A 117,050-nucleotide genomic window follows, 5' to 3' on the forward strand; every position below is an offset into this window, starting at 1 on the left:
ATGTTGTGCACATGTATTCTAAAACTTAAAGTATAATAATAATAAAATTAAAAAAAAAGAAATACAAACTACCATCAGAGAATGCTGTAAACACCTCTATGCAAATAAACTAGAAAATCTAGAAGAAATGGATAAATTCCTCGACACACACACCCTCCCAAGACTAAACCAGGAAGAAGTTGAATCCCTGAATAGACCAATAACAGGTTCTGAAATTGAGGCAATATTTAATAGCCTACCAACCAAAACAAGTCCAGGACCAGATGGATTCACAGACGAATTCTACCAGAGGTACAAAGAGGACCTGGGACCATTCCTTCTGAAACTATTCCAATCAATAGAAAAAGAGGGAATCCTCCCCATCTCATTTTATGAGGCCAGCATCATCCTGATACCAAAGTCTGGAAGAGACACAACAAAAAAAGACAATTTTAGATGAATATCTCTGATGAACATCGATGCAAAAATCCTCAGTAAAATGCTGGCAAACTGAAACCAGCAGTACATCAAAAAGCTTATCCACGACAATCAAGTTGGCTTCATACCTAGAATGCATGGCTGGTTCAACATACGCGAATCAATAAATGTAATCCAGCATATAAACAGAACCAAAGACAAAAACCACATGATTATCTCAAGAGGTGCAGAAAAGGCCTTTGACAAAATTCAACAGTCCTTCATGCTAAAAACTCTCAATAAACGAGGTATTGATGGGACGTATCTCAAAATAATAAGAGCTATTTATGACAAACCTACAGCCAATATTATACTGAATGGGCAAAAACTGGAAGCATTCCCTTTGAAAACTGGCTCAAGACAGGGATGCCCTCTCTCCCCACTCCTATTCAACATAGTGTTGGAAGTTCTGGCCAGGGCAATCAGGCAGGAGAAAGAAATAAAAGGTATTCAATTAGGAAAAGAGGAAGTCAAATTGTCACTGTTTGCAGACGACATGATTGTATATTTAGAAAACCCCATCGTCTCAGCCCCAAATCTCCTTAAGCTGATAAGCAACTTCAGCAAAGTCTCAGGATACAAAATCAATGTGCAAAAATCACAAGCATTCCTATACACCAATAACAGACAAACAGAGAGCCAAATCATGAGTGACCTCCCATTCACAATTGCTTCAAAGAGAATAAAATACCTAGGAATCCAACTTACAAGGAATGTGAAGGACCTCTTCAAGGAGAACTACAAACTACTGCTCAACGAAATAAAAGAGGACACAAACAAATGGAAGAACATTCCATGCTCATGGATAGGAAGAATCAATATCTTGAAAATGGCCATACTGCCCAAGGTAATTTATAGATTCAATGCCATCCCCATCAAGCTACCAATGACTTTCTTCACAGAATTGGAAAAACCTACTTTAAAGTTCATATGGAACCAAAAAAGAGCCCGCATTGCCAAGACAATCCTAAGCGAAAAGAACAAAGCTGGAGGCATCAACCTACCTGACTTCAAACTATACTATAAGGCTACAGTAACCAAAACAGCATGGTACTGGTACCAAAACAGAGATATAGACCAATGGAACAGAACACAGCCCTCAGAAATAGTACCACACATCTACAAACATCTGATCTTTGACAAACCTGACAAAAGCAAGAAATGGGGAAAGGATTCCCTATTTAATAAATGGTGCTTGGAAAACTGGCTAGCCATATGTAGAAAGCTGAAACTGGATCCCTTCCTTACACCTTATACAAAAATTAATTCGAGATGGATTAAAGACTTAAATGTTAGTCCTAAAACCATAAAAACCCTAGAAGAATATCTAGGCAATACCATTCAGGACATAGGCATGGGCAAGGACTTCTTGACTAAAACACCAAAAGCAATGGCAACAAAAGTAAAAATTGACAAATGGGATCTAATTAAACTAAACAGCTTCTGCACAGCAAAAGAAACTACCATCAGAGTGAATAGGCAACATACAGAATGGGAGAAAATTTTTACAATCTACCCATCTGACAAAGGGCTAATATCCAGAATCTACAAAGAACCTAAACAAATTTACAAGAAAAAAATCTAATAACCCCGTCAAAAAGTGGGTGAAGGATATGAACAGACACTTCTCAAAAGAAGACATTTATGCAGCCAACAGACACATGAAAAAATGCTCATCATCACTGGCCATCAGAGAAATGCAAATCAAAACCACAGTGAGATACCATCTCACACCAGTTAGAATGGTGATCATTAACAAGTCAGGAAACAACAGGTGCTGGAGAGGATGTGGAGAAATAGGAACACTTTTACATTATTGGTGGGACTGTAAACTAGTTCAATCATTGTGGAAGATGGTGTGGCGATTCCTCAGGGATCTTGACCTAGAAATACCATTTGACCCAGCCATCCCATTACTGGGCATATACCCAAAGGATTATAAATCATGCTGCTATAAAGACACATGCACATGTATGTTTATTTTGGCAGTATTCACAATAGCAAAGACTTAGAACCAACCCAAATGTCCATCAATGATAGACTGGATTAAGAAAATGTGGCACAGACACACCATGGAATACTATGCAGTCATAAAAAAGGATGAGTTCCTGTCCTTTGTAGGGACATGGATGAAGCTAGAAACCATCATTCTGAGCAAACTATCGCAAGGACAGAAAACCAAACACCGCATGTTCTCACTCATAGGTGGGAATTGAACGATGAGAACACTTGGACACAGGGTGGGGAACATCACACACCGGGGCCTGTCATGGGGTGGGGGGGGGGGAGGGGTAGCATTAGGAAATATACTTAATGTAAATGACGAGTTAACAGGTGCAGCACACCAACATGGCACATGTACACATATGTAACAAACCTGCACGTTGTGCACATGTACCCTAGAACTTACAGTATAATAATAAAAAAAAAAAACAGAAAACTCGCTAAAATAACAGCTTGATAAGCATGCCATTAATCAAATTTTGTTTTCCTGACGGCTCTTAGTAGAGTATATGCCACACATGAGGTGTTAAATAAATATTTGTTGGATGAGTGTCCAGTGAGTAAAAATAAAGGAAAGGATGCTTAACTGTTGCTTATAACTCTTCAGTTGACTTCAGCAAGCCTTCAGAGCTTTGTTGAAGGGAATAGCTGTGGAAAATCATTATTTAATGATGTAAGGGATCACAGCTCTTCAGCAATTCTGAGTTATTTATATGAAGGAGCCTAGAAGACTTCAAGGTAAGTTATCAATAATTAAAAGGCGAGATTGAGTAGTGAAGGATCAGTTGAGAATTGCAGTGGAGAATTAACAAGTAGGGACTAAAATGTAAACTTCTTGTTTGTATCTCTTTAAATTATTCCATATACTGTGTATATTTCATATGTATAATTTGAGGCTGGTGGATACCACCAGTGCTCTAGTCATTTTTCGACAGATATTTATTGAACGTCTACTAGATACCAGGCATTGTGTTAAATCATGGTAAAACGAAGAGTATAGGCTTTGGACATCAGTACACCTGGGTTTGAATCCCTGATATTCTGCAAGTTATTTAGCCTCTCATAGTCTTAACTTCATCATTTATAAAACAGAATTGTAATGCTTATTATGCAGGTTGTTGTGAGGATTAAATAAAGGAAAGCATGTAAAGTGCCTGGTACATGAAAGGCACATAATACCATAGTTCCCTACAGCACTTACCAGAGTGTGATTTATATTATAATAGTATGCATTTTGCCTCCCCCTTCAGATTGAGAGTTCCTTAAGAGGAGGGAGAATCTCACTCATCTTTGTAGCCTTCAGGCCCTAACAGAGTGCCTGGCATGTACTGAAAATTAAATAAATGTTTGCAGAATTAAAGATCCACTCCCTTCTGTCCAGAAACTTACAAGCCAATAGGTGAGCTAAGAGATTCACATAAATAACTATAGTAGAAGGCAGAATGTAATGACTAGCATGTGAAAGGTACAAGAAAAGTGCTTTGGAGGTTGAGAAGAGGGAAATGAAAATGTCTGAATGTTTGACTATGTAGGTCAAAGAAAGCTTCATGGAGAGACTCTGAAAGACAAGTAGAATTTTTAATAGACAAATACAATAGGAAGGATATTTCAGGCAGAGGGATTGCTGTAAGCCAAGATTATGATGTGTGTTATAATAAAATATAAGCTTCTTATTTTAAAAGTTTTATATTTTCAGAAAAATTGCAAAGCTAGCACAGAGAGTTCCCATATACTCTGCAACCAGTTTTCCCTATTTTAACATCTTACATTAGTATGTTATATTTGTCACAATTAATGAACCAATATTGATAATTATTATGAAATAAAGTGCATACTTTATTCAGATTTTTATAGTTTTTATCTAATATTGTTTTTCTGTTCCAGGACTTCATTCAAGATACCACAATACATTGAGTTGTCATGTCTAAATGTTGGGCTTCTCTTGTCTGTGATATTTCTCAAATTTTCCTTGTTCTTTATGAAGTTGACAGTATAGTCAAGTACTGGTAAGGGATTTTGTAGAATGTCTCTCAATTGGGATGTGTCCAATGTCTTTCTCATGATTAGATTGGGGTTACATGTTTTGGGGAAGAAGGACACAGTAGTAAACGCCATTTTTATTACATTATATTAAAGGTACATACTATCAACATGACTTATTCCTGTTGATGTCAATCTTGATCACCAGGCTGAGGTATTATGTGTCAGGTTTCTTCACTATAAAGGAATACTTTTTACCCCCTTTTCGTACTCTACTGTTTGGAAGGAAGTCACTATGCACAGCCCACACTTAGACAATTGGGAGCTATGCTTCACCTCCTTGAGAGTATCTACATAAACTATTTGGATTCTTCTGCATGGGAGACTATTTATTTATTCATCCATTTATTTATGGCAGTATGAACACCTACTTACTTTATACTTAGAGTTATAATCCAATAATACTTTTTATTCTGTTGCTTAAATTGCTCCAGCTTTGGTTATGGGGACATCTTTCAGTTGGCTCTTATATCCCTTTGAGATACCCTCATCATTGTGGGATTTTTTGAGTGCTTTGTTACTTTTTGACACTCTGAGATGCTTCAGGCTCATCTTGTATATTTCCTGCCTCAATCATAGACTCAGCCCTTTATCCAAGGAGCCTTCATTCCTTGTGTTGGAGAATGGTTTTGGAAACCATGATCTAGGCACTAGGTGTGCTAATTGCTACTGGGATGTTAGGTTAACTTTTAAATAATTTGCAGCAGTGGAAGAGCTTTTTATTTCCTCTTCCTGTCAGATGAGAATTTATTTGGGTCATATCTTACTTTTTTGTACTTTATGATCTTTGATGCCATTTTTCCTTTCCCTAGATAATCAGCCTGATTACCTAGGTTTAGTGACTTTAGAGTAGCAGGGAAAAGATTGATAAAAACTTTTATTTACACGAAATGCATGCATGTACATCACATGTATTTTATCCTTGTTTGTTACCTGTTCAATAAGATAAGAGGGATTTTCCTTAGGTGCCAACAGCTTTGTCATTCAACTCCCTGTCCCAAGAAACAGGCACCAAAAAGTTGTTTTATTTTATTATTTGCAATTTTATAACCTATCCTATAACACAGACCTCTTAGAAATACATTTTGCAAAAACCACACTAAATTGTTCAATTTGCCTATTTTTCTTTTAGGAAAACATTTTAACTGACTATCAGAAATAGAATGGATTTTCTATAGATTCAAAAGAACTCCTCTTTCTCTCATACCCGTTTGAAACATTTGTAGAGGCAAATTTATCTAAGATTTAGATGTTATGTATCAAGCAACTACAACATGTGTAGCATTTATAGTTTACATTTTATTGTTTGACCCTGAAAATATCATGTTGGGAGACAGTTCTCAGTGAGTTTTTCTTGTTTCTGCATGTCTTACAAACAAAACACTGATTGCCCTTTGTTCTGGACTATCTTTTCAAGGATTTTTGTGATACGGCTCAGATGATTGGAGGAATACCAGCGTCCTTTGTCTCACGCTGATTTAAATAAAACGACACGGACACACGTGGAGTGGTTTTAAGGAGTGGAGAGTTTAATAGGCAAGAAAGAAGAAAGAGGCTCCCCGTACAGAGACAGAGGGAGGGGAGCTCCAAGCAGAGAGAGGAAAGCCCGAGTGTGGCAGAAAACAGTTGGTTATATTAGGAGGCTGGAGGAGGCAGTGTCTGATTTACATAGAGCCCAGGGAATTGGTTTGACTAGATATGTCATTCATGTAGCTCGCGAAAAAACTGTCCCTCCCACCCTAGCCTTTTAATATGCCAATGCAGGGTGCCATGATGTTCTACACATGTGGGGATATCTGGGGGCGGCTGTGATGCTAGGCACAAGTGGTGACAAGAAGAAGAAGGCAGGAATCACCATATTGGATGGACTCAGTTTCTAATGGCCTGCATTTGCATATCAAAGCTTGTGGGACAAGAAATGCTTCTGGAGCTTGTTTAAAAGGAGAAAAAAAAATCTTACCAAGGACCCCTTATCCTCTCTATCTGCCTAAAGTAATTTCTTAATAACTCTAATATTTGTAGAGGAAACAACCTTGCAAGATAGGGAAGGTATCTTCCAAAGGAAGAAAGGCCAATTTGCTTATAGCCTTAGAAGATAGAAATAGTGAATCTCTCTGGAGCAAAAGATGGGCATAAAAATTTTGTGTTCCCTAAGCTTAGATTTTTTTCCTTTTAATGCAACTCAGTGAGTGTGAAAGTGTCATTTTTCCCTCTTCCTGTTACCCTGTAGGAACTGAGGCTTGAAAAACCAACATGAAATGCTGATACTCTGACTACTGCTATTGCCTTAGTAATAAACAGTCCTTTGTCCCTACCCTAGGACTGCTACATAGTTTACCAGCATCTATAAAACTGTGGCAAACTAATTTTCATAGTTATTCACAGTTCTTAACAGTTTTGATGATGAGGTGGTGATGAGTTGGCAATGATGCTGATAGAGACAAGATTTTCTAGAAGAGGAAGATTGAGGGCCTTATAGGCTAATAAATGGGATTTGGGGCAAATGTATGTGAATCAGTAGCAACTTGTTGACCAAATTGTATGGTCAACCAGGCAATAAATGGTTCTTTACTTTACTTCCTGTTAATGAGACATTGAGGAGGTGATTATAAGCTGATAATTAGAAAGTGAGTTTAAAGACCTCTGCCTGAATAGTGGTCTGGTTGTTGCTAACTCTCCTATGCAAAAGGGATGTCTTCATTAATCTGGTGGTTACCCTAAGGCCCACTCCGCTATAACCATCAGCACTAAGATGCAACCTAGATGGGCAGAAGTTCTTGCCCTTTTTAGACAACAGTTACAAAACCATTGTGGGTACAAACTAAACTAAGGGAGGAGACCACCCCTCATATTGTCTTATGCCCAATTTCTGCCTCCAAAGAAAGAAGAAGTAAAAACTAAAAGGCAGAAATGAAATCCACAGGCAGACAGCCCAATGCCACACCGTGGGCCTGGTAGTTAAAGATCAACCCCTGACCTAATCGGTTGTGTTATCTACAGATTACACCCATTGTATAGGAAAGCACTGTGAAAATCCCTGTCCTGTTCTGTTCCGTTCTAATTACCAGTGCATGCAGCCCCCAGTCACGTACCCCCTGCTTGCTCAATCGATCACGACCCTCTCACGTGGATCCCCTTAGAGTTGTGAGCACTTAAAAAGGACAGAAATTGCTCACTCGGGGAGCTTGGTTGTTGGAGATGTGAGTCTTGCTGAAGCTCCCAGCTGAATAAAGCCCTTCCTTCTTTAACTCGGTGTCTGAGGGGTTTTGTCTGCGGCTTGTCCTGCTATAAAACCAGGTGATTTTTTAAAATGTTGACTGCTTCACTTAGGAGACTGGGCTTGTGGGGAATGCAATGCTTGTTAAGGAAGAATGGCAATAGCTGGGCCATCTTACAGATCAACGGTTCCTTCAGCCTATCAATTCAACCTTACCACCTGGCTGCTTATAAGAAAGTTTAGGTACTCTCTGAGAGATTTCCTTGAGACAACCAAACTCCTGTGGAAAACCATAGATGAGGTATTTACTAGTAGTCAGGTTCTTATTGGCCTGGATTTGGTTCATGATGCTGATGAAGGTGATCCACTGGAGAATGAGAAATTGATCCAAACAAATCTAGATAAATTCTGGTGACCAGCCCTGCTGTTTTAGAAAACTCTCTTCACTCTAATACTGAAATTGGCCCAAAACTTAGGAGATGTTATGGCAATGGTGCTCTAGGTGCTCTGGATTAAAGCTGACTTGTTAAGGCAATTTGCTGTTGTTTAAGTGAAGCCTAGGTCAGCCAGATGATGTAAACCTCACAGTCCAAGCCAGAAAGCAATGTGTCTGTTGCTGTGTTTGTGGCTGCTGAGTCCGTGTCCTTGAGGCTAAAATAAATGGTGTCAGTTATTGGTGCCTTGCCACTCAATATAAAGCATTAGACAAATTGAAAGCATTGGAAATTCATTTGGTTGAGTCATGAGTTGCCATGCCAATAAAAACTAAAAGTTAATTCAAAGCCTTGTTGAATGACACACAGCTTCTCTTCCCTTACATGCCACATGATCCCTCCCCATGCACCCCAATCTCAACTGTTTTAAAAATAAAAACAGAAATGTGACTGATTCCAAGGGGGATAAAAGGCCATACACAATCATCTGAATATTCTGGGGAATTTGGGGGAGGGGAAGGACTCGAACTTCAATGGTTTTATTGGGTATGGGTGCTGAAGTCATTTTTCAACCTGAACCTGTGGAAGGAAAATGTGCCCAGATTCAGGTAATAGGGTTTAAGTAGGGTTTGCATTGGGGCCAGAAAAGCAATGTCAGCTTCTAGGCGGACGCTTTAGGCCAATTCAATGTACTATGATGCTGTTTCTGCATCTGAATGTATAGTAGGAATTAATACACTATATTCTTATACTTCTTTGTACCATAAGTGGGGATTCTCTAAATTGTAAAGAGCTACATGTAGAGAAGTGGTAGTGAGACACTTTCATTGCTTCCTTCCCCTACTGTGCAGTCCAACAGAGACAGTATAGAATCCCTGGAAGAAGAGGAATTGTCTTGACTAATACCTATAGGCGGCAGAGGTAGTAAAAGATACAATATTTCAACACAACAGTCTTGTATGGCCAGTGAAAAAGACTAACAGGAGCAGGAAGCTTACAGTGAATTGTTACCCATCAGATTCAGTTTTTGTTCCCATAGCCCCAACTCTCTAGATATTATGACTGTAGCTTAATTCATTACATGGAATTATGGCACTTAGTGTGCTGTTTTGAACATTGCCAATGGCTTATTTGCCATATCAGAGGTATCAAAGATCAATAAAAGTTTGCGTTCATGTAGCAAAACCTCAAACATGTATTTGTAGTTTTCCTCTAAGGATACCTAAACTTCCCTGCCATTTGACACCAGTGAATAGGTCAGGATTTAGCATGAGTGCCTCTACCCGCTGAAGTCCATAGTTTTCATGATATAGATGATGTCCTGTTGGTTGCTAAGTCAGACGCCTCAGTCTCAATAGCTCTGACTTTGGTGTTATCACACCTTTGCAAATAGGCTAATAAACTCCAAAGAAATTTAGGGGTCTACTTGCCAAATGAAGTTTCTTGGGATGATGTGGGCAGATTCACATTGCCTAATCCCCCTGGAAATCAAGAAAAAGCTGTTTTTTCCTAGGTCCCAGGCATCAAAGAAAAAAACCTTCTTTGACTCTTTGGGTATTGAAGACAGTATGTGTCTCTCTTGGGCATTCTACTTGGTCCTTCATATTAGCTGTCCTTCAAATCAGTATCCTTTGAGTGGGGCCCAAGCCAAAAGGCTGAACTGGAATCTTTTCAGCAAGCTGTGACATGCTGTCTGTCTTTGGGTCCTCACAATCCTAATGACTCCTTTAAGCTACAGGCCTCTGTGACTGATTATTTTTCCAATCAGATCATCTGGCAAAGGGAGGCAACCTCTTACCTTTTGGGGCTTTGAACCCACTGTTCCCCTGATAAATCTACCACACATGCCTCTTTTGAAAAGTAGCTATTAGCTTGCTATTGGGCTCTTGTCAAAATTGAACACCTGACCCAACGAGGCCTTGTGACTATCCAGACTGATATTTCCACTTTGGGGTGAGTCAGCTTAGACTCAATGACTAATAAGGTGAGGAAAACTCAACAAGCCTCACTTTTCAAATAGAAAAGGTGAATTCAAGAATGCAGCCAGCCTAGCTCCAGCAGCATCATGGCTTTACATGACAGAATGGCAGCTATCCCTGAGGGGGAAAATTTATTCCTCACTCTGCCATCTGAAGCAAAGCCACTGGTTCCATGGAATCCTCAATTCACATAGCTCCCCCAAATTCCTTGGCCTGATTCACTTACACTAATCTGAAACCAATGGTGTCCACTGGTCTGTGACGACTGTTCAACTTCAGCTTCTGCTATACAGAGCTGAAAATGGGCACAGTCACTCTACTTAAAGGACAGAACTCAAGGTCATTCTCATACTCTGGCAATACTATTCTTGATGAACGTTGTTATATTTTTACTGTTGTCAATGGCCTAGCTGTTTGGTCTACCACTTGGAAAACTAGAGACAGACTGATTAAAGACTTCCCTCTTTGGGACTGAAAGCTGTGAAAACTATTTGCAGCTACTGACCACACTATCAGAGTCACACATGTAGATGTCATGTGAAGGCTCATTCTCTGATGGGACTGTAATCAAGCTGCTATTCAGGTCTGCACTGACCAGATTGCCAGAAACGCTGCCTGTATCACATGTACCATCAGAGACTGGGCACAAAGTAAAGGACTTGATGTTTGTATTGCAGAGGACACCACTGCATGACACACTTGTGATCCCTGCCAAAAGTTGACCTAGTTGTTTCATGGTGAGGGAGAATACATAGGATAGGGCCCTGCCCATTTCTGGATTAGCTACATCGAACCTTTGGCCCTACCTCAAGACTATCAATGGTACCTCACCTCTATTGACACTTTTTTCACATTATGGTACTGCTGTTCTAGTCCAACCAACTGACTCCAGCCACACTATTGTGGCTCTTGGAAAGAATCTCAGCATTCCAGACTATTTGAAATCTAATGATAGTTTACCCTTTTTGGCAAAAGAAACCAAGTGTTTAGGGAAATGCCACCAGTGGATAATGTAGCTTTCAGAACACTGCAGATACTGCTCCAAAATGAGAGTAATTTGATTACTCAGAGGAGTTTGCTGGAGGGATAACTGACTTGTTACTTATGTGCATCCTGTGGGTAATTTTCCCTACAATGAGAGCCTTTCAATTAGAAATTGTGGTATAAAATTTGTCCCTGGCTTTAGCTAAAGTGATAAATGGCACCACATTGGCCCTGGAAGTCATTCGGGTAAAGTTCAACTTATTGGCCAGGTTGTTATAGAAGATACACCTGCCCTAGAATTCCTCCTTAAGGACAACAGTAACTCTGTGAAATTACTAATATATCCTGCTGTACTTGTATTAATACTCTAGGCAAAGTGCAAAGGTCAACACAGAAACTTATGGCTTTCTAAGGTCGTTTATAGGATTTGTTTAGCTGATTTGGTTTGGAATTCTGAGGGGCACGGTTGAAGTCAAGACTGCAGGTTGCCTTTATCCTGCTGCTTGGAATCCTGTTGGTGGCAGCCTTAATTAAATGTTCTATGAGACACATTGAACAGATGTAGTCCCAGTCTCTGTCAGTCAGAGTAGTCAGAGAGGCTGATGGGGTGGTATACTTATGGGGAAATTTACCAGAAGCTAAGATTGTGTAAAAATGAAAAGTAGATATTGTTGGGCGATAATTCTCCATAATCCTCTTGAGTCTCTTCACGTTTTTTCAAACAAGGAGCTGAATGTCTTTTGTTTTGTATTATCTTTACAAAAATATTTGTATAGCAAATGGCCTTAGAAGATAGAACTAGTTTCTCCATCAGGATCAGAAAGCAGACATGCTTTTTCTTTAGTATGATAAAGATTATGTCTTTCACTGAAGCAAAGTGTAGGCATATTGCTGCCCATTGTAAAATATTAAAGTTCTCTAAATTCAGCGTTCGTCTCCTATAATGCAACATGTTATCCTGTAATGGACATAGATGCCATTTGGACCTCTTTACTTTGTCCTTTGGAAATTGGAGCTCTGGGAACTAGTGTAAAAATGCTGACATTCTGGTTACTTCCATGGCTATGAGTAATAAACTTTCTTCACTGGCTTAGGAGTCTCATGTTTTTTTGTTTTTTTGTTTTTTTTTTTTTTTGAGACAGGGTATCACTCTGTCGCCCAGGCTGGAGTGCAGTAGTGTGTTCTCAGCTCACTGCAGCTTCGACCTCCAAGGTTCAAACAATCATCCAGAAATTTTTAAATTTTTGGTAGATATGGGGTTTTGCCAAGTTGCTCAGGCTGGTCTTGAATTCACGGGCTCAAGTGATTCACTTGCCTCAGCCTCCCAAAGTGTTGGCATTACAGGTGTGAGCCACTGTGCCCCACCAGGAGTCTCATGTCTTCTATCAGCATCCATCAAACTGTCACCAGATGACTCGCTAACTTGCAAGCAGGGTAAAATCTCAGACTTTTCTCAGTTCTTGATGCAACCCCTGTGTAGTAGACATGGCTGTTCCCATTTCACAGATAAGAAAACTGAGACTCAAAGAGACTTAGTAAGTTGTTTTTGATGAATGTCACCTAATTGTTCTCCAGAACGCTTATATCAATTTAATCACCAACAGAATGTAATGTATGGATGTGTCCATTTTTTTGCATCCACACCAATATTGGACGTTATGTTTTTTAAAAAATCTTTTCCTTATAATGAAAAAAATGGTAACTCATAATTACTAAATGTGAATTTTTAAATTACTATTAAAGGTGAATGTCTTTTTGCCCCATGATCTCACGTGGTCAAGAATTCTTTTCCATTTGTATTCTTTCCGGGTGAAAAATCCAACCAGAGTGATTCTTTTGGTGAGATGGTGACAAAAAGGTAGGCTTTCCATTTAACACAATTATAAAGGACTTTTGTCATCTGGTAGTGAGGGGGTCTCCTTTGGTATAAAACTAACAAGTAAGCAAAACCAAAAACCTTGGTTATCAGCTCCTAGAAAATGAGGCCAAGGTTTAGGAACGATAATAGTTAAACATTAAACAATGGGTAACTATATTATTATGTACCTTAGCACCATGTCAGACAGTTTAACATATTTTTAAAAGGGTATTCAGTACACAAATTGAACTGAATCAAATTATCTTATTGACACTTCGTAATAACCTCATATGATAGGTATTACTGTCACTATTTTACAGATGAGGAAATTGAGGCTTAGAAATGTTCAGTAAATTGCCTAAGATCACATAGCTATTAAGTGGTAAAACCAGGATTCCAACAAAGATAGGTTTGACTTTGAGACTTGTGCTAACTTTCTTCTAGTGCCTGAGCAACAACTAGTGAGCTAATATTTCTTCTGGGCTACCACAGTGGAAAATATTAAAATCCTGATATTATCAGTGTTGTAGTTTCATTCATGTATTAAAATATGTAGTAGTGTTTTATTGTTTGAGATAGTATTTAGAGTTTTTTGTTTCATGTCTAAGAGAATTAAGGAGTGTGGACACAGGGTGAGGTTGGAGTTAAAGTTTAATAAGAGAAAGAAGAAAGTTTTTTTGTAGTGGAGAGGGGGACCCGAATGGGTTGTCCATTATGAGGTTTGGGTCTGGGGTTTCTATGGATTGGGAAAAGGAAGGAATGTGTTTAGTCTGTGGGTTGTCTTGGAGAAAATATGATTCAGTTTGGCCTGTGACTTTGGTTCGGGGCTAATCAGGAGTTGAAGTGATAATTTATAGGGGTTTTCAATTTGGTCTGGGACTTATCAGGAGTTGAAGTGATGATTCATAGAGGCTGGGTTTACAGTCTAAAAAGGAAAGAAAAGTGTACACTGGAACCCAGTGGAGTTTATTGTGTTAATGTCTATAAAAGGAGAAGAAATTTTTCCTGGGAGTCTGTTGATTATATAAAGGACAAACACATTTTTATGTTGGGCCTTGTTTTGTTTGTTTTTTTTTTTTAATCTGAGTGAGTCAGAGATTTGTGTAAGGTTCTATCTGAATGGGCTGGAGGTTCTCCTATGTGTGTAGCCGTGAGTATGTCTCCAGACACAATCTTCTATGTTAGTTCTCTTACTGCTGTCTGTAGTTTGATTTTTTTTTCAGGCTGCTTTTTTGTGTTATGTGAGCATGAGGCACTGACCTGTGGGTCAGGGGCTCTCTAGGGACCCTTTTCTTGTTGTTTATCTAAGGCAAGTTAGTTAACTTCTCTCAGTCCTCGCTCAGGAGTGGAAACTTTAACTGTTGTTAGGGAGATTGAGTGTTAATTTTTTTGGCTACTTTTTGATGGAGAGGGGTGTTGTGTGGGGAACTGTAGTTAGGATTTTTCTTGGGGCTTGTTTAAGGGTTCTTAGAGGAAAGGGGTGTTTATGTGTCATTTCATTTGTATTATTATTTGGAGTTTGATAGTTTTTAGGTAAAAAGAAATAATTTGGGTTATTAGAGGACATGTATTAAAATGAGACAACATGGGTAAGGACAGTTTAAAAATCTTGAGGCTGTTGACATGTTTTGATAATTGGTGGTTATAATTCTTTTTTTTTTTTTTTTTTGAGACGGAGTCTTACTCTGTCACCCAGGCTGGAGTGCAGTGGTGCAATCTCGGCTCACTGCAAGCTCCGCCTCCCGGGTTCACGCCATTCTCCTGCCTCAGCCTCCCGAGTAGCCGGGACTACAGGCGCCTGCCACCACGCCCGGCTAATTTTGTTTTGTATTTTTAGTAGAGACGGAGTTTCACCATGCTAGCCAGGATGGTCTCCATCTCCTGACCTCGTGATCCACCTGCCTCGGCCTCCCAAAGTGCTGGGATTACAGGCGTGAGCCACCACACCGGGCCAATTGGTGGTTATAATGATATCTGTTAAGATTTGGGTGTATTTGGGTTTTGTTAGTTTCTTTGGTCTTATTTTTCTAAATAAATAAACCTCTGGGTTATGGGCATGCTATTTATTTTCATTATTTGGTAGGATTTGTAGGATACTTGTCTAGAATTAGACAGGTTTTTAGTTTTTATATTATTTATTTATTTATTTATTTAAGTTATAGTTGGAGATCGTTGGTTGGTTCACAGGAATTAGTTTAAAATGTAGGCAAAAACTTAAAAATAACTATTAGAATTTAATGACAAATGTATGATAAAATTTGAAACACAATTTCTTTCTCTTTACTCCTCATTTTTGTTAAAAATAAATCATGATACGATAGAATTGAGTTGTCTGTAAAATAAACTTTAGTCTTATGTTTGGTTTGATTATTTGTATAAAGAGTAGTAAGAATAATTATATATATATATATATATATATTTTTTTTTTTTTTTTTGGAGATGGAGTCTCTTTCTGTCCTCCAGGCTGGAGTGCGGTGGCGTGATCTCAGCTCACTGCAACCTCTGCCTCCCAAGTTCAAGCAATTCTCCTTCCTCAGCCTCCTGAATATTTGGGACTACAGGCGCATGCCGCCACACCTGGCTATTTTTTTGTATTTTAGTAGAGATGGGGTTCACCGTGTTGCCCAGGCTGGTCTCGAATTCCTGAGCTCAGGCAATCTGCCAGCCTCGGCCTCCCAAAGTGCTAGGATTACAGGCATATAGACTTTTAAAATTAAAATTGGTTTTGATGGAATTTTGTTCCACGAGGAATTTTAGATAAGACCTTTTAAAGTTGTGTCTAGTCTTGGGTTTGTATCTTTCAATATTTATGAGTTGGATAAACACTTTTCTTCTTGAGGTCCTAAGAACATGGGGTTCTTGGGCCTGTTAGAAAGTCACATTTTTTATTTACCACAGGTTAAGAACCCTGTATGGGGACTGTGTAGACAAGGTATGAGGCCAGTGTTTTAAAGGGCTTTTATTGGTTTTGTGAATCCAGTTTGATTTTTTAAAGGGAAATATATCTTTCCAGTCAAAGTCTTGTAAAATAACCAGTTTTTAAAATTGTGTCCCGTTGTAAAATAAAATGGATTTTGTTGTATTGGTGTAAATAAGTATATTGTTGTAAGTTAAGAATATTCATAATCAGTTTCTGAATTCTAGAGGAACCAGGCAAAGGGAAATAAATATGTTCTAAATTTTGTTTATAGGAGTATGTTTTGCTTAGTTGTTAAAAGTTTTAACGTTCTAAGTAAAAGTTAAAAACATTCTTTCAGTTTTTTATTAGTTCAGTTTATTTTGTTAACTTTTGTTCTGTTTGATATTTGTAAATATTTTAAGTTTTTTATGAGTTCCGCATGTTTTTCTGTTATTAGAAACCTGTGTTTGAGAGTATTTGTTAAAGTCTTATAGTTGATGATAAATCATTTTTTGAAGCGGATTAAAACAAGACAATTGTTTGTAAAATATTTAGGGTGGTCACAGTTAAGACACTAGAATCCTAGACATATCACACGATTTTGGACAGAGAAATTTGGTTATTTCTGATTTGATAATATTGTAATATAATAACCTTAATTATAATTGATAGCGTATATTTATACACTAGAATCTTAGACATTTTATACAATTTTGGAACATATATTAATATTATTTATCGAAATATAATCTGAAGAAGATTAAATATCATTTTTGCAATCCCACCTATTTAAATATGTTAAATATCTTGTTTATTTTCCTTTTAATGTTCTAGGTGCCCTAAAAGTTAGGGGTTAGGAAAGATAATCTTGAAACTGAAGTTTAATTTTGGGAAGTTCGTTGAATATGTTAGAGTTTTAAAACATTTGATATTATAAAATAGACTTTTAGATTATTATAAGTTACTTATTTTGTTAAAATGACTCAAATATTTGAAAAAGCAAAAAATCTTTTACTAGTCTTTATTATTACGTGAAAATCCTGTTCAAGAGAGAAAGTTAATTTTAATTTTATCTTTGTACTAGTCTATTATTAATGTTAATCCCAATTTTTAATGGACTTTTATGGATAATTTTATTTAATCTTAACCAGTTTGACTATGAGGTGAGATTTTTACAAACCTTTTATAATTTTTTACAAATTTAGTTAAAGAGTAGATTAGTGTTTTAAGAGTATTTTGTTGTGTTTTTATTTCAACGTTTAATTTACAGAAAAACCCATTTAATATCTTTTTGAATTTAGTCAATATCTCAGCAAACTATCGCAAGGACAAAAAACCAAACACCACATGTTCTCACTCATAGGTGGGAATTGAACAATGAGAACACATGGACACAGGAAGGGGAACATCACACATGGGGGACTGTTGTGGAGTGGGGGGAGGGGGGAGGGATAGCATTAGGAGATATACCTAATGCTAAATGACGAGTTAATGGGTGCAGCACACCAACATGGCACGTGTATACGTATGTAACAAACCTGCACGTTGTGCACATGTACCCTAAAACTTAAAGTATAATAATAATAAAATAAAAAAAAGATATTAGGTAAAAAAAAGATTAATTTTTATAGTTTTTCCACAATTTGTTTAAACCTTTTGTTTTATTTTATCTAATTTAAGACAATCTTTTATTTTTAGGCAAAATGTATATTTCTATGTCTTTTTATAATTATTTACTAAAACACATTTTACTGCTTTTACGTACCCTGTATGTAAATCCATTTTCAGTAGTCTCAATGATATGTTTTAATGGTAACTTTTAGTAATTTTTAACATTAATGGAAAATATGATAAGTTGTTTAAATTATATACTAGATTTAGATAAAGTCTGACTTTTTCTAGTATAGTTAGGGGAGTGGCTATTTCCATATGTTCCTAAGCCTCACCCATTGTAAAGTAGGCAAGTTGAACAGTTCTTAAAGGCCAAAGTAGTTTACAACCTTAAAATATTTAGTAAATCTAGTATCTGACCTGTATAATTTAGACCACCTATCCGTATTTTGAAGACATTTTTATTTTATCAATAATTTTTAAGACTGTTTTTATTCTTTAAAGATTAAAGTTATGTGAATTGAAAGGTACCATAGTTTTTATATTCTTTTTAAAAAATGTTTGATTCAGGTGTTTATTTTTTAAGTCAATTAATTAGCTTTTTTATAAAATAGACATCACACACATAACACATATATGACTACACAAACAAAAGAGGATTCAGTAGTTCAGGGTGGAGTCTTTTAAGAATATGGCTAGGAAAGTACGTAGCTTCTGGGGCATAGCTGGAAGGCAAAAACTGATTTTGAGAGGGATTTGTCTGCCTCTAATTCTAGGGTTTCTATGAGGAAAATATAGATTTTTCCCAAAATGGGATCTGTAGTGCCTTTTCTGTTTTCTCAAGGAGACTTAGGCCATCAGAAGTTATCTCAGGGCCTTTCATGTATGTACCAAGAGTGGCAAGACAGAATGGAGAAAAGTCATTCAGTCAACTGAGAAAAAAACCTTTTCCAGAAAAACAAGATTGATGAAGAAAAAAACATAAAGGCCTTTTAAATATATCTATAGTTTGGGTATCTACTTTTAATTAAGTTGAATGTTTTTAAAGAAAATATTTTTTATTAATTAAAACTTTACAGAGAATATAAACAGTGATTCTTATCATTTCTTTTTATCAGTTTGTATCATTACCTGTTCACAATTATGTTCAGGTTCTCTAGTTTCTTCTGGGAGAAAGTGACTGGGTTTAGGCCAGGGCAGGTTTTCAATTGGACTGTAGATTCTTCTAGTGATAAAGTTTGATATTTGAGGAGGTGATTGTTAGAGAGAATTCTTTTAAAGAACAGTAGTCCTGTTATATTGTGTGGGGCGTAAACAGTTATTCTTCTTAACTTGGTGGCCTCTGGCACCAGTAGAGTCACCGTTGTAACTGGAGGCAGGTTGGCCATCTTTTAGTCATCAAGTCAAGTTTGTTGTTTAGGTAGTCCACTGGTTGTTGAGTTGGATCTTGAGTCTTAGTTAAAACTATCAAGGTCATTCTCTTCCTTTCTGATATATAATGATTAAATAGCTTCCCTATTGGAAGACTGAGGGCTGGTGTTTTAAGTAAGGCTTTTTTTTAAACTGGTTAAGGTTGTTTGAGTTTTCGGTTCCCAAGTTAGGGAGTGAGTTTTAGATGTTTGAGGTTTTTTTATGAGGTAGTATAAAGAGTGAGTTATTTCACCATACCCACATACCCATAATTTGTAAAATCCAGTAATGTCTAAGAATCCCCTTAATTGTGTAAAAGTTTTGGGAAAGGGAAAAGAGGAAATGGGCTTAATTTTTTTCTCCCCTGGTGTTCTGGTCCATTCTGATAAGACCAGACTTAGGTTTTTTACTGAAGTTTGATGGAGTTGAATTTTAGATTTTGAGACCCTATATGCTCTTTCAGTTAAGAAATTAAGAAGAGTTTCAGTGTTTTTTTTGAGACATCTTTGGTTGGGGCACAGAGGAGAGTGCTATTTATATACTGTAAAGTTTAAACTTGAGGATGAGAAAAATCAGAAAGATTTTTGGACAGGGTCTGTTTCTGTAACTTCTTTATGATATTAGGGGCTGTTTGAGTAATAAATCTGTTCTTTATTGTATTGGTAGACAGGGAGGTGTGTTTTATTAAAGCTTTTCTCAGCCCTTCCATAACGGCTGAGGGATTTTTATCTGGATTTTTATTTAACATAGACAGTTTAGAGTAATTAAGATGTTTGGTTCTGTTTTTTGTAAGTCTTTTAATATGTACAATAGAAAGTGTTTTTTTTTCTTTCATTCATCTATGGGATCACTAGGGCTCTAATTAGGATTTTCAAGGGGCACTGTTTCTCTTCCTATTGGGAATTGGGATCCTGTCTCTTTTTCACCTCTTTAATCTTTTGACTGGGTTCTTTTTTTGACTGGTTATAGGGGACATGTTCATCTCTGAATGTTCCTGTTGTCTATAGGGTTGTCTGTTTCTTGGTAGTAGTTAGGGTTTGGCTTAGGAGTAATATACTATTTCTCCATGTAAGATTAAACACTTGTGTTAGATTTTGGAAAGCCTTTATATATCTATCAGGGTTATCAGAGAACTTTTCTAGGTCCCCCTTTATTTGTCTAAGGTCCTGTAATGAGAAGGGAACTTGAACCCTAGTAGTACTATGTCTGCCGGGCATTTCTTGTAGAGGTAACAGTGAATTTAGGGGTTTCTTGGGTGGCAAAACTGGAGGAGCTGATGATATGGCTATTGGGGGCCTTGGATAAGGGAGGCAGGAAGGGCACCTAGAAGTTGTATTTGTCTCTGACTTTGGGGAATTATCTTTTGTAGTCTTGTCTGATACGGCTGTCAAGAGGGCAGGGTTAATTTTACAATGCTTATAAAGATTTGGGTTGTCTTGCAGGGCAAATAAAGTTTTTATATAGGGAAACTTGAACCATTTGTCCTCCCATCTGTAGAAAAGATCTAGTTGTTGGATAGTATTAAAATTAACACTTTTCTGAGGAGGCCAGGCCTCCTGTCTGTCTTGTAGTTGGTAAGATGACCACACCCTTGTGTAATAGAATATAAGTTGTTTTTTCTTCCAAGTCTCAGGGTCATAGGAGTTCCAGTGTTTCAGAATGTACTTCAGAGGAGTGTAGACTGTAGATGGTTTGTTACCCATCTAGAAAGATAGGGGAGACAAAGGCATCCCTTAGTCTTCTCTTTCCCTTCTGAGTGACCTAGGGTGGAGAGAAAGAGAGAAAGGGCATCTTCCTTCTCCTCTTCACTTCCTTGACCTCTGGGTCTTGGTAACCTTCATAGGTTCCACCCGTGGATGAAAGTGTGATCTTCACCCATGTATCTGGAGGACCTATTTGGCAGCATTAGTCATGTGTTACTCATCTGTGTAAGGTCCTAGTTTTCCACCCTGCTGGTTTCCTAGACCCACTCAGCCTAAAAGGCTCCCAAGGTACCCCAGGGGTCTGGGAGAGATTATGTTGTAGTTGGATTTGGGCAACAGTCTTTAATGGAGGGAGCATCTAAACCCTATCTCTGGCTTCCCTTGTTATGGTCCCAGGGAAACACTGGAATCCCAGAGAGTGGGACCAATTGACTTTTATTTTTTATTTTTTTATTTTTTTAATTTTATCAGATTGTTTGAACATTTAATTTATCCTGTTTGCAATCCAAAATAGTTACCTGAAGTTTGCTGTTTTCAATTGACTTTTAAATATAAAATCCTTTTTTTGTTTAAATCACAATGTAGTTGGATGTAGAACAGGTGCCTCAAGAGAACATAAGGATTGAATAGCTGTCCTTCCTTTGATGGAGATAGTATAAAGGCTGTCCTGTCAGGATGGCTTCCTCCGGGCTATTGAAAGTGGAATTTTCTTGGCAAATGGGGTGTGGGGACCGATCACTGACAGAAGGACTTAAGAGAGAAAAGAATTGGGAAACTTGAGGTTTGGGGCAAAGGGTTGACAAGGTTCCCCATGGAGAAAAACCCCAACCCACTAGGTGGTCCTGTAAGGTCTGAAATGTTAGGTAAAAATTCTGACTAAATTCTTTTCAGGCAAAAGTTAAAAAGAGACGTCTGGGGCTTGCTAAGCTGTCTCCACAGTATGTCTCTCAGTAGAAGAAAATTAACTTGTTTCATAGAAAGGCTGTCTAGTTCTGTTGGACAATGTTGGCTTTTCACATGGGAAAAGAAAGAGTTTAAATGAAGGGGGGATAATTGTCCTGGGAGAAATAACCCCTCACCTAACCCCATTGAGTGTTATCATTGGGAGACAAATAGGTCTCCAGATCCAGGTCTTGGAATTTCTTCATTTCAAGGAAACAACAGAGACAATAATTCACTGAATTGCATTTCTGATTACTAAGGCACTGACTGACTTTACCCAACAAGACTATATCACCAGGTTGTAAAAACACCCACATCATTGTATACAAAGAAGGGATAGGCGACATGATAGTCGAGAAAAGCAAGGAAGAAAATGCAATAGAAAAGTCTGGAAGTCTTGACGCTGACACCCAATGGACTATCAGAGACTGGAATTAGTCCAGGGGCCTTCAGGTAACACCAAGGTGTAGCCTTGGCCAGAAGCCTTCAGTTGCCTCGGGACCTCCTTCCATCCCCATGTGACAGCTAGGCCCTCTGTGAAAGGAAACTGGATTGGAACAGAGCCAACATTCCCAACAACTGAGAGTGATGGGGATTGACAAATTCCTCTCCAGCAATCCTGTCCCCTGAGTCTTAAGGCTGGAAGCCACCCTATTAGTTTTTTAACTGGCTGACAGGGGCCCAGTGTTTTGTTTGTTTCTTGAGAAGAAAAAAAGAAAAAACTGAGGACAAACCTCCAAAATGAAAGTAGAGAATTAAATGTCCCCTCTTACTCACCCTTTAGATGAATCCCTTTCTTTCCTAGCCAATGCACCAAAATATGTTGTAGTCCTGCCAGTGTATTAAAATATGTAGTAGTCTTTTGTTGTTTGAGATAGTATCTGAAGTTTTGTGTCTCACATCTAAGAGAATTAAGGAGTGTGGACACAAGCATGAGATTGGAGTGAAAGTTTAATAAGTGAAAGAAAAAAGTTCTCCATAGTGGAGAGGGGGAGCCAAATGGGTCGTCCACTATGAGGCTGGGGTCTGGGGTTTTTAATGTATTGGGAAGGGGAAGGAATATGTTTAGTCTGTGGGCTGTCTTGGAGAAAGTGTGATTCAGTTTGGCCTGGAATCTTGACCTGGGACCAATCAAGAGTTGAAGTGATGATTCACAGGGGCTACTCAGTTTGGCCCAGGACCTATCAGCAGTTGAAGTGATGATTCGTAGAGGCCAGGCTCACAGTGCAAAAAGGAAACGAAAGAGTCCACTGGACCCACCATGTTCATGCCCACAAAAGGAGAAGAAAAGTTTTCCTGGGAGCCTGTTGATTATATAAAGGACAAAGGCATTTCTATGTCAGGCCTTCTTTCTTTATCTGAGGGGGTCGGAAGTTTTTGTAAGTTTTTATCTGAATGGGTTGGAGGTTCTCCTATCTGTGTAGCTATGGGCATGTCTCCAGGAACAACCACCTGTGTTAGTTCCCTTATTGGTGCCCACAGTTCGATTTTTTTCTCAGGCTGTTTTTTGTGTTATGTGGGGATGAGGCACTGACCTGTGGGTCAGGGGCTCTCCAGGATCCATCCCTTGTTGTCTACCTAAGGCATGTTAATTAACTCCTCTCATCAGCCTCAGTCAAGCAGTAGAAAAATATTTGTCCTGGGTAAGAGAATGGCTCCATTTTGGTGCCTTAGTGACCATGCAGGGCAAATGCAAATTTGTCCAGTAGGCCACAGGGGAAAGACTTGAACTGCAGCTAATCTGAGTCTTGGCAGAACACCTTGTGATTCTCCTAAAACATGAGAACATGGGATGCTTGAGGCCATCTCCCACTCTTCTTCCTACTTACCAAGGAGGCTGTCATGGGACAGTTTCTCATTGCCTTCTGAGTTTTGATAAGATATGAAGCTTTCTGTCTTGCCCCCTTGGGGTACAACTGCAGGTTATAAAACTGCTTAACTGCTGCATAGCATTGGCTCCTCAGCAATAGGGTGTCCCACAACTCAAGATGCAAACTTCCAATGGCCCCCTTTGTTTTGGTTTTGGTTACCTTGGTGTGTAGGACCAGGACCACGGGGAGCTTGTTCCTTTGGCTACTCTTCCTTTCACTGTGTATGTATGTAGTACACTTTCTAAATCTGAAAAGGGCTTGTTTCATATTTACTGGCAAAATTTGTCAGACCTGGCCTTGCCTTACTTGTCTGCTCAACACTGTATAGGTAGAGTGTATCTACTTTTTGCACCTTTCCTGAGAGGCTTTAACAAATATGATCATATTCTTTAAGCAAACAAATTTATGTATAGTTTATTGGGTCTTCATAATCACCATGACAATAAAGTATTAAACAGATATGAAAACTGAGACACAGAGGGGCTAATCAATTTTCTCAAAGTCACAGTAAGCAGCTGAGCTCAGTCTAAATTCAGATATGATTTCTAGTTCAGCGCTCAATGCTCTTGCTATTGCACATTTATAGTATATATTACTCCTGTCAAGTTTGCTACATTTTCGATGACAGATAATTAAATGATCTAAGAATTGACCCATCGAGACAGAATCATTTCTCTGGTGTGGCAGCAAGCAGTGCTATGTAATAATCTGATAATACTCTTTATATAGTTTGGCACGTGTTTCTCTAAATGTATTACTATACTTTTCCACATTGAGGTTCATCTTACACTTTCCTGACCACTCATTACTTGTTTCTGCAACTTTTCACTGCTGACTTGTCATAGTTTACTTCAATAAATCTACTGCAAAATTGGTATGTTCTCTGTCTTCCACACCTTTTATAAAAGTATGAACTAAGATGGATCCTAATACTGAATCCCAGGTTTTCCTACTCTGAAAAACAAAACTTCTATGATAAAATTTCTCCCTCCATCTTATATAGTGAACATGTTTTTAAAAGTGGTTATGAATGTGTATTCCAGTATTGTTTGTAATAATGAAAAATTATAAACACCTAAATATCCATCAATAGAGAATTGGATTAATAATGTGCCAACCACACAGTGGAATACCATGTAGCTATTAAACATAATAACTTAGATGCATAACTACTAATGTGAGTAAACAACTATTGTAAAATTTTCACATTAAAAATGTGAAATTTTCTGTCTATTGGGATGTGCACATGACATCCTCCCAGTAAGCAGAAAAACAACAAGGAAAAACATCAAAAGTTTAAAAATGGTTTATTGGGGTAGTGTGAATATAGGTAAGTTTAAAAATGAACGTGTGTTTTTATAATCAGAAAAAATCTATTTCCATTGTGAAAAAGTAAAAATGGTAAAGAATTACCTTTGATGTAAAAACACATCAGCTGCTTTTCAAAAATTTCAATAATTTGGAGATTGCAAAATGTTGGACAGAAGGTTTTCTTTTAATTTTAATTAGTTGCCTGCATTTAAAGATGTGAGGGATCAAACATAAATCTAAATTTCCAGCTTTACTTGAATAATCTGGACAACCATCACAGTCTCACATGGCAATTACTGCCTGGAACAGAGGGGTGGCTACTCCTGTCAGGTTCTCTTCAGTGAACCATAGTCTTCGCTTGGCAGCTAGTGCTCATGTGTGGTAACTGCCTGACCAAAGAAATGTTGACTCGCAGTTTTCCACAAGCCCTTTTGTCTTCTCCATCTTCTCTGCTGTATAATCCCCCTTCCCAACTGTGGAGCAGAGAAATCATCTCACCTTCAGCTGTGCATATGTGAAGACAGAAGCATGTGTGCACTCCTGTGTAAGAAAGCGTCAAGAGTTAGGTGGGAGAAAGCACACACAAACATGTTATATTTCAAAACAAAGTGAGCCTGAGGTTTGTGTCAGTAGCCAACGTACAGAGTTAGGAAAAGTGAGAAAAAGGAAATGCAGGTCAAAATAGGCAGGCAGGTTAGCCTTAGCAAAGGTCAGAAGAGAGGGTTATTACATCCTACCCACAGCATGCAATATACCCATGCAACAAACCTGCATGTATATCCCCTGATCTAAAATAAATGTTAAAATTGTTTTTTTAAAGAAATATGTTCCCCCTTGAAATATCATGCTGGTTTCTCTCCAATTCATAATGTTTGCTTAAGCACTAATGATAATACTTTAATCAGAATATTGAAGAAATAATATATATATACATGATCCAGAAGTCCAAATTAAAGGTAAAAATATATACATACATAAAAATGTCACTATCACCCTTGCTCCTATACACCATTTCCCCCTGATCTCTATAGCAACACTGTCCAATAGAAATTTCTGATAATGAAATGTTCTATATTGGCACTGTCCAATACAGTAGCTAGCAGCCACAGGTGGCTATTTTAATTTAATTTTTTGAAATTAAAAAGTCACTTTCTCAGTTGCACTAGGCACACGTCAAGTGCTCAAGAGCCACACATGACTAGTGTCTACCATATTAGACAGCACAGCCTAATAGTTTATTGTTTATCTTTCCAGAGTTTCCGTATACAAATATAAGCAAATAAATATTGGTTTTTATTTCAGATTCCATCCACTTTCCCATAATGGAAATCAAATTTACCAATCTTTGGTTTGTGAGATTCTTTCAGAAACAAGTCTTATGAATGTAGGACACCAGGCAATCTGACAATATGTTAGCACAGTGGCCATAAATTGACAGTAAGACATACATTTTGGCTAAAAGTTCTGCCTTAAAGCTCTTTGATTTTGAGCAAGTTACTTAATTTTTCTGGGTCTATTTCCTCATCTGTAAAATGGAAATAATGTTACCTATCTCATGGGTATTGTGAGGACTAAATGAGGACATAGATATATAATTTAGAATGGTGCCTACCTAGTACATAGTGATAAATACAGGCCTATCTCATTTTATTGCACTTCACTCTATTGCACTTGGCAGATACTGTGTTTTTTACGAATTGAAGACTTGGAGCAATTCTGCATCAAACAATTCTATCAGTGATATTTTTCCAACAGCATGTGCTCATTTTGTGTCTCTGGGTCACCTTTTGATAATTCTTGCAATATTTCTAACTTTTTCACTATTATTATATCTGTTGCAGTGATCAGTGATCTTTGATGTTACTATTGTAATTCTTTTGGGGTATCGTGAACTGTGCCCATATAAGATGGCAGGCTAACTCAGGCCTCCCTATTCCCTGAGACACAACAGTATTGAAATTAGGCTAATTAATAACCCTATGGTGGCCTCTAAGAGTTCAAGTGAAAGGAATAGTCACATGTCTCTCACTTTAAGTCAAAAGCTAGAAATGATTAAGCTTAGTGAGGAAGGAAAGTTGAAAGCTAACATAGGCTAAAAGCTAGGCCTCTTGTACCAGACAGTTAGCCAAGTTGTGAACACAAGGGAAAAGTTTGTGGAGGAAATTGAAAGTGTTACTCCAGTGAACATGTGAATGATAAGAAAGCAAAACAGACTTACTGCCCATATGGAAAAAGTTTGAGTGGTCTCCATAGAAATTCAAACAAGCTGCAACATTCCCTTAAGCCAAAGCCTAACCCAGAGCAGGGCCCTAACTCTCTTCAATTCTGCAGAGGTTGAGAGAGATAAGGAAGCTGCAGAAGAAAAGTTGGAAGCCAGCAGAGGCTGGTTCATGAGGTTCAAGGTAAGACGCTATCTTCATAACATAAAAGTGCAAGGTGAAGCAGCAAGTGCTGATGTAAAAGTTGCAAAAAGTTATCTAGAAAATCTAGCTAAGATAATCGATGAAAGCGGCTACACAAAACAACAAATTTTCAATGCAGACAAAAGAGCCTTATATTGGAATAAGATGCCATCTAGGACTTTCACAGATAGAGAGAAGTCAATGCCTGGCTTCGAAGACTTAAAGGACAGACTGACTTTCTTGTTAGAGGCTAATGCAGCTGGTGATTTTAATTTGAAGCCAATTCTTATTGACCATTCCGAAAATCCTTGGGCCCTTAAGAATTATGCCAAATCTATGCTGCCTGTGCTCTAGAAATGAAATGACAAAGCCTGGATGATAGCACATTTGTTTACAGCATAATTTACTGAATATTTTAAGCCCACTACTGAGACCTACTGCTCAGAAAAAAAGATTCCTTTCAAAATATTATGGCTCATTGACAATGTACCTAGTCACCCAAGAGCTCTGATGAAGATATACAAGGAGGTTAATGTTGTTTTCATGCCTGCTAACACAGCATTCATTCTGTAGCCCATAGATCACGGTGTAACTTTGACTTTCAAGTCTTACTATTTAAGAAATACATTTCATAAGGCTATAGCTGCTGTAGATATTGATTCCTCTCATGGATCTGAGCAAAGAAAATTGAAAACCTCTGAAAAGGATTCACCATTCTAGATGCCATTAAGAACTTTCATGATTTATGGGAGGAGGTCAAAATATCAACATTTACAGGAGTTTGGAAGAAGTTGATTCGAACTCTCATGGATAAGTTTGAGGGGTTCAAGACTTCTGTGGAGAAAGTCACTGCAGATGTGGTGGAAATAGCAAGAGAACTAGAATTAGAAGTGTAGCCTGAAGATGTGACAGAATTGCTGCAATCTCTTGATAAATCTTGAATGGATGAGGAGTTGTTTCTTTTTTAAAAATTATTATTATACATTAAGTTCTAGGGTACACCTGCACAACATGCAGGTTTGTTACATAGGCATACATGTGCCATGATGGTTTGCTGCACCCATCAACTCATCATTTACATTAGGTATTTCTCCTAATGCTATCCCTTCCCCAGCTCCCCATCCCCTGACTGGCCCCAGTGTGTGATGATCCCCGCCCTATGTCCATGTGTTCTCATTGTTCAACTCCCACCTATGAGTGAGAACATGTGGTGTTTGGTTTTCTGTCCTTGTGATAGTTTGCTGAGAATGATAGTTTCCAGCTTCATCCATTAACCTGCAAAGGACATGAACTCATCCTTTTTTATGGCTGCATAGTATTCAATGGTGTATATGTGCCACATTTTCTTAATCCAGTCTATCACTGATGGACATTTGGATTGGTTCCAAGTCTTTGCTATTGTGAATAGTGCCACCATAAACATATGTGTGCATGTATCTTTATCACAGAATGATTTACAATCCTTTGGGTATATGCCCAGTAATGGGATTGCTGGGTTAAATGGTATTTCTAGTTCTAGATCCTTGAGGAATCACCACACTGTCTTCCACAATGGTTGAACTAATTTTCACTCCCACCAACAGCGTAAAAGCATTCCTATTTCTCTGCATCCTCTCCAGCATCTGTTGCTTCCTGACTTTTTAATGATCTCCATTCTAACTGGTGTGAGATGGTATCTCATTGTGGTTTTGATTTGCATTTCTCTGATGACCAGTGATGATGAGCATTTTTTCATATGTCTGTTGGCTGCATAAATGTCTTCTTTTGAGAAGAGTCTGTTCATATCCTTTGCCCACTTTTTGATGGGGTTCTTTTTTCTTGTAAATTTGTTTAAGTTCTTTGTAGATTCTGGATATTAGCCCTTTGTCAGGTGGGTAGATTGCAAACATTTTCTCCCATTCTGTAGGTTGCCTGTTCACTCTGATGATAGTTTATTTTGCTGTGCAGAAGCTCTTTAGTTTAATTAGATCTCATTTGTCAATTTTGGCTTTTGTTGCCATTGCCTTTGGTGTTTTAGTCATGAAGTCTTTGCCCATGCCTATGTCCTGAATGGTATTGCCTAGGTTTTCTTCTAGGGTTTTTATGGTGTTAGGTCTTACATTTAAATCTTTAATCCATCTTGAGTTAAATTTTATATACGGTGTAATGAAGGGATCTAGTTTCAGCTTTCTACATATGGCTAGCCGGTTTTCCGAGCACCATTTATTAAATAGGGAATCTTTTCCCCATTTCTTGTTTTTGTCAGGTTTGTCAAAGATCAGATGGTTGTAGATATGTGGCATTATTTCTGAGGGCTCTGTTCTGTTCCATTGGTCTATATATCTGTTTTGGTACCAGTACCATGCTGTTTTGGTTACTGTAGCCTTGTAGTATAGTTTGAAGTCAGGTAGCGTGATGCCTCCAGCTTTGTTCTTTTGACTTAGGATTGTCTTGGCTATACGGTCTCTTTTTTGGTTCCATATGAACTTTAAAGTAGTTTTTTCCAATTCTGTGAAGAAAGTCACTGGTAGCTTGATGGGGATAGCATTGAATCTATAAATTACTTTGGGCAGTAAGGCTATTTTCACAATATTGGTTCTTTCTATCCATGAGCATGGGGGAGTTGTTTCTTATGGATGAACAAAGTAGCTTCTTGAGATGGCATCTACTCTTGGTGAAGGTGCTGTGAATAGTGTTGAAATGACAACAAAGGATTTAGAATATTACATAAATTTAGTTGATAAAGCAGTGTCAGGGTTTGAAAGCACTGACTCCAATTTTGAAAGAAGTTCTACTGTAGGTAAATGCTATTAAACAGCATCATATGCCACAGAGAAATCTTTCATGAAAGGAAGAGTCAATTGATGTGGCCAACTTCATTGCTGTTTTATTTTAAGAAATTGCCACAGCCACCCCAACCATCAGCAACTGCCATCCTTATCAGTCAGCAACCATCAACATCAAAGGAAGACCCTCCTCCACCAAAAAGATTACAACTCATTAAAGGCTCAGATGATCATTAGCATTTTTTAGCAGCAAAGTATTTTTAAATTAAGTTACATATTTTTTTTAGACATAATGCTATTGTATACTTAAGAGACTGCAGTATAGTGTAAATATAACTTTTATATGTACTAGGAAACCAAAAAATTTGTGTTGCTTACTTTATTGTGATAATTTACTTCATTGCAGTCGTCTGGAACTGAACCCACAATATGTTCAAGGTATGTGTGTATCTGAAAGTTGATGAGGGTAGATTTGTTGGAGTACTCGTTGGGGGATAGGGATGGGTTGGGGAATAAAAGCCAGACTTCAGTCGTTTGAGGAGTGAGTGGGTGATGAGAAATGGACATATAAACAGAGTACTCTTTCAAAGAAGTTTGAATTAAAAACAGAAAATGGATACTGGTAAGTAAGTAGCAAAAGTGAGGTGTGGTATCACAGGAGAGTTTTTTAAGACTGGATATCTAAGAATATTTCAGAGGTATCCAATAATAGTGGTAGAATCTCAACTAATGATATTGTTGTTATATTACTCTCATCATCACTATACCTCTACCATACTAATTTCCATAAAATACACATTTTATCTCCCCACTTCACTGGATAAACTCTAAATTCCTCTGCTTGGGATGTAGGCTCTTCCATAGAGGTAGCATACCATCTAGCTTTATCATTTACGTGCTTCATAACATTGGGCAGCTTGCTTAATTTCTCTGAGACCTAATTTCCTCATCTGTAAATTGAAGTGGCCCACACTTACCTTAGCAGGATACAGAAAGATAACTTGGGGCTTCTCTCTAACCTCACTCCTGATAGTCCTTGAAGAAGACCCAGCTTCCATGAGACTTGTCTTTAATTCCTACTGCAGAGAGGTGCTGGAGTTTGCTAGTTCTCTGTGTATGCTGAGCAATTAAATGCTGCCTCTTAATCAAATGCTGATTGCATATTTATTTCTTTTTGGTGTTGGAAATCCAAAGCAAAATCAATGGGTTACATTTCATGAGAACTTGCTAAATTTTGGGAGATGTGTAGACATTTATTTTTTATTTTTATTCTTTTCTTGAGACAGGGTCTCATTCTGTCTCCCAGGCTGGAATGCAGTGGCACAATCATGGCTTACTGCAGCCTCAAACTCCTGGGCTCAAGCAATCCTCCTGTCTCAGTTTCCTGAGTAGCTGTAACTACAAGTGTGCATTACCGCATCTGGCTACTTTTTCAATTTTTTGTAGAGACAGTGCCTTGCTATGTTGCCCAGGCTGATCTTGAACTCCTGGGCTCAAGGGATTCTCTCACCTTGACCTCCCAAAGTGCTGGGATTATAGGGGTCAGCCACCGTGTTCAGACTACACATTTATTTTTAATTTAACAAACACATAATGCTTACACTAGGATTGTTTCCAAGGAACACTTAATATATGCTAGAATGTTTCTAAGCACTGCACAGGTATTAACTCATACAACCCTCATAATAATCCCACTTACGCGTGGGAAAATTAAGGCACATGAAGGTTAAGTAAGTTGCTCAACATCACTTAGCTGATAAGTGGTAGAGCTTGGATTTGAAACCAGGGCATCTAGCTTTAGATTTTGTGCACCCCATCACTACACTATAATGCCCCTCACTTAAGCTTAACAACAACCCAGTGAAGCAGGTACTGTTATTATTCTTATTTTACCCTGAGACTCAGAGAAATTAGGTTACTTGCCTAAAGTCACATGGCGAGTAAGTGGTGGGTGAGGTTTGAACCAGGTTTGTCTGATTCCTAGGCATTTTGACAACATGTTAACTAGTCATTCCACTACAGTTTGATCCTTTTTTGCCATATGTGCATACCACCTATACAATTATTTATTTAAGAAAGCTATTTTAATTAACTGATTTTAAATAACTTTTTTGTATTTTGTAAGCAATAATATCTATGGTTTCACAGATAACATGTTATTGACATATTTTTAATTCACATTAAACTGCATAAACAGTTTTTAAAAATCTGTGTACCTCCGTGGACATAGAGCGTGGAATAATAAACATTGGAGACTTGGAAAGGTGGGAGGAGGGTGAAGGATCAGAAATTGCTTAATGGGTACAATGTACACTATTTGGGTGATGGTTACACTGAAGGCCCAGACTTCACCACTGTGCAATATATCCATGTAACAAAACTGCACCTGTACCTCTTATATTTATACAAATAAAAAATTCCTTACAAATCTGTGTACCACTTAAAACTATCTCCTGTACCTGAAGAGGCATGTACACCACATTTTGGGTATTGCATCATATTACACTTTTAACCCATAGCCCACCCTTCATCTCCAAAGTTCTGTTCAAACCCCTTTTCCCAAAAATCACATGGGCTATTAGTTTCTCTTCTGGAGTCAAGGAAAGGAAATATCTTTAGTGGAGTGCCTAGACTGGTCAAAACCCAGTGATTAGGATAATACGTGCATTCCAATGGATGCTGGTAATATTTTGTGGTTAGAGGTGGGGGAGTAGTGCAGGAGAATCATTCATCATACAAACAGAGCCAATAAAAACATTATTCAAATATTTACAAATGTTTCACTTGTACTGCAACATGCTGCCATCCTAGAAGGGAGCAAAACAGGCTTGGTCCACTCTACTTATTCAAATTATCTGCTTGGCTTTGTAGATCTTTTCAGGACATATCTGTACTGCCACGTTCATTGTGGCTTTATTCACAATAGCAACCTCAGTGCTCATAGATGTATGAATTGATAAAAAGTTGTGACATCTATATCTGTATATAGACATAGATATATACACACACATTAAGATATTATTCGACCTTAGAAAAGAAGGGTATAATGCCATTATGACAATATGGATGAACCTGGAGGATAAAACTCCAGGTTTATAAAGTGAAATAAGCCAATCACAGAAAGAAAAACGCTGTATCGCACTTATACATAAGATCTAAGAAAAAAAGTCAAACACACAGAAATAGAGTAGAAGGGTGGTTAGCAGGGGTAGAGGGGGGTGGCAGGAAGTGGGGAGATGTGGATTAAAGAATGCAAATTTGTAGTTTTGCAGGATAAATAAATTTAGAGATTTCTACAAGAGTAGAGCTGTAGTTAATAATATTGTATTGTATGTTAAAAATTTGCTAAGAGAATAGATTTTATGTGCTCTCATCACACACACACACACACACACACACACACACACACACACGCACACACGGACAAACACAAAGGTAATAAACTAATAACAGACTAAACTGTGAGACTTCCAGAGCTTACTCGAACCAACCAATCAGAATTCACACACACAAAGGTAAGAGACTAATAACAGAACAAACTGCGACACTTCCAGAGCTCACTTGAACCAACCAATCAGAGCTCACGGGCCTCAACCAACCAAGGCTCAACTGTCTCGACTAATCAGGGCTCAGTTCTATCATCCATCAAAACTAAATGAGTCAGAATCCTTCATTTTGCACAAACCTACCTGAAAGGGAACCTGGGAAGGAAATTTTGCTATAAAACTTGAATTCTTCCTTTGTTCTTTGGAACACATCTTTATTTTACATCAAAGGCTGTGTCTCTGTGGTTCGCCAACTATATACTGGATCAAAGTCGCTCTCTTACAAATTGCTTTACAGATAACTTTTTTTTTTTTACAAAATAACATTTACAGGTTCCTACATTATTATAAAAGGGTTATTTAATTTTATTTTTAAACAGTGAGTGGAACATTTAAGAAAACTGATGAAATATTGGGCTTTGAAGCAAATCAACAAATTTCAAGAATAGATTCACAAAGTTTATTTCCTTTCCACAGAGGTAAAAAACTACAAATCAATTATTTAAAAATGGAAAACCTCTAACTGCTTTGAGATAAAGCAATACATGTATATAATAATAAATCAACAAAAAGTACTAGGGCCATGAAGAAAACACAATGGAAATTAGAAAACATTAAAATAAATATTAACATTCAAGTTGATTGAGCAAAAAGCAGTCATCCTAATTTTTTTAATTGCCTACCGTTCTCCTGTTTTTTTTTTTTCAGTTTTGATATTTATTGCACACTAGGGTGGCTGTAGTCAATAATAATGTATCATAGATTTCAAACTAACTAATAACATATTATATATTTTGAATGTCTCATCAGGAAAAACAATAGGTAAGTGAACAGTAGGTCATGGATACGTCAATCAGCTTTTGTTTTTGTTTTTGTTTTTCTATTTATTTATTTTCATTACACTTTAAGTTTTAGGGTACATGTGCACAACGTGCAGGTTTGTTACATATATATACATGTGCCACGTTGGTGTGCTGCACCCATTAACTTGTCATTTAACATTAGGTATATCTCCTAATGCTATCCCTCCCCGCTTCCCCACCACAAAACAGGCCCCGGTGTGTGATGTTCCCCTTCCTGTGTCCATGTGTTCTCATTGTTCAATTCCCACCTATGAGTGAGAATATGTGGTGTTTGGTTTTTTGTCCTTGCGATAGTTTTCTGAGAATGATGGTTTCCAGCTTCATCCATGTCCCTACAAAGGACAGGAACTCATCATTTTTTATGACTGCATAGTATTCCATGGTGTATATGTGCCACATTTTCTTAATCCAGTCTATCATTGTTGGACATTTGGGTTGGTACCAAGTCTTTGCTATTGTGAATAGTGCCACAATAAACATACGTGTGCATTTGTCTTTATAGCAGCATGATTTATAATCCTTTGGGTATATACCCAGTAATGGGATGGCTGGGTCAAATGGTATTTCTAGTTCTAGATCCCTGAGGAATCGCCACACTGACTTCCACAATGGTTGAACTAGTTTACAGTCCCACCAACAGTGTAAAAGTGTTCCTATTTCTCCACATCCTCTCCAGCACCTGTTATTTCCTGACTTTTTAATGATCGCCGTTCTAACTGGTGTGAGATTGTATCTCATTGTGGTTTTGATTTGCATTTTTCTGATGGCCAGCGATGATGAGCATTTTTTCATGTGTCTTTTGGCTGCATAAATGTCTTCTTTTGAGAAGTGTCTGTTCATATCCTTCACCCACTTGTTGATGGGGTTGTTTGTTTTTTTCTTGTAAATTTGTTGGAGTTCATTGTAGATTCTGGATATTAGCCCTTTGTCAGATGAGTAGATTGCAAAAATTTTCTCCCATTCTGTAGGTTGCCTGTTCACTCTGATGGTAGTTTCTTTTGCTGTGCAGAAGCTCTTTAGTTTAATTAGATCCCATTTGTCAATTTTGGCTTTTGTTTCCATTGCTTTTGGTGTTTTAGACATGAAGTCCTTGCCCATGTCTATGTCCTGAATGGTATTGCCTAGGTTTTCTTCTAGGGTTTTTATGGTTTTAGGTCTAACATTTAAATCTTTAATCCATCTTGAATTAAGTTTAGTATAAGGTGTAAGGAAGGGATCCAGTTTCAGCTTTCTACATATGGCTAGCCAGTTTTCCCAGGACCATTTATTAAATAGGGAATCCTTTCCCCATTTCTTGTTTTTGTCAGGTTTGTCAAAGATCAGATAGTTGTAGATATGTGGCATTATTTCTGAGGGCTGTGTTCTGTTCCATTGGTCTATATCTCTGTTTTGGTACCAGTACCATGCTGTTTTGGTTACTGTAGCCTTGTAGTATAGTTTGAAGCCAGGTAACGTGATGCCTCCAGCTTTGTTCTTTTCGCTTAGGATTGTCTTGGCAATGTGGGCTCTTTTTTGGTTCCATATGAACTTTAAAGTAGTTTTTTCCAATTCTGTGAAGAAAGTCATTGGTAGCTTGATGGGCATGGCATTGAATCTGTAAATTACCTTGGGCAGTATGGTCATTTTCAAGATATTGATTCTTCCTATCCATGAGCATGGAATGTTCTTCCATTTGTTTGTGTCCTCTTTTATTTCATTGAGCAGTGGTTTGTAGTTCTCCTTGAAGTGGTCCTTCACATCCCTTGTAAGTTGGATTCCTAGGTATTTTATTCTCTTTGAAGCAATTGTGAATGGGAGTTCACTCATGATTTAGCTCTCTGTTTGTCTGTTATTGGTGTATAGGAATGCTTGTGATTTTTGCACATTAAGATTTTGTATCCTGAGACTTTGCTGAAGTTGCTTATCAGCTTAAGGAGATTTGGGGCTGAGACGATGGGGTTTTCTAGATATACAATCATGTCATCTGCAAACAGGGACAATTTGACTTCCTCTTTTCCTAATTGAATGCCCTTTATTTCTTTCTCCTGCCTGATTGCCCTGGCCAGAACTTCCAACACTATGTTGAATAGGAGTGGTGAGAGAGGGCATCCCTGTCTTGTACCAGTTTTCAAAGAGAATGCTTCCAGTGTTTGCCCATTCAGTATGATATTGGCTGTGGGTTTGTCATAAATAGCTCTTATTATCTTGAGATGCGTCCTATGAATACCTAATTTATTGAGAGTTTTTAGCATGAAGGACTGTTGAATTTTGTCAAAGGCCTTTTCTGCATCTATTGAGATAATCATGTAGTTTTTGTCGCTGGTTTTGTTTATATGCTGGATTACATTTATTGATTTGCATATGCTGAACCAGGCTTGCATCTCAGGGATGAAGCCCACTTGATCATGGTGGATAAGGTTTTTGATGTGCTGCTGGTTTCAGTTTGCCAGTATTTTATTGAGGATTTTTGCATCGATGTTCATCAGGAATATTGGTCTAAAATTCTCTCTTTTTTTTTTGTTGTGTCTCTGCCAGGCTTTGGTATCAGGATGATGCTGGCCTCATAAAATGAGTTAGGGAGGATTCCCTCTTTTTCTATTGATTGGAATAGTTTCAGAAGGAATGATACCAGCTCCTCCTTGTACCTCTGGTAGAATTTGGCTGTGAATCCATCTGGTCCTGGACTTTTTTTGGTTGGTAAGCTATTAATTATTGCCTCAATTTCAGAGCCTGTTATTGGTCTATTCAGAGATTCACCTTCTTCCTGATTTAGTCTTGGGAGGGTGTATGTGTCGAGGAATTTATCCATTTATACCAGATTTTCTAGTTTATTTGCGTAGTGGTGTTTATAGTATTCTCTGATGGTAGTTTGTATTTCTGTGGGAAGGGTGGTGATATCCCCTTTATCATTTTTAATGCATCTATTTGATTCTTCTCTCTTTTCTTCTTTATTAGTCTCGCTAGCGGTCTATCAATTTTGTTGATCTTTTCAAAAAACCAGCTCCTGGATTCATTGATTTTTTGAAGGGTTTTTTGTGTCTCTATTTCCTTCAGTTCTGCTCTGATTTTAGTTATTTCTTGCCTTCAGCTAGCTTTTGAATGTGTTTGCTCTTGCTTCTCTAGTTCTTTTAATTGTGATGTTAAGTTGTCAATTTTAGACCTTTCCTGCTTTCTCTTGAGGGCATTTAGTGCTCTAAATTTCCCTCTACACACTCCTTTGAATGTGTCCCAGAGATTCTGGTATGTTGTGTCTGTGTTCTCGATGGTTTCAAAGAACTTCTTTATTTCTGCCTTCATTTCGTTATGTACCCAGTAGTCATTCAGGAGCAGGTTGTTCAGTTTCCATGTAATTGAGTGGTTTTGAGTGAGTTTCTTAATCCTGAGTTCTAGTTTGATTGCACTGTTGTCTGAGAGATAATTTGTTATAATTTCTGTTCTTTTACATTTGCTGAGGAGTGCTTTACTTCCAACTATGTGGTCAGTTTTGGAATAGGTATGGTGTGGTGCTGAGAAGAATGTATATTCTGTTGATTTGGGGTGGAGAGTTCTGTAGATGTCTATCAGGTCCGCTTGGTGCAGAGCTGAGTTCAATTCCTGGATATCCTTGTTAACTTTCTGTCTCGTTGATCTGTCTAATGTTGACAGTGGGGTGTTAAAGTCTCCCATTATTATTGTGTGGGAGTCTAAGTCTCTTTGTAGGTCTCTAAGGACTTACTTTATGACTCTGGGTGCTCCTGTATTGGGTGCATATATATTTAGGATAGTTAGCTCTTCTTGTTGAATTGATCCCTTTACCATTATGTAATGGCCTTCTTTGTCTCTTTTGATCTTTGTTGGTTTAAAGTCTGTTTTATCAGAGACTAGGATTGAAACCCCTGCCTTTTTTTGTTTTCCATTTGCTTGATAGTTCTTCCTCCATCCTTTTATTTTGAGCCTATGTGTGTCTTTGCACATGAGATGGGTTTCCTGAATACAGCACAGAGATGGGTCTTGACTCTTTATCCAATTTGCCAGTCTGTGTCTTTTAATTGGAGCATTTAGCCCATTTACATTTAAGGTTAATATTGTTATGTGTGAATTTGATCCTATCATTATGATGTTAGCTGGTTATTTTGCTCATTAGTTGATGCAGTTTCTTCCTAGCCTCGATGGTCTTCACAATTTGGCATGTTTTTGCAGTGGCTGGTACCAGTTGTTCCTTTCCATGTTTAGTGCTTCCTTCAGGAGCTCTTTTAGGGCAGGCCTGGTGGTGACAAAATCTCTCAGCATTTGTTTGTCGGTAAAGTATTTTATTTCTCTTTCACTTATGAAGCTTAGTTTGGCTGGATATGAAATTCTGGGTTGAAAATTCTTTTCTTTAAGAATGTTGAAGAAAACCTAGGCAATACCATTCAGGACATAGGCATGGGCAAGGACTTCATGTCTAAAACACCAAAAGCAATGGCAACAAAAGCCAAAATTGACAAATGGGATCTAATTAAACTAAAGAGCTTCTGCACAGCAAAGGAAACTACCATCAGAGTGAACAGGCAGCCCACAACATGGGAGAAAATTTTCACAACCTACTCATCTGACAAAGGGCTAATATCCAGAATCTACAATGAACTCCAACAAATTTGCAAGAAGAAAACAAACAACCCCATCAAAAAGTGGGCGAAGGACATGAACAGACACTTCTCAAAAGAAGACATTTATGCAGCCAAAAAACACATGAAAAAATGCTCACCATCACTGGCCATCAGAGAAATGCAAATCAAAACCACAATGAGATACCATCTCACACCAGTTAGAATGGCAATCATTAAAAAGTCAGGAAACAACAGGTGCTGGAGAGGATGTGGAGAAATAGGAACACTTTTACACTGTTGGTGGGACTGTAAACTAGTTCAACCCTTGTGGAAGTCAGTGTGGCGATTCCTCAGGGATCTAGAACTAGAAATTCCATTTGACCCAGCCATCCCATTACTGGGTATATACCCAAAGGACTATAAATCATGCTGCTATAAAGACACATGCACACATATGTTTATTGCGGCATTATTCACAATAGCAAAGACTTTTAACCAACCCTAATGTCCAACAATGATAGACTGGATTAAGAAAATGTGGCACATATACACCATGGAATACTATGCAGCCATAAAAAATGATGAGTTCACGTCCTTTGTAGGGACATGGATGAAATTGGAAATCATCATTCTCAGTAAACTATCGCAAGAACAAAAAACCAAACACCGCATATTCTCACTCATAGGTGGGAATTGAACAATGAGAACACATGGACACAGGAAGGGGAACATCACACTTCGGGGACTGTTGTGGGGTGGGGGGAGAGTGGAGGGATAGCATTGGGAGATATACCTAATGCTAGATGACAAGTTGGTGGGTGCAGCGCACCAGCATGGCACATGTATACATATGTAACTTACCTGCACGTTGCGCACATGTACCATAGAGCCTAAAGTATAATAATAATAATAATAATAATAATAACAAAAAGAAAAAAAGAATGTTGAATATTGGCCCCCACTCTCTTCTGGCTTGTAGAGTTTCTGCTGAGAGATCAGCTGTTAGTCTGATGGGCTTCCCTTTGTGGGTAACCCGACCTTTCTCTCTGGCTGCCCTTAACATTTTTTCCTTCATTTCAACTTTGGTGAATCTGATGTCTTGGAGTTGCTCTTCTCAAGGAGTATCTTTGTGGCGTTCTCTGTATTTCCTGAATCTGAATGTTGGCCTGCCTTGCTGGATTGGGGAAATTCTCCTGGATAATATCCTGCAGAGTGTTTTCCAACTTGGTTCCATTCTCCCCGTCACTTTCAGGTACACCAATCAGACGTAGATTTGGTCTTCTCACATAGTCCCATATTTCTTGGAGGCTTTGTTTGTTTCTTTGTATTCTCTTTTCTCTAAACTTCTCTTCTTGCTTCATTTCTTTCATTTGATCTTCCATCACTGATACCCTTTCTTCCAGTTGATCGAATCAGCTACTGAGGCTTGTTCATTTGTCACGTCATTCTCATGCCATGGTTTTCAGCTCCATCAGGTCCTTTAAGGACTTCTCTGCATTGGTTATTCTAGTTAGCCATTCATCTAATCTTTTTTCAAGGTTTTTAACTTCTTTGCCATGGGTTCAGACTTCCTCCTTTAGCTCGGAGTAGTTTGAGCATCTGAAGCCTTCTTCTCTCAACTCGTCAAAGTCATTCTCCATCCAGCTTTGTTCTGTTGCTGGTGAGGAGCTGCGTTCCTTTGGGGGAGGAGACGTGCTTAGATTTTTAGAATTTTCAGTTTTTCTGCTCTGTTTCTTCCCCATCTTTGTGGTTTTATCTACCTTTGGTCTTTGATGATGGTGACATACAGATGGGGTTTTGGTGTGGATGTCCTTTCTGTTTGTTAGTTTTCCTTCTAACAGTCAGGACCCTCAGCTGCAGGTCTGTTGGAGTTTGCCGGAGGTCCCCTTCAGACCCTGTTTGCCTGGGTATCAGCAGCAGAGGCTGCAGAACAGCGGATATTGATGAACAGCAAATGTTGCTGCCTGATTGTTCCTCTGGACGTTTTGTCTCAGAGGAGTACCTGTCCATGTGAGGTGTCATTCTGCCCCTACTGGGAGGTGCCTCCCAGTTAGGCTACTTGGGGCTCAGGGACTCACTTGAGGAGGCAGTCCGTCCGTTTTCAGATCTCCAGCTGCGTGCTGGGAGAACCACTACTCTCGTCAAAGCTGTCAGACAGGGACATTTAAGTCTGCAGAGGTTTCTGCTGCCTTTTGTTTGGCTATGCCCTGCCCCCATCCAGAGGTGGAGTCTACAGAGGCAGGCAGGCCTCCTTGAGCTGCGGTGGGCTCCACCCTGTTTGAGCTTACCGGCCGCTTTGTTTACCTACTCAAGCCTCGGCAATGGCGGTTGCCCCTCCCCCAGCCTTGCTGCTGCCTTGCAGTTCAATCTCAGACTGCTGTGCTAGCAATGAGCAAGGCTCCGTGGGCATAGGACCCTCAGAGTCAAGCGCGGGATATAATCTCCTGGTGTGCCGTTTGCTAAGACCATCAGAAAAGCACAGTATTAGGGTGGGAGTGACCCGATTTTCCAGGTGCCGTCCATCACCCCTTTTCTTGGCTAGGAAAGGGAATTCCCTGACCCCTTGTGCTTCCTGGGTGAGGCGATGCCTTGCCCTACTTTGGCTCAGGCTCACTGCACTGTACCCACTGTCCTGCACCCACTGTCCAACAATCTCCAGTGAGATGCACCCGGTACCTCAGTTGGAAATGCAGAAATCATTCGTCTTCTGCCTCGCTCACGCTGGGAGCTGTAGACTGGAGCTGTTCCTATTCGGCCATCTTGGGGCCATCCCTTCCCCTTTCTCCTGTTTTGAATTGATGCAAGAGACTAGATGCATGTCCTGCTCCCAGCTCTGGATTCATGTCCTTAAATCACCATGATTAAAAACAAGCAATCTGACAGCCATAGCCAAAGAATTTAATCTGTTTCTATTCAACCTCAAGGCTGAATTGCACAAGTAAGATATTAATGCTTTAGTTCCAGCAACCGTCCCACATTTTGGGGCAATGGCTGTGGTTTAGAGGCTGCAGGTCTCTCATTGGCTGTGCTAGTGGAGACTGGGACTTTGACTGTTATCATTGGACAGTCCCACCGTCCATGCATAATTGCACACCTTAAATTTTTATTCTAAACGTTGAAAGATTACAGGCTTCAAAAGAGAAGAACTGGATAAACGTGAATGAAATGGAATAGTAATTTGAGACTCTAAAAGCATGAAAAAGAAATGGTTGCTTGAAACAGAAATTGTTTCTTGAAAACTTGATTTACCTATTTCTGTGTTTCAATCTTCCTGATAAATATAAACTATTACCCTAAGATAAGTCGACATATTTGATTGCGAATTTCATGATTCTCATATGTGCTTTTGTACTTTATATTTTGCATACAATGCAAAAAAAATCCCTCTGGATAATGATACTGTATAAGTGTGGAGGACTGACAGAGACTAAGGTGAATGACTTTATTATGAAAACAACTGTGACCTGACTGATCCTAATAAAGGGTGATTTAGAAATATAACTGACAGAAATGACCATGCAGGTAGTAAAGAGACTAAATGAAAAATCACTAAATGGAATGAATTATTTTCCAAGGAAAAACTGCACCACATATATAGACTGAAGCGGAGTTGATAATGTTTAGTTCTCAGGGAAAGAATGCATGAAAAATAGGATGCCACAGGCCACCTGCCTCCTCGACAGTCCCCAAATCAAAAGGGCGCCACCCACCCCCACCCTCCAGCAGGTCCCCCCCTTGGTGGGCTACAGATTTTTCAAGCCAAGTGCAGTGGCTCTGAAAAGAGCTTTTGGGTTTTGGTGCTCAGGTGCTCCTGAGGCAGCTCACTTGCTCCTGGTATAGCGGAGCAGAGCCTTGGAGCCCCTGGACATGGCGTGCTTGCCCATCTGCCCCGGGAACACCAGGCGAATGGTGGTCTGCATCTCGTGGGAGGTGATGTTGGCGCACTTGGTATAGCGGGCCAAGTAGCCGGCCTTGGTGGCGATGTGCTCCAAGATGTCATGAATGAAGGAATCTATGACATCCACTGCCTCGCGGGAAAGGCTGAGGCCCACGTGAACCCGCTTCAGCACCCGGGGAAAATAGGTGGTGAAGCTGTCCCTGCAGCGGCTGGGGTGAGAGTGCCCGTGCTTCTTCTGCTTGTGGGCCATCGTGGCATTGGCCGCTTTGGGCTCCTTGGTGCTCAGGCCTTTGTCGGAGGTGATCTCAGAGGAAGGCTCAGCCATCGTGGAGGCAGCTGCCAGTGGATAGGAGGAACAGACAAGCTGTTTATCACCAGTGGGAGGGCCTTTTGTAGTCACCACGTGGCTGACATCATGGGCCAACTTGAGGTCTGATTGGATGAAGTGACACACAGCACAGCGTTCAAGGTGATTGGATGGTCCTGTTGCTTGGCATCTTATCAACCAGTCACAGTGGGCGTTGGCCGACCTAAACACCCTGTCTCTTTGCCTCCCTCAGAAAAAGTTACACAGACAGATGCCCCACAGGGCAGAAAGCTCATCCACCCCCTACCTCAGCTGATCCATGTCACACATGAGCACTTTGAAGGGTGTCACTGAAAACTCCCAAAGAGGCAATTTCATCTCGTGCTCCTTGAAGAGAGCCTGGCCTCCAGAGCCCAAGTCCATTATGCCAGAGGAATGACTATGGCCCCGTGCGAACCATTTCTCACCCATCTCAGAATCTACTGTTATCCTGGGCTAAGCCACCCTGGCTTGAGCAGGATCTCCCTGACATGGCAGCCGAGGGCTCCTGGGCATAAAAGAACCTGGCTGTTTGGCTCCTGTCCTCAGTTCTGATCAACCCCTTCAGTGAATGGGGATAAGGAACAATGACAAAGCCACAGTCTCCAAGCAGACAACACAAAAAGAAAAGAGCTTTGATTAAAAAAATTAGAAATACTCAACATTTACCAAGATTAAAACTGCATTCTTTTTTTTTCAGGTATGTATGCATTTATTTATTTATTTATTTAATTATACTTTAAGTTTTAGGGTACTTGTGCACAATGTGCAGGTTTGTTACATATGTATACATGTGCCATGTTGGTGTGCTGCACCCATTAACTCGTCATTTAACATTAGGTATATCTCCTAATGCTATCCCTCCCCCCTCCCCCAACCCCACAACAGGCCTCGGTGTGTGATTTTCCTCTTCCTGTGTCCATGTGTTCTCATTTAAAACTGCATTCTTAACAATACTTAGATGCTTTTTAAAAAAGTGCTCTAAGTGTTAGAATCTGCAAACAGACATAACAGCTACAGTATTTTTAAAATTCCTAAATTCTTTAAAAAATTGATTCTCAAGGCAACCTTCTTAGGGAGGAAAAATATATCGATAAAATGGAAACATTTCAACATTCAAAGGATTTATGATATTACATGTAAAACATTTCTCAAATATGTCTACCTCAGAATAAGTTGTGGCAATTGAACCAAAGACAGGACTTACGAACTGAGTATTAAGTGTAATGGAAGTAACTGAGCACGCCAATGACGTGTCATTCAAAATGGCCGGTCTTGGCAAGGTTGCTCCCTGTCAGACCATTCAGGTAAAGCAAATCCTCCTGGTAATACAATGAAGTTAGTAAAATGGTTCCAGATTACGATGGGGAAAAAAGTCTTTTTTACCTAAAAAGGTATAATATGGCAAGAAAACCAGTGAGGTAAGCACACACACATAAACTTCTAAACAGTCCTTTCTACAAATTGGGGTACACAAATCCTACTTGAAATTGTAGCAATCAAATCCTGCTCTTGATTGGAGGGAGGAGGCAAGGGTCATGTCCATATATTCCCTGAATTAATATTCTCAAATCGCCATCATTAAAACATGCAAACAAACAAACAAATAGCACACAAACACACCAATTTCCTCCTCTATGCCCCAGCAGGAACAGCCCAGATAGGCTCTTCTTGGTTCATCCTGCGTCTTGAACCATTTTGTGTCACTATAACAGAATGCCCGAGGCTACGTAACTTATAAGGGAAAGCAGTTTATTTAGCGGATGGTTCTGTAGGCTGGGAAGCACAGGGACATGGCCCTGGCTCCTGTGAGGGCTTCCGTGCTGCCTCATAATATAGCAGATAAGGTCAAACGGGAAGAGGACAGGTGTAAAGAGAACCCAAGAGATGTCCTGGCTTTGTAACAACCCTCTCTAGCAGGGAGGAAATTAACGCATTCCCAAGAGAATGAATCCAGTTTCTCCAGAGTAAGAGCTAAGTCATTACTGGAAGAATGACACCAAGCCAGTCATGAGAGATCTGCCCCTCATGATCTGCCCACATCAGCTGCATTGGGGATCACACTTCAACATGTTTTTGGGTGGGGACAAACAAATCATATCCAAACCGAGGCATCCTGGGTCACCTTTGTACACTTTTGGCCAGTGACTGTGGCTCAGAGACTGTAATTCCGTCATTGGCTGAGCCAGTGGAGACAAGAGTGTGAACAAAAGTTCTCTGAAAAGGAATTTGGAGGACAGAGCACTTGTGCCAGTGAATACTTGGCAATCCTGGGAGAGGCTGTCTTGGGTGTGAAACCAATTGCATTGAAGGGAGTGGTAGGATTTAGTAGTGAGTGGTAGGGTTTGAAGTTCATTCCCTCTGAACTCCCTAATAAAGCCCATTTATGCAAATGAAGGATTGAAATCACTGAGCTCTGATAGGCCTGCATAGCTGAGCTCTGATTGGTCAATGATGCTGATCCCTGATTTGTTGATAGAGCCTAGCTCAGATTGGCTGGTTCTGGTGTGCTCTGGAAGCCCCAAAGTTGAACAGAGGGTGTGAGTTTTCTGGGAACTCAGAGTACATGTGTGACCTCTAGTCAGCAAATGGCCGCTTGGCTCCATTTGAATTTACATCCAGTTAGCCACTTGTGATCCATCTTAAAGGATTGGCTCTTTGACATTCAAATATGTTTACAGGGGCATGAGCTGCTGTCATTGGATTCTCCCATCATCTGAGTGATGCATAGCAGCTTTATTTAGTCTTATCTAGTCTCTTTAGTCACCAAAATAAGCTTTGTCAGTATGAGAACGGTTCTGCACATTCTCTGATTTTTTGTTACTCATGTTTGCTAATGTAGCCCATTATCCTTCCTTCTTGCATCTCAGATTATCTTTTTGTGATCACTTTCCATCCACCTAAAGTATGTTCTTCCTGCGTTCTTTGAAGGTGAAGTTCACTGGTGTAAATACTGCTACATTTCTAGTTAGAAATGTCTTTTCAGATTGGGGTCCACAGGAAGCAGACTCTGAGATGGATTTTAGTGTGCATGACATGTACTTAGAATTAACCCCTGAGGAATGGAAGGGAGGGAAGCAGGAGTGGGCACAGAGAGAAGTGCATCCATACTGCAGGCCCAACCAAAGCCTCTTCGGATCCCAAGGGGAGCTCTGAAGGTAAAATGGCCCATCAGAATCATTCTACCTTGGGCAGAGCAAGCCAGATGTTTGTGCCTCCTCTTGGATCAGTCCTTGGATGTGGTCAGTCTCTGCAAGTGCATGACCTTGGGCAAGGCAGCTCCTGCAGCTCGGGTCATACCTGAAGGAATTGATGGCTGATAGGTTTTTAAGTATTACTTTAAAGTGGATTTTAAAATAAATTTATCAAAATTTCTGTTCTAATAATTTTGAAGTAAATATTGGCAGATACAACTTAAAGAAAAAATTTTGGGTTTCCTACTAGTTTTTAGTAGTGTAAAGTTGTCTTGAGAAAAGCTGTTCTAGCTGTTTAATCATTTGCAAGAGAATCAGATCAGTTGAAAACACTGAGCCCCCCTTTTAGTGGTTAAGCCTTTTTAAAAGTCCAATGCCCAATATTCATCAAGACTTTGAAATCATACCGCTGATAGAAAGTTTTTTTGTCACCTTCCTGACTCCCATAGGAATGACAGTAGCATTTCATCCTCAAACATGGTGTTGGGCTTTTGTTTGAGGTCAGTAGCATCTTTTCTTTTCTAGGCATTTTAGGTAAAGTAAGATATACCAAATATTCACACATGCCATTTTAGCAACCTTTGAGATTTACATTTTTTAAAAAAATTTCTTGGTTTATTCATATAAATCATGTTTATAGATTTTCTAATATTAAATCATACTAGCTTTCTGGGAAAGAAATTCCTTCCTGTGGGTGGCTTCCCTGGATATTAATTAGGTTCCTTCCTATGCCTCATCGTGGTGAAATTCTTGACCGTGCACAGTCACCGGATGGTTAAGCTCGGGTTTCTCATGACTTTCACACCCTTGGCCACTTGCTTCCTTCAAAAGCCTCAAGGCCTCACTGTGTCCTGGGGGACTTCAGGTTCCCAGAAGCAGCCTGGATCCAAGGCTCAGCTGGGCTCCCTCTGCAGCAAGAACCTGGGCTGTGGTGTGGGACAAAACAGGGGCTAGGGAAGTGCATTGGACCCCTTGAAGAGCCATTCCTTCACCTGTTTTTGTCTTAGTCTCCAGCTCTCCACACCGCTCACATTTCAGGCACAGTTGTGCTGAGAGAGCAGGCTGTACTCAACCCTGCCCACCCTCAACTATGGCAAGCTATGCATTCCAGGCATTCTTCCACACTTAGAAGATAAAACCACATATTTGTCCGGCTAACTTTTCTAAGGTTTTAGATTCTCAGCTATCTACACACAATGGCCAAAGAGCCTCATGTGCTCGTGCTCCTGTCACAGATGGAAGACAGGAAATCAAAAGATATCCAAGGAAGGGAAAAGGGTCAATAAGAAATTGGTACTCCCCAAAAGTCACACAAACATTAAACCATGAGGGGATGGTTTCCTGATCAGGAATGCAACCCATGATGTCGAGGTGAAAGCGCAGAATTTGAACTCAAAGGCTGCAAGGTGAAGTGGCCTTTGTTTTTATTCCCACAGGGGCAGTTTGAGCAGACACAGGAGTTTAACTTTCTTTAGGTCAGAATTTTTGCTCTTTACTTTTATCAAGAAGAGTTTTAAGGCTAGCTGTCACACCGATATGTGTCTTTTTATACATTTAACCTTTCTATCAATCGGTTAATATAAGAACTCTCTAAAATCCTTTTAATAAAATTGACAAGGCTAATTTAAGGGATCGATCTTTTGGCCATTGACAATTATAATTCTTAATAGTGTACTGAATTTCAATAGTGACTGGATGCAATAGGCTCTTCAGAGAACAAGTAATCCCAAAGATTCCCCCTGTTCCCAGACATAGGCTAAAATTAACACATGACTCCTGGGATTGCTGTTTACCAGCACTCGCTAGCTAGACCAGTGGTCCCCAAACTTTCTGGCATTTTCTTGGAAGACAATTTTTCCATGGACCGGCATTGGGGGGATGGTATTGGGATGATTCAAGGGCATTACATTAATTGCGCACTTTATTTCCATTATTATTACCTTGTAATATATATTGAAATACTTATACAACTAACCATAATGTGGAATCAGTGGGAGCCCTGAGTTTGTTTTCTTGCAACTAGACGGTCCCATCTGAGAGTGATAGGAGAGGGTGACATATCATCAGGCAATAGATTCCCATAAGGAGTGTGTAACTGAAGATCCCTCGCATGTGCAGTTCACCACAGGGTTCTCGCTCCTATGAGACTCTAATGCTGCTGACCTGACAGGAGGCAGAGCTCAGGCGGTAATGCCAGTAGTGGGGAGTGTATGTAAATATAGATGAAGCTTCTGCTGCTCGCTGATGCTCACCTCCTGCTAAAACGGCCCGGTTCCTAACAGGCCACGGACCTGTACCAATACCCGGACTATGGGTTGGTGATCCTTGCTCGAGGCAATAAAGTTTGAGATGACAAAAGCCCCTTATGGATGGGACTTCTTATGACAAATCCTGCCGAGAGCTAGGCACATTCGGAACAAAATAAAATCTCTCCGCTTCCCAGTGAAGAGATTTGCTAGACCAGACACCTGCTGTGACCCAAAAATCACTTCCCCTGGATGGTGGCAAGCAAGAGAGAGTGCTTCCTCTTGTTCACAAATCGAGCTCTCAAGAACACAGATCAAGACGAGAGGGAACTTTATCCTGTAACCCTCTCTATGAACAACACAGGAAGACAAAGTCAAAGGAATACACTATTTCTGGCATGAAAGGGATAAAAAATGTGAATATTCATACCATAAAGTAGTGTAAGGTGTACCAGAGTCGCTACACCTAGGCCAGTCACACAACAATCTTTTTCTCCTAGGCATGAAACCTTGTAGAGGAGACAAACAGAGGGATTTGTTTTGTACCATCTGCCCAACTGGGTTGTACAGAGAGAGAACCTGGGGGCTTGACTGGTAAGAAATTCTTGCCCTTTTGCCAGCTTGTCAGATGACTGCATTCCCTTAACTGCAGGTTCCAGAAGAGTGGAGTGGCTTTGGTGACCCTTCTTGCTATACCAAATTGTGTGAAGGTTTGCTAAGAAGTCAACTCACGAAAGGCAGATTAACGAGAGAAAAAGCATACAAGGCCGGGCGCAGTGGCTCACGCCTGTAATCCCAGCACTATGGGAGGCTGAGGCAGGCGGATCACGAGGTCAGGAGATCGAGAACATCCTGGCTAACACAGTGAAACCCCGTCTCCACTAAAAATACAAAAAATTAGCCGGGCGTGGTGGCGGGCGCCTGTAGTCCCAGCTACTTGGGAGGCTGAGGCAGGAGAATGGTGTGAACCCGGGAGGCGGAGGTTGCAGTGAGCCGAGATTGCACCACTCCAGCCTGGGCGACAGAGCGAGACTCCGTCTCAAAAAAAAAAAAAAAAAAAAAAAAGCATACAAATTTATTTAACATATATACACTGCAGCCTTCGAAGCAAAGGCAGAAAGGTACAGGGTAAATTGTCTATTTACATGCTCAGGTTCAACAAAGTGTGGACAGCCCTGTAGAAATATGATGGGACAAAAAGGCTATGACCTAATGCTAATGCGGCAGGGCTTGTTTGTCTAGACTGTGCTTAGCTTCTGTGAACACAGATTTCTTCCTCCTGGGTATGGGGCAGGACCCTCTCTGTAATGGGGTCTTGTGACCTGCAGTCAAACAAGGTAGGTCAGATCATTTCTTTATGGCCAATTTTACACAAAAAAGTGGAGGAAAAATTAGAAAAGTATTTTTAGGCTTTGTGACCATCTTTAGAAAAAAAGGCTTCTGGTTTCTAGGACCCACCTTGGGGAAGAGGGATTCTGGTCTGTACAGTTAGCTCCCCGGGAAGAATGGGGCTGACAGACAGGAGGACCCAGGACCTCAGAGAACATCTTTTACATCCGAGACTACTTCTGGGGCCTTTATTTTGGGGTATCGTGCTCTGAGCCCCAACAATAGAAGTCAGCTGCATGTGCAAGTTCATCACTTACAATTTTCACTTTCCTCAAAAACACTAAGAAAACAATACAGACAAATCCTTTGCCACTGTAAAACTAGGATTGCCTTTCTTCAAGCTTCCAGTAACATCTTCCTAGTTTCGGTCTGATAACTCACCACAAGCACCTTTAACACTCATAGTTCTAGCAACATATTGGTGATCATGATATATGTATTCTCTAAGTCAGAGATCCTTTCTCTGCAGCAAATAATTCTTTTCTTAACCCTCACTTGAATTGCATTTGGTGTCCATATTTCCCCCAGCCATCTCCTAAAGGCCCTCTAGGCTTCTTGTGCCATGCATGTCAAAATGCTTCCAGTCTCTATCCATTATCTAGTTTCAAAGCTGCTTCCACTCTTTCAGGTGTTAGCTATCAGATCTGTTTGGCAACAGAATCCCTATTGGTTTGCTCTGTTAACCTGACAATGTACCACAGACCTGGGTGGCTTAAACAGCAGACATTAATTGTTCACAGTTCTGGAGGCTGGAAGTCCAAATCAAAGCATCAGCTGGGTTGTTTCCCTCTGAGTAGTAAGAGGGAAGGATCTCTTCCAGGGATTTTTCCTCAGCTTGTAGATGGCCCACTTCTCTGTATGCTACTTCACATTTTCTTCCCTGTACGCATATCTCTTTGTCTGAATTTCCCCTTTTGATAGGCACAATGCACGCTAGCCATTTCGGGTTAGAGCCCACCCTAATGAATGTAATTTAACTTCAGTATCCCACTAAAGAACCCATCTTCAAGTAGGAGAGAGACGAGGGGTCAGGAGTCCAATAGATGCATTTGGTGTTATTTTCCTTGGGGGCGGGACACAACTGAACCCATAGGACATAGGAATCCTGAGTTGTAGGTGGGAATACCTCCTGCCTCTTCCATTATGTTAAGAGAACACTGGTAACTGATGAAGGGAAATAAGGTGACCCCTACCCATCTTTTTTCAAGACTACTTGAATGTTGAGTAATTTTATACACACACACACACGCACACACACACACATATATTTATATATATATAAAATCTGGTTTATTCCATTAAATTCTCTAGGTATAATGAGAGTGAAAAAGCTAACAAACATTGTTAGAGATATAATGTTGATCTGACTAATCCTTATAAAGGGAAACTTAGGAATATAAGAGACAGAAATGACCATGCAGTAAAGGGATTAAATGGAAAATTATTAAATGAAAAGCATTACTGTCCTTGAAACAAGTTGCGCTATAGATATATTAGAGTTGACAATGTTTAGTTCTCGGGAAAAGAATGCATGAAAAATTTTCAGGACGCCACAGGCCACCTGCCCCTCCCCTTTATTACCTCCCCCCGCAAGAGGTCATAAGAACCCATTAATCTCATGACCTCAGGTCTCGATCACACCCCTTTGTCAAAGTTTACCCCCGTTATTTCTCAGATTCTTACATGAACTCAGAAACTAGCCTTTATTTTACTTGCAGCCTCTTAACAGGTGCCTGCCGTGAGAAAATTAGCATCTGGGGTAGAGTCGACTTTTGTCTACTGGGGGTCGCAGATCCCAGTCCTCAGGGCCTCAAGAACTGTGCCGCGAAGGAAGAAAAGGAAGGGTTGGAAGCAGCCTCTTCTGAAAACCTGATACCTCCCCTCCACCGCCTCCACTGTCGCCAGGAGGAAAATTCCCTCTCCCATCTTCTGAACACAAGCCAAAGTGCCTCCTGCCCTCCCGCCCCTCGTACATTTCCTCCGGGAAACCGTCGGCCTACCAGCTCTGCAATCAGTCGCACAGAATTCAAATTCGGATTCGGCTTTGATGACCTGCCAGAGAGAAAGGGACTAGAAGTTGGATAACCTCCCACCCCCATATTCCTTCCCAGGAAGAGATGAGGAGATGCAAAAGGGGTTCAAGACAGCTTGCGATCGTCTTCTCCCGCCCCTTGCCACCTCCCCGAACACCCGCCCCCGACGCCCGACAACACCCCCACCCACTTCAATCCAGGCAAATCATAAATCCTACCCAGTCGGCAGCATCCAGATGAGCCACAACTCCTTCCTCAGCGCAACCAGGCCATGGGAGTGCTCCATCCCCTGCCTCGCAGTTACTGATTCACCAAGCCGGGCGCCGCCCAGTCCTGGCGGGGCTTCCCCCACCCCTCACCGCGCCGGGCAATCGCGCGCTCTTTCTTTACCTGCGCTCCATTGGTGGGCAGCGTATGCTCCCGGGTCGACAGCTCTGTTTCGTCTTCTGGTCCCCGTAGCTCTGCAGGGGAACAGGATCGCTGGCGCCTCCTGGGCCGATAAGCGACCCCGGGGCTGCCCGGCTTAGCGAGTGCTTCGCAAGACCGCCCAGCGAGAGGTAGCCGAGTCGAGGCAGCGCGGTTCCCAAGGCAGCCACGGCTGCGCCCACCCTCCAGTTCGGACCTCAGGGCAGCCGCGGTTGCTTTCAGTCTCTGCCCGTTGAGACAAAAGAGCGTGACAAGCGGCGCGACGCGGCCAGCAGCGGGGCGACGGGGCGGCCTCCCCAGGCAGCCTCTGGCCCTGAAGCTACTGCTAGCAAGACTCGGGAGCTGGTGGGCGGGGGCTGAGGCCGACAGGCACGGGAGCCGGCGCGGCGTCAAGTGGAGCTCGGACGCAAGGACCCGGCCCATTTCCATTTTATCTGTGAGTTTGCTGCTACCCCATCGTTTCCCTTCTCCCCATTCCCTTCCGCCTCGGCTCTGCTCCGGGCTTTGAGACCGGATGCCTGAAACACGAGGTGGGACAGAAACCAAGTGAACAATGAGAGTTCCTTACCTTTGTATAGGGGGAAGGGGGGAAACAGCATTTACTGAGTGCTTTCTGTGTGCGGATGCGCCTGTCTCCTTTCTTCTCAGCAGCCCTGTGAAGCAGGTAGCAGTGTGCCCATTTAACAGGAAAGGACTGAAACACCCAGGCAGTACAGTTAGGAAGTGCAGAGCTAAGAGCTCACTCCCAAGTCAACATATCTGACTTCAAAGGCTGCCCCTTGCCAACACTCCTCTATTCTGTTAGATTAAGGGATAGCGGAGAAAAACCAAAGCCAGGATGGGAGGACCAACTTGGGACTGCATAGAATTAGTGAGCAAGAACTGTTATCTCCATTTCACAGATGAAGAAACTGAGCCAAAGACAGGGAGGTTAAGCGTCTTGCACTGTATCCCGCAGCAAAGAAGTTACAGCATCCAACTTAGCACCTGTATGTTGCTCTCTAGATGCTAATTCTTTGCCCTGGAGCATTGTCTGAAGAGCATTTTTGCACAGGTAGTCTCAAACCATCTCAACAGCAGTCTCAATGTGATGACAGTGCTGAGGGAGGGGGTGAGGAGGTAGTGGGGAGAGGGCTGAAGGAAGATGAAGGCAACCTTTATGGTGCCCATTGTACAGAAGAGGAAACTCTTCTTGGCACTCTTCTTTCCTTCGTTTTTTTAAAAATACTTTTTTTATACTACAAAAAGCTGCCTGTTTTATAAAAGCAACATAATTTCGACAGCCCTTTGTGACCCCAAGGGAGGCAAGGCTCGGAGAGGTAAAATGATTTGTCTGAAATTACAAGGTGAAGCCAAAATTTGGACCGAATCTCTGAATCCAGAACTCACACTATTAACTAAAGTGAGCAAAAAGTGGGCTGCCTCAGAATCATTTTGGAGAGCTTGTTATAAATGCAGATTTCTGGGCCTTACCCCTGGGGGATTTTGATGTACTAGGACTAGGGGTAAAGAGTGTGATTTGTAGTTTTAACCAGCCCTGTAGTTGATTCTGAGGTGTAGAGAGATTCGTGAACCACTGTTCCAAACACCACCACGTGATGCTGAAGGTTATAAGTAAATGGGCCTGTCATCAGTGTATCTGTCCATGGCATATCTGTTATGAAATGTAACTCCAGAGCACAGGTTCCTACCCGCGGTCCTTCCTGGAACTGTATGCAAAGAATCTGGACTCCGTACATTCTTCTGAGTCCACAGCTTTGCAGATTTTCAAATGGGTCTGTCGTAATGTCTTCCTTCTTCAAGCCATGCTTGACGAAGAAGTGTGAGAAATAAAACCCCATTTAACCTAACCCCCAAACCACAGCTCTCTGTTGCTGATATGGCTCTTTCATTTCCTGGCTCAAGGACAGGTTGCTAGGTTGCCCTTCTGTGAGCTCTTCAGGGGACTTCTCCTTTGCTGGATTTGGCATCACTGGCCCCAGAGAAGGAGCAACTCCATGGAAACGGCATGCAGGGCTGTCCAAAGTGAATGGCCATGAAGGCAGGGGCTAGAAAACCTGCTCCATTTTTCCCTGACTTAGAGAGCAGGTATTACTTCCTTTATGTATAGTGTAGCTGGGAGACTCCTGTGGGGCCTGTTCTTGACTCCTGATGCTTGGAAGCAAGTGAACAGTCTGATGCCCTTCTGCTGCCGTTGGCTTCATCTTCAGCCTGCCAAGGCACTTCACTCACTCATTTCCACCCTCTTATTTACAACCCCAAGATCTAGAGTTCCTTGGAGTAAACAATACAGATTTGGAGATGAAGCACCTTCCATCTCAGGATTGTGGCCTGTGGATGGAACAGTGGGGTAGTGGTGGTGGAAGGTGGAAAGTGTGGATGTATGGAGAAGGCAGGTTGCTCACCTCGCACACTTAGGGGTGATGCTGGCAGTAGCTCTTAGGTTTCCTTCAGACTTTTGCTTCTGCTCCCCTGTCCCGTGACATCTGGCTCTTGCCTCCCAGAAGACTCTTGCTCAGTGTTTAAATTGGCTTCATCACCAAATTAGGTATTTACAGCTGGACTTGGTAGGGATGGAATCACATAAGACCAAGAATAGGTGTCAGAGCTCGGACAAAAATAATGACAGGAAATGGATTGTGTAAAGGTGCCAGGGTTGGGCTACTGGAACAAAGCGAGGGACTCTTTGTGCAGGGACGGGGAGAGTATTTGCAATCTGGCTCCAATTGGATACAGGACATCCTATCTCTGGCCTCATGTGTGGGAGTCTGTTCCAACTGATGGCTCTAATGAGACCACATTTTGTAATTTTAACACATAAACCTTAAAAGCTTGAAGGTTTGGAGATAAAGCTTTCAGCTGAAACAATAATAGCTGCCTTTGGCTGCCTTCCTCCTTTGTGCCAGGAACTTTCTATCTGTTATCTCATTTAAGCTTCCCAGCAACACTGTTGAGACAGCCATTGTATCCTATTTTGCAGAGAGGGAAACTGAATTTCAGGGACGTTAAGTAACTTGTGTAAGGCTTCACAACTTTTAAGTGGAGGCACTGGGATTGCAGGCCAGGGATGTCAAACTCCAAAGCCCATGAAAACTCTTCTTTGCTGCCTTCCAAACAAGCAGTCTAAAATGCATTCTGCAGATAACCCAGTTCATTAGACCAATTGCAGCTTTTAGAAGAATTTAGTTGTTATCTTGCCTTTATTCCTATTATCTCTCTCTCTCTCTCTCTTTTTTTTTTTTTTTTTTTTTTTTTTGAGACGGAGTCTCCCACTGTCACCCAGGCTGGAGTGCAGTGGTGCGATCTCAGCTCACTGCAAGCTCCGTCCTATTATCTCATTTTTATTTTGTTTATTTATTTATTTATTTTTTATTAGTGCTATACTTTAAGTTCTATGGTACATGTGCACAACGTGCAGGTTTGTTACATATGTATACATGTGCCATGTTGGTGTGCTGCACCCAGTAACTAGTCATTTACATGAGGTATATCTCCTAATGCTAACCCTTCCCCCTCCCCCACCCCACGACAGGCCCCAGTGTGTGATGTTCCCCATCCTGTGTCCAAGTGTTCTCATTGTTCAATTCCCACCTATGAGTGAGAACATGCAGTGTTTTGTTTTCTGTCCTCGCGACAGTTTGCTCAGAATGATGGTTTCCAGCTTCTTCCACGTCCCTACAAGGGACATGAACTCGTCCTTTTTTATGGCTGCATACTATTGTATGGTGTATATGTGCCACATTTTCTTAATCCAGTCTATTATTGATGGACATTTGGGTTGATTCCAAGTCTTTGCTATCGTGAATAGTGCTGCAATAAACATACATGTGCATGTGTCTTTATAGCAGCATGATTTATAATCCTTTGGGTATATACCCAGTAATGGGATGGCTGGGTCAAATGGTATTTCTAGTTCTAGATCCCTGAGGAATTGCCACACTGTCTTCCACAATGGTTGAACCTGTTCAAAGTCCCACTAACAGTGTAAAAGTGTTCCTATTTCTCCACATCCTCTCCAGCACCTGTTGTTTCCTGACTTGTTAATGATCACCATTCTAACTGGTGTGAGATGGTGTCTCATTGTGGTTTTGATTTGCATTTCTCTGATGGCCAGTGATGATGAGCATTTTTTCATGTGTCTGTTGGCTGCATAAATGTCTTCTTTTGAGAAGTGTCCATATCCTTCACCCACTTTTTGATGGGGTTGTTTGATTTTTTTTCTTGTATATTTGTTTAAGTTCTTTGTAGATTCTGGATATTAGCCCTTTGTCAGATGAGTAGATTGCAAAAATTTTCTCCCATTCTGTAGGTTGCCTATTCACTCTGTGGTAGTTTCTTTTGCTGTGCAGAAGCTCTTTAGTTTAATTAGATCCCATTTGTCAATTTTGGCTTTTGTTTCCATTGCCTTTGGTGTTTTAGACATGAAGTCCTTGCCCATCCCTATGTCCTGAATGGCATTGCCTAGGTTTTCTTCTAGGGTTTTTATGGTTTTAGGTCTGACATTTAAGTTTTTAATCCATCTTGAATTAATTTTTGTATAAGGTGTAAGGAAGGGATCCAGTTTCAGCTTTCTACATATGGCTAGCCAGTTTTCCAAGCACCATTTATTAAATAGGGAATCCTTTCCCCATTTCTTGTTTTTGTCAGGTTTGTCAAAGATCAGATGTTTGTAGATGTGTGGTATTATTTCTGAGGGCTGTGTTCTGTTCCATTGGTCTATATCTCTGTTTTGGTACCAGTACCATGCTGTTTTGGTTACTGTAGCCTTGTAGTATAGTTCCAAGTCAGGTAGCGTGATGCTTCCAGCTTTGTTCTTTTGGCTTAGGATTGTCTTGGCGATGCTGGCTCTTTTTTGGTTCCATATGAACTTTAAAGTAGGTTTTTCCAATTCTGTGAAGAAAGTCATTGGTAGCTTGATGGGGATGGCATTTTATCTATAAATTACCTTGGGCAGTATGGCCATTTTCAAGATATTGATTCTTCCTATCCATGAGCGTGGAATGTTCTTCCATTTGTTTGTGTCGTCTTTTATTTCGTTGAGCAGTGCTTTGTAATTCTCCTTGAAGAGTTCCTTCACATCCCTTTTATGTTGGATTCCTAGTATTATCTGATTTTTAAAAACGAAATTACTAATATAACTTATGGAACAACTTATATACCAGTTGCTGTGCTAAGCACTTGCCATACTTTGTCTCATGCATCCTTCATGACAATCATTTTACATATATAGATACTGAGGATCAGAGAGATGAAGAAACTTGGCCAAGGTTGTAAAGCTAGGAAGTGACAGAGTGAAATTGAAACCCAGGGCTGGCTGAATCCAGAGCCCATGTCTGTGCCCTACAACACAATGCAGTGGGGAAGACAAATGTGGTCCTCATTCTAAATGGGCTCCTCTCTGTCAACCACAGCTCTATTTCCTTCTCACCACATGGGGCAGGCCATCCCCATGCACAACTCACACTTTTAAGCCTATGTGCCTTAGGCTACTTTCTCAGCCTAGAATGCTTGCCGTCAATCCTCTACCTAACAAGATCCTATTCTACTCTACTCAGTTAAGGACTGTGTCATATGCTCCTTCTCAGAGAAATTTCTTGGTTGCTCCCCGTCCCAGGTGGAATAAATTGCTCATGTCTTTTTGCTTCCACCTTCATTAGTGTACCCTTTATTTTGTCTTTCTGTAGGGTTTAGCTCATTGTTTACCCGTCTTCCCTACTAGATTCCCAGGCACTTGAGGGCAGGCATCAAATTCTATTCACTCTAGCTCCATGGTGGTTTACCCACAATGATTTATTGGATGATCAATACATGTTTGTGAGCTGACCAAAGGACTGGGTGAGAGATGCCCCGAATGAACAGACAAATGCATTCATTTGTGGCTGGATCCTGGGGCAGTCACACAGGCTACCTATGTGGACTAGACTGGCTCGGAGAGTCTGGAATCCCCTGGGCTCATTTTACTAGGCTGTAAACACAGGAGGCAGGTCAGGGTACGGGTGATATCTGCTCAAGGCCAACTCTAGGTCCATTCTGTGGTCTGTACTTTGAATTCATGTCAAGGGGCCAGGCTCTCCTAGATCATTTATGTTGCGCCTTCCCATTCATGGAAGAAAGGGCTTCCCTGCCTCCCTTAGGAACACAAGATGTGTTCCTACATGCCTCTTTATCTGCTTCTGGCTCTCCTGAGACTGTCTGGAAGGAGCATGTGCTCTGTGGAGACAGATAGTGAGGTCCAGAAGCATCTTTTTTTTTTTTTTTTTGATATCTTTTATCGAGGCCACTATGTTATGGATTCTCAACTACTTTATCTCATTTTATGTTACTAATCTCTGCCACAATGTTTTGAGGTGGGTCTTAATGTCCTGGTTTTGTATCTGAAGTACCTGAGACTGAATGAAATGTCTTGCCCGAGGTCACACAATTAAGTAAGTGGCAGAGGCAGAATTCAGTCTCGGGTCTGTCTGCCCTTTCCAAAGCCTGGCATCTTAACGGAAAATACTTTGGAGAAGCTTGATCTTCACTCCCATAAAATGGAAAGGATTGGATTTATACAATGGATCACATATTTAAGGTGAGATGTTTCTCAATTATTGTTCACTTTTAGTCCCCCAAAATGATTTACAAAAATGGCAGAAGGAGTTGGGGATTGAAAAGTACAATTTCTCTATCAACTACTGGCCTGAATGCCCCCATGTCAACCCCCTCTGACAGATATGGTATGGAGATGACTACAAATTATTTTGCCCTTTCTGCTCCTTTTACAGCTCATGTGGGTAAGGCTCCAAGATGTCATTGAATTTCTAAAGGTCACACATCAAGTTAATAACAAAACTCGCTTAGAATGCTGGTATCTCATACTACCCCACTTGCTTCCTGGCCTTTCTGGGGTAGGTACAATAGTTGGGAGTCCTTGCACTGCGAAATCCTAGCCCAGTTTTCTTTCTGCTAAATCATCCTGCCTTATGGCATCAGTGAACACATGTTTATAAATGGTAGGGAGGAAGTGGAACATTGTTGCACTCTGAGGTAGAAGAGGGAACAAACATTTACCTCACTACCTGTACTTATTTAGGTGCAGGTAAGACTTGGGAAAGAAGACCTTTGGTAGGAGAGCTGAGGACTGTTGGGGGCTCCTGTGGATTTAGCGGCCTGGGTATCTGGGAGGAGTCCCCTTTGGCTCTGGAGAAATGGAAGTGGGGCTGCCAGAGGCTAGAGGTGCCCCAGAGGGATGCAAATAGTGGGCCTCTTGAGCTTTTACTCCTGCTCAGTTCTCAGCTAAAGGGTAAGAGGCAGAGGGGCCCTCCCAGTGTATTGGCCATGAGCGTTAAGGAAGCTGAGGCTTAAGGCCATCATGGAATGTGGAGGAGGGGGAGGTGGTGATGGGCCGAGCACAGGAGGCTGAGACTCCATATCTCTCCACCAAGAGGTGAGTGTGGCTCCAGGGGAGGGGAGTGGTGGTAAAGTGAGATTGTGGGAAAATGGATGGAGCAGAGTGGTATGAATGAGACTGTGGGGATATGGATGGAATGGGGTGGGGTATGAATGAGATTGTGAGGATATAGATGGAGCAGGGGGGATAGAATGAGACTGAGGGGATATGGATGGAGTGGGGGGTATGAATGAGATTGTAGGGATATGGATGTAGCGGGGGGGATAGAATGAGATTGAGGGGATATGGATGGAGCAGGGGGGATAGGATGGGATTGTGGGGATATGGATGGAGCAGGGAGAAGGGGCTAGGGAAGAGCAGAGCTAATGGGAGTGATTCTGGAAGGAGTAGTACGCCAAGGCCAATTCTGGGCCTGGCAGCCTCGGGAAGGCTGCATTGGGCTTCTTGCAGTGTGGCTTCTACTCCTCCCTGGGGACCTCATCCTGGACTCTGGTCCCCCATTGGCCTGCCAGCTTAATTAGAGTCCCAACCTTCATGCCCCCCATCACATAGCCCAGGGTTCTGTGGGAAACCTGTGGGTCTGCTGGTCCTGCCAGGCTTCCTGTCCCTGTCAGTGTAGATGGAAGCCCTCCAGCCTGGCCATCATGTCCCTCCCCTTCTCCCCTGTCTTCCTGCCCCACACCCACACAGCTCTGTGCTCTTTCCCTGAGGTTCCAGCTCTGGCTGCTGCACACCCTGTCTCGTCATTCCAGGGACCCCCTCTTTCCTCCCCGGCAAACTCCCTCAGATCTGCTCTGAGCATTCATTTTTTTTCGATCCCAAAGTTCCTTCATATGTCCTGGCTTCCAAGTTGCTTCTCATACTAGCCATCTGCTTCCTGGCCTTTCTGGGGTAAGGAGCAATAGTTTGGAGTCCTCGCACTGCCTATTCTATCTAGTACAGTGGTTCTGAGCTGGGAACAGTTTTGCCTCCCTGGGGACGTTTGGCAAGGTCTCAAGATATTTTTGGTCGTCACACTGGGTATGTCACCACAGGTGCTACCGGCACGCACTGAGCCAAAGCCAGGAAGCCTCTGAATATCCTCCAGTGCACAGGACAGGGACCAAGAATAAAAAATTATCCTGCCCAAAATGTCAATAGCACTGAATTTAAGAAACCCTGCTCTATTATATAGCTACAGGTCTACAGGGTTAGGTTTGGAAATTGCCAGGTGCTCATCCTTTAGGCACTGAACTTCCAGGAGTAGCTGCTCTTTCCCTTCCCCACTTGCTGGAGGGGGACTGGGCATTGCCATGAAACAGCTACAACTTGGGCAGGAATCTATGGAGAGAAAGGTGAGGGGAGATTCCCCTTACCCAAATTTAATACCGACTTTTAGAGAAAGCATTGCACTTCCACTGTTAAATGGCTTTCTGCCTCTGCAAGATAGTGCCAGGTTTTTTTTGTTTTTTTGTTTTTTTTTTTGAAACAGAATAGCAACTTATTATTCTAGTAGTTTATAGAATGGACAGTTTTATGTCGTGAAAGTTGATGCATTAAGTTTTGGAGTCTTCCCCTCCTCTATTTCATGTTCTTCAAGTAATCCTTCTTTGAATATTGGAATATTTGCTGTGTCAGCAAAATACTGTAGTGATGGCTCTGTCCAGAAAAACCGATTGCCTTTCTTTTAATTTAAGGTTAATGAATTCTTAATTTCTTAAGGGTGTGCTTATATATCAGAAACTGGCTCAAAGAGTTGCTTGTTTCCGTCGACCTGAGTTTCTTAGGGTTCATTTCCAATTAAGCAATGAAAATACTTGCCAACGGAATTAATTGGTCGCTCTAATCTATTTTTTTCCACCCTTGCCAATTTCTTCCACCTGCACCCAGTTGTCTTCAGCATGGGGGAGCAGAACCACTCTCCCAGGAAGGAGCTTCAGCACAGGACACGAGCAGAGGCTCCAGGAAAGAAAAGCTGGCACTCCCAGGCCTATGCCCTTGGGGCTGTTTCCAACTCTATGTCTACTTTTCTGACCTTTCCTATCTATAAGGTTGTGTTCCGGCAACAGATCCATGCCATGGCAGTGTCAGAGGCTATGAGACAGCTTTGGCACGAAGGTCCTCAATACTTCTACCGGGGAATCTACCGTCCTCTTCTGTCCAAGACGTTGCAAGGGACTCTTCTTTTTGGGACTTATGATGGCCTGCTGTGCTTTCTCTCTCCTCTTGGGCCATACACCCTGGGATGCCACTGGGCTGCAGGGATCATGTCTGGCCTGGTGGAGGCTGTGGCACTCAGCCCCTTTGAAAGGGTGCAAAATGTGCTCCAGGATGGTCGCAAGCAAGCTCGCTTCCCCAGCACCTTCAGCATTCTTGAGGAATTCAATTCTTATGGGCTTTGGGGGCGGCTGTCACGGGGCTACTACCATGGTTTCTGGCCTGTCCTGGCCAGGAACAGCCTGGGGAGCACTCTATATTTTTCTTTCAAGGACCCCATGCAGGATGGCCTGGCAGAGCAAGGCCTGGCCCGTTGGGTTCCTGCCTTGGTGTCTGGTAGTGTCAATGAAACAATCACCTGCCTAGTTCTGTATCCTCTGATTGTGCTGGTTGCTAATATGCAGTCCCATATGGGATGGCAGAGCATGCCAAGCCTGTGGGGCTCTGCCCAGGATGTGTGGAACACTTGGGGCCAAAAGCTGCTCCTGAGCTACCGTGGATGCTCCCTGGTCATCCTAAGGTCGAGTGTGACATGGGGCCTCACTACGGCAATCCAGGACTTCCTGCAGAGGAAGTCACACTCCAGGAAAGAGCTGAAGACTGACTAGCTGCAGAAAGTGTGGCCATGCCACCTTTGTTATTCTAAATCTTCCCTGATTGGTTCTATATAGCTTATTTCTTTGGCTCGGTTGCCTAATACAGCCATTTTTTAGCATCTGTAAACTCATTGCATGGGAGAAGTTCCCACCTACCAACCTGTTGAGCAAGGACAAAGCCCAAAAGTATTCCTTAGTCAAAAAGAAACGTTCGCCCCAGTCTCTCCACAGCTTCAGTAGCCTCAGAGCCAGGAGGCCTTTAAATAACGTGTAACCCAGATTAAGTGTCATTCCTTTAAGGAATTCCTTGGCAATAAGCAGAAACTTAAAAAGATGACCTTACTTAGGCACTTTGAGCTCTGGGACCCCTCTAGGTGTCCTCCAGACCAAACTGAGTGGAACTCCAATTTCAAAGAACTGTGCTTGACTCTTAGGATGGGAATTCCATAAAACTTCTCAGATGGCTACATTTTCATGATATTGTTCACTGCCTCTACCAGCACCTCTCACTTCTCAAGGCTGTGGGTCCTACTTTCAGGGTAGCAGCTGTGGCTGGAAATCCTAAATTAGGCTTGCATGAACTCGTCAGGTGCCACAAGAACTAGTGGGGCTGGAGATGGGAGTGCGAAGAAGTGTGGCCCATGAATGGAAAGGATAAAACTTTGAAAGAAGAGATTTAATTACATGCGAAATAGAAACATTTGCTATAGTCTGCTTGGTGTTATCTGTTAGGACATTTCTGAGAGCAAGGTGATAACATTGCCCAGAAACAATTTGAGTTTCCCTAAGAGACCTGGAAGTGAAGTGACCATATCTCTTCACAGATAATTGCATATTTTGTTGATGTGATAAATGTAGTTAGTATGACATAAAGATCAGAAATCTTAGCCTGTCATTCAGAGCCATTCAAAATATGCTCCTTATATAACTTTCAACATATTGTCACTCCACTTACATAAACCCCAAACACTAGCCATAATGAACCTTGTTCTCTCCCCAGACATTCCATGAACTTTCCCATGGCCATGCTTTGGCCCACACTATTCTTTCCACCTGCAGTGCTCCTTCTTCACGTGCCAGTCTACCAAAATCCTTCCAGCTCCTCAAAGCCCAGCTCAGAGGTCACCTTCTCTTTGGAGCCTCTTGATTTCCCCCAAGTGAATGTGACATTAGTCTCTGTGATGCCCCTTTCTAACAGCACTTCATAGATGGTACTGATTCTGTTATGTCACTAATCTCATGTGACCCTGTGTTCTTGTATTCTTCAATACCTCCTACTAGGCCGTAAAACTTATTGAAAGCAGGGATTCTTGTATGCATTTTAAAATCTTCCATTGTGCCTAGGTGCTCAATAACATCGGTCGAATTACTGAATTGATTATCAAGCTGTGATGTGGTATATCCTCCGGTTGCTGTCCCTTGTACATGAAGATAAAGTTATTGACTCACTGTCAGCAAGACACATGCCTTTGAGCTGTGTTTTTATTTTCTTTTAATAGTGGTTTTAGTTTTGTGCTAATGATAATGATGCTGCTGTTGATAATAATAATAATAATTAATAATAATAATAAACAATTACTTTCAACTGGAACATTTGATGAGTTTGTGTTACTGATGGCATATTTGCTATTAGCACCAGTTCAGGAACTGAAATTTCACAAACAGATTCACAATATATAACTGTCCCATTTGTTTCAACTCTGGGATTTTGAGGATTTCCAAGATGACATGTGTTATAGTTTCCCCCTACAGATATCTCAGTAATGCCCTCCACTTTCATCTCCTTACTGAACCAAGTTTGTCCTGTATTTGTCTTACCAGGTTGTAGATCTAGCAGTGAGAACTTCTCACTGAATGCCACAGAAATTAAAGACACAGTTGTTGGAGGTATGATGTCAGACACCATTTGTCACCAAGGTTGGCAGAAAATAGCTGGTCCAGGAGAGCTGAAGATGAGTTTCCACATCTGCAGATCGGGGTGTGTTGGGACAGTACTCAACTTGTGGATTCAAGGAAGTATGAACACAGAGTCTGCATAAGGAAAGGAAAAAGATGCATTTATCTCCCAAGTACACTGGTGATTTCCACTTATGTCACTCTGTCCATCCATGTCCCTTTCTTCATTTTAACTTCTTATTTAAAAATAATTTCAAACATTTAAAAATGTTGCAAGCATAAATACAGCTTAAAGAACACCCATGTACCCTTTACCCAAATTCACCTATTATTAACATTTATCCCCATTTGCTTTATTATTTAAGTGTGCACTCTGTCTATACGCACACAGGATATTTTTTCCCTGAACTATCTGTGAATTGCATAGAACAATTTTCAATATTCCTCGATTCAATGTTTGCAAGTCCACATTCTTTTAAAAAAGACTGTGTTTTATCTCTATGACAACGGGACCGTTATTACAGAATATTATAAAATGAAAAGTTACATGGTGTATGTGATATTGTTAAATATATATTTGCTCTTCAATCCTGTTTCCTGGCATGCAACTCCTAAAATCCTTAGAATTTCCAAAGTGATATCTTTTTGTATGCTAATAATTGACTGATGGCTGGCAGCCTCTGGTTGCTTCAGGATGGGAACTAGTCACCAGAAAGACCAAGGTGCCATTAGAGGGTTGGGACTTAACAGCCTCATTCCCGACCTCCAGGGAGGGGAGAGGGGTGGAAGATTAAGTTGATCACCAGTGGCCAATGATTTAATCAATCATACCTATGTAATGGAGCTTCCATAAAATCCCCAAGGGACTGGGTTTGGATAGCTTCCAGATAGCTGAATATATGGAGGTTCCTGGAGGGTGGTGACCCAAGGAGGGCATGGAAGCTCTGAGCCCCTTCCCCAGTACCTCACCCTATGCATCTCTTCATCTCTATCCTTTGCAATATCCTTTATAATAAACTGGTCAACATTAGGTATTTCCCTGAGTTCTGTGAGCCTTTCTGACAAATTAATCAAACCCAAAGAGGGGGTCATGTGAACCCAAACTTGAAGCCCATCTGTCAGAAGTTCTGGAGGCCTGAATTTGCGACTGGTGTCTGAAGGGCCTGGGAACAGTCTTGTGAGACCTAGTCCTCAGCTTGTGGGATATGACGCTATCTGTAGGTAGATTTGTGTCAGAATTGAATTGGAGTACACCCAGCTGGTGTTTGCTGCAGAACTGATTGCTCACTTAGTGTGTGGGAAAACCCCACACATTTGAACATGGAAATATTCTTTGTTGATTGCCGTGATGTGAGAGCAAAGGAAAAAGTTTGTGTGTTTTCCCCTCAGAGCATATTTTAAAGCTAAGTTGCTAATAATTGCTTAAATTTACTATATTTGCCTTTATAAAAACTTTACATTATGTATGTTTAAAGCTTGAAGCTATTCAATTATAATATAAACGTGGATCTACAACTGAAGCATGTTATAATTTAAATAATTGAGTTTTACAAATTGGTTCATATAAAATCCTAGGCAATACTGTAAAATTATACAGACTGTCAACTTTTTCCACTTAAATCTTCTGAGCAAAATTTAAGGGTGTAGTAGTTTTCAAGTAATTTGAAATGTCAATATTAATATTTAGTTTTGTGATGTTTATGTGGGCATATTTTCTGATATAAAAAAATGACTTTCAGGAGTTGAGATCAATAAAATAAGGAGGTAATAAATACCTACATCTGTTTAAAGACATAAAATATACAATTTAACACTAAAGCTACTTGGTATAAAAAGTCAAAAGAAAAAGAATAAAAAGCCATCACAAAACACAATATATGCATGACATATATTTTTGTCTAAATATAAACTACATCAGCTTTTCTAGAGCTCAAGTTGAAATAATAAATAACTAATGTTTTATGAAAAATCATTATATGGTTTATTTAGACTTAATTTTGCTTTTACAACTTATTTTTAAACATTAAATAGCATTATAATTTTACTGGGATAAGGACATATAGTGTAGTACATTAAAGTTATATATAAAATAATGTTGCATATGAGAGAAAAAGCATAATAAATCAGAAACTATAAAAAGCTTTCATGAAAGAATAGGATAAAAATACTGTATTTCTCTAGTCTGTTCACTCTCTAATGTCTCTGGTTCTTTCATATCATCTTTCTTCCCTCAAATCTTTTAATATACCCTCCCTCATCATTTCCAACTAGTGACCTTGCTTTCTATTTCTTTAAGAAAAGAGATACGCTCAGACGAGAATTGCCAGTTTAAAGAACATTTATAAAGCTATCACCCACGTAATAACTAGCCCGCGCAAGAAATAGAGCCCTTTAACAACCTACTCCTCTCCCCCCGCCAATGATGATATCCCTCCTTCCATCTTAGGGGTAGCCCCCATGCTGACTTTTGTGATAATAATTTCTTTGCTTTTGTTTATAGGTTTTCTTCCTTATAAGCATCCCTAACCAACAGTTCTGTTTTACAGATGTTTGAACATTATATGCTTTATAAACTTGGAATTGTGACTATCTTGTTTCACTCCACATTGCTTGTGATACTCATCGATATTGCAGATAGCTGTAGTTGATCCATTTTTATTGTTTACAGTTTACCGTTGTACCATAATTTATTCATGATAAGTTTGAGGGTCATTCTGGTTGTTTGCAGGGTTTTCTTTCTTTCTTTTTTTCTTTCTTTTTTTTTTTTTTACAGTTTATTAGTTTTATTGATGCATAATAATTGTATATGTTTCTGGGGTACATTTGATATTTTGATACATGCATACAATATGTAATGGTCAAATCAAGGTAATTGGGATATCCATCAGCTCAAATTTATCATTTCTTTACGTGGGAAACATTCCAAATCTCTTCTAGCTATTTTGAAATACACAATAAATTGAATACTGTGGTCACTCTGTTGTGCAGAGCTTATTCCTTCTCTCTAACTCTATTTTTGCATCCATTAACCAATCTCTCTTCATTCGCCCCTCTGCAGGACCCTTCCCAGCCTCTGTTAACCACAGTTCTACTCTCCACCACCTTGAGATCAACTTTTTTAGCTCCCCCATATGAGTGAGGACTTGTGATATTTGCCTTTCTGTGCCTGGATTATTTCACTTCACATTTCACTTCACATAATGTCCTCTGAGCACATCTATGTTGCCAGAAATGACAGGATTGCATTAGTTTTTTTTTTTTTTTATTATACTTTAAGTTCTGGGATACATGTGCAGAACCTGCAGGTTTGTAACATAGGGGTACATGTGCCATAGTGGTTTGCTGCACACATCAATCCGTCATCTACATTAGGTATTTCTCCTAATGCTATCCCTCCCCTTGCTCCCCGTTCCCAGACAGGCCCCAGTGTGTGATGTTCCCCTCCCTGTGCCCATATGTTCTCGTTGTTCAACTCCCACTTATGATTGAGAGTGTGCAGTGTTTGGTTTTCTGTTCCTGTATTAGTTTGCTGAGAATGATAGTTTCTAGCTTCATACATGTCCCTGCAAAAGACATTAACTCATTCCTTTTTATGGCTGCATATTATTCCATGGTGTATATATGCCACATTTTCTTTATCCAGTCTATCATTGATGGGTATTTGGGTTGGTTCCGAGTCTTTGCTATTGTGAATAGTGCAGTAGTAAACATATGTGTGCATGTGTCTTTGAAGAAGAATGATGTATAATCCTTTGGGTATATACCCAGTAATGAGATTGCTGAGTCAAATTGTATTTCTAGTTCTAGATCCTTGAGGAATCACCATACTTTCTTCCACAATGGTTGAACTAATTTATACACCCACCAACAGTGTAAAAGCATTCCTATTTCTCCACATCCTCTCCAGCATCTGTTGTTTCTTGACTTTTTAATGTTCGCCACTCTAACTGGCGTGAGATGGTGTCTCATTGTGGTTTTGATTGACATTTCTCTAATGACCAGTGATGATGAACTTTTGTGTGTGTGTGTTTGTTGGCCGCATAAATGTCTTCTTTTGAAAAGTGTCTGTTCATATCCTGTGCCCACTTTTTGATGGGGTTTTTGTTTTTTTCTTATACAGTTGTTTAAGTTCCTTGTAGATTCTGGATATTAGCCCTTTGTCAAATGGATAGATGTCAAAAATATTCCCCCATTCTGTAGGTTGCCTGTTCTCTTGGATGAGAGTTTCTTTTGCTGTGCAGAAGCTCTTTAGTTAGTTAGATCCCCTTTGTCAATTTTGGCTTTTGTTTTAATTGCTTTTTGCATTTTACTCATGAAGTCATTGCCCATGCCTATGTCCTGAATGGTATTGCCTAGGTTTTCTTCTAGGGTTTTTATGGTTTTAGGTCTTACGTTTAAATCTTTAATCCAATTCGAGTTAATTTTTGTATAAGGTGTAAGGAAGGGGTCCAGTTTCAGTTTTCTGCATATGGCTAGCCTGTTTTCCCAACACCATTTATTAAATAGGGAATCCTTTCCCCATTGCTTTTGTCAGGTTTGTCAAAGATCAGATGGTTGTAGATGTGTGGTGTTATTTCTGAGGCCTCTGCTCTGTTCCATTGGTCTATATGTCTGTTTTGGTACCAGTACCATGCTGTTTTGGTTACTGTGGCCTCGTAGTATATTTTGAAGTCAGGTAGTGTGCCTCCAGCTTTGTTCTTTTTGCTTAGGATTGTCTTGGCAATGCGGGCTCTTTTTTGGTTACATAGGAATTTTTTTTTTTCTTTTTGAGACGGAGTTTCGCTCTCGTTGCCCAGGCTGGAGTGCAGTGGTGTGATCTCAGCTCACCACGACCTCTGCCTCCCAGGTTCAAGTTATTCTCCTGCCTCCCAGGTTCAAGTTATTCTCCTGCCTCAGCCTCCCGAGAAGCTGGGATTACAGGCATGCGCCACCTCACCCAGCTAATTTTATATTTTTAGTAGAGATGGGGTTTCTCCATATTGGTCAGGCTGGTCTCGAACTCCCCACCTCAGGTAATCCACCTGCCTCGGCCTCCCAAAGTGCTGGGATTACAGGCATGAGTCACTGCGCCCAGCTTCCATATGAAATTTAAAGTAGCTTTTTTCTAATTCTGTGAAGAAAGTCAATGGTAGCTTGAAGGGAATAGCATTGAACCTATAAACTACTTTGGGCAGTATGGCCGTTTTCATGATATTGACTCTTCCTATCCATGGGCATGGAATGTTTTTCCATTTGTTTGTGTCCTCTCTTATTTCCTTGAGCAGTGGTTTGTAGTTCTCCTTGAAGAGGTCCTTCACATCCTTTGTAAGTTGTATTCCTAGGTATTTTATTATCTTTGTAGTGATTGTGAATGGGAGTTTGCTCATGATTTGGCTCTCTGTCTATTATTTGTGTCTAGGAATGCTTATGATTTTTGCACATTGATTTTGTATCCTGAGACTTTGCTGAAGTTGCTTATCAGCTTAAGGAGCTTATGGGCTGAGACCATGGGGTTTCTAAATATGCTATCATGTCATCTGCAAACAGAGAGAATTTGACTTCCTCTCTTCCTATTTGAATACGCTTTATTGCTTTCTCTTGCCTGATTGTCCTGGCCAGAACTTCCAATACTATGTTGAATAGGAGTGGTGAGAGAGGGCATCCTTGTCTTGAGCCGGTTTTCAAAGGGAATACTTCCAGCTTTTGCCCATTCAGTATGATATTGACTGTGGGTTTGTCATAAATAGCTCTTATTATCTTGAGATATGTTTCATCAATTCCTTGTTTATTGAGTGTTTTTAGCATTAATGGGTGTTGAATTTTATCGAAGGCCTTTTCTGCATCTATTGACATAATCATATGGTTTTTGTCATTGGTTCTGTTTATGTGATGGATTACGTTTATTGATTTGCGTGCGTTGAACCAGCCTTACATCCCAGGGATGAAGCTGACTTGATTGTGGTGGATAAGCTTTTTGATGTGTTGCTGGATTCGGTTTGCCAGTATTTTATTGAGGATTTTCACATTGATGTTCACTAGGGATACTGGCCTGAAATTTTCTTTTTTTGTGTGTCTCTGTCAGGTTTTGGTATCAGGATGATGCTGGCCTCATAAAATGAGTTAGGGCGGAGTCCGTCTGTTTCTATTGTTTGGAATAGTTTCAGAAGGAATGGTATAAGCTCCTCTTTGTACCTCTGATAGAATTCGGCTGTGACTCCATCTGGTCCTGGGCTTTTAGGTTGGTAGGCTATTAATTACTGCCTCAATTTCAGAACTTGTTATTGGTCTATTCAGGGATTCGAGTTCTTCCTGGTTTAGACTTGGGAGGGTGTATGTGTCCAGGAATTTATCCATTTCTTCTAGATTTTCTAGTTTATTTGCATAGAGGTATTTGTAGTATTCTCTGATGAGAGTTTGTATTTCTGTGGGATCAGTGGTGATCTCCCCTTTATCGTTTTTTATTGTGTCTATTTGATTCTTCTCTCTTCTCTTCTTTATTAGTCTGGCTAGAGGTCTATCTATTTTGTTAATCTTTTCAAAAAATCAGCTCCCGGATTCATTGATTTTTTGAAGGGTTTTTTGTGTCTCTATCTCCTTCAGTTCTGCTCTGATCTTAGTTATTTCTTGTCTTCTGCTAGCTTTTGAATTTGTTTGCTCTTGCTTCTCTAGTTCTTTTAATTATGATGTTAGGGTGTCGATTTTAGATCTTTCCTGCTGTCTCCTGTGGGCATTTAGTGCTATAAAGTTCCCTTTACACATCGCTTTAGCTGTGTCCCAGAGATTCTGGTACGTTTTGTCTTTGTTCTCATTGGTTTCAAAGAACTTATTTATGTCTGCCTTAATTTCATTATTTACCCAGTAGTCATTCAGGAGCAGGTTGTTCAGTTTCCATGTAGTTGTGCAGTTTTGAGTGAGTTTCTTAATCCTGAGTTCTAGTTTGATTGCACTGTGGTTTGAGAGATGGTTTATGATTTCTGTTCTTTTGCATTTGCTGAGGAGTGTTTTACTTCCAATTATGTGGTCAGTTTTAGAATAAGTGCTATGTGGTGCTGAGAAGTATGTATATTCTGTTGATTTTGGTGGAGTTCTGTAGATGTCTATTAGGTCCACTAGGTCCAGAACTGAGTTCAAGTTTTGAATATTCTTGTTAATTTTCTGTCTCGTTGATCTGTCTAATATTGAAAGTGGGTTGTTAAAGTCTCCCACTATTATTGTGTGGGAGTCTAAGTGTCTTTGTAGGTCTCTAAGAACTTGTTTCATGAATCTGGGTGCTCCTGTATTGGGTGCATATATATTTAAGATAGTTAGCTCTTCTTGTTGCATTGATCCCTTTACCATTATGTAATTCCCTTCTTTGTCTTTTTTGATCTTTGTTGGTTTAAAGTCTGTTTTATCAGAGACTAGGATTGCAACCTCTGTTTATTTTTGCTTTCCATTTGCTTGATCTTCCTCCCTCCCTTTATTTTGAGCCTATGTGTGTCTTTGCACGTGAAATGGGTCTCCTGAATACAGCCCACTGATGGGTCTTGACTCTTTATCCAATTTGCCAGTCTATGCCTTTTAATTGGGGGCATTTAGCCCATTTACATTTAAGGTTAATATTGTTATGTGTGAATTTGACCCTGTCATTAGGATGCTAGCTGGTTATTTTGCCCATTACTTAATGCAGTTTCTCATAGTGTCGATGGTCTTTACATTTTGGTTTGTTTTTGCAGTGGCCGGTACCAGGTTTTTCTTTCTGTATTTAGTTCTTCCTTCAGGAGGTGTTGTAAGGCAGGCCTGATGGTGACAAAATTCCTTAGCATTTGCTTGTCTATAAAGGATTTTATTTCTCCTTTGCTTATGAAGCTTAATTTGGCTGGATATGAAATTCTGGTTTGAAAATTCTTTTCTTTAAGAATGTTGAATATTGGCCCTCACTCTCTTCTGGCTTGAAGGGTTTCTGCAGAGAGATTTGTTGTTAGTCTAATGGGCTTCCCTTTGTGGGTAACCTGACCTTTCTCTCTGGCTTCCCTTAACATTTTTTCCTTCATTTCAACCTTGGTGAATCTGACAGTTATGTGTCTTGGGATTGCTCTTCTCGAGGAGTATCTTTGTGGTGTTCTTTCTATTTCCTGAATTTGAATGTTGGCCTATCTTGCTATGTTGGGGAAGTTCTCGTGGATGTTATCGTGAAGTGTGTTTTCCAACTTGGTTCCATTCTCCCCATCACTTTCAGGTCCACCAATCAAACATAGGTTTGTTCTTTTCACATAGTCCCATATTTCTTGGAGGCTTTTTTTTGGTTCCTTTCATTCTTTTTTCTCTAATCTCATCTTCATGCTTCATTTCATTAAGCTGATCTTCAATCTCTGATATCCTTTCTTCCGCTTGATCGATTTGGCTATTGATACTTGTATATAATTCATGAAGTTCTCATGCTGTGTTTTTCAGCTCCATCAGGTCATTTATGCTCTTCTCTAAAGTGGTTTATTCTAGTTAGCAATTCCTCAACCTTTTATCAAGGTTCTCAGCTTCCTTGGATTGGGTTATAACATGCTCCTTTAGCTTGGAGGAATTTGTTATTACCGACATTCTGAAGCCTACTTCTGTCAATTCGTCAAACTCATTCCCTGTCCAGTTTTGTTCGCTTGCTGGCGAGGAGTTGTAATCCTTTGGAGGAGAAGAGGCATTCTGGTTTTTGGAATTTTCAGTCTTTTTGCGTTGTTTTTTCCTCATCTTCGTGGGTTTATCTACCTTTCGTCTTTGCTGTTGGTGACCTTCGGATGGAGTTTTTGCGTGTTCGTCCTTTTTGTTGCTGTTGATGGTATTGCTTTCTGTTTGTTGGTTTTCCTTCTGTCAGTCAGGCCACTCTTCTGCAGGTCTGCTGCAGTTTGCTGGGGGTCCACTCCAGACCCTGTTCATCTGGGTATCACTAGTGGAGGCTGTAGAACCACAAAGATTGCTTCCTGCTCCTTCCTCTGGAAGCTTTGTCCCAGAGGGGCACCAGCCAGATGCCAGCTGGAGCTGTCCTGTATGAGGTGTCTGTCGACCCCTGCTGGGAGGTGTCTCCATGTCAGGAGGCACGGGTGTCAGGGACCCACTTGAGGAGGCAATCTGTGCCTTAGCAGAGCTAGAGCACTGTGCTGGGAGATCCACTGCTCTCTTCAGATCCAGCATGCAGGAATGTTTAAGTCTGCTGAAACTGCGCCCACAGCCGCCCCTTCTCCCAGGCGCTCTGTCCCAAGGAGATGGGGGTTTTATCTATAAGTCCCTGACTGGGACTGCTGCCTTTCTTTCAGAGATGCCCTGCCCAGAGAGGAGGAATCTAGAGAGGCAATCTGGCTACAGTGGCTCTGTGGCACTGCAGTGGGCTCCGCCCAGTCAGAACTCCCCAGAGGCTTTGTTTACACTGTGAGGGGAAAACCTGTCTGCTCAAGCCTCAGTAATGGCAGATCTCCTCTCCCCCCACCAAGATCGAGCATCCCAGGTCAACTTCAGACTTTTGTGCTGGCAGCAAGAACTTCAAGCCAGTGGATGTTAGCTTGCTGGGCTCCGTGAGGCTGGGATCCGCTGAGCAAGACCACTTGGCCCCCTGGCTTCAGTCCCCTTTCCAGAAGAATGAATGGTTCTGTCTCACTGGTGTTCCAGGCTTCACTGGGATATGAAAAACAACAACAACAACAACAACACCAACAAAAAACAAAACTCCTACGGCTAGCTCAGTGTCTGCCCAAACAGCTGCCCAGATTTGTGCTTGAAACCCAGGGCCCGTGTGGTGTAGGCACCTGAAGGAATTTCCTGGTCTTTTGAGTTGCAAAGACCTTGGGAAAAGCTTAGTATCTGGGCCAGATAGCACAGTCCCTCATGGCACAGTCCTTCATGGCTTCCCTTGGCTACGGGAGGGAGTTCCCCGACCCCTTGAGCTTCCTGGGTGAGGCGACACCCCACCCTGCTTCTGCTCGCCCTCCATGGGCTGCACCCACTGTCTAACCAGTCCCAATGAGATGAACCCGGCACCTCAGTTGGAAATGCAGAAATCACCCACCTTCTGCATTGGTCTCGCTGAGAGCTGCACACTGGAGCTGTTCCTATTCAGCCATCTTGCCCAGGAGTCTCGCATTCCTTTTTTATAGCTCAATGCTATTAAAATGTGTACATATACAATATTTTCTTTATCCATTTATTGATTGATGGACACTTAGGTTGATTCCATAACTTGTGTCTTGTGAATAGTGCTGCAATAAACATAGGAGTGCAGATATCTCTTCAATATACGGTTTAAAACATTTTTCTTTTTGGAAACATACACAGCAGCAAGATTGCTGAATCATAATGACAGTGCTATTTTTAGTTTTTTGAGGAACACCCATACCGTTTTCCATAATGTCTGTACCAACTTACATTCTCACTAACAGTGTATGAGCGTTCCGCTTTCTCCACATCCTTGCCATCATCTGTCATTTTTTTGTCTTTTTGATAATGGTCATTTTAACTGGGGTGAGATGAAATCCAATTTTTGACTGTTACAAAACAGTGCTACCATGATTTTTCTTGGTAATGTACATAAACACAGATATCTCCGGGGGATTTATGTAGAATTTCTGGTTTATGGAATATGAGCACCTTCAATTTAATTGGATGATGCCTATCTTTTCCTAATGGCATGTACCAATTCACACCCTTACTAGCCAGGTTTAACAGTTCCCATTTCTCCACCTGCTGGCCAACACTTGGTATTATCAGACTTCTTAATTTTTGCCTGTCTAATGGGTGTAAATGGCATCTTCTAATTTGATTTTCCTGATTACTAATAATGTTGAGCATCTTTTCACGTGCCTATTGAACGTTAGTATTTCCTCTTTTGTGAAGCATTTATTCAAGACATTTGCCATTTTTTCCTGTTGAGTTGTGTAACTTTTTCAAATTAATTTGTAGAAGCTGTTTTAATTTTAGTTCTTTCTCCTTTATATGTGTTCCATATATCTCTCCCCACTTTGTCACTTATTTTTCCATTTTAATGATTTCTTCTGATAAACATAAGTTCTAATTATAAGGTAGATATCGAAGTTATCAATCCTTTTTTATGGTAAGTGCTTTTTGTGTCTTTTCAATGAAATCGTTCTATACCCCAATATCATGAAGATATTCTTTTATACTATAATAGCATTTAAAATTTTTATGGTTTTGACTTTCACATTTATGCTTTTAATATACTTGGAATTGATTTTCATGTAGAATATGAGAATAGAGGTCCAATGTTTTCTTTACGAATATCCAATCCCAGCCTCACGGAGCCCAGCAAGCTAAAAGGCTGAAAAGCCTTTTCTTCTCCCATTCAGTTACAATGCCAACTCTGTCAAATATCAAGTGTTCATATATTTTTGGGAAGATTTCTGACCTGTCTGTTCTATTCTACCAGTTTATTTATCTAATCATGTGCCAATACAGCATTGCCTTATTACCTGTAAAAGTAATACTAATAAATGTCTTGATATCTGACAGGGGAAGTCTTCCCACCTCATTCTTATTCCTCAAGAGTTTCTTAACTATTCTTATCAATATGCACAGAAATAGATGCTGAAATTTTCCTTTCACAAAATTACTGTTGAGATTTTAATTTCAGCAAAACTTAACTGTTGAGTTTTAATGTAAACAAAAATAATGGTTGAAATTCTAATTTTAACATTTCTCCAAGTTTCATAATATTCTTCATAGTGTTCAACATATCTTTTTTGGGATTTTTATTTGTTGCTTAATTTTTAAACAATTACTAATAGTAAAGTAGATTATCATAAATGGGATTATAATGAGTTTCTTCATATAATGTCCTTCTATTTTAAAAGAAAAATATGTATCTGTTAAGAAATCAGTTTATATGTGTTGATGCCTCATGTTGACATATTCAGTATAACATATATTGATTAATATAATGTACTGTTATTATCTATAAAGATGCTACTAATTCATTAGGTTTTCAAAAAGTAAACAAACCTTAAAAAATTTATTATGATAATGGAGATGAAGTACAAATGGGTCAACTCTGAGATAGAGTACATGAAAGCTCAAGATACCTGTATCCAACTGCCTACCTGATGTTGTCACTGACACATAGGCATTCCAAACTTAATATGTCAAAGATTAAACTATTTATTCTCCTTACCAATCTGTCCCTAGTCTTTCCACTTCCAATGGTATCATCATTTTCTGGTACTTTCAACACAAAGGATACTATCATATAGGGAATGTGACTCTCTCACTCATTACTTTTCCAGTGCCCAGATTGTCATGCACATAGTAAGTGCTCAATAGATATTTGTAGAATGAATGGATGAATGGGCCCTGCCCTCCAAACATGTTTGATTAAAAATCATTCAAGAATATACACAAAGTAGTATATGAAAAAATGACAGACTTCTGTCCTTTCTTTTCAATTATTAGACCCACAGCCTTAGTTCAGTCTTTCCTGATTTTATACCTGAAGAACTGCCACAACTCTTTTTATTGGCTCTTCTTGTCACCTTCCAATGTTAATAGCTTACAAGATAAAATCCAAACCACTTGGCATGACATTCAAGGTCCTCCATAATCTGACACCAGCCTACCTTTTTCACCTCATTTTCCTCTGCTTAAATATTATGAATCTCGATGTCCCAACTACACAAGACTACTGGATGTTTCCCAAATGTGCCCTACATTTCTCTTTGTTCTTCTTTTCTCGTCTTCCTGGAATTCCATTGCCCCCATTTCTTCCTTCAACAAATGCTATCCGTTTTTAAAGGCCCAATTCAAATGTCATTTCCTCTATGCAGGCTTCTTGGACTCTCTCAGATAGAATTAGGCTTCCCTCTTTTCCACTTTCCCCTGGTACTTATCAACCCTGATGTAACATTTAAAATCATAGATGTCTTAGAATTATAATATTAGATTTAGGAGTGGTCTTGGTGATCATGTGATCCAACTTCTTCATGTTATCGAGGGCCAGAGCTAGAAGAATCCAGGTCTTTTAATTTGCCTTGACTCGTGATTATGTATGTATGTGTTTTTTATCCTCTACCTGACATCACTGGGCAGAAATAGGGTGTTATTCATCTTTGTGTTCTTATTCATGATACTTAATAAAATATATTGCACATAGTGGATATACCATAAGTATGTTTTAATTGACTTAAGATCGGAGGGATGGATAAAGTAGAGGTAGCATTCATAGTATTGTACTCTGTACCAGGTACTATGCCAAAGTTTTACAAGAATTACCTGATTGATCAAACAGTCTTATGAGATAAGCACCATTTGTAGCTTTATTTGCCCAAGACTTCATAGCCAGTAAGTTGTAGAATCTGGACAAAAATAAAATTCCTGTGGCTCCAGATTCTTTGTTCTTAGTCATTGTGCTATAGTGCAAAACAACAAGGTGGGAACTCAAAGATTTTGGGTCTAGAATACGACTGACGGATGAATTTGGCATGAAAGACTAACTTTTATTTCCTGGAGGACATAGTAGCTGGGTTTGGGAAGATAGTTTGGGACTATATTGTGGAAGGCTCTGAATGCCAAGCATGGTATGAGAAGTTACCTCCCTTCCCTAGCTCTTCATCTGCACCAGTCTAGATCACCGTCTGAGGCGCAACTCAAACAGTACTTATCGTTTGAAGACTTCCAGAATCTTCCGAGTCACAATGAATTTCCCCTTCTCCCACAGCACTTTGTTCATACCTTTGTTATAATACATAATATTACTTTCTTTCTTTTATTTTTTTTTGAGACGGAGCCTCACTCTGTTACCCAGGCTGGAGCGCAGTGGTGTGACCTCGCCTCCCCTGGGTTCAAGCGATTCTCCTGCCTCAGCTTCCGAGTAGCTGGGACTACAGGCATGCACCACCATGCCCCACTGGCTTTTGTATTTTTAGTAAAGACGAGGTTTCACCATGTTGCCCAGGCTGGTCTCGAACTCCTGACTTCAGGAGATCCACCAGCCTCGGCCTCCCAGAGTGCTGGGATTACAGGTGTGAGCCACTGAGCCCAGCCAATATGACTTTCTTAACAGAAATATTTTGCGGCTGTATCTGTTTTCTTCACATTTTGTAAATTCCTTGAGAGCAGGCACTTTATTTACAATTGTATACCTCTTTTTATTTCACAACTGATGCATAGTAGATGCTTGTCTTAGTCCATTTTGTGTTGCTATAAGTGAAAACCTGAAACTGGGTAATTTACAAAGAAAAGAGGTTTATTTAGCTCATGGTTCTGCAGTCTGGGAAGTTTAAGATTAGGCAGCTGCATCTTGTAGCTTCTGATGAGGGCCTTGTACTGTGGCAAAACATGGCAGAGAAATGGAAGGGAAACCAGGTCCCTGCAAAGAGAGTAAAACACCAAACACGAGACGCAACCTCACTTTACAACAACTTGCACTTGCATAACCAATTCAGTCCCACAAAGAGTAAGAACTGACTCACTCCCACCAGACTGCTTTAATCCCTTCATGAGAGTGAATCCCTAATGACCCAGAAGCCTGTTAAATATTCCACCCCCTCTCAACACTGTTACATTGGGGACCAAGTCTCAATATGAGTTTTGGTGGGCACAAACCATATTCAAATCATAACAATGCTCAATAAATATTAGTTGAATTAAATGTTTCATTGGGAGAATATAGACATAAATAAGGCATGTTTTCTGCTCTCAAGAGAAGCCAACATTCTATCAAGGGAAACAGTACATTATTCCATATGAGAAGCTATACTAGTGACATGTATAAGGCACGAGGAATTCAGCGATCAATTAGAAAATGCAATAGGAAAAATAACCCATTCATGATATTACCAAAATCTATAAGGCAGCTAGGAAGATAGCTAACAGATGTATAAACCGTTATACAGAAAAGTATGAGATTGTACTAAAGGAAATTTAATAAAAGTCAGAAAGTGGAGGAATATTCTTGTCAAGAACTACAAAAGGTCTAGAATTTGACCCTATTTACAAACTTTCAAATTAGCCTGACACACACAGTTTCATGTATTCTGTCAGAAGACATGAGAATCTTGGGTGAGAGGCAAAGGACTTTATTACTCAGAAAAAGCAGTAGCTAGAACTTCCTGTTGGCTTGTGTTCCTTCCCAATGCCCCCCAAATCCCACAAGGGCAATGCAAAGGACCAATGATGGATGGCTGCACAGTGGGTTGCATTACAGGAAAGAAACAATGCATTTGGAGGATCCACTGCTTTTATAGAAAATGGAAATAAGCCTGCTGTTTGTGATGTTTCCCCGTCCTTCAGGGTTTCTCACTGAAAACATGGTCCTGAGAATGGCCAAGGGGAAGAGTTATCAGTGCCTTACATTTTTGGCATACTCAGCAAGAGTACACATGAATGCTTAGGGATCATGATGGGTTGTCTTTCCCAACAATATTCCATTTGTATGTGTGGAAACTTTAAGTCAGCAAATTGGTAATTCTTCTCAAATTAATCCATAAATCCAATATTATTCCAATCAAAATATTAACAGGCCAATTTTTTTGTGGAATTTGAAACACTGATTACAAAACTGGAAAAGGCACATATAGTAAATTGTTATATGAATGAAGTGACATTGCAAAGGAGTGAAAAACGGATGAATAATTTAATAAATGTGATTGGGACCATTGTTTCCCTTCTCGGAGAAAAATCTAGATCCATGCCTTATACAAAATAAAATCCAGATATATAAAAGACCAAAGTACACAACAAAAACCTTAAAGCTAATAAAAAATCATGTCCTCATAGTAGATAATTTTCTAAACAAAATCCAAAAACACAAGTTTTAAAGCAAAAGATTGATATATTTGATTCGACAAACATTGTATAATAAAAGACGTGAGAAATAACGTTAGTGTTAAAAGACGAGCAATGATTGGTACAGGCTTTTTGGAAAACTAGTTGGCTCTATCTACTGAAGCTGAACCTATGCATTCCCTATGACCAGCAACTCCACTTCTTGGTATATACCCAAGAAAAGTGCATATGTATATTCACTAAGGACATCATGAATATGCTCTTACAGCATTATTTGTAATAGCCCCACACTGAAAAAAAAAACCCAAGAGCCCACAAACAGTAGAATGAATAAATAAATTGTAGTATATTCATACATTAAAATGTAGCACATAAAGGAGAATTAACTACAAATTCACGACAACATGGATGAATCTCACAAACCTAATGTTGAGCAAAAGAATCCAGACACAGAGGAGTATATACTGAAAGATCCCATTTATTTAAAGCAGAAAAGAGGCAAAACTAATAATCAGGAGAGTGGTTATCATCCTTGGGCATAGTGACTGGAAAGGAGCACAAAAGAAGCTTATGGCGGGGAGGGGGGAGGTTGATAATGTACTGTGTCTTGATCTGAGAGCTGGTTATATGGGTGTCTTTACTTTGTGAACATTTATCAAGATATACACCTAAGATATGTATGTATGTATATTGTGCTTAAATAAAAGATTTTGAAAATCTGCCTAACGGGGTACTTTCTTATATATGGCTCTCACCAGTAGAGTTGCATGCATACCAAAAGTCATGTGTTTCCTCAAACAGGTTTATTTCAGTTACATTTGCTGTAAATGAACATAATATGTATGCAAAAAAGAAGACCAGCAACAGATTTAGAGAAACTTTTTGCAAAATGTATTGCTGACCAATAATTAGATAGAGAATATGCAAAGAACCCCTAAGAAGCAATACTTGAAAAACAAACAACTTAAAGGATGAATAGGTAAATGACCTGAAAAGGTACTTCACAGAAAAGGAAATGTGTATAACCAGGAAACCTATAAAAAGATGCTTATCCTCGTTCATGTCCTTTGCGGGGACATGGATGAAGCTGGAAGCCATCATTCTCAGCAAACTAATACAGGAACAGAAAACCAAACACCGCATGTTCTCACCCATAAGTGAGAGTTGAACAATGAGAACATTTGGGGACAGAGAGGGGAACATCACACACTGGGGCCTGTCGGGGAGCGGGGGGCAAGGGGAGGGATAGCATTAGGAGAAATACCTAATGTAGATGACGGGTTGATGGGTGAAGCAAACCACCATGGCACATGTATACCTATGTAACAAACCTGCATGTCCTGCACATGTATCCCAGAACTTAAAGTCAATTCAAAAAAATATGTTCATCCTCATGAAATAATCTGGGACATACAGATTCAAACACTAGGGAGATACTCACTTTCACCCATTAGATTGGCTAAACACGTCTGAAAATACTAAATATTGGCAAGAATGTGGGAAAATGGGACTCATACACTGCTGGTATGAATGTAAATTGATGCAATTACTGTGGAAACTTATTTGGCAGTGTGTAGTCAGGTTGAAGATGCATGTACTATGTCATCTAGTAATTTCAATTCCAGGAGACATGTTTATAGACTAAGAGGAGGCTATTGCAAGAACATGAACTGCTGCATTGCTCGTAATAGAAAAAATGGAAGCAACTTAAATGTCTATGAGGATGGAAATGCATTAGTGAGCTATGGAATATTCATATAACGGAATATTATATATCACTTAAATGCACCTCTATCAGTTACAGTATAAACATAGGTAAAATGCTTAGAAACTCATAATGTTGCGTGAAAATTCACAATGTTGTGTAGAAGAAGAAGTTGTAGAAGATTACACACAGATGTGATCTAACTTGTCATAATGCAAAAATCACCAGAAAATGACTCATTTAACAAATCTTTATTGTAGGCACAATTCTAGGTACTTGGGATCAGTGAAGAAAGCAGAGATTTCTTCCCTTGTAGACATTACATTTCAATGTGGGAAGACTGAAATAAGATAATTAGCATAAGTAAATAAATTATATAGTGTGTTAGATGGTGATGAAGCAAAAACAGAGGATGGTAAGGGGGATAGAGAAAATAGGGTGGGCAGTTTGCAGCATTAAGTAGGATGGTTCAGGTAGGTCTCATTGATACAGTGAGATTTGAGCCTTGAAAATGTGATAGAATTTAAACGAGTGGCTCTATTGGAAAAGAGCCCTCCTTGCTGGAGGAACAGACATTGCCATGGTCCTATGGCAAGAGTGAGCCCGGGCTGTTTGAAGGATAGCAAGAAGGCCACAGCTGTGGCAGAATGAGGAGAGCAGATGAGAGGTCAGAGATATAATGGAGAACCATAAAATGTCAGGCTTCTGCAGGGACTTTGACTCTGACTGCAAGTGGAATATGGTGTCTTTGCAGGATTTTGAGCAGAGAAATGTCATGATTTGATTTATATTTTAAAATGCTCTCTTTAATTTTTGTGTTGAGAATGTACAACTGTAGGTGAATGAGAGTGGAAGCAGAGAGGCATGTTAGAAAGCTGTTGTAGTTATCCAGATGAGAGATGATGGTGGATTCAACCTTACGTGTACCAGTGGAGATGGTGAGATGTGGTTGGATTTTGGATGCATTTTGAAGTAGAGCCAAAATGATTTCCTGATGGATTGGAGAGAAAGAAAGAAATTGAAGGTGATGTTAAGGTTTTCGGCTCAAGCCAATGTACAGCTGGAGTTGCCATCAATTGAAGTGAGGAAGGCAGTAGGAGCAATAGGTTTTAGAGAACAGATCAGGAGTTCTGCCTATGACATTTTGAGTTTGAAATGCCCAATAGACATTTGAGTGGAAGTGCTGAGTAGGCAGTTGTATATATCAGACAGGAGTTTAGGATGAAGATCTGGCCTGCAGACATGAAGCTGGAAGTTAACCTAGAAATATTTTGTATTAGCTATTGGACTGGAAGAGATCACCAAGGGAGTATACATAGAAATGCAAAGAACAGGGATGGAGCCCTGGGGCATTCTCATTTTAAGAGGTTTGGAAGAAGAGGGGCCAGTAAAGGAAACTGAGAAGAAGCAGTCAGTGAGATGAGAGAGTGTGGTGTCCTGGGAGCCAAGGGAAGAAAGTGAACCAAAGAGGAGTGACTCATTACCCGTGCCCAATGCTGCTGATAGGTTAAGTAAGGTGAGCTTAAGTCAGGTGAGGATCATTGTATTGAACAATGTGAAGTCACTCATGACCATAACCATGACAGGAGCAATTTCAACTGATTTGTGGAGGTGGACCCACAAATCAGGTGGACCCTGATTAGAATGTGTCCAAGAGAGAATGGGAGGAGGAAAATTGAGGACATTGAATAGAGAACACTATTACAAAGGGATGAGAGAGTAGTCAAACTAGGTATCTGGAGGAAGAACTTTCCTGATAGATGAAACAGACATTGCAAAGGCTCTAAGACAATAGTGAGTATGGCTTGTTTGAGGAACAGCAGGGAGGCTACAGCTGGGGCAGAGTGAGTGAGGAACAGAACATGCAGAGAGAGTGGGAGATAGGAAACGATGGTCATCTGGGGCTCCCTCTTGGCCCCAAACTAATGTAGGTAGAAGGCCTAAGGGAATGTAGTCTTAGACAGGAACACTGGTTCCAACAAAGCCTTATATTGTGTATAGAAACATATTTCATATGTATCTGTCAAAGAGATTTGCATCAAAGGGGAGCAAAGAAATTGGGTCATGGTAGGTGGGAAAGTGGAGCCAAGAGAAAAAATATATATATATATGTATATATAAAACAATTTACTATATATGCTTTTTCCAATTTTGTAATCAATACTTCAAATTCCACAAAAAATTGACCTGTTTATATATATATACGTATACAGTGTACACATGATGAGTATTTGTGTGTGTTATATAGTAAAGATGAGAAATAACAGTATAATTGAATCTTGATTGAAATGACCCAGTAGAGAGCACAACATTGATAATGCTGGAGTTAGGGGAGAGAAAGAAGGTAGTGATATCATTCAGTTGATGGGAGAAGAAGATATCTAGTGGGAAAGGAGAGTGGCTGGCTTTACAGTGCAGTCTGGAAATATCATTATATTAATTTGCTAAGATTGCTATAACAAAATACCACACACTGAGTAGCTTAAACAACAGGCATTTGTGGTCTCACAGGGTTGGTTTCTTCTGAGGCTTCTTTCCTTTACTTGTAGATGGCCATCTTCTCCCTGTGTCTTTACATGGTCAGCCCTCAGTCTGTGTTATCTGTGTCCTTATCTCTTCTTATAAAGGCACGAGTAGTATTGGGTTAGGACCCATCTTAATGACCTCGCTTTGACTTTAGAGGTAATTATGTCACATTATGAGGTACTGGGGGTTAGGACTCCAACATATGAATTTTGGAGGGATACAATTCCGCCCATAATAATCATATATGATATCAACAGGAAGACCATGTGTATGGATGTGGGTGCAGATAGGTGAAGTGATGTGGTGGTAGGAGTCTCTAGAAGTTCTCTTCTGATGGCTTCAATTTTCTAGTGAAACAGGAAGCAGTGGAAGAGTTAGTTAGGATATGGAGGCAGTGTTAGGAGTTTGAGGAGAAAGAAGTTGCAAAATAATAACTTGGAAAAGTCAGAAAGTTAAGGGACAGGAGACCTGTAGCATGATTGCCTAGCAGCATTAAAGTCTGGTTGGAGTTCATGGTCATGAAGTTAAACTGACAGTTGTCACGTGGTTGTGAATTTTCCCCTAGCCAGCTTTAGCTGTATGGGTGCAGGCTCATGGGGATGTAGCTGGATTTAGCCAGGGGTTGTGTTTTCGCCAAGCAACACAAAGTGCGAGAGGGGCAGGATAGTGGAGGGTATATGTAGAGGAGTGGTTGTAAAGACTGGGCATGACATCTGAGCTAAGAAAGGAGAAGAGAGAAGACAATAAAGGGAAGAAGAGATAGCAAAAATCTGATAAGATCAATGGATTGGAGATTATGGTGAGGTTGAAAGAAAGTAGGGTCCAAAGTGAGTGGGCTGAAAAGAGAGGAGTGTATGGTCAGAAAGAGGGATGTTTGAAATTGAGACTACAGAGGGGTCCCCAAAATTATAGTGACAAGAGCTAGGGTATGGCTACATGAGTGAGTACATGAGTGAGTAACTGAGGTGGAGTTGAGGACAATGTCATGGAGGAGAAATGTTCAAGGAGCAGAAGGGGCTAGTTTGTCAGATTATCAGAATGATTTTGTTTTGAGATGGGGGTTTTGCTAGGTTGCTCAGGCTGGCTCAAACTCCTGGGTAACCTTCCCAACTTAGTCTTCTGAGTAGGTAGGACTACGGTGAGTGCCACCATGTCTAGCTTTAGAATGATGGATATTGAACTCACTAACAATTAAGACAGGACAACTACCATTGAGAATGACCATGTTCTCAGAGACAAAATGTCTGAGAAATGAGGGGGGAATATTTCTGACAAGAGCAATAAGAGCTGGTTGGTGACACTAGCTGTCAAAAGCTGGAATTTTTTAGGGAGGTGGGAGAGGGATTGCTATCTAAAGGCAGCAATGAGAAGCAGTAAAGTCACTTACACAACTTTTAGGATCTGTGTACAGTGGTGGTAGGAGAGAAAAATCATCTGCTCCTTGTGAATGGGCTTCAGGGGATCTAGAGTCCTAAGGGAAGGGGGCATTCAGAGAAGAAGCTTAGACTATGGAGGATTAGCAAGGGTGCATTGTGTTTTATTAGTAGCGGAGGGGTGAGAGACTGACCTAAAGAGGGGATGTGGACACAACTTTATGGAGTTTAGAATGTAGCAGTTGAAAGGTGTCTTGGGATACTTTTGGTGACTGGCACAAATGGGGATAAATGTTATCATTAGTTCAGTTCTAATAGATTCAAAGGAGATCAGGGTGGGAAGATTTTGAGGTTTGGGCTATGGAGAGGTGGGTATCTGGAGCTTCCTGTCAACCCCAAGGGATGTGGGGGGTGTGGTCTTAGACTTGGATCACTGGTTCAAACAAGGCTTCATTTTGCTCCTTCACTGTGCTCAGAAGTCACATTAATCTGTAATGACAGAAAAACAGGCCAGAGGGCCAAGATAGCCAACTGGAAGCAGCTAGTGTGCACGGCTGTCATGGAGTGGAATGGAAGGGGAGAGTAAATATAGCACTTTCAGTGGAAGCATCCAGGTTCTCGCACTGAGATTAATCAAGGAAATAACTTGACCCATGGAGAATGGAGAAAAGCAAGGCAGGACGACGGCACACCCAGGTGCAACACAAAGCCAACGGGAGCTCCCCACTGAAAGAAGTGGTGAGTGAATGTGTGGTCCTGGGAACCCATGCTTCTCCCATGGATTTTTGCAACCCACAGGTCAGGAGATCCCCTCCTAAGCCCACTCCATCAGGGCCTTCAGTCTCACACACAGAGCTATGTGGAGTGCCGGCAGGAGAGCGGACATGCCTGGAGAACCAGGAACTTTAGATACTCTGGCTATCTGGGCATCCCGGCAAAAGTAGCTGCAACTCCAGCAAAGCAGGATGTTAGACCCCTGTACCTACCCCTAGGAAAGAGACTGAATCCAGCGGGCCAAGCAGCCATGGTCTGTGGGCCCCACTTCCACAACACCTCACAGGATAAGACCTACTGGCCTGGAATTACAGCTAGCCACCAGTAGCAGTGCTGTACCTACTTGGGACAGAGCTCCAAGGGGGAGGGGGCGGGCCGCCATGTTTACTGTTTGGGTGACTTAGCCCTTTCAGCCTTTGGGATTTGGAAAGTCCAAACCAACTCGGGGCAGAAGGGATCCCCCAGCACAGCACAGCTGCTCTACCAAAAAACACGGCCAGACTGCTTCTCTAAGTGGGTCCTGATCCTATTCTTCCTTACTGGGAGGGACCTCCCAACCGGGGCCTCCAGCCACCCCTGTTGGTGATCTCTGGCTGACAGAGATTTGAAAATTCCCTGGGAGAGATGTCCCGGAGAAAGGGCAGGCCACCATCTTTGCTTCTGCAGTGGAGCCGTCCTTGCTAACTTCGGGCTAACAAAGAAGCAGAGACCCTAAGTGCCTTCTCCACACCTCCAACAAGCTACAGTCAACCTAAGGAGAGGACGCCAGTTTGTCTCTGACGGGTCTGACACGCCCTCCGTTGCTTGTCCCACACAGGAAACCCCTGGATTGGGCTTACAGCACAGAAACTCTATCCTGGGCTAACTGTACTGAGCTATTGCTGACTCACATTTCTCTGGTGTGGAGCCCCCAGGAGACAAGCCAAGTGGTGAAGCGGCAAGACAGCTGATGTGGAGCCTAGAGGTTTTGTTGCAGGAGTATCTGTAGCAGAGCATGGCCAGGCATGGCCACCCCTTTAAGCTCAACATGCTCCCATAAGAGACTTCAGCACTATGGGAACTGTCAGACCTGATCACTGCAGGGCAGTCTTGTACATCCGACGGGGCTGGTCAGACCTGAGCACTCCTTGGTCTGCTGTCCTCTCCCGGGGCCCCAGCCTGGCCACACCTGCTTACAGGGCAGTCTTGCGTGCTCTGGGGGCCCACACCATAGCTTCTGTGCTGGTGGATCATGCCTGACTCGTGGAGAGCTCCAGTGAGGCGGATCCTATGGCCGTGCACCAGCCTGCATGTTAACTCCCCATAATATAGCTTCCCCCAAGCCCACAGCCACTCCCCACATCACTCTGCGGGCACCTGTCTGCACGGGTGGGTTTTGCTTTACTTGCCCTGCCAGCATGTGAGAGTGCAATAGGCCCCCAACCCCTGCCGATTACTGTTGGAGATGGAGCCTTGGCGGGCACAGAGCCAGCAAGTCTTGCCTCACCAGCAAACAGTGAACAGGGGATCTGCCCATACCGTGAGTGATCACTCCTGCTTGTGGGGCACAGAGAAGGCACCCAGATCTGAGCCAGCCAGCACTCTGCCCTAAGCCAACATTACCTCCGTTGTAACAGCCTACACAGTCTCCAGCAGTGGCCCCCTGCTCCCTGCTCCCCACAGCTTCTTTGCCTCTTCTGCTGTGGTGAATGCCCACAGGGAGGCAGGCACCTGTGCATACACTAGCACTTGTCTGTAGCTGCTGCACCTTGATCCCCCCAGTACAGTAGACTCCAAACGTCAAGGAGCCAGAGAACAAAGTTGGGGCCCAATACAAGTCCCCCAGAGATACAGCATGCAGTCCAGGGGTTGGGAGCTGAACATTGGCCCCCTAATATCTTCCAGAAACGAAGCCAGATAGATGAATCCACCTTATACCACAATCAAACCCCCAAGGTCATCAAGTAGGATAAAAGAAAAAAAAAACCTCCAAAGGTCAGCAACCTCAAAGGTTGAAGGTAGGTAAGCCCACAAAGATGAGAAAGAATCAGTGCAAGAATGCTGAAAACTCAAAAAACCAGAGTACCTTCTTTCCTCCAAAGGACTGCATCACCTCTCCAGCAAGGGTTTGGAACCAGGCTGAGGCTAAGATGGCTGAAATGACAAATGTGTAGGAAAGAAGTTCACTGAGCTACAGGAGTACATTGTAACCCAACGCAAGGAAGTTAGAAATCATGATAAAACATCATAGGAGCTGACAGACAAAATAGCCAGTATAGAGAAGAATGTAACTGACCTGATAGAACTGCAAAACACACTACAAGAATTTCATAATGCAATCACAAGTATTAATTGCAGAATAGACCAAGCAGAGGAAAGAATCTCAGAGCTTGAGGCCTGCCTTTCTGAAGTAAGACAAGCAGATAAGAATATAGAAAAAAGAATGAAAAGGAATGAACAAAACCTCCAAGAAATATGGGATTATGTAAAGAGACTGAATCTACGACTGCTTGGTGTACCTGAAAGAGATGGGAAGAATGGAATCAAATTGGAAAACATATTTCAGGATGTACTCCATGAGAAATTCCCCAACCTAACTACAGAGGCCAACATTCAAATTCAGGAAACGCAGACAACCCCAGTAAGATACTCCATGAGAAGTTCATCCCTAACACACATAATCTTCAGCTTCTCTATAGTCGAAATGAAAGAAAAAATGTTAAAGGCAGCTAGAGAGAAAGGCCAGGTCACCTGCAAAGTGAAGCCCATCAGACTAACAGCAAAGGTCTCAGCAGAAACTCTATAAGCCAGAAGAGATTAGGGGCCAATATTCAACATTCTTAAAGAAAAGAAATTCCAACACAGAATTTCACATCCAGCCAAACTAAGCTTCATAAGCAAAGGAGAAATAAGATCCCTTTCAGACAAGCAAATGCTGAGGGAATTTGTTACCACCAGACCTGCCTTACAAGAGCTCCTGAAGGAAGCCCTAAATATGGAAATGAAAGACTGTTACTAGCCACTACAACAGCACATTGAAGTACACAGACCAGTGACACTATAAAGCAATCACATAACCAAGCCTGCAAAATAACCAGCTAACATCATGATGACAGGATCAAATCCACACAAATCAATACTAACTTTAAATGTAAATCGGCTAAGTGCCCCAATTAAAAGACACAGAGTGGCAAGCCAGATAAAGAACCAAGACCCATTGGTATGCTATCTTCAAGACACCCATCACACATGCAATGACAGACATAGACTCAACATAAGGGGATGGAGAAAAATCTACCAAGCAAATGGAAAACAGAAAAAAGCAGGTGTTGCAATCCTAGTTTCTGACAAAACAGACTTTAAACCAACAGAGATAATAAAAGACAAAGAAGGGCATTACTTAATGGTAAAGGGTTCAATTCAACAAGAAGATCTAACTATCCTAAACATATATGCACCCAACACAGGAGCACCCAGATTCACAAAGCAAGCTCTTAGAGGCCTTCAAAGATATGTAGACTTCCACACAATAATAGTAGGAGACTCACTGACAATATTAGACAGATCATCGAAGCAGAAAATTAACAAAGATATTTAGGACCTGAACTCTGCATTGGATCAAATGGATCTGATAGACATCTACAGAACTCTCTACTGCAAAACAAAAGAATATACATTCTTCTCATCGTCACATGGCACATACTCTAAAATTGATCACACATTTGGAAGTAAAACACTCCTCAGCAAATGCAGAACAACTGAAATAATAAACAATCTCTTGGACCACAGTGCAATCAACTTAGAAATCAAGACTAAGAAATTCACTCAAAACGATACAATTACATGGAAATGGTAATTGTATTACAGTTCCATGAAAGACTCTCCTGAAAGATTTTAGGTTAAATAATGAAATTAAGGCAGAAATCAAGAAGTTCTTTGAAACTAATTAAAACAAAGATATAACATACCAGAATTTCTGAGACACAGCTAAGGTAGCGTTAAGGGAGAAATTTATAGCACTAAATGCCCACATCAAAAAATTAGAAAGATCTTGAGTTAACAACCTAACATCACAACCAAAAGAACTAGAAAATCAAGAGCAAACAAATCCCAAAGCTAGAAGAAGACAAGAAATAACCAAAATTAGAGCTGAACTGAAGGAGATAGAGACACGAAAAGCCGTTCAAAAGATCAGTGAATCCAGGAGCTGATTTTTTGAAAAAAATTAATAAAATCAATAGACCACCAGCCAGACTAATGAAGAAGACAAGAGAGAAGATTCAAATATATACAACCAGAAACGGCAAAGGGGATATTACCACTGACCCCCCACAGAAATACAAACAACTATCAGAGAATATTATGAACAACTGTATGCACACAAACTAGAAACTCTAGAAGAAATGGACACACTCCTGACACATACACACTCCCAGGACTGAACCAGGAAGAAATCGAATTCCTGAACAGACCAATAGTGAGCTCTGAAATGCAGGCAGTAATAGCCTAGCAACCGAAAAAAGCCCAGGACCAGGGGATTCACAGCTGAATTCTATCAGATGCACAAAGAAGAGTTGGTACCATTCTTACTGAAACTGTTCCAAAAATTGAGGAGGAGGTACTCTGCCCTAATTCATTCTATGAGGCTAGCATCATCCTGACACCAAAATCTGGCAGAGATACAACAACAACAACAACAAAAACTTCAGGCCAATATCCTTGAGGAACATCGATGCAAAAATCCTCTACAAAATACTGGCAAACTGAGTCCAACAGCACATCAAAAGGCTTATGCAAGACAATAAAGTAGGCTTTACCCCTGGGATGCAAGGTTCAACATATGCAGATCAATAAATGTGATTAATCACATAAACAGAACTCAAGACAAAACCACATCATTATCTCAATAGATGCAGAAAAGGCTTTCAGTAAAATTCGACATCCATTCATGTTAAAAATTCTCAATAAACTAGGTGTTGAAGGAACATACCTCAAAATAATAAGACCCATATATGAAAAACCCACAGCCAGCATCATACTGAATGGGCAAAAGCCAGAAGCACTCCCCTTGAAAACAGACAACAAGACAAGGATGACCTCTCTCACTACTCCTATTCAGTATAATATTGTAAGTTCTAGCCAGGGCAATCAGGCAAGAGAAAGAAATAAAGGGCATCCAAATAGGAAGAGAGGAAGTCAACCTATTCCTATTTGCAGATGACATGCTCCCATATCTAGAAACGGCCATCGTCTCAGCCCAAAAGCTTCTTAAGCTGATAAGCAACTTTTGCAAACTCTCGGGATACAAAATCAATGTGCAAAAATCACTAGCATTCCTATACACCAACAACAGTCAAGCCAAGAGCCAAATCAGGAATGAACTCCCATTCACAACTGCACACAAAGAATAAAATGTCTAGGAATACAGCTAACTAGAGAAGTGAAAGAAAAAAAAAAGAGCTACAAATAAAAAAGGAGAACTGTTCAAATAAATCAGAGATAACACAACTGTTCCACGCTCACGGCTAGGAAGCATCAATATCACTAAAATGGTCATACTGCCCAAAGAAAATTATATTAATAGATTCAATGCTATGCCTATTAAACTAACATTGACATTCCTCACAGAACTAGAAAAAATATTTTAGAATTCACATGGAACCAAAAAATAGCCAAGGCAATCCTAAGCAGAATGAACAAAGTTGGAGGCAAACCATGCTACAGGGCTACAGTAACCAAAACCTCATGGTACTGGTACAAAAACAGGCACATAGACCAATAGAGCAGACTAGAGAAGCCAGAAATAAGAACATATATCTACAATTATATGATCTTTGACAAACGTGACAAAAATAAGCAATGGAGGAAAGGTTCCCTGTTCAACAAATTATGCTGGCATAACTGGCTAGCCATATGCAGAAGATTAAATCTTGACTCTTTCCTTACATCATATAGAAAAATTAACTCAAGATAGATTGAAGACTTAAATGTAAAACTCAAAACTATAAAACCTTGGAAGACAACCTAGGCAATACCATTCAGGTATGAGCAAATATTTCATGACAAAGATGCCAAAAGCAATTGCAACAAAAGCTTCTGCACAACAAAAGAAACTATTGGTAGAGTAGACAGACAACATACAGAATAGGAGAAAAGTTTTGCAAACCATGCATCTGAGAAAAGTCTAGTATCCAGCATCTATAAGGAACTTAAATAAATGTGTAAAAGAAAAACAAACCCCATTAAAAAGTGGACAAAGGATGTTAACAGACACTTTTCAATAGAAGACATACATGTAGCCAACAATCATATAAAAAAAGCTCAACATCACTGATCATTAGAGAAATGCAAATCAAAATCACAAGGAGATACCATCTCACATCAGACAGAATGGCTATTATTAAAATGTCAAAAAATAACAGATTCTGTCAAGGGTGTGGAGAAAAAGGTATGCTTGTACACTGTTGGTGGGAGTATAAATTAGTTCAGCCATTGTGGAAGACAGTGTGGCGATTCCTCAAAGCCCTAAAGACAGAAATACCATTTGACTCGGCAATCCCATTACTGGGTATATACCCAAAGGAATAGAAATTGTTCAATTATAAAGACACATGCACAGGTATGTTCATTGCAACACTATTCACAATAGTAAAGACAAGGAATCAACCTAAATGCTCATCAATGATAGACTGGATAAAAGAAAATATGGTATATATATACAGTATGGAATAATACGCAGCCATAAAAAACAAAAAGGTCATGTCCTTTGCAGGGACATGGGTGGAGCTGGAGGCCATTATCCTTAGCAAACTAATGCAGGGACAGAAAACCAAATACTGCATGTTCTCACTTGTAAGTGGGGGCTAAATAATGAGAACACATGGATACAGAGAGGAACAACACACATTGGGACCTCTCAGGGGGTGGAGGGTGGGAGGATGGAGAGGATCAGGAAAAATATCTAATGGGTGTTAGGCTCAATATCTGGGTGATGAAATAATCCGTAGAAAATACCCATGACACAGTTTACCTATGTAACAAACCTGCACATGTACCCCTGAACTTAAAAGTTAAAAAAAATACGCTGGAAGCTACACATCACATTCAGGATAGGACTATCCCTAGGGAAGTGGGAAGGTGAATGGAAATGGAGGGAAGGTCAAGGAAACCTCAATTTTTTTTTTTCTGTAAAGTTTTCATTCCTTAAAAGAAAAAGTAAATATACCTAATGTTAACAACATTGAAATCTGAGTAGTGGAAACACTGGTGTTTATTATATTTAATGCCAGGGACATTGTAGGTACTCAATTAATATTATTTGTTGAATGAGTACGCTTTTCTGCTTTAAAAGTTTCTGCAACAAACATACACAATTCTCAAATTAACAGAAAGTGCTACAAGAGCAAAGAAAAGGGAATGAAGTGAGGTGGGGAAGGCTTGAGAAATCCCTGTGGAAAGAATGATTTCTGATCTATATAGATCTATGCCACCATACATGGGGTGCAAATAAAAGACATAGTTCTGCCTCCATCTTACCTTAAAGCGCTAAGGTTGTGGGTGAGTATCCAGAACATGATCTTGAACGTTTAGTCCTTTTAAGTAACTACCGGATCCTCAATTTTCTCTTCCAACAGACACTGGGTGGTGCTAGTGTCCAAAAATTCCTCCCTATCACGGATTTATTGCTTCAATCCATATACATCTCCACAACCAATGTGTCTTGTGGGCCAGAGTACTAGGGATTGGGGATATAAAGGTGAATAGCAATAGCCTCAGTTGTTCTGTGATTATAAACTGACTGCTATCGTGTTCCGTGGCCGAGAAAGCTGCAAATGTGACTTTTACATTTCATAGAAGAGCACTACTGTCACAGAAATGTCCAGTTGTAGGGGTGAATGGCCCTGAACTACCCACCCTCACCATGAGCACCCCTACTCCACGACGTGGCCAAGGATTACAGCAGACAACACCGAGCCCCACTTCCAACCTACTGTTAGGTTGTCATAGCGTCCTTAGGCCCCAATGGCTATAAAAAGCCTAGAGAGCCTATATACCGGTCATTCAGCTTGGACCTCTGTGTTCCAGATGTTCTAAGCTCACTGGGCAAAATGTGTCTGCTTATTGCAGAGGCTTCTGTTATTGTGAAAGAGTGAGTGTACTTTGGATGAAGGGAATGTGGACCCTCAGGACTAAAGCAGTGGGAGAGGCCTGGGAGGTGGGGCCTGGGGAGGCGAGGTCTGCTCTGAAGTCACCAAGCCCCTGATCTTAGAAGAGATGGTGGGCGCAGGCTCTGGAGGCTCAAGCGGAGGAGGGGAAGGAGGAGAGTCCGGAAACCCTCGGCCAATCAGAGAGGGCTAGGGCGGCGCCTGCTAGAAGGCTTAGCACTGCAGGGCTCTGGGCGGGAACGCTAACCTGGTGCGGAGCGTGCCTGGGTCTCAGCCCCGCGTACTGCCTGCCTTTCACGAGTCTTCAAGCCTTCAGGTGAGGACCTGCGGCCTCGCAGGAGCCAGAGGACCATGGGGACGGGAAGGCTTGGGGGTCGCGAGGCGGGGGATGCCGCGCCTTCGGGAGCCAGAGGGGCCGGGGTTGGGGCTGGCGCTTGGTGTCTGCGCCGCCGCCAGGCCCGGCGAGTCAGAGCCTTTGTCTTTCTGGGGCGCCGCCTTCTGCGCGCGATGCCAAGCCCTCCCGGGGGCCGGTCCCTGGAAAGAAGGCCCCGGGGAGTCGGTGGTTGGAGGGGTAGGGGACCCTTAAAGCGGCCAGTCCGCGGTAGCTGCAGGTCGGCGGCTTCGAGGATGAAGAGTTTGGGGGCCGCCAGGAATGGGCCTTGTGGGTCTGGGCCCTGGTTCCTTTCCCTCCCGTGGCCGTTAGACTGGGCGTCCAACAACGCGAATAGTTATTTGAAAAAGTATGCAAACTGCTCCTAACAGACTGGCCTATGCGCCCGGCCCTGCTATTATTTATTTGTTAGTTCCAATTTCCCAGCTCCGAGCTTGGCGTCGGATCGCTTGGCAGAGGAGGGTCTTAGGGTAACCTCGACGGAATGGAGGCATGTTCGACACTTCTGACTGCTTGGGGGCCTCTCCATTCTACGCCAGGGACTAGACGAAGCCCAGGGTGGGGCCGGGCTTGCTCATGAAAGCTCCACCTGGGATATCCTATTGTCTCTTCTGAACAAACTCGGGACTTTCACAGGGCACCAGGCATTTCGTCAGGTCCACAGCTACGCACCTCTGAGCCTCATCTCCTCCCTCTCTGCAGAGAAAACATGTGAAAGAAGACCCACTTCTATTTGGTTTATTCCGTTCTGCCGAAGTCCTGGGTCTGATCCTAGTTAGCTGTCCCTTCTTACAACGTTTACAAACCAGTGCCACAGGGAGCTATTACGAGGCGTGTATTGTAGTGCCTTAATGTACTGTCGTCTTTGGAGATTTAAAATAGAAATTAGTCCAACTTATCTCACTCTTTTTTTGTGTGCTGCTCCCCATCTCCCAAGAAAAATGGCAAAACCAAAAGTAAATAGAAAGTGAAGATGCTCAAATGGTGCTATGTTCTGTTACAAAACAATTACCTGGTTAAAGCCAGTCTTTATTTTTTCTTCTATCCCTGTCTGGTCTTGTGCTTCTATCACCTCCATTTTATCCTTGCTGTGATTTTAAGAGTCAGCTCTGTGTTTCTAGAGCATCTTGGTTTCTGGTGCGTTATGATCCAATGGCATTTACTGCCTATCAGAAACGGCAAATGATGTGGAGTTGAAATTATTCTAACAAAAATATAACTTTTCTAATATCTGTTGCTGTTTTTCTGTTGAAAATGAGCAGGTAGAATATACATTGATAGGAAATGTGAAAATTTTTGCTTGTGACCCCTTAGTCCGAAGATAGTTCTGCCAGGTAAGTTTTCTTAAAAATGTTTTTTTCTGTCCTGGCGCGGTGGCTCACGCCTGTAATCCCAGCACTTTGGGAGGCCGAGGCGGGCAGATCACTTGAGGCCAGGAGTTCCAGACCAGCCTGGCCAACACGGTAAGACCCCCGTCTCTACTGAAAATACAAAAATTAGCCGGGCATAGTGGCGTGTGCCTGTAATCTCAGCTTCTCGAGATGCTGAGGCAGAGGAATTGCTTGAACCCGGGAGGCGGAGGTTGCAGTGAGCCGGGATCGCGCCACTGCACTCCAGCCTGGGCGACAGAGCAAGACGCTGTCTCAAAAAAAAAAAAAAAAAGTTTTTTCTTTTCAGGCTTTCTTCTAGTCAAGATGAGTGATAAACCAGACTTGTCGGAAGTGGAGAAGTTTGACAGGTCAAAACTGAAGAAAACTAATACTGAAGAAAAAAATACTCTTCCCTCAAAGGAAAGTAAGTCATGTGGGGTTCTATTGGAAACAAACAATAGAGAAAGTTAATAGGTTCACTAAATAAACCTATCTTCTAGTAAATTTTTTACACAAAGTAAGCAATAATTAGAGTACCATGGTATTGAATGCAACAGTTAAAACTATCAAATAGTTTTCTTCAGGTTCTCACATGATGGGCCCAGTAGTGATGGGGGAATAAAAAACTAGTTTCTTGTTGGAAAATTATTAAAAACCACATTAAAACCAATCTCGGAATATTGGATGTAGCACTAAAAAACACTTAGTTTTTGTCTACTTTTGGGTATTTGGCATTTTTCTACATTTAAAAATTTGAGTCCATAATATTATCCCTAATGAACCCTGTAGATTCTGCAGTTTTGGCCTTCTATATCTGATGACAAGATAAAGTGAGAACAAATTTAGATCTTAGTATGCTTAAAGCTCTCAGATTCAAGGGATTGGTTCTGCCCTCTGGAGTTATAGCCTGCTGGAGAAACTCTAAGCATATTCACAAAAGCCAAGGGGCACCTTTTGTTATGTCAGTTTTATTTGAGAGTTGCAATATTAGTTAAAATTATCTGAAAGTGTATAATTTTCTAACTGTATAGTGACAGATAAATCTGAAGAAAGTACTTCACTTACTCCTCAGTCTTGAATAATCTGAAAAAATGACAACAGCATTTGGAAAAACAAACCCTACAGTTGATGTAGTTTCTAATTGGTAGTTCAGGTACTTAATGTGTGCACACATGCACGCACACACCTCACTCTGAGTTTTGTGTTTAATGCCTTGGCATTCTAAATTTAAAGCATGTATGGCATTCTAAATTTAAAGCATGTATGGCAGCCTTCAATGACTTACAAAGAGCTCTTTTGGAAGAAGCTGAACTTAGTCTTAGGAAAATACTTTTGTAATTTTTTGTTTCTTTTCCCCCAGCTATCCAGCAGGAGAAAGAGTGTGTTCAAACATCATAAAATGGGGATCTCCTCCAAAGAGCAGATTTCAGCATTGCCTGACAGTCTTGGTTTTAGGCTTGTTTTTTTTGTAAACCTCTGTGTTTGTAGAGATTTCAGACATCTTCTGATTTCTTCTCACCTATATTCCCTGGTTAAGAGGTCAGGGGTAGTGAATGTTTCCTTAAGTTCCTTTTTAAACTTCCCATTGGTATGTAAATTCCAAATGGCAGATGCTGTCAATAACCTTGCCATGGATGACTTTTGTGTACATAGTCTTTGCACCTCATACCGGATAAGCCAATTTTAACTTTCTACAATGGGTGCCTCAATTGTTTCATAATCTTCATGAAGTTGCATCCTTTGGCAGCTTCTTACAGTTTATTTTCACTTCCAATGTAGCAATAAAATAATAAATATAATCGTTATTGTCTGACTCTTGTGGTTCATTCTGGTGGTATTCTAAGGAATGAAAAGTACACAAAGGTACCTTTTCACCCAAACAAAATTGTTGAAGGAAAACTTTTAGCAGATTAGTCCTGGGGGGAAATACTAAATTCTGTCCAGGTCCAGTGGGTCCTGACTTGGGGATGGTAGGTGCTTTTTCTTTAGAGTTGGAATCACAGAGTTAGAGAACCTTGGGAGAGAAGGTCATGTGGACTAACCTTCTTATCTCAGAATGAGGAAATGAAAACACAGGGTCTGAAGTAATCTGCTCAATTTGAATAAGGGTTGGAATTCAAGCTGGGCTCTCTTGCCTTCTGAAAGTCTTTTTCCGCTTAATGGGAGTTAACATCCAAGATTGAAGTTGGATGGAGAAAGGGGCAGGAGGCACTTGCTACCAAACACCATATTAAGCACATCACATCTTCTAATGACCTGTAGCACTGAACTTCTGGTACGGTTTTTCTACTGAACAGAATTTGCTGTTTTATGAACTAAACATTTCTGGTGTTCATGGTGAGCATAAATGTTATGGACTGAATTTTGTCACCTGTGACCTCCTGATTAATATGTTGAAGCCCTAATCCCTAGCGTGATTGTGTCTGGAGATAGGTTGTTTCAGAAGTAATTTACGTTATGAAGTGATAACAGCCAGGGCCTAATCTAATAGGATTGTGGCCTTATAAGGAGAGAGAGACCAGTCTCCAACATGCGAGGACACAGCAAGAAGGTGCCTGTCTACAAGCCAGGAAGAGAGCCCTCACCAGAATCTGACCCTGCTGGACGTCGACTTGAGATTTCTTGAATCTAGAACTGTGAGCAAGTAAATTTATGTTGTTTAAGTCATTCAGTCCACAGTATTTCGTTACAGCAGCCCAGGCTAATACAGTAAGGAATATGTATAATTGCACGCATTTTAATTCCTGCCTTTAAACAATACTTTTATCTCTTTTTAAAAATTATTATTCTATTTTTATGAGACAGGGTCTTGCTCTGTTGCCCAGGCTGGAGTGCAGTGGTACAATCATAGCTCACTGCAGCCTTGACCTCCTGTGCTCAAGCAATCCTCCCACCTCAGCCTCCCTAGCACCTGGGACTACAGGCACGTGCCACCACAGCCAGCTAATGTTTTTGATTATTAGTAGAGATGAGGTCTCGCTATGTTGCCCAGGCTGGTCTTGAACTCTTGGGCTCAAGCAATCTGCCTGCCTCAGCCTCCCAAAGTGCTGGGATTACAGGCATGAGCCACCATGCTCAGCCTACTTTAATCATGTGTATAAAAACAAATAACCTATAATCCCACCAATTAGAAGTATTAGCCATCCAGACTTGTGATCTATCAATGTACATATTTCTTACAAAGACGGATTATACCATTCATACCTATTTTTAACCTCAAGTATTATCTTACCTCCTCCTTTCTCTTTCTTTTCTTTTCTTTTCCTTTTCTTTTTCCTTTCCCCTTTCCCCTTTCCCCTTTCCCCTTTCCTTTCCTTTCCTTTTCCTTTCCTTTCCTTTCCTTTTCCTTTTCCTTTTCCTTTCCTTTTCCTTTTCCTTTTCCTTTTCCTTTCCTGAGATGGAGTCTCGTTCTGTTGCCCAGGCTGGAGTGCAGTGTTGCAATATTCGCTTACCACAATCTGTGCTTCCTGGGTTCAAGCGATTCTCTTGCCTCAGCCTCCCGAGTAGCTGGGACTACAGGTGTGTGCCACCATGCCTGGCTAATTTTTGTATTTTTAGTAGAGATGGAGTTTCACTATGCTGGCTGGGCTGGTCTCGAACTCCTGAGCTTGCGATCTGCCCTCCTCAGCCTCCCGAAGTGCTGGGATTACAGGCGTGAGCCACCATGCCCTGCCTTACCTCACCCTTTCTAAGGGCTCACATTCTTAAATAATCAGTGGGATTACATGAAGTGGAAGCTGTTTTCTCTGCTGTAGCTTAAAGTTTCAAAAGCAAAACAGTAGGTAGGTTAACTTCGATCAAGTGCCAATGAGGTGACACAGTCACAGGGCTTAGTGTAGCCAGAGGATTTGCGCCTTGGAAGTAACCATGTTAGTCACCAATACCTTATCTCCTGCCTGAGGCAATTGTCCAGTAAAGTCACTCAGCTCCTTGCAGTGATATGCTGCTTACATTGTGCCCAAACGTGCCTCCCTGTAGCTTCTATTCAATAGTCCTGGGATTGTGTGCTGGACACCTAGAGACGGTAGTTAATCCATCCTCCAGAATTTGAAGTCAGCTGTTGTGTCCTGTCCCTCTACCTCCAAGTCTTCTGCAACTGACACTTCTCAGATCCTTCAGACCCAAATTACACAGATGGGAAACCATCCTGGTTGCAGATATGCTCAGATTTGCTCATTACCGGGTCTGTGAATCCTGATTCAATCATCCAACACAGTTGCTCCCCTTTCTGTGTTGTCATTTGCAAATTTGATAAAGATGCTATTCGTCTATGATAGATTCAGCAACCTCTTCATTTGTACATTAATGCAGCTCAAAGGAAAGCATGAATGTTGTCAGGTGACCTAGGGTTGAACAATAACTCCTAGTTAGTTGCATCTGGTAGCCATCCTTTTCATTAAAGTCTTGATTTGTACCCTGGGTAGTGTAAGTGTTAAACTGAGTGGGAGCAGATGAGAAGTGCATGGCGGGAGGTGAAAGACATGTAATTACTAAGTGAATACTCATACAGAAATGAGATGGGAAAAACTGCAGTTGCTCATCTGCAGCAGTTTTGCCCCACGTTTCTCAAGTATTTAATGTTGGGATACTCTTCTATTCACTAGGTTTACTTGTTTTTTGGATCAGGGGTATATTTTTTTTTTCCAAATAAGCGAAGACTGAGATTTATGTCCCCGAATCCATCTATTATCGGCAAAACTGTCAGTACCAGGGCTTTGTTATAGCAGTTGCATTTATAGGGAAAGGAAAAGGCTGGAGTTAAATGATTTTCTTCTTTTATGCATTAACATCCTTTGAAAATCACTGGTCAGTGGCTTTATGCTTTTATTCTGTCAGTGTACATAGGCAGAGATGACCTTAATTACTAAGAACAGAAAATGAAATGTCAGAAAGAAAAAATATACTGAAAGTTAAAAGAGAAAAATCAGCCAAGTAAAATTTCATGCCTAATTCATCTCTGCAAGGGATAAAAAAAGTCTCATTTAGTATTATGGCTTAAAATTCCCATGAAACTCTGCAGGCCAGTGAGTTTTATAAACACTCCTAGAATTTAACCAATGCATGTTCATACCTAATGAGAATGGCTTGCCTTTGGAGTGTTTTTAATTTTTTTTTCTTAAATTTACTTTAAGTTCTGGGATACATGTGCTGAACATGCAGGTGTGTTATACAGGTATTCATGTGCTATGGTGGTTTGCTGCACATATCAACCCATCATCTAGGTTTTAAGCTCTTCATGCATTCAGTATTTATTTTAATGCTCTCCCTCCCCTTTGCCCCTAACCCCTGACAGGCCCAGGTGGGTGATGTTCCCCTCCCTGTGTCCATGTGTTCTCATTGTTCAGTTCCCACTTATGAATGAGAACATGTGGCATTTGGTTTTTTGTTCCTGTGTTAGTTTGCTGAGGATAATGGTTTTCTGCTTCATCCATGTCCCTGCAAAGGACATGAACTCATTCTTTTTATATGGCTGCATAGTATTCCATGGTATATATGTGGCACATTATCTTTATCCAGTCTATCATTGATGAGCATTTGCATTGGGTCCAAGTCTTTGCTATTGCAAATAATGCTGCAATAAACATACGTATGCATGTGTCTTTACAATAGAATGATTTATAATCCTTTAGGTATATATCCACTAATGGGATTGCTGGGTCAAATGGTATTTCTGGTTCTATATCGTTGAGGAATTGCCACGCTGTCTTCCACAATGGTCGAATTAATTTACACTCCAACCAACAGTGTAAATGTGTTCCTATTTCTCTCCATCCTTGCCATCATCTGTTGTTTCCAGACTTTTTAGTGATCACCATTCTAACAGGCGTGAGATGGTATCACATTGTGGTTTTGATTTGCATTTCTCTAATGAGCAGTCATGATGAGCTTTTTTTTTTTCATGTTTGTTGGCCACATAAATGTCTTCTTTTGAGAAGTGTCTGTTCATATCCTTCACCCACTTTTTGATTTTGTATTTTTTTCTTGTAAATTTGTTTAAGTTTCTTGTAGATTCTGGATATTAGCCCTTTGTCAGATGGAAAGATTGCAAAAATTTTCTCCCATTCTGTAGGTTGCCTGTTCACTCTGATGATATTTTCTTTTCTGGGCAGAAGCTTAAATGTGTAGAAATATGTTTGATTCTTGCCTTGGTAATATTCTACCTGTTTGATCTTGGGCAAGTGACAATCTTTTGTGGTTCAGTTTCTTCATCCACAAAAATGGAGAAAATAACAGTACTTCACAGAGATCTTGTGAAAGGCAATTAAAGTGTTCCCTGTAAAGCACTTAGAACAATGCCTGGAATAGTCGCCACTCAGTCAGTGGTGACTCTTTTTATTACTATAGCAATGCCTGGTATAATTGACACCAACCAATATGAGTGTCGGCTATATGGGTGGTAATGAAAGGGAGTGCAATTAACTGGCAACGTCAGAAGTAGGGTAAATTAATTCGATCTTCTGGTTAATAGGTGCCATGTGGAATCTACTAATGTTCTAGGGATTGTTATTTTCAGTAATAATAATTGTAATTAAGTCCTCAACTTTACCATTGAACTGAATATGTTGTTGTCCCCAGTCATATCAAATGGTGAAGAAACATCTCTAAAGAGCCAGGAAAAACTATTGACATAACTGTGTGGTCACTAATTAAAGGCAAAGGTATTGATTAATGGAATCACGAAAATGTCTGATATATAACTGGATACTTTATGTGTGGAAACAACACTCAGATCTCTGCAGCAAAGTTTTGGTGCAGAAAGCTTGTATTAGGGATTTCCAGAGTAATAAAACCAATAGGCTATCTATCTATCTATCTATCTATCTATCTATCTATCTATCTATCTATTCATCTATCTAGATAGATAGGTTTATTTTAAGAAATTGATTCATGCGATTATGGAGGCTGGTAAGTCCAAAATCTGCAGGATGGGCTGGCAGCCTGGAGTCCCAGGTAAAAGCTGAGATTACAGTTTAAGTCTAAAGACCATGAGGCTGAAGACCCACAGGAGAGCTGATGTTGCAGTTCAAGTGTGAAGGCTGTCTGCTGCAGAATTTACTCTTGCTTGGGGGAAGTCAGTCTATTTGTTCTATTCAGGCCGTTATGGAGGGCAGTCTGTTGTACTCAGGTCCATTGATTTAAATGTTAATCCCAAAAACACCTTCACAGAAACATTCAGAATAAAATTTGACCACATATCTGGATACTGTAACCCAACCAAGTCGGGTTACCGAAATCTCTATCCTTGTTTATTTGGGAAAAAATCTCCCCCTGGTTGGAAAGACGAGACAAGACATAAAATTGGCCATCACAGGGCTAAATGTGGGTTATCAAGTAATGACTGTATAATCCTAACCTGAAAACATTTCTCACTCCCTGATTCCCAGCCTTTCTCTTACCAATTTGCAACAGAGTAAACATATGCTCCTCAACTTACAATGGAGTTCAGTCCAGTTAAACCTATCGTAAAGTCAAATAATTTTAAGTCGAACCATCCTAAGTTGGAGTCCGTCTGTATTGGACACAGTTATGCAACATGGAATGGCTATGCATATGTTTTAGACAGCTACTGAAACACAGAATTCAGCACGGGAATGGTTACATTTCCTAACTGCTGCTTGAAAAAACTCCTGTGTTTTCAGGAGAAAATCAGGTTCCTTGTATACCTTTGCATGAAGCCTAACTTGATGCTTTTGCTTTTATACCTCTGAATTGATCACATTGCCCTCAAGGAAAAATCAAGCTACGAAAAGACTTGCTCTAAAGGTGAGGCTCACCTCATCCTGTCTACCTAAGGTATCCATGCATTGAAGGTGCCATCACTACAACATGAGATAGGATGGCAGAGGACAATGTTCAAGTGCTTGGGTTCTGGACTCTGACTGACGTGGATTTGAATCCCTACTCTTCCATTTATCAGCCGTGTGATCACTGGACACCTTACTTAGTTACTCTGTGTTTTGTCTGCAAAAAATTGAGGCTAAAATATCTACACCACAAAGGACTATTAGGAGGAGTAAAGGTGATAAGCAAACCATGGAGGAAACACAATCTGACATTCTCATGGGTTTAACACTGGGACTCAGACAGCTTTGTAGAGAAAGAATTTTTTTTTAAAGTGCAGTACAGGAAAGGGGACTGTATCCGAGAGGTCCAGAAGGGTCCTGTGGACTAGCCACAGAATTCAGCAATGGTCTCATAGGTTGTCAGGGGCCAGTCTCTTATCTAATGTAGGTTTATTCATTTATCTGTTCATTTAACAAAGATCTGAGAGCTACTACACTCACAACTTCCTGCATGATCTAGTTACCCTGGGAAGTACAGAATCGTAAATTTGGACATATTTTGGAGTGAAAGGGATGCTGTTAAGAATTACTAAGGGACAACAGGCGAACTCAGGACATATGGTCACTATGCTAGGGAAAATGTCTGGGATAAGGAAAAAGAGTAAATAGTCACCCTTTAAAGCTTTTTCTGTGCCCCCACTCACATCCACACTCATTCCCCCCTATTCCAGAGTGACAGTCTATGATGAAAGAAGAAGAGTATTATATTCGGTCAAGAATTAGGACCAATCATATTTTGGAGAAGGCATTGTACTGAAGTAAGTGTTTTTATCATCTCATATTACCATAGTGGGTTAATTTTGTCAGACACGTGGTTGAAAGTGAAAAAGCCCCACAACAATCAAATTGAAAAAAAAAAAAAAAAAAGGAAGAGTCATCCTACTTTTCTTTTTCTTTTTTCTTTTTTCTTTCTTTCTTTTTTTTTTTTTTAGAAGGAGTCTCGCTCTGTCGCCAGGCTGGAGTGCAGCGATACGATTTCAGCTCACTGCAAACTTCGCTTCCTGAGTTCAAGCAATTCTCCTGCCTCAGCCTCCCGAGTAGCTGGGACCTCAGGCACGTCACCAAGCCAGGCTAAATTTGGTATTTTTAGTAAAGATGGGGTTTCACCATGTTGGCCAGGATGGTCTCGATCTCTTGACCTCCTGATCCGCCCGCCTCGGCCTCCCAAAGTGCTGGGATTACAGGTGTGAGCCACCGCGCCTGACCCCTAGTTTTCTTAATTGGTCACTGTCATTTTCTTAAACTTGTGAACAAATGAGAACCTAAAAGAGCCAATCTTTCAAAATGGATCCCAGTGCCTAACTGAGCTTAAATTTAAAATAGAGCCAAGCTGCCCCGTGCTGACTAGAGCTCACACGTGTACTACGAATTCCCCAAAAAACCACGTCTGACTTTGGAACTTTCAGAGCTCACCTGAAGCATCCAACCAGAGCTCACCTGTCGCTGCCAATAAGGGCTCAGCTGTATTGACCAACCAGAGATCAACTGAGTCAACAGAACTAAGTTTGAATCAGATCAACAGAACTGTTTGAATTGTTTATTTGCATAAATGGACTGTACTGGGAACCTCGATAGGAACTTTCTTTATAAAAGCCGTATCCTCTCTTTGTTCTCTGGAACTGCACCTTTGTTTTACACTGAAGTCTGCACCTCCCTGGTTTGCAAACTGTACACAGGAATAACCTCTTTCCTCCAAATTCCTTTACAAAGAATTTTTCTTCACAGTATGATGCAAGAGGTAGAAGACATGCTTACAGCTGTGGATTCATATCCTGAAATCACCACAATTACAATAAAACGAAAAATCAAACAAAGAAATAAAAAGTAGACAAAAACCTCAAACTAATTTTCTCTTCAATTTACAAGGCTGAACAGCTAGGAGGAGACTTATTGATTCAGGACAGTTCACCTGCTCACATTTTGAGCCAATGGCTGAGGCCCAGGACTGCAGATACTTCATTAGTTGAGCCAGTGGAGAGTGGGGTTTGGATGCTCTCATTGGATACTTCTATCATAAGTGATGCATACTCATAGGGGGTTAAGCTTTGCATTAAAAAAGATTGTAGACTGGGAAATAATATAATTAGACAAATGTGAATGACTTAGAGCAGTTACTTCAGTTTCTAGGAAGCTTGAAAAGGGTTCATTGATTTATTTGACTCAGCTATTTCTGCATTGTGGGTTTTTGTCATGTGTTTAAATGAATTCTATAACAGAGATAATGTTGAAAAAAGATTGTATGAGGTCTGCTTGTTTCATTAGTAATGTTTGTCCCAGTTCGATCCTTCTGAATTTTTATTTATAGCAGTAAACTGTTTCCGTGTGTGTGTGTGTGTGTGTGTGTGTGTGTGTAATGTGATTTAATTACTAGTATTTCAGGTATGAGTTTTGTAACCACATTTATAAATGAACTGCTCATATATATACATATACATATATATACATATATATACATATACATATATATACATATACATATATACATATACATATATATACATATACATATATACATATACATATATATACATATACATATATACATATACATATATATACATATACATATATACATATACATATATACATATACATATATACACATATACATATATACATATACATATATACATATACATATATATACATATATACACATATACATATATACATATACATATATATATATTTAGTATGCTTCCTTCAGTGGGTATCAACATCATATTATATTTTCTTGAAATAAGTTTTGTCGGCTGGGCGCAGTCGCTCATGCCTGTAATCCCAGCTCCTTGGGAGGCCAAGGCAGGAGGATCGCTTGAGTCCAGGAATTCTACACCAGTCTGGGAAACATGAAGAAACCACATCTCTACAAAAAAAAAAAAAAAAAAAAAAAAATATATATATATATATATATATATATATATATGAAAATTAGCCGAGTGTGGTGGTGCGTGCTTCTAGTCCCAGCTACTCAGGAAGCTGAGGCAGGAAAATCACTTGAACCTGGGAGGCAGAGGTTGCAGTGAGCTGAGATCGTACCACTGCACTCCAGCCTGGGTGACAGAGCGAGACTCTGTCTCAAAAAAAGAAAAAGTTTTCTCTTTTTAAACCTGGAACCATCTTACTAGCAATAAATGACCTGATCTTAAAAGTCTGACAGGAAACAGCATTGGAATTTGGGATGGTACATTCTTGGTGATGGCACCTTCTTGATGATGGCTATTTCTTTAATTCTTCTTAATCGCTAAATCCTTGATTTCTTCAGATTCTGAGATTTATGTTTTACATTCATATATTTAATACATGTTTCTGAATGTATTATCATAGATTCTTGAAGGGTATTTTTTAACTTCAAAATATTTCCAATTTCATGGATTCAATTTTTCTCCATAAGGAGGTTTCTTAGAGAATTGGGGTAACATTTTTTCACCCAACATCACTTATTCACCAACACTAACATTCAGAGTATTTTGGGGATCAAAATACTGTTAAGAAAACAATTTTAAATTTCGTACATGTTTAAGGATTTGTAATGTTTTTACAAGCATCTTAATTTCTGTTTGTGTTGTCTGCTTGAAGACTGTGGTTTGGCCATCGTCCCTTATCCACATTCACTAAAGGTGTTGATCATAACTGAGGACAGGAGCAGAACAGCCAGGTCCCTTTATGCCCAGGACCCTTCGGCAGCCATGTCAGGGTGTTCCTGCTCAAGCCAGGGTGGCTTAGCCCTTGATAACAGTAGATTCTGAGATGGGTGAGAAGTGGTCCACATGTGGCCACTGTCATTCCTCTGGCATAATGGACTTGGGCTCAGGAGGTCAAGCCCTCTTCAAGGAGCATGAGCTGAAATTGCTAAACTTTGGGAGTTTTTCGTGACACCCTTCAAAGTGCTCACGGTGTGGCATGGATCAGCTGGGGAGGGTTGATGTGGTTTTGCCCTGTGGGGTATCTATCTGTGTACTTTTGTCTGAGGGAGGCAACTGGGGCCACTTAGGCCGGCAGATGCCCACTGTGATTGGTTGACATGATACCAAGCAACAGGATCATCCAATCACCTTCAATGCAGGAAGGATGGCTGACAGGCTCCCTGGGTGACACTTCTTCCAATCAGACGTCAAGTTGGACTGTGACGTAGAGCCATGTGGCCATACCAAATTCCCCCCACCCTTCCCCTGTCCACAACCGTCATTGTCTGTTCTTGCCATCCAGTGGCCACTGCCTCCGCCATGGCTGAGGCTTCCTCTAAGACAACCTCTGAGGAAGACCAGAGCATCCAGGAGCCCAAAGAGGCCAACTCCACGACGGCCCAGAAGCAGAAGAAGTGAGGGCCTCGAGGCTCCCGTAGGCGCCATGCCAACAGCGGGGGAGATATCTTCGGGGACAGCTTCGCCACCTATTTCCCCCGGCTGCTGAAGCAGGTTCACCAGGCCCTCAGCCTTTCCCAGGAGGCAGTGAGTGTCATGGATTCTATGGTTCGTGACATACTGGACCGCATCGCCACCGAGGCTGGTCACCTGGCCCACTACTCCAAGTGCGTGACCATCACCTCCCGGGACATTCGGATGGCCGTGTGCCTGCTGCTGCCCGGGAAGATGGGCAAGCTCGCTGAGTCTCAGGACACGAATGCCACCCTCAGGTACACCAAAAGCAAGTGAGCTATCTCAGGAGCACCTGAGCACCCGGGAAACCCAAAGGCTCTGTTCAGAACCACCACACGTGACCCTAAAGACCAGTGGCCTGCCAAGGAAGGGACCCCACCGGAGGTTGGGGTGGGTGGCACCGTTCTGGCTTGGGGAGCATGTGGCGTGTGTCCTCCTGCGGTTTTTCAAGCATTTTTCCCACAGTGCAAAACATTGTTAACTCCAATATATCCGTAGTGCAATATGCTCCAAGGAAAAGTAGGGGGTGTTTCCGTGATCGTGTTTCATTTCCTCAGTTTCCTAAATGGCCGTTTTTATGAGTTATCTTTCTAGGTTATCTTTGTGGTGATATTATCAATGTGCTGATGTTTACCTTTTTCACTCTCATTCTCCTACGACTGGATAGTGGAATTTTCCAGAACTTCATTATGTGCGATATGGCAACAGAGAAAGTGAATACACTGATATAAGAAGCAAGGTAACCCTGCTAAAAGTGTTCAGCGTCTTTCTCCTCATGAATCCATGTAAATAAGCAAACGAGGCCCAGTTACAGTGTACATATAGCTAAATAAATTTTCAAGAATCCATTCGTTTTCCAGCTTCCCTGACTCTGAGATCACTATTGCAATTCATTCTCTTTTTGCACTGACAATCATTTCATTTCTTTTTGAACAGAAACCTTCCTTACTTCCAGGTGTGTGTCACTAGGATTACAGAGTGTCCACGGAAACAGCTCATGCCCTAGCGTACAGTGGTGCAGCCAATGAGTGTCCTGAAGTCTATGAGCAACACTCATTGTCCCAATGTGGGACGAGTGACCCAAGCTGAACCCACAACAGCCTTCCTGTGATATTCCACCTGGTGGTTAAAGGCATGGCGATGTGATTCTTTACCTGATGTTTTTGTTTGCAGTGTTTGTAATCATGGTCTTTTAGGGATATGAATCCAAAGCTAAGATTAATATATGTTCCTTGACCCTAACATCAAGTTATACAGAGCATTGTCAGCCATTAGAAGAAGTCACATAACGCTTATTTCCTCAAAAGATTGGCATATTAATATTCATGTTAATATTAATATAGGCTACCTTTCATTGTGCTCTCTTCTGGGTCCCAAGTCTTGGTATTTTTAGCATTTTTTTTTCTATAAGTGTATTGCTGAATTTCAGAGCAGGTGCTGACTTTCCCATTGCTTTCCTTTTCAATTGATTTCCAGTCGCCCGAGTATGTGGACAAGAGAACATACTCTGGGATTGCAACCCACAGGAATTTATTATGTTGTGCCTTGAAGCTCAATATGTGGCCATTTTTGTTAAATGTTTCCCGTAAATTTTGAAACATCTCATAAACAACCCTTCCCCTTCATATGTAGAAACCGGTAAAGGATGGCACTCTCAGTCAAACCACGAAGCAAAAGCTGGATAAATGACAAAAATCAAAATTTTCTTGAGCCCGCCAGAAGTGGGAAAGAACCACCCCAGAGGGACCCAACACATAGCCACATAGATTATTCCACCATTTAAAGAGGACCCCTTGGTCAAGAGGGAAAAGGGTTCAGGGCAGGATAGTAGCCAGAGCTTCCCTGAGTAGTGCAGATGGGAAGAGGGGAAGGTCACCTCCAGAGCTCCACTTGGGATCCATAGGGAAATGATATAAAACCAAGAAGTCCACTCATTGGGATTTGTTACTTTCTGTTTTTCCAGAATATTAGAAAAATATTATGAAAATAGTTGAAGAGAAATGTTATGAAAATAGTTGAAGCTGTGCTTACTGCACAAGGAGACCAAGAAAAACTCCCACAAAATCAGCTGCAAGCAAATCCCTCTGGATGGTGCCACCAAATATTCCTACAAGTCCGGAACAACACTTGCCAAACCAAAGACACTTGGCAGAACCCTGTTCTTTTCTAGAGACAGAGCTGTGTACCTGTTCCAAAACACCACATCTCACTCAGTGACTTATTTCTCATTATGCTAATTGTTTTTCTGTAAAGTGCCAATGTTTCTGTGAATTAAGACATACGAATAAATTTCTGAAGTTACCCTTGCATACGTGTGTAATTAGACAAGTCCTTTTGAGAAACCAAACCCATTGGGATATTTTACCCTGGAATATGTGTTTTCCCTTTGTAAATTCAGAAATCAAAGAGGAGGATTAGTAAAACAGGGTTAACAATGAAATCTGATTTGTTAGTGGGGAGTGAAGAATGAGGTGGCAAGGGGACTGATGTCGGTGAATTATAGGAAGAAAGAAGAAGGGGGTGGATTGATGTGAAGATCGGAAGAGGAAGCTCGCACATTTGATATAGCATTTCAGTGGGTGATTGAGCAGAAGGGGAACGTAGTGAGCAATCATGATGTCATGTTGCGACTTATAGGAAACACAAACTAAGGGAAAGAGCTTTACTACCTAAACAACAAATAAAAAGTATCAATGTAGGGAAAATAGCATGAGTGGGATAAACATAGTCCAGTCAAACATTTTATCAGCTTTCCCTGTAAGCTGGAGTCCATTTGAAAACATAAGCAAGGACCCGAACATGGCACAGAGAAAACTACATCAAAAAGTTTAAGGAGCAATACCTATTCTAGGCTCCCTCGTAATGAAATCTCACTTGTTTAGATTTATCTGATTCTGCTCTTCTTCAGGATAGAATCTTTTGTTTTTGAAAATCTTCATGACTGGCCTCTACATGTCATGGGGATCACAGAATGCTGTCCGATGGCACAGCACAAGCTCCACTCGGATCCATGTCACTCAGTGAGGCAACTGCAGCCGAGGGGCCACAGCCCAAAGTGTGATCAGGTCTCCCGGTCTGAACTAGGAAGAGTCAGTTGTCCAGTGATGTTCAATGGGAGTTGAAGGGGAAACCTGTGATTAGAGCGGTGTACTTCTTTGGTTCCTCAATGGGTTGTATGATTTTAATGCTGTTGATGGAGGTGTATTCCATTAGTTTTCGAGGGCCTCTGCAAAAACATTCCAGGGACTGGCTAACTTAAACACTATTTATTTTTAATCTCACAGTTCTGGATACCAATCGTCACCTTTTGGTAAGGAGACCAATCCTGTTGGGTAGGGTCAAACCTCATAACTTCACCTTAAACAGATGGCCTGCGTAGAGACTCTCTCCAAATAAGGTCACATTCTAAAACACTAGGGGCCAGGACTTCTACCTGTGAATTTTAGGGAGACACAACTCCATACATACTAGCACATATTCTGCATCCATTCCGCGGCACAAATTAACATCCACACATAGAAAATATATTCATTTCATCACAACATCCCCAAAGTCTTAACTCACTCCAAAATCAGTTCTCCAGTATCTCACGTGATAATCGTCTATGTCTGGAATGGGTGAGTCTCCACGTATGACTCATGCTGAGGTGGGAATTCTCTCCACCACTGCACCTGTGAAGCTAGACAAGTTATCTGTTTCTGAAAGACAGTGTGGGACTGGTACCAGATAGGGCTTATCATACCAAAAGCAGGAAATCTGAAAAACTACTGGAGTTTGTGGAGCTTAAGCACCTTTGAAACCTAGTGGGGGCAAATTCCATTAGATTCTAAGGATGGAAAAGATTCTACTTGGCCTCAATGCTCTGTCTGTCAGGCCCAATGGGGTAACAGCTTTACACCCAAAGCCCTGGGCAGCGGGGTGGGGGATCTCCCCCCAGCCTGGGCTGCTGCTGCCTATCCCTCTGAAACCGAGGAAGTGGGACAAATGCTGGGAACTTGGGAGGTGACCTCTGTTTCTGGGACGAAGAGAGAGATGGCCCAGTCCCCTAGTAACGTGCCCCTGGTTCTTGGGGGCAGTGACGGCCATGCCAACCTCTGACCCAACTTTCAAGTCCTTCTTCACTGTCTCGAAAATGAAGAAATTGTCACAGCTGGGTACCTCAGTCAGTCCCTTTCTTGCCGGCACAGTCCAGGAACTCTAACAGCCTCCTTGCATTTCGTCCCATCTTTTTCTGGTTCAGTCCATTCTGGCAACATTTTTTTGGTATAAAATTCTCAAAAAATTGTTGGCTTCCGATGGAATTCACATGAGTCCAGGCCATCAGACAAGAAGTTGTCTAAAGATCTTTCTTGAATACCCATATCTCCCTTATCTCAATTCCTAACTTCTGCAGAGATGGTTGATTGGATCAGTGTGCCACATGCCTCTCCTCTTAGGCTAATGGTTTTCCGGGCGCACCCTTGCTCCTATTTCCAGAGCAAGGTATCTGCATACTTTGAGTACCTTCTGAACCATCCAGTGTTGCCTTCCTTTTCCTTAGTACTTCCTTGGCTAATTTCTCTCTCTTCTCTCCCATTTAATATACAGATCTAGGAGAAACCAGATTAAATCCTAAATACTTTTCTCAGTTTGCCAGTGTAGTGACCAAGGTTCCCCCTGGTCCTCTTAAGTTTCGCTGAAAACTGAAGTCACAAAAGGCAGATCCATAGGACACAAGGCATACCAACTTATACAACGAGTATCCCCGGGAGCCTTTAGTGTTAATAGCCAAAGGCACAGGGGAAATTATCTATTTTTATGCCTTGGCTCAAAGGAGTACAGACAGCTGTGTAGAAATATGATGGGACAAAAAGGCTATGATCTAATGCCAATAGACTGAGTGGGGGAAACCCGACAAGGCCTGTGTATCTAGACTCTGCTTGGCCTATCTGAGCACACAGTCCTTCCTCCCGGATACGGGGCAGGACCCTCTCTGGAATAGGGATCTTGTGACTTCCTTTCAAACAAGATAGGTTAGATCATTTTTTCATAGACAGTTTTTACATGAAAATGTGGAAAATGTTGCAATACATTTCTAGGTTTTGTGACTATCTTTAGAAAAAAGAGCTTCTGGTTTCTTGGACCCACCTTCGGGAAGAGGGATTCTGGTCTTTATGTTTAGTCCCCGGAGTAGAACGGGACTGACAGACAGGAGGACCAAAAATGTCAGAGAAAATCTTTTTCATCTGAGACTACTTCTGAAGCCCTCATTTTGGGGTATTGTGCCCTGAGCTCCAACAATAGAAATCAGCTACATGTGCAAGTTCATCACTTACAATTTCTACTTTCCTCAAAGACACTAAGAACACAATACAGCCCAAGCCTTTGCCACTGTAAAACTAGGAAGGCCTTTCCTCATGCTTCCAATAACCTCTTCCTAGTCTCCATCTGAAAATACACCAGAAGCACTTTTAATACACATAGTTCTAGCAACATTTCGGTGATCATGATATATGTATTCTCTAAGTCAGAGATCCTTTCTCTACAGCAAAGAATTCTTTCTTAGCCCTCATTTCAATGTCATTTGGTGTTCATATTTTCCCTCCGCCATTTCCTAAAGTCACTCTAGGCTTCTTGTGTCATGCATGTCAAAACACTTCCAGCCTGTATGCATTACTTACTTCCAAGGCCTGTTCCAACCTTTCAGATGTTCCTTATCGCATCATCCCACTGCTTGGCAACAGAACCTCTAGTAGTTTGCTAGGGTCATTCTGACAAAGTACCACAAACCTGGTGGGATAAGCAGCAGAAATTTATTGTTCACGGTTTGGCAGGCTGGAAGTCCAAATCAAAGCGTCAGCTGGGTTGGTTACTTCTGAGTAGTAAGAGGGAAGGATCTCTTCCGGGGATCTTTCCTTGGCTTGTAGGTGGCCCAGTTCTCCCCATGCCACTTCACATTTTCTTCCCTGGACGCATGTCTCTGTGTCTGAATTTCCCCTTTCGGTATGCAAAATGCATACTAGTCATTTTGGATAGAGCGCACCCTAATGAACGTAATTTAACTTGAGTACCCCAGTAAAGGTCCTACCTTCAAGTAGGAGAGAGATGAGGGGTCAGGAGTCTAATAGTTACATTGGAAATAGAGGGATCTTAGCTTGCACACTCCTTATGGGAATCTAATGAACGACGATCTGTCACTGTCCCCATCACCCCCATATGGGAACATCTAGTTGCAGGAAAACAAGCTCAGGGCTCCCACTGATTCTACGTTATGGTGAGTTGTAATATTATTTCATTACACATTACAATATGATAATAATAGAAATAAAGTGCACAATAAGTGTAATGCACTTCAGTCATCCCAAAACCATCCCCTCCATGACGTTCTGTGGAAAAATTGTCTTCCCGGAAACCGGTTATTGGTGCCAGAAAGGTTGGGGACCGCTGGTCTAGCTATCTCATGCTGGCAAACTGCAATCCCAAGAATCATTTCTTATCTTAGCCTATGTCTGGGAATAGGGGCAATCTTTGGAATTACTTCTTCTCTGAAGAGGGTATGGCATCCAGTCGCTATTGAACTTCAGTACACTATTGAGAATTCTAATTGTCAATGGCCAATAGATTGATCCTCTAAATTAACCTGCTAAATTATGTTAAAAGGATTTTAGAGATTTGTCATTCTAACCGATTGATAAAAATGTTAAATATATAAAAAGACACATCATGGTGTGGCAGCTAGCCTTAAAACTTGGCTTGACAAAAGTGAAGAGCAAAAATCAGACCAAAACAAAGATAACCTCCTGTGTCTGCTCAAACTGCCCCATGTGGGAATAAAAACAAAGGCCGCTCCACCTTGTGCCCTTCGAGTTCAAATTCTGCACTTTCACCTCAACGCCGTGGTTTGCACTGCTAGTCAGGAAACCCGCCCTTCTTGGTTGGATATTGGTGTGAATTTTGGGGAGTATCTATTTCTTATTGACCCTTTTCCCTCCCTTGGATTGCTTTTGATTTCCCGTCTTCCTTCACCTGTGATGGGGGCACATGAGGCCCTTTGGCCTTCTTGTGGAGATAGCTGAGAATCTAAGATCCTAGAAAATTTGGTAGGACAAATATGTGGGTTGTATCCTGTGAAAGGCTAGCAAAACTTTCTTTTCTCTTTGAGCTGTCTGGGGTTTGGGGCAATTCTGGACCTTGTGAAATCTACTTTCCGCCCCTTTGAAGACACCTCATGCATCCTTGGTTGTGTCATAATCTTGGTGAAACTTACTGGAAAGATATCTTTACTTTACAGAAAACAAAACAAACAAGAAAAGGTCAAAACCCAGAAATATCAGCTGCTTGTCTTCTGCTGCTGCTTGTGGCCCATAGTGGCGTCGGCCGCTTTCGGCTCCTTTGGGCTCAGGCCTTTGTCAGAAGTCGTCTCAGAGTAAGGCTTAACCATCTCAGAGGCAACTGCCAGTGGATGTGAGGAACAGACAATGATGGTTGACCACAGGTGGGAGGGCCTTTTATAGTCACCACATGGTTACGTCATGGGCCACCAACTCCACATCTGACTGAATGAAGTGCCATGCAGGGAGCCTATCAGCCATCCTCCTAGCCTCAGAGGCAACTCGATGGTCCTGTTGCTTGGCAATCACAGTGGGTGTCTGCCGACATGCTCCCTGCCTCTCACCTGCCACGGAGCACGTGCTCAAACCTGCCCACTCTCAACTAGGGCAAGCTGTGCGTTCCACGCATTCTTCCACTCCTGTTCTGCGACCACTCCAGTTCCAAAAAAGCTCGGTTGTACTACGAATCCTCTCTAAATCATACTCCTCATCTGTTTATTCCTTATTTCTTCCTCCAGGAGCCCACTTTCTCTTGAGAAAGCTGCAGATTCTCGTTCAGCGTGGTGCATCAGGGTTCCCAAAGACCTGATGCGTGAGGCTTCTTTGCCTTTTCGTAGGTAGGGTGAGCACATAATTTCTTGTTGAATAAATGTGGGGGCAGCTTTCAGAATAAATGCAGCACTACGAATCATCGGGCTGGGACAACAGGTAAAATCAGGACGCGTGGCCACCCTTCTAGGGCAAAGATCTGGGGATAGAATAAGGACATCCCTTGGGGTTTGAAACACTAAGGTTCTTGGGTAATGAGACCAATTTACTTTTAATAGCATTTTTTTTTTTTGTCTTCTCTTTGAAGTTCTGGTGACTTTATTTCCTGGAGACAACTAGTGTGGCTAGGCTACATTAACATGGGAAAATGACACAACATCGTGAGATCATCTGTTTGGGTCTTAGGACTCATGTGAGCTAGTGGGACCGGACTCGACTGCAAGAGTGATTGAGGGCACGGGTTTGGGAGTCAGAGGAGATCTGGGCTTAGACCTCAGCTGTGCCT

General features: G+C 41.0%; 3 protein-coding genes and 1 pseudogene across 18 annotated transcripts; 3 read left to right on the forward strand and 1 right to left on the reverse strand.

Annotated features, from left to right (window-relative positions):
- Positions 1-23,799: 23,799 nt before the first annotated feature.
- LOC129024941 (uncharacterized) lies at positions 23,800-52,852 on the reverse strand. 14 transcript variants are annotated; one of them, XR_010125541.1, is made up of 5 exons: positions 52,570-52,706; positions 52,338-52,408; positions 51,888-51,966; positions 51,598-51,731; positions 23,800-25,259 (listed from the first exon to the last, which is right to left on the reverse strand). XR_010125541.1 is itself a non-coding variant. In XM_054472271.2 (3 exons), the coding sequence occupies exons 1-3, from the start codon at positions 52,800-52,802 to the stop codon at positions 25,057-25,059; spliced, it is 720 nt and encodes a 239-aa protein (XP_054328246.1). In that variant the 5' UTR covers positions 52,803-52,852; the 3' UTR covers positions 24,705-25,056. The 14 variants fall into 14 exon arrangements, 4 of the variants coding, with proteins under 4 accessions (XP_054328246.1, XP_063516916.1, XP_054328247.1 ...); XR_010125535.1 differs by having other exon boundaries at positions 51,616-51,731; positions 51,915-51,966; positions 52,338-52,852; XR_010125534.1 differs by having other exon boundaries at positions 24,699-25,259; positions 51,915-51,966; positions 52,338-52,852.
- LOC129024943 (thymosin beta-15A) lies at positions 52,692-98,268 on the forward strand. 3 transcript variants are annotated; one of them, XM_054472273.2, is made up of 4 exons: positions 94,883-95,018; positions 96,490-96,556; positions 96,771-96,887; positions 97,824-98,268. In XM_054472273.2, the coding sequence occupies exons 3-4, from the start codon at positions 96,788-96,790 to the stop codon at positions 97,859-97,861; spliced, it is 138 nt and encodes a 45-aa protein (XP_054328248.1). In that variant the 5' UTR covers positions 94,883-95,018; positions 96,490-96,556; positions 96,771-96,787; the 3' UTR covers positions 97,862-98,268. The 3 variants fall into 3 exon arrangements, with proteins under 3 accessions (XP_054328251.1, XP_054328248.1, XP_054328250.1); XM_054472276.2 differs by lacking the exons at positions 94,883-95,018; positions 96,490-96,556 and adding an exon at positions 52,692-52,809; XM_054472275.2 differs by lacking the exon at positions 96,490-96,556 and having other exon boundaries at positions 94,900-95,018.
- On the forward strand, positions 61,496-62,873 carry LOC129024940 (solute carrier family 25 member 53-like). The gene has a single exon (XM_054472270.1). The coding sequence runs from the start codon at positions 61,644-61,646 to the stop codon at positions 62,565-62,567; it is 924 nt and encodes a 307-aa protein (XP_054328245.1). The 5' UTR covers positions 61,496-61,643; the 3' UTR covers positions 62,568-62,873.
- Positions 98,269-107,251: 8,983 nt separating the features above from the next.
- Positions 107,252-109,818, forward strand: LOC129024942 (histone H2B type F-M-like; annotated as a pseudogene).
- Positions 109,819-117,050: the final 7,232 nt, after the last annotated feature.

This window comes from Pongo pygmaeus, chromosome X (assembly GCF_028885625.2).
Source record: "Pongo pygmaeus isolate AG05252 chromosome X, NHGRI_mPonPyg2-v2.0_pri, whole genome shotgun sequence".
In the NCBI taxonomy this organism is placed as follows: domain Eukaryota; kingdom Metazoa; phylum Chordata; class Mammalia; order Primates; family Hominidae; genus Pongo; species Pongo pygmaeus.

Bases quoted from the DNA above. Each gene is read 5' to 3' on its own strand.
- LOC129024941 (XM_054472271.2), bottom strand. From the start codon at position 52,802: ATGGAAATGGGCCGGGTCCTTGCGTCCGAGCTCCACTTGACGCCGCGC. The intron at 51,967-52,337 runs GTAAAGAAAGAG...TCTCTCTGGCAG, and splicing joins TGCCCACCAATGGAGCGCAG to GTCATCAAAGCCGAATCCGA. The intron at 25,260-51,914 runs GTAGGCCGACGG...TTTCTTACACAG, and splicing joins TGCGACTGATTGCAGAGCTG to GAGTGCACACATGCTTCTGT.
- LOC129024940 (XM_054472270.1), top strand. From the start codon at position 61,644: ATGGGGGAGCAGAACCACTCTCCCAGGAAGGAGCTTCAGCACAGGACA.
- LOC129024943 (XM_054472276.2), top strand. From the start codon at position 96,788: ATGAGTGATAAACCAGACTTGTCGGAAGTGGAGAAGTTTGACAGGTCA. The intron at 96,888-97,823 runs GTAAGTCATGTG...CTTTTCCCCCAG, and splicing joins TACTCTTCCCTCAAAGGAAA to CTATCCAGCAGGAGAAAGAG.